This window comes from Micrasema longulum, unplaced genomic scaffold (genome assembly GCF_059751315.1).
Source record: "Micrasema longulum isolate JH-2025_06_02 unplaced genomic scaffold, ASM5975131v1 h1tg000412l, whole genome shotgun sequence".
NCBI lineage: Eukaryota > Metazoa > Arthropoda > Insecta > Trichoptera > Brachycentridae > Micrasema > Micrasema longulum.
In genome coordinates this window covers 35,822-180,000 of record NW_028277612.1, presented here as the reverse complement: position 1 = coordinate 180,000, position 144,179 = coordinate 35,822, and the positions used below count along the sequence as shown (strand labels likewise).

The following is a 144,179-nucleotide window of genomic DNA, read 5'->3' as shown; positions in this document are numbered from 1 at the left end:
TTATTTGTCATACTGTTTTGATTACTTGTACATTGTTTTAATATGTAAATAAATATTTTTGATTTATATTTCGAAGAATATCGACTTAACACGGAATTTTCTAACAAGTCGGGACATAAAAAACATATAATTGTGTCTATGTAAAATTGTGTATTTTCTGCATTAAATAAATAAAAATAAATAAATACATTTATGGAAACCCGTCACAATAGATCTTCACAGGTTGCAGTGACGTTAGGAGCTTGTATAACTCTGACCCCTACCCTTGAGAATGTGAATAAGAATATGCTAAATATAGTGTGGATAATGGTATGATTCAAGTGATGTTTCAGATACGAGTATTCGAATAAAAATTTTGTTAGAAAACAGATAATTAATTATGAAATAAATAAAACGAACGGATGTTCGCGTCTTGCCTCAGTTAAATATTTGAAAATTAGGTACTAGCGTATTTAAAGCAAGACTTTGGTTAATATCTTCCGTACTGTTTCGTTACAACTTTATGCGCAAATAAGTGCCACATAAATATTCTCAAAAACACTTTTATTGGCGATACAAAATCTAACACTCTACCGAGAAAGTACACTTAGTTTTCTTTTCAAAGAAAAAACCCCATTAATGAAATAACCGCGAAGCAATAGAGATGTTCGGGATTTGGCCGGCTAAGGCTGCGGTCATTAAGGGGCATTATCCCTCGCGTTTAATACAACTTTCTTTCCACTTCGGTCCAATTTGCATGATTGCCTCTGCCTTCCTCTGCACTAACTCAGGATGTTCCCCCACCACTAACTCGGAAACTACCCCCACCACTAATATAACAAAGCGGTAGAATTATTTTTATTGCTTCTTTATTTATTAACTGTCGTTATAATATTGTGTACTCCTGATGCAATTTTATACTGATTGAAAAAAATGATAAGCTACTAAAATTAGAGTGACCAACTATTCTGCGATTAATAGGACGGCTCGTTTTTTAGCTATCATTTCAGCTGTATCCTGTAATTAAAGGAGAACAATAGAGGAAAATTAAAAGGACAAGAAACGCATTGTCACATACAGTGGTGCCTCACACAACGAACTTAATTCGTTCCAGGAGCAAGTTCGTTATGCGAAAAGTTCGTTATGTGAAACGCGTTTTCCCATAACAATACATGTTAAAAAAAATAATTCGTTCTGTAGCATAAAATATGGTAAGATGACATAAAAAAAAGATAATTTTTTTGTTTTTATTTTTATTTAGATACATCTAAAAACATAATGAAAAAAACACACATTTTTTAATTTTAAGAAATAATCGAATCTTGCACATCTTCATCCATTTTCCGCTTTTTGGGCGATGGTGCAGTGAAAAACCCGTCCAAAGTCGTTTGTTTCTCTCTTTTCTTCAACATCTGCCGGAAATAACGGACAAGAGTATCGGAGTACAGGTCGTTGATCCTGTTTGCTTCAGCGGAATCCGGATAGTGGGCATTGGTAAACTCCTGAACTGCTTTCCATTTGACCAGGATGTTCTTGATGTCAGCAGTTGGAATTGGTTGATTGTTTGATTGTTGCTCCTCGTTATCAGATGACGCTTCCCTTTGAGCATTGTCCTGTTGTTGGGCCAGAAGTGTTTGGAGCTCTTCAGTTGTCAGCTCTTCTTTGTGTTCCTCAATAAGCTCCTCTACATCCTCTTCAACGATTGCTGCGACACGTGCGTAAGTTAAGCGTACTGCTCAGTGACTAACGACTGCCTGCGCGGAAGGATGCAATAAATCGGCAGTGATCGTGTGAAGTGGGCGACTTCGTTGTGTGAAGCGAAGTTCGTTGTGTGAAGCGAAGTTCGTTGTATGAATCGTGAAATGAACGAAAAGGAAGTTCGTTGTGTGCAGCGTTCGCTGTGCGAGGCGTTCGTTATGCGAGGCACCACTGTATTTTACTCCAATCATCACATTTCAGATCTGAGTAATCACAAAATTGCAAACATTCGATGCAAGTATTTTAATAACAAAATAAAATTCTTTTTAGTATGACGGAAAAACATGATATTATCTAAGCAGCTAATCCCTATAAATTGTTTTGTCTACAAACATTTAGACATAGTCAAATATTGTTGATCAAACCAATTGATATAAGAAGTAATAAAATTATATTACTTCTTATATCAATGATGACTATTGTCCATGCGATGATATTTCTTCACAGAGTATCAAACATCTGTTATTTCAGTGCCCATTTTTCAGTTTACAACGCCATAATCTTGAAGCAGAATGCAGGAAAGATGGAATATCCTTAACAGATATCCAAACTGTAATTACAAGTGGTTATCACGCGTCATTGTTCTTGAACTAGCCACGGGACCACAACCCGATGCTTGGAAATACTCTCGATACTGCAGAAACTTTTCGGTGGGTGGGTATGGGTACCCGTATAAGTAAAAGTGAGACCATGGTGATATTTTCACAATCCAGGCATGAATTTTACTTTTGATGGTGATGAGATGAGATTTCGTTAGGATAATATTTTTGAAAAGTTTATTTTCCGAGTTTTTACGCTGAACTAAACTTGTTACGTCAACAACCTATACATGTCAGTATCTAGGCACATACTTTCAAGTTAGAAAATCATCAAAATCTCTGGAATTACCGTAATCTCTGATCCAAATAATAGTTAAGTTAAATTTACACTGAGATCGAGTAATGAGGATTGCATTACGATCTACGAGCTTAACATAATATCTTCCATTAACCTTTCGTGGAACTATCTTCCGCCCGAATAAACCACAAGTAGTTACTCCACGTGAACCAAACCAACGAACGAGCTATTTACCTTCTCAATTTACCGTGAGATATTTCTGTTACACAATCTTGGGACGGAATGCGGAAGCCGGAAGCTTATTTGCGATTTCTATTAATTAGAACAGGTTCGGTGATTTGAATAGCCCGGGTTCGGTAAATAGAAGATGGAGATACACGGAGCAGTATCAGGAGGTTTAGAGAAATAATCCTCACAGCTCTGTACCTAATTGTTCTATCCGAGGAGACGGTATTACCTACACCTGAATTACTCGCACATTAAAGCTGTTTGTGAAGAACAACGCGGCTGTTTCCGTGGACCAGTTTCTTCTTAAAACTTCTATGTTATTAAATAATTGTTCTTATTGAGGTCAAATAATTGAAAATAGTAATTAGAAAACAAATTTGTAACATAATTTATGTTTTTATATCGACGACGCTGGATAGGAAAAAGTTACCAAGCTACATGTAGCAATTTTGTGGAAGAGCCTATTAATGATTTATTTTTTTTAAATAATAAAAAATCTCGTATTTTAAATGTTTACTTAAGTTATGTAGGTATTACGCCAAAATAGTACCATGCATGATATATTTTTATTCATTAAAAAAAAAAACAAAATACTTCAATTTGCTCTTCTGTAAAGTTGCTAGTCGGCGTCGGCGCGTTTGCCTACCATGCGAGAGGTCTCGGGTTCGATTCGTTGATATGAAATATTTATTTAAAATTGTGTTTTCATTTCAGAATATTTCGAAGTCCCTGGACTGGTACCTGAAGCGTAAGACCGATAATCTTACCTTCGTATTTTAATCATTTTTGTTACAACAAAAATGATTAAAATACGCTGCGATTGGTGTACCAATGCAGTGCCCTATGCACCATTAGGTGCGAAAAGGGAATGATGATGGCGCAAAATTGCTAAATGTTGCTTGGCAACTCTTTTATTTCCAGCATCAATATATAGGCGGCCTCTGTGGTGTAAAGGTTAAGACACTTGACTCACGCACTGAAGGTTCCGGTTTTGATTCCCAGTGAGAACTCATATATTTAATGTGATTTTTCTCAAGTCTTGGTGTTTTGTGCTGTAGTTCATTGCTGTTATTGGGCCTCTTGGCCTGTTGTGGTGCAATAATAAATAATGAAAAAAAAAAAAAAAAGAATAATTTAGTTTACCAGTCTTGATGGTGTCTACATAAGTGAAAGCGCTCGTTTGTTAATAATGTAATTATTAAAGCGGTGCGATCCCTCAGGCGAAAGTGTGCTAAAACAAAGTACGTTAGGTGCATAAATGTCAAGATCCGTGCTCTATGTAAGGCTGAGATAAATGTTTTCGACAAAATCAATAAAAAAGTTTTTCGTAAGTTTGGAATTGTAGACCAGATAACTATAAAAACTTACAATGTGAATGTTGACGGATGGAAAAAACGAGGAAGACTGAAAAATACATAGCACGACCAAATCTAACAAATATTTGAAGATGGACATGTCAAATATCTGCATAATTGCCGCCCGTGCTAAGAATATTTATGAATGTAGAGGAAGCGAGATATGCATGCAAAGAAAGAGTGATATGGCGTTCTATCTTCTCTGCCTTGATCTACGGGGAAACGGCGTGACGGTTTATTTTTTACCAAAAACATAAAATTATTTTGTTAGGTGTTGAAAAACACAAATTACCTAAATAAGTTTTGAAGTGTAAAGTGAAACTGATAAATACTAAAGAGGTAAAATTGAAATAGTAAATAATTTTGAAAAGAATAACGTAAAAATTAAAAAATTAAAATAAATTCTTGTAACTCGATTGTGGTAAGGACGGCAGATTTTTTTATATTAGTTGAAATAAAGGTTTATTAACAGTTTTTTAAATATACTTTAGCATAATAACAATTTTGGATATTATTTTATATTCTAATTTGGAAAATTACAACTGCAATCAATTGTAGTAATAAATTGGGATACCAAATATTTACAAATATTGTAAAACTACAAGAAAACATTTTGCTAATAACTTAAAACTTTTACCTTCGTCGTAAAAAAAGTATGAACTGCTTCTATAATATTATGAATATTTACAGCATTAACTTTGTGGCCAAACATTTTACTAAATGTTATTGAACATTTATACAAAACCACTCACCGACTTTTCTATGTCTACCGGTCTTGAGACGTACCCGTCTCTTCTCCAGGACACCAATTAAACTAACATGCAGAAACCACTATACACCTTCACCATAGTTCTTACACAAAAATATGAAAAAAAAAGTGCACGTTTGTGCATGCTGTCCTTATCAGTACATGTGCTTATCAGTACATGCTAAAATGCATGAAATGTTGGTAAACCCACTATAGTGGGTTTTGCATGTTGCTTCTATAATACTCACAATAAACTAATAGTAAACAATTAATTAATAATTAAGTGTAATTTTTTCGTGGAACTTTATTTCCTTTAAAATTAAATAAGAAAAATTAATTTAGATTTAAACATTGATCCACTTGTTAAAAAAAATCTTAAATCAAAGTCAATGTAATGTTTTTTTTATTTTTAGTAGAAAGTATTACATTTTATTAACTATGTCGTCTATTTTAAAACAATGTTTTTTTTATTATTTATTTCTACCACATTTCCCGAAAGTCGGGAATAAAAATGTGAACGAACACTAGATGTGTTTTTCGTTCATGTTTCATCATAAGTATTTTATTTATTGCCAGTGTTATGAAATACATACAACCAACCAAAACCGAACAACCTTTAATGTAACCTTAATGAGAAACAATAGATACGTACTATAGAACGCTCTCAGCTAACTGGGTAAATCTTTGGGGGAACAGTGGGGACAACGTACATAATTGGAACATAAAATTTATATATTCTTTTAAATTTTATTTTTTACAAATTTACTACAGCAATTTACAAGTAATTATTTAAACAACAAATTAATTAAATAGTCGAGGTAAACATTTTTATTTTTTATTTTTACTGTTGGTTCATCTAAACTGCCTATCTAGGGATAGCTTCCCCGTTCTAAGGCAGTAAATTATGTATTTTATAATAATATTAAAAAGTAATTACAGTTTTATCATTATGTGTGCTTTTTCAGTCCTAAAATTAGACAAGAAATATCCAGAAAATACATAAATAATACCAAAATCTCTACATCTTAAGTCCTAAGTCATTACTAGTAAACAAGAAATCTATAATTGACGATAAGATAAAATGCTGAAAAAACAATAATGCTTAATTTCATTATTACATATCACTCAAATCTGGTATAAAAGGCTTTGAGAAAAATATTATGAAATTTAAACCAAATCTTAACAAATCCATTCAAATAAAATTAATTTTAAACAATATCACGTAATCATTGAGATTTATAATAAAAAATCTTTAAAAATGAATCATGATTAAATGATTCTGTTTCCAAGTGGACAGAGAATACAGTTCAGTTCGCACTAAGAATAATATTTTGTAAATATACAACATCAGTTTTGTACCATCCGTCCATGGAAGGAGTGTTCTCCCGAAACAGTTTTTTTTTCGTTAAAATAAATATTTGCGTTCTTTTAATTTACCCAAATATTTAATTTTGAGGGCCATTTTCAAAGAGTTTTAAATAACTCACTATTAGAAAATGGGTATCAAGTTGGGGTACAGTGGGATTCGAACCAGGGACCTTTGGTCCGTGAGTCCGAGACACTAGCCACAAGACCACAACCTGATCAAGCTATGTTCTTAAGATAAAACGTGTAACACTAATAACTAAGTCTTGTATAATAATTCAACATTCAGTTCCGTTTTTTATTTTCATACAAGTCATTATTTTGAAAGAAATTGTTTCAGAATTTTCTTGTAAAAAAAACGTAAAAAATACACAGGTCCCGATAAATCACTTTTCAAGCAATTTGTCATCGAGCGCTCAACTTCAGTTATTTTCTTTTTTTTTCGTTTTAATTTTAGTACATTTATTATTTAATACTCATATATCACTCAAAGGCTCTAAATCTAGAATATATCGCGAAATCTATTTTGTGAAAGTGAATTAAATACTTTTAATTTATTTAAGAGGAAAATAAGAGAACAAAAAATAAAAAAAGAATAAAAGATGAAAAGACAAAATAATATTAAAATTAAAGACAATCATTTATTTTTAAAAAATACGAATTATAAATAACATTAAATTATGAGTTTAAGATTTTACTTAAAAAAGTATAGTAAACGAAAACAAAAGCGAAAAATGCGAGGTGTTTGATATAATACAAAAGCCACTTAAAATAAAGATACAACCAACAATGGGCATGCCTTTTACAAATACCGTCTAGGTACAAGAAGCAAATTTAATCATATAAGTATATGTAAATGAACAAACAAATAAATAAAATTCAAACAGGAAGTTAAAAAATATGTGTTAAAGAACTTACAAATGAAATATATGCACATTATTATTATTAAAGCACTATAAGAATATGTTTATTCCAAGATTAAAAATAAAAAATAAATAAAAAAATTACAAAAAAATATATTTCTCCCAAACTCCCAACCAATTACACAACTTATACATTTTATTACTATCTCTTCTTCTTTTTCCTCCTGGCTGTATGTCTCATTCACTTGGAGTCAACCTTCCTAGTCCTCAGTCTACACGTCGGACTAGGACATTTGTTGTTTGGTTTCTGTTTTACGGGCGGTTGCCACCTGACGCCAAGACAGTAACCCCTCTTGCTATCTGGAGCTTAGGATGCCAGCGTTGACTGTTTTTCCTCCGCTGCCATCCTCAACACAACGTCCTGCTTTACGCCGCTATCTTCCAATGGCGCATAGCCCGAAGTATGTCCGGGTGGCCTGAGAGAAGATTTGTGCCCCTTCCGCCTGTTCCGCTGTACTGATTCACTTCAATGAAAGTCAATGAAAAACAATGTGGTCTTCACCTGCAGCCCTGAGAAAGGGATTGCATTATATACCGTAATAATGGGTCCTAACCCAAACTGAGTCACTTAAACACTCGTTCTACTTAATGAAAGTGCCCACCCTCGCGATGTGGACGCGTTGAATAATAGTTACTCCAGTGAAAACTGAGAAGGTGAGTCAGTCCTGCAGAGACTAGTTTAATGGTCCCGTTTAGGTATGACAGGTAAATATATGCCCACAAACCATCACCCGAGATCAAGGGCGTTTTACTACTATTTCTACCTTTGTACTTTAAAGATGTTTGACCACTGAACTGGTAATTCGATAAATGTTTGTAGATACTTCAAAGCTACAGGTTTACTGCCAGCTCCGCCAATTAGCGGAGTTGGACTTAGGAAGAATTTTTCAATCTATATGCCTGCTCTGTATTGGCGGAAGAAGTTATCATTATAACATTTTTCCACAAAATATACTCGTTTATGTATTTGATTGCTTGGGTTTCCTTCTATCAAATAAAGCTCAGCCGAAATCAAGTGAGGGTTATCACTAGAGCCATTACAAAACAAACACCTTGCTAGAATGAACCTTTCCGAAACTTCTAGATGTAGGTACTGCAGTGCAGATGAGAAAACACCCATACACATTCTATGTGAATGTGATGCTTTACTTCATAAAAAGAGCCTTATCCTCGGGAAACCACTGGTCAAACCTGAGGATATTAAGAGCTCGTCCCCTACCTAATAGCCCGATACTTTATGGATCTGGGCTTGGAGAGGGAAATTTAGCAAAATGTAAACTCTCGCTTTCTAGACAGTAGCCAGGATCTTTATAGACCGGGGCTTGGAGGGGGAGATTAAGCAAAATGTCAACTCTCGCCTTCCACACAGTAGCCAGGCTCTTTATAGAGCTGGGCTTAGAGGGCGAGAACTATTCACGGGGACCCGTCACAATAAACCTTTACAGATAGCAGTGATGCCAGGAGATTGAATAGCACTGCCCCCACCTCTAAGAATAAGAAATATGATTGCTTTATTCTGATTTTTTTATTATTTGATTTTCAAACCAACTTGTATCAATGTAACCAACAACTGAATTTGTACTTAAAACAAAAGTATTTACAGCAATGAAAGTGTTAAGAACTGTTTAACGTTATCTAATATTTTTTATCCCAAATACAATAATTAGAAGCTGACATGAAAATTATTATGTTTGCCCTGGAGTACTACTCGCCCCTCTTCCCCTCTGTAACTTTCTCTAGCCTGCTCCTTGCGCTGTTCCTTTGCCATTCACATAATTAACTTGCCCCACTCCAACCCCCGGTATTAAAGGCTCTACGTCCCCCCCCTTATACCTCACCTCCCTCCGCCCCTTACACAACTTGAGCGCAATCACTTGCTGAGAAATTATAAGGTCTAAAAGGGTTATTTGTTTGGTGGGTGAAATGTAATAGGACTATTTAGAGAAAGGAGTCACTTTAGTATGGATGAAATAAATCGGAATCCCTTTCTAAAAGGAAACAATTTTTTGGTTATCTGGGTAAAATGTAAGAACCCAAATAAAATACTTACGTTTATTCTAAGTCCTGTTGAATTGCGAGAATGCACTACAGCAGCAGGTTTTTGTTCTAAATTTTCCATTTAATTAAAATTCAACCTAAATTAGTCATTTACAGTAATTACAACCAATTTAAATGTACACAAACAAAGATACATTACGTACGCACACATACAAATATAAATGTATATTGTGTTTATAAATTAATAACCCGCTAAGATTATATTTAATAGGCTTATCAGCAGGTAGGAAAGAGAGAATATTGAAGGAAGTTATGATAAATACACCACAACAGCCAGACGAATAAGGAAACAATATTTATTGGAATTTTTTCTCGCAACTGGCGGGTATTGAACCCGCGACCCCAGTTCCACAATTTGCCGTCTAACCAGCTGCCACGCAGCGCCTGTCTCCGACTGGCAACGATTGTAAACAGCTTATTTATCTCAACAGTATTTTGAGTATGTCCAAATGCTTGCAGACTGGCTGGATTTTCTCCCTAGGGAGTTACTTAGATCTTGATTTGTTGCAACGGGGAGAGAAAACATTTTTGAGAAAGGAATATAACTTATGACCTGTCATTACACACCGTGTAACATTCACGATTCTGCTTATGTTTAAACATCCACATTTTCTCAACTCTTCCATCTGTTGACTTTTGTGAAATAAAAGAGCTGAAACCTTTTTCATGCGGGTGAGATTCATCCGGCTGAATCAATTCACCTATTATGCAAAACGCCTGAAAACAATCCAATTCTGTATTTCTTTTATTACTAGTTAGTTGATTCAACAATGAGTATGTCCAAATGCTTTCAGGCTGACTGGATTTTTTCCCTAAGGAGTTACTTAGGTCTAAATATATTGCAACAGAGAGAGAATACATTTTTGAGAAATGAATCAGGCGTCCGAAAACAGCGGAGAAAACAGGGCGCTATTTCGGTTTTTTGTATGGTCCTAGCTCCGATAAAAAACAATTTTTAAAAAAAAACAAAGCTACAAAAAAATGTTAATAGTCAATATCTATAGTGTGTAAAAAAATCATTGTTCTAATACCATAATCCAGGGTGAAAATATGGGACTACGTACAAACGTATCCATACAAATGACGAAAAGTAAGACCACCGTTCTTTCGCTCAATCAAAAAAATATTTGTAGTTTTTGTGATTTTTTATTTATTTTAAATTTTTAATATGTGCAATTATAGACATATTTGTGCGTCCTCTTTTTGAAGTTATACACTTTTTGTAAATTGGTAGCTATTGACATATTAAAGTATGTATGCGGATCAAATTCTCGGATGTTTTGGCTGTAAACTAGTAATAATACAGATATAATTAGGGTGATTTTAAACGAAAATATAAAACTAACTATTCATACTCGTAGATGGCGCTTTTATGTTATTTTACTGAAGAATACCATTTTTAAGATTATTTTCAATGAAAATTTTTCAAAACGTGGTTTTACGGAAACTTTACACTGTATTAATTGTAATAAATACCGTAACAATAAAATTTACGTTCCTTTCACAAAATGATATACAAAAAAAATAAGATCAAAAATTCTTTTATTGGTTCACCATTTCGTGAAAAGGACTTTTCGTGAAGTTTCCGCAAACCAAGTTTTGTAAAATTTCCATTGAAAATAAACGTAAAAATGTCATTTTCAATAAAAAAAATAAAAAAGCGCCATCTATATATAATTGGTTTCATATTTATCGTAATACAAAAAAAAACACTTACGTTTTTAAAAAAAATAAACAAATTAATAAAATTTATTACGACAGAGAGGAAAAACGTTTTTGAGATTCGCATATGGATGTCTAGGCATTTACAGGGCTTATGAACTATCATTGGCTTGTTTGAGTGTCAGATTCCTAAAAAGATAATCGAATGAAGAAAAATCCACCTTGTAGTTTAGTGGTCGGTGCGTTCACCCACCTTGCTTGAGGTCTTGAGTTTGGTTCCTATGAGGGTCGACGTGAAGTATTTCTTGATATATTTCAACTTTACGTTCCATATAATTAAAATTACCAAGATCCGCTGCCATTGGAGTACCAATGCAGTACCCTACGCACCACTGGGTGTGGATAGGGAAATGATGACTATGATCACTATTTAATTCCCTGTATCAGTAATTAATCTGTGTTACCTGTTTACTGATTATGTAGGTACTACATATTATAAACTTTTTGATAAAGTTTTCGTATGTGTATGCAAATTATCGTACTATATAGTTCTAAACACTTCAGTACCGTTTGTTTATTTCAGGTAGAAAACCCGTTTCAGGATTTCAGATTTGTAACAGATTCAAAGTAGGATTTGAGACAAAAAGCCGCGAAAACAATAGTCAGAGAGCTTTGTATAATGATAGTTACTTTTAAAGTTCTCGGCGTCTATACACGTTTACATAATGTATTATGGCAACATTTTTTTAAACTTGTTTTGACGTAAACATTAAAAAATATTATTAAATAAACTTTGTTTATAGTTGAATGTGATCTTCGATGAGATCACTTATTATGATTATTATGGATAACTTATATAACGCCATTTTCGTAATTTAATACCTTACACAGGCTACTTTACAGGCTACTTTACAAAGTGATTATTTAAAGTAATAAATTCAATTTAAACTTTTTTATTTTAATTTTTCAACTAATAATTTTTCCGAGATTTAAAATTTATTAAATTTGTCATATTTGCAACTATTTTGGAAGATATTTGTAATTTATTATTATCTAATTGAAGAATTCAAAACTGCTACTTCTGACGAATTTCAAATCTTTAAAAAAATCCTTAGAAACCCATAAATACACTTCTTTTTATTTTCTTTTATGGAAACAGTAACGTAAAACAGACTCTACGACAGCCGTTTACTATCTTAACTTTTCAAATCGTAGTGTCTATTTTACCCCCAAGTTATTCCTCTACTTGAGACCATCGGAGTGGGCTTTACAGGCCGCACTGTTCAAAGCTAACGGAACGCAAAGCTTTAAAAAGCTTCGAGTTTTAAAGATTCGCGCTTTCAAATACCAGCTGTCTATTGGCAGTTTCCCGCAGATACTTTTTACCGCTTTTCACCATATAAATCAATATTCAAATCCGAGAAAATGCTAGTTCGGAAAAATCCCTTCGCGTTGACATTATTTGGTGATTTTTATCATGCACTGAACTTCGAGTATTGTATTAATTGTTCGTTATTTTTGTTTACTACAAAAAAGTTGCTCGACATTGTTTCTGATCGATGGCTAAACATTCCAATCCTTTTCTATGATCTCTTCTGGTAGATAAGCTTTTTAAAGTAACAATGAAAAATACATAAATACACATTACGAAATTATTTTTCATTCTTATCCGATGGCGCTATCTTTGCGATTCTTTCCGCACCTACTGATGCATTGGGCACTGCATTGGTACACCAATCACAGCGCATTTTGATTCTATGCAGTAAAAACATATTTTTAAAATAAATATTTTATGTCAACTACATTGGGACTCGAACTCGAGACTAATTGCCTAACCAGCAAACGCGCATGACTATTTGACCGCGAGACAGACAAATAAATATGAACGTTTGAAATCTGTTATTCAAGATTTCTTCAGATCTGGATTTAATTCTCGCTTAGATTAACTTAATTCCCATACTTGGGTGTTAAGTGTAAAAAGATATAAACATATACCATACATTTTAAGCAAAACTTTCCTTAGTCAACGAAAGTTTATTCGTAAAGTTTGTAGAATACTTTGCGCAAGATCTATATTAGAATGTAAAGTCCTGACTGAACCTTTGACTTAATCATTAATTAGTTCAGCGAAAAATAAATTTAGGTGATTTTTATTTGGGCCCCATTAAAAAGATCCGGTGGCGTCTGAAATAATTTGAAATAAATTCGGTATTTAATTAGACGCCATGCTTCGCGCAAGCCCGCTATCCCCATTTCACTTTATTCTTTTTAATGGTATTTTTTAATGTGCGTCAATTAATTTACCCTCGTTGTGGGGCTGTTACTTCTTACCTGCCCCCACCTCCCCCAAGATCTATAGCCCACAAACAAAGCGGTAAGCATTAATTTAACGATACTAGATAACTACTATTTTTGCTGTTTCCTTGGCTTCCCGCAGAGCGCTGTTTACATTTTTTGAACATCTTTGTTTTTCTTCACTGGAACCTTAAAAACTGTAATTAATTTTGCAAACAAAAACAGTATGTTTTATTACTAAAAAGTACCTGCATTACAGTTTTTTGTATTTTTCTTGTAAATTTCACGAAATACTAGTTATCTGAATTAATTAATTGATTTAAAATTTACGTTTACATCGCAGCACACCTGTTATTAACAATGATGTATAGTACATAATATGAGAACTTGAAAAAACTTCGAAAAAAGGTAATAGAAAATAAATAAATGAAACAAGGTACAGACGTACAAACGTGGTCCGTATAAATAATAAAAAACAGAGGCAACTAAATCACCAATACAGATCACGATACATCATTAGAGGGTAAACGTCTAAATCTGGTAACCCTAGCATGGAAAAGATCCACCTCTTCTGCAGTGCTCACGTATTTTGTATGTAAATACGCGAGAAAAAAGGTTTTTCTACGGTCGCAAGAGCATTTAGAATATCACCCCTGGTTGGCTGTTCAACAGACCAATCATCCACCATCAACCATCATCAACGGTAAATTGATCTTGCATTTAGGAAAAACAAAGAGTCTGTATTGCCTAGATTTTAAATAGTTGCTCTGTTCATATAATTTTATGCGCTCTCAAATGTTGGGATTATAAAATTAACCCGTAAACCTTACTTAAAGGCCATCATAAGCAAGGTAATGCTTATTTTGGTACGCAAGTTTGAGGTATTAAGTTCCTAAGAGCCGGCGGCACCACACATTTTATTTGAAAAAAAATATACTATTAAAATAAATGAACCAAAATTAGGTATTCGGTTAATTATAGTTTCCTGCATAATCTTAAATACAATGCCAAAAAAGCATGTATACGTTATGTATTTTTGCTTCTTTTTTTTTTTTTTGTAAATGGGAGTCGCTTATTTTTTGCCTTGCTTATATATGTACAAGGCTTATATTTACTGCAATGTTATTTCTAACTATTGTGTAATGATCTGGTAGGATAGTTGGCGTAACCTTGTTAAGAAATTTCTACGCAATGAAGAGAAAACCACAGAAAACTCATTCAGGAGTACCCGAACTATTGATATACATGGGTTATTCCATATCACAACACTTGTAAAAAAAATCGGGTTTTTCTTAAACTACGGTATTAAAAATAAAATAAAAAATCTGAAAGATTTACACGGAGCAATCCCAGGTAGTGAAAAAAAACACAATAAAATATAATATCAAAGTATGTATTTATGAGTTTTTATACTAAATAGCTAATTGTAAATATATTTGTTTCGTTGTTTTTACAGTGCACAATGGCTGGATGGAAGTTAGTGCTTTAAGCAATTAGTCTGCCAAAGCTCACATATTTTACTCGATTTAAAATAAATACAAAGCTTTTTTTAAATCCTGACTAGCTAGGAATTTTCTGTGTTAAGGCAAGACCTTTTTTGTTACATGTGTTTTTTCATTGGATAAAAAAAAAATACTAAAACAATCCAAAGCAACACCTATTAATAATAATAAAACACTAAACAAAAATATGAATTATAAAATGTACTTACTTAAAATAATTAGGAATTTTATTATAAATGTAGGTACATACTAATAATATTTTAAACAAAAATAATAATAAAAATACCGAAATATATGTAATTAAAATTGAAACACAAAATATTGTGCCAAAGAAACAATTCACCGGATATTAAAAGGCCGACTTTTTATCCACCTGCTCACCATATTATTCTATGCATTTCAACTGACAGACGTTACGTCGGGGTATAATACGTTACAAACAGGAAAGTGATAAAAATAATAAGATTTTTGATAAATAGAAATTAAAACAACAATAAAATGTGTTAAAAATAGCGCAGGTTTATTTCAGTACAGAACACACTACGAAGAAAGAAAAAAAAACTTTAAATATATATTTTAATAGAAGGAATTAATGTTAAATACGTCATAGTTGAAATTTTGGAGTTGGAATACATATTATTTATCAATCGATCAATATTTTTATACTTTGAATTAGAAGATTTGTTTAAGGGAATCCTTAAACACCGTGAAAACGGAAAGTTATTTGTAACAAAAATAAGTGTGCCTCGTTGTATAGTGGTTGACGCATTCATCTACAAATCTTGAGGTCCTAGGTTTGATTCCTGGCAGAGTGGGCAAACTCCAAATATTGATTTTATGGTTTCTTGAACTGCAATACTTCATTATTTCTGAACTGGCACCTCACCTTACTTTTATGTACCATATAATCAAAATATGCGGCATTTGATTTCCCTTTGCACTATTTGGTGTGGAAATGGGAGTGAGTGAAGTTGAGCGAATTGCACCATAAAAAAATATTCAAAGTTATATAATTGTTGCGTTTTTCGTGAAAATTGAAAAAAGTTTTTTCTTAAAAACGTCAAATACAACGCCTTATCTTTACTTTTTGTAAAGCAACACGCCGTTTGACATTTAAAAAAAATGGTAACAAATGTCGTTATTACTAATAAAAATAATAGACAATAACCGTTTTTTTTTAGGAAATGCATCAATTACATCAAATTAGCAAATTCATCTTTGAGCGGGAGGAAAATTACTAATTTTACTTACAAAGAAATCAAACAATAATGTTGGCATGATATAAGTTTGTATGAATCGCCATCTCATCGTTAAATATCTTCCCCTTCGGCGTACCTTGAAAATATTTTGGTGGGTTTAAAGTAGACACAAGTCTAGTACAACATAGGTGTAAGTTAGCCCCCGCCAAGTGCAGGCTACTGCAGGTGTTGCCATGGCAACAGTGCTCATCCCCCGCCCACCCTCAGCGCCATTTTGTCCTGTGAAGGGTAAGACAGTTCGGTGCGTATGGCAAAGATAATCGAGATCAAAATAAAGCATTCTCATCCCAGTTCAAATTTTAATTTAATGTCTTTTTTATAAACTACAATTTAATGTTATTTAGGCATTAAATAAAGTAGAATTTTATTCATAGAATTCCGATTCAGAACAAATATTTTTAATACACTCAATTCTTCATTCGCCTGGACACAGAAGCCCTATTTCATGTCTTGTCAGTGTCAATGTCTTTAAATAGTTACATATACACAAATATTGGATTCAATATTCAATGTTACAAATATTGTTTAAACAGCAAAATATTATGAAAATCATTTGACCCAACCAATGATAGAACATACCTATATAAACTTAAATAAAAATCCCGTACAATAAACTCTCGTGTTATTTTAATTACTTTCTCTAAAAAATATATATTGTTGCGGAGTAATCTTTCTGATTAAAAATATATTTAAAAATTGCGTTCCTAAAGTCCCCTTCTTTAACATTCAAATAAAAATGTTTTACAAGATTTTTTTAATACACGTGAAAATTTAACTACGTTATCCAAAATTTGTTATTGGAAGCATCTAAGAATCAACTTTAACGTATCCATTATTTTCTCTACATCTACTGGTCATAGGACTGATGTCTAAAGCGTAAGAACGATCATCACACCTTCATGTACGTATATTAAAAATGATTACTAATTCGCTGCGATTATGGTTCCAATTCAGGGGATGAAAATGAATTATTATGTTCTAATTATTATTATAATTATTTTGGATAACTTCAATTTGAATCATATTACAGTTTACAAAACAAATTTACGTCCACTTTTGATTTGCCAAAAAACCATCGCTAAAATTGTACTAAAAAACCTGGAACTCTTCAAATTATTTTTTTAAAGAACTAGATATACCCTAAATTGATAACATATTTGAAAAAGCATTCAAGATACAAATTTTCAAAGAAAAAACCCACTAATTCATAAAATTCTCGAAACTCTAGATTCCCAAATAATTTAACTTAACACAGATGCAATACAACCGCAGCTTTAAATCATTATTCATATGTTGGAAAAAAACTTTAATAATCTTCCAGAAATCTTAAAATCATTACCAAATATTAAAACAATTCAAAGGAATCTGTTTTAGATAGTAATAATGAAATGTAAATAAAATATATGCGTATGTCTAAAAATATATAAGTATAAAAATAATTATGCATAATAATAAATGTAAAACGAGCTCCCTCTCTAAACACGAGTTTTCACTCTATTAGAGAAGGAGAAACGTTATTATTATTTTTATATGTACCAACCATTTTGTATTTTTTTACTTATTTTGTCAATAACTTTTTCAATAAACACATTTTTTTAAATTAAAAAATAAAATGTTATATTTTAAAGTTTTGCTTTAGTCCTTAAAGCGAAAGTGAAGTAAATCAAAAGTACTTCATTTTGTGTGAGAAAACGCGAAGGCGGTATCGTCTCTACCTGCGCCAGCGACATGAAGTGGCTTTCCGGCGGCAGGCAATAAAGAAGAGTTATGGTTGGTAAAAGGAAACCCAACGCCTTATCCAAGATCCCAGGAACATGAACATCCTTAGGGCGGGATCAGGAGATCAGCAGAGAGGGGCGTTAATCATCATTCTGGTCTGACCACGCCGTGCCGTACCGTACCGTGAACCACTCACTTCTAAAACTAGGTTATTATAATATGCCCTTCACAACACTAAACGACGCAACGAATTTTCGTATTTTAAAAACAATTGTTGAGAAAAAATTGAGATGTTTATTTATTTATTTATTTACAATGCGTGCGAATGCTTAAGAAACCTATATTGATGTGTTAGTGCCTATCGGTGAACCCAGTAAACATACAAATTTCGTTTGGGTTAGTAAGCACACTAGAATATTTTACTTGAAAATATTTTATCACAAACACATTCACATAGTGTCATCAAACATTCGAACGCACTGAACTGTATGTTTGTAATGTAATTGATCAAAAATTAATTTCGTTTTGTCTCCTTGGGGCGTAACGTGTTTTGCATTTATATTATTTGTCATAAACTGAAACTAGATAGATGACTTTTTGTACCTCCTTATTTATATAATTTAAAATTCTCAACTCCCTCTTTGATGCGCCTGAACTACTGACAAAACTTACAAGAAACCTCAGACAAAACTAACTCTTTCATACCGATAACCATAGAACTTACTATGGTTTTCATTCCCCTATGCCTAGAATTCTTAGATCTGCCAACAAACATACCAGTCTTGAGTTCTTTGATAACAAGTTGTCTTCTTTCAAGCGATCACTGAATCAAATTCAATTATAAACACCTCTCTCCCGCTTCCACTCCCACAAAGTCTACTGTAAGCCATTGAGTCTTTCTACTTTTTTTCTATGCATAAATGTGTCCATAAAAATGCTCATTGGGCGTATATATAAATAAATAAATATAATTTATGTTGTTTTTCCAAATAAAATATTTGAAAATTGGTGTTGAGAACATGTAGAGTGAATATAAAAGTCTAGGCATTAACAGGGCTTATGACCTGGGTTCTGGAATACCCGGAAAAATTATTGATCCTGATTTCGGGAAATTTTAGTCGGGAATTCAAAAAAAAAACATCAACGCATCAAAGAATGTCAATCAGGCAAACAGTCACTATTTCAACAGTTATTTCCGTTACAGATAGAATTCGATTCCGACAGTTCCAAAAACAAGCTTTATTTAGCGGAATTTGCTGAAATATCGAGAAAAAAAACATTTGGAGATGAACTAAAGGAAACTATAAGTAATGCTCATAAGGAAGTTCCAAAACGCGACGACGTTTATGAACATTAAACAAGAATTTTAAATTATTTGAGACCTCCGGAAAATGAACTCCGAATTTGGAGTTGCTTTACAGCGTTTTATTATCTATAAAACCAACTTCCACAGAGCGAGAAAGAATTTTTTAGAGGTAGGCAATATCTCTACTAAAATAATTAGAAGTCGGCTTTCCTATAACGCAAAATTTGCGTTAACTAAAGTCCTATTTTGCTAAATAATTGGCAAATGATTTCATATACATTTATTTGAGATTTTAGATGGTAAAAAAAATGTTTATGAAAACGTTTGTTTTTTCTTTTGGCCAATCGCGGCGCGTGCATTGCTCGTAGATTCCAGATTCCCAGGAATTTTGTTTTTTATTTCCGGTTCCCAGGATTGTAAAAATCCCGGGAATTGAGAAGCCCTAACTATAGCACTATCCCGTAACGGATTTGGATTTTTCATTTTTAACAAACAAATACATAATCATTTAAGGGTACAGGACATAAATAATGAATGTCAATTTTTAAATATTTTACACTAATAATGCCCACTGACGGCAGTTTACATGATCTACATTTATGTTTTATAAAATCTGACATTAAGGCCTTACTTTCCAAAACAATTTAACAAGAAACAAATGCATAGAGGGGATAAAGGGTAGATGTCAGTTAAATACTAGAAATATTATTTTTTTAATTCTCTCAAAATTCGTCTCAAAACTTTCTTTTTTTACATTCATAATTTTTATCGCGTACCCATCAATTATATTATATTTATAAAATAATAAAGTATTTATTTTATTTTCCCAAATAAAAAAAAAGAACCACCAATGCTTAATATAATGTACCCCAATTTTAGAATACGTGTAATCACGGATTTGATTCCTAACAAGATTCACTGTTTACAAGTTTGATTGTTCTTTTACAATTCATGTATTACTTTTTTTACATTAAAGATAATGTTCCCTGACCAGACATTATGTATATAATTTTAAAACATGCCTTATAAACATTATTCAATGAATCGGGTCGTGGTCCTGTAGCTAGAGTCGCAGACTTACGGATCAGAGGTCCGAGGTTCGAACTCCCCTCTACCTTAACTCATGGAAAACAGCTTCCGAAATTGAAATATTTAGGTAAATGATGAGGAAAGATTTTTTGTATTATTTTCAATGTTTAATGTGCGTGTTCTCTGCAATACTAAGCGTACATCTTCAAGTACGCTTAATATTATTGCAGAAAACACGCACATTAATTACTCCTAATTAAAAACAAATTGCAACATATTTATTAATTTAATGGTCCTTATACTGACACGGACTGCAATTGAGAAATCAATGCAATGCCCTATGCACCATTAAGTACGAATTATATGCCATTATTTCCCTAGGAATAAGGAAATAATGGCAATGATGATAGGTTACTAAATTGTTACATACGAGTACACTTCTGTATCGTAGTTTTTTTTTATGTTGCTTTTGTAAATTTAATTTAATTTTTCTTTTGACTTCACATTTAACTTTTTTTTTAAAGTTTAATTGATATAAGATAACGTAATCAAACATTTACTCTAGTAGCAATGATTCTCATTCAGCCCTACGTAAAACTAGATACAAAAAATGTTTATTTTATAAAAATGTTCGAAAAAAATATTTAGATAAAAACGAACTACTTTGAACGATGTCACTAGTTGATGTGATCCAACCAATGCTAGAGAGTTGTGGAAGATTACCGGTTTACTTACCGTCAACGAACCAATCAGCAGAACTGACCGAGAAGAAGCGGTAAATAACTTGAGGCGTCGCACGCGGAGTAATTTCAGAAATACAAAACTTTAAACAATCATAGCGCTGATAATAGGATACATAAAAGCATATTTAAAAAAAAAACTTTGTTTAAAAGTCTATTAAAAAAAAAAAAAACTTAAAAACCACTGAACTTCCTCGTTAATTTATTTGCTAGTTGTTTTATGCCGAAAATAGAAGCTAGTTTGGCCATCTATTTGCCAAACTGAGAAACATTCGTGGCTGTGTTCCCAGATCATCAAAGTGTTTCTCAGAAATCTCACTTACAGAACTTATTTACTTTTTAGACAGATGTCACTAATTATTCATGTATATTTCTTTTTTTAATTTAATTCATTATTGCGTGGTTATTACGTGGGTTTACGTCATGTAATTCTAAATTACTTAGTTTACATGCTAAAAACTAAAAAAAAATATCACAGTACCCTTTTTTTATGTATAAGAATTACATTCAATAATAATTATTGTAAGTCATTACAATTTATATACATATTTTTTTTATTATTGTGCTTCTGCTTAACCTTGCAAATAAAATCAAAAACTAATTCTCTGCGCGAAAAGAACAACGGAATGAGTTGAAAAACTAGTTCTGAATTAAGTACGAAGAGTTGTTTTTCAATCTCACAAGGAAAAATGAAATTATTAAAAAAAACATTGTACTATGAACATATTTTTTTGTTCCGCAACAGTACAAGTCAACTCCATCTCATCAGGAAAGTCGTCAGTGTGAAAAGGAGTTATACAGGGGTGTATTCCATCGCCAAATTTGTTTAACTGTTATGGAGAATATATCATGAGAAAAGCACTTGATAACTTTACTGGAATGGTGGCGAAAAAATTGGTGGAAAACTTTTATATATTCTGAGATATGCCAATGATACAACACTGTTTGCTAAAACAGAAATTGAAATGGCCGAACTGCTATCAAGAGTTGAGGAAGAACGCAAGAAAATGGGTTTGGAGATTAACAAAGCGAAAATTAAATTACTTATTGTAAATTGTAATCACCAAGTCAAAGGACATATACTTTAATTACCCTTGAGGTTGTCTAAAAATTTAATTATCTGGGTTTTTGGATAACAGTTGCAAGCCTGAAATCCAAAGAATTGCTGGGATGGCAAAAAGTGCAATGGCAAGTTTGGAAAAGATATGAAAAAACAGAGGCATATTGAAAGCGTCAAAAATGAGATTGGTCAAAACATTAGTCTTTGAATTTTTTTTAAATGGGGCAAAAACATGGACAATAAGGGCAAAAAAACACGATATAATAGATCCCTTGTGGTGATGTGGTGCTGGAGGTACGCCTCCATACGTGCTAAGAATACCCTGGACAGCCAGACGTACCAATGCCTCCATTTTTCAGGAACTGAAGCTAACTGACAGACTCTCGACCATATGCCTCAGAAGAGTTCTCCGAAATGTTGGTCACCTTGCAAGGAGAGAAGAAGATTGCCAGGAGAAGCTTGCTGTGGTCAGCAGCGTTGAGGGAAAAAGAGGACGAGGGAGGTCCCCCATGCCCTGGTCAGACCAGATGAAAACTGCAGTAGGCTCATCCTTTATGACAGCTCTCAGGAATGCGGGGAACTGCAGTATAGAGAGTTTGACATGGTGGTCACGATCCTGTCATGCGGAACAGACTAGAATGAATATTTGTGTAAAAGATTAAAGATATGATCAATAATTTAAGACTTTTGGCAAGGACAAAAAGTTTCGGTTCTCCTGAAAATCTGCATTTTTACTCATTCCGTTGTTGCTTTCGCCCACAGAATTTTCACTTCACTTATCTTGTGAGCTGCTTCTTTGAGCTTTCCGGTTGCTAGATCCTTACATTACTTGGACTGTCAAGATTACTCCTGGATATAGGCGTGGAATAACTTTCTATGTTTTTTTTCTAATGAAAAAGGCTACATGGCTAATCAAAACATGTATTTGTTACAGTTATTTATGTGAGTCAAAGCTTGAGTAAATAAAAGAGTTTTTTTTTATTTTATTTATTTCATAACAATAATCAATAATGTAACATTTTAAAGGATTAAATAATAAAAACAGCTGAGAATAAAAAGTTTGAGAATTTAAAAGAGGAAGGGATTAGATAGAAAGATTTCTAAAAACATATGTTATTTGATTGGTAGCTAAAACATTATAAGTCAAATTTAACAATACATAAAAATACATATTCTTAAAAACTTCAAACGTTTTATAGAAAAATCAGAAAACTTCTTGTACTAGAAAGTAGTTTCTTTGAATATTATAACTAGAATTAATTATATTATTAAAGATAAGTCTAGTAATCAGATGTATGTACATTATTTGAAGGACATTTTTTAACAGACAAACATTGCAAATATTCATGCATGTAATGCCGAGAGAGACCAAGTGCCGTTACATATTATTTTTTGTATGTTTTGTTTGGATATTTTTATAATTGAGCACCCTTTAAATCAGTTACATTGTGTATGTTAAGATTATGCACTTTGATATCTCATAATACTACTTTATTTACTACATTTTGACATAATAAGTATTTTCTTAACGATGTAAGAAATAGGTAACATATAATAAATATATTTATTTTTCAATTAGTTATCATTTCAATTTTTTCTTTACTCTTTCTTGGAGCATTTGTCATAACTTATAATGTTTTATATTTTATACTATAAAGCACTAACTTGGTGTATATTCTATAATGTGGTTGTATCAGATTATATAAAAATGTACAAACTATAAATAATAAATTCTTGTTATAAAAAAATCAAAATAAATACATGATATTACACATGTAACCAGACTTTTTGACCTCAAATATGATTATGATAATAGCCGATTGATCTATATAGTAAATTTGTCAAAATGAACTTTAATTTTCGGATGTACATAAACGATATTCAGCCAAACTTGGTTATTACAAGGAAGATGGGACCGACTGAATTTACTATTCATAAACATTACTCATTACACCAGAGACAGTTTTTTTTAAATCTAATCACCATTGCGTATTGTCACTTAGTAAACAAATAAATATGTACATATAATTCATACCGATAATCAAAAAAGTAAAACTGTTGTAGAAAGTTAAAATAATTGCCCACAATTACAAACATACCAGTTCCTAAATTTCCACTTGTTAATAGACATGTTTATAATTTAAGATTTAGTTTTAATCACCCACTCTGCATTGCCCATAGAACATTGAAAAAATTGCAAAACATTGTAATAACTCCCGAAACAAGGGTGTCTTTTATAAACTACAAATGAAGTCATAAATTATCGGAATGTGGTGCCGAGCCGGTAATCATTAAGTTCACAAAGCTAGGAATTTTTAACCGCAATTTCAACCATAATGTTTGATACTTTTTTAATGTTGTTGGCGTTAACACCAATTAAGTACTTGGACACTGACATAGTGTCATTAATGTAATCCGATCTGGACACCGACATTTGGATTTTATTACTAAGGTTTTTATTTTGAAAATGATATTTTTAAATGATTGAAGAGTTTTGGCTCAGCTGTTGACAATATTTTTGTTCGGTATGTCCGATAAGTAGCTCAGAAGAAAACCATAAACTAAAACGTCAACTAACGTATCCTCGTTACATTCGAGATTTCGTTATTTCCGTGACAGGCGCCGTGGCGCAGTTGGTAAGACGGCCAACTGTGAAACTGGTGTCCGAGGTTGGATTCCCGCAAGTTGCAAGAAAAATCCAAGAATGATTTTTTCTCAATTAGTCTGGGTGTTATAGTGTAATTTTCATTATCTCCTTCCATATCCACCCCTATCCCACTTGCTGATAATCCTCAAAATAGAGGCTTAGCGGGTTATTCCTTTTTAAAAAATCGTTTTAACGAAGTTCGACCATATTATGTTTTTGTTTGTCACAATATTGAGGTCATGGTCTTTGAATATTAGTGAGTAATATTAAGACATAAAATTCACTTTAGACATGTCATTACATTGTTAGATGACAGTTAATTATTGTAACTTTAATAATTTATCACAGAATAGAAGTTCAGGTAATCAATTAGCTCATTTTTAGAATATTCTCATGCTGTTGGCACAACCGTGATTCATTCTGTATTGAACATACATCATTCCGGAGTTGTGCCAATAGTAGAGGGCAAGAACGACAAACAAGTGCCACCATTGGTGAGAGTGGCCGATGAAATCAAACTTCCCTGCGCACCATCTTTCCGGTATTTTGAATAAATATATTCCAAATGCAATCCCGCTGATGATGTACATTCCAATTACTCGTGGAAACAGCAACTGAAACAATTAGTTTTATGAAATTTTAGTAAAAATTGTCCCAAAAATTTCCTAATTTAAAATATATTATGTATACATATGTATGTTTGGTTACTCAATAAATTATATTAGGTTACATTTCGTCGTTGCGCTGGCAATATAAATTAATATTATGTCAAAATAAAATGACGTATTCTTCCTTTTTGTCACCAATAAAAATATATTTTAAAATAAGATCCATCATTAAAAGATTCATTGTTTAAGTTATCTCCTTAAAAAAAAATTAATGTCACTTATCAGATATTGCCCGTGCAACGACGATTTGTAGTAAATTCTTCAAAACACTGATTTTAAGACATGTCATATCTTATGCCATGAACAATGGATGTCTTCATGTTGTGTGTTTGGCCCTTTAATAAACCCGAATATATATGGAGAAAATCTTGAAGAGGAGTGCTTGGAAATACATGTAGCTATCTACAGGCATGACCCGTGTATTTGGTTAAAATTATCACTTTTCACACCATGTCACACTACTTGTTTTCGATCTTTTTTATATACATAGTATTTATTTATATTACCTTATATTTATCAAATCCAGTGTCCATGAAAATAATAAATTATTGTGAATTTCATTAATAATTTAATTTTCATCCTCCATGGTTGTTTGTTTTTATTATTGTATGGTCATTTCTATTTGTATATCTACTATTTGTGTAAATCATATTGTAAAAGCCCTAAGTGCGTTCATAAATAAATAAACATTTATGACATTTTTGGAGCTGGTTTATTTTTATCAATTTTGAAATTCACTAGTGCCATCTGTTGATTTTATGAAGAAATAACACTAAAATCTTCATAATTAAATTTATAAAAACCATCCCACTCCGTGAATTGTTTTATAATAAAATTGTTTGTATCCCTAAATGCCAATTACATAATTAAAATTATTTTATTTAGTTCCCTACCTGCACCATCGGATTATCAAATCCTCCCATTGCGACAGCCCAGTGTAAGGTTGGGAGTACTCCGTAGGCAGCCCATGCGACAAATATCAGCATTTTGGCATTTGCATTGATCTTGAACTGAGGAAGTTGGACAGCCATTGCCACCAAAAATATTAAGGTTACTGTTATCAAGTAAAACCATTTCAATTCCTGTAAAGAAAATATTTACAGTTTATTACAATGATAAAAACAAAAAACTTTATACATTTTCACAGATCATACAATTGAATTAGTAACTATAATATGTCACACTCTATGTGCTTATGATGCTTTACATCTTTGGGAAACCATTATTAAACCTGAGGATATGAGAGCGCTTACTCTCTAGCTCATAGCCCGATGCTTTATTGACTTGGGTTTGGAGGACGAGATTTAGCCAAAGATATTAATGTACTTGTCTTCCTTTCAGTAGCCTGGCTCTTCAAAGACCTAGACTTGGGGGGAAAAAATATTTACAGGGACCTATCATAATTGATTTACACAGGTCATAGTGATGTCAGGAGCTTATTTTGCACTCCATCTACAAGAATAACTATAATATGTTTGTTTTTATTATCTTGGCACAAATTGGTTGTATTGGAATGTTTATATTCTGAATACAAATACAAGAACACAAGCAAGCTCTTCAAATGTTTTACTACTTTGAATTATATTAATTTAATTCAATGAATTACAAATAATAACATAGGTGATTACTAAATGTTTTATTACATCAAAATAAGGCAGCTTTAACAGATTATAAAATGCAAACAAAACATCTGGACAATGGTACTGCCAGGTCAACTTCAAATTCGTTGACACTGGACTGAATTGTGTTTGTTTTCATTTATATATTTCATTAAGATGGTGCATACCTAAGTATTATGTAATCAATGCAATAACATATTCAATTATTTAAAGTTTACATGTTCATGACAGAACAAACCATGATAAGCAAGAATATTTTTAAGTTTGCCTAGCCTAAGCACAATATTAGATTCTACCAAAAGAGATAGATTTCCAAGATAAATCTTTTTTATTATTTTATTTGTGAAACCAACTGTTGGTTTAAAATTTTAGCAGCATAAATTTTTTCATAGATTCCAAATAGTTAGGCTTTCACAAATTATATTTAGTAAATAAATGTGTGTAAATAATACATGCATAGTGGAATTAAAATTTGAAATGAGAAATACGCTTGCTGAGTAAGGAAAGGACTAGGATGAGGATGCATGAGAAGGGGATAAAGATAAGAAATACTAACCACAGTCATTGATATAAATGTATGCCCTAGATGCGGCACTAAGCATCCATCTTGTGTTCCATTCAATTAAGATTCCGGAACTTATCTTGTATTTGGTGGGAAATAGTGTTTTACGCACAGCGGTCAGTAAATGTGAGGCAACGTAAAAGCGTACAAGGGCGCGACACACAGCTTTGAATTCACAGTAAACTGGCATAGACAGTTAGTCTTTTTTACTCTACGACGCTTTTTGCAATGTTGATGCGGCATGACGTGACAGCGCTCATTTTTAGAACATAATTTAAACCTATAGTTCTATGAAGCATCATCTCTATTTAATTGTACCTCAGTGACCACATCCAAAATTTCAAGAAAAAATACACCATCATAAAAATATATCATGCGGAAACTAGTGGTTTAAACTTACATTATGACACCAGAATGCATAGTATATTCCAGATGTATAGATGGCCAGAAGCGAAAGAGCGATTCCAAAAAGGTCATACATCAAGAAACAATCAAAGGTATCTTCAGATCGGCAAGAAAATGTATGGTAGAGACTTGACAAAATCATGCAGGCCTGAAAATAATGAAACCATGTTGAATGTATATTTACAGAACTTTGTTTCGTAATGATAAGATGATATAATGCACATAATAAGGATTTTAGTAGTGCTCTTACTATGGTCAGTTTTAACAAAACAAACATTATTATCAAATCAAAAAATTGTATGTATAAATACTAGATATGTTACTCCGTTACTCCAATATTTAAAATCTTGGAAATCTTAATTGGAAAGAAAAACACATTATACTTTTAATGTTTGTTAATTGTATTTTCTAGTACAATTGTTATGCTCTGATGTTGTAGCACACATAGAACGATTAATCGACATCCACTAGATCAATTGATAAGACACGAAGATGTTGTATATAATATTATATTAATTTATTATTGAAAAGACATTACAAAACGCCATCATACTATTACACTTGAAAGCTACAGTATTTATTTAAACTAAATATTACAAAACTGTGACGTAGAAACAACGTGAGGTTACATTTCTAATTACCTCCTAAAGGACTGCGTGGGGATTTATATAATGCGAGATTTGGTCCTACGGAGGGGTAGGTTAATACAAAAAATATGTAGTTACTTTTATTCTTCGCACACAACATCCTGAGATTCAAGTATAATTGTATTTGTTACGCACTTGAGCATATGGTTTTCAGATGAATACCATCAGCGACCCTTTTAAACAAAAATACACGATTTTTGTGTTGCGAAAGACATTAAAATTGGTCCATGCGGATTTTACCAGATGGCTTAGTGCCAAATACATCAAAGCTCTGGGTATATTACATCTTTTGGAGTATGTTATTTCTACCACCAGCTAACTAAATACAATATGTACTATGTAAGTAAATGACACAATTCTTTCTTCCATAGTTTACAATTTTTTTTGGAATGGAACTAATTAAACATCCTTGGGGGTTAATTTGATAATATCACAGAACAATAATACACTACCCGCTTATAGAGTCGCCCATATGGACAAAAAACCATTCTATGATTATTTGTCACAAAGTTAGCTACAGTTTACAGCAATACAACGAGCATTGCAAGCGCAAGCCAAAACCGTCTATTATACGCCTGTTGTTAGGTCAGTTTGTTGGTTATCATTGGATTTTTAAGCTGTTTTTTTATTACCTACTTACGTACCTAGTCATTGTTTTAATACTGTAGTATTGTATAGGTAAGTCATTGTACATTTTCAGTCCATTGTTCACAAGTCGCGATTGGCCTGTTCTTGTTTTAGCTCTTCGTATGCGGCAGTGTGATCTTCTCGTGTTGTGATTATGTATGTCAGTTACTATTGTCAGCGAGATATCATCGTCTTTGATGAGTCCTTGTGTTATTTTGTGTTTCTTGTTTTCTCAGGCCGTCTATGTCTATATAGGTGTTTTATGTTTTTGTTGAGTTCTATGATCGGAGTAAGGTAGTCTAGATTATGTGCATTTTTCAGTATTTTGTTTTGTTGCCACTGTAGCCTTTGTATTTTATTTTGTTTTTAGTATAATTTTTAGTTTGTTCATAGACTATCAAACTAAGACAAAAAAATTTTTTATGTAGGTATCAGCAGAGAAAGTATATATTAGAGTTTTGTATTTTTAAATTACTCCACTTATGACATTAAAAGTTCTTTTCGTAGAGTGCTAATTGGTGAGTTGGCTTCCCGGAAATCTATCACAATACTTTATCATAGATTTATTTGGAACCTGTGACGTACCTAGTTCAAAGTAATTTATTTTTTTTCATACTTTTTCGCCGTTCGATTAAATGCTTTAATTTTTACCGCGAGTAGGAAAAAAAATATTTGATATACGTATTGATGTTTGTATTTACATTAATTTAGGGAAACCACCGAAATGGTATAAAACATTGTAAAAATAGTATTATGTACAATCTGCTCACATTATAAATAATTTTTATCCGGTGTTGGTCGTATGTTCGGAAGCTTATAAACGCAAACAAATTGACATTCATTCAATTTACGTCGAAGGGTAGATTCCACAAAATATTTTTGTCAGTTGATTTTAAAAAGGCCACTCAAAACGTTTTGCAAAACTTCAGTTCAATAAATGAGAGAATATTTTCAAACCAGCAGCATTATGCCCGGTGTAAAAATATTACTATCGCGACCTTTCGAATACTTTCTCCGCGTCGCAGTGTTGTGGCCTTGTGGGTTCGAGTATTCTTTCGCGTTTCGTAACAACCCAGTTTAATAAAAAACAGCAGAGCTCTGACCTGGCTAAATCCTTCGTACACATTACATTTGCCTACGTATTTTTTGTTAATCTTCTACGTAAAGTAATATATTTATATCAAATTAGTTTCTTACATCATAACCTATAATCTTGTAAATCTATTTATTTTAGCGGACGAGGTTAACGACACCATTATTTATTTACAAACAATAACTTAACATTGTGTAAACAATTTCCGAGTTTTTTTAAACCGTCGATTTTGTTTTTGAAAATTTCCATTGGATACAGTGCTGATATTGTTAATTTACCCTAATTATTGAGTTATAGAGCAAAAAAAAAATAACTTCCTGCTGCATACTTTTTTAAAATAAGGTGTAATTGGCCACATTTTTCTGACCTCTTGTTTAGATAACCGAACGGAAAATAATAATAAAAATCATCGGTACTATCATTTGCAAACAGTGGTTATTTTTTCCAAACGATTCTTATACAAAAATGAGAAAATCGTAATGTATTTAGTACCTAATCCGAAAAATATCAGTTGGAAATATTTCGAAATTTTATCGACGAAAAAAGAACCAAACAGAAATAAATTACTTTATAAATTACTTAGAAATAAGGATAATTATTAATAAAAATATGGACGTTCATTTTTCAAAACCTCGAACATTTTGAATAAGTTTTCTAAAGCCATAATCTTAGTAAATTTAATGTACATCGAGTGAGTAAGATACGTAGGTACTTTTTAGACCGTAAAAACCTTTCGTTTCGCTGAAGAGAAAGTGCGAGTCTGATGTATTTTATAGTAGCTGTGAATTTGGTTTCATTTTCACAAAACCATCATTAATTTTCTGAGGCAATACGTAAACGGTAAAAGATTTGTCAAGCCACCTTACTAAAATTTTATTTTCTTTGTCAGTGTCATTGATCAAGGAACCATGAAACAGCAATTAAGATGTATTTTATAGTTTAAAAAAACACATTCGAACCTGTCAAATTCTATTTCCGATTTATTCTGAGTGTTTATTTATAAATATGCTACCCCGGACGGATTTTTGAAACCTCAAATTCGTGCAATTTATTATCAAGATAACGTTGTAACTAGTTTTCTATGGAACATCATTTAACAAACTTGATAGCTTATAAGGATGAAAGTTGAGGATAAGTTGTATTACTAGGTAATTTTGAGTCCTTTATAAAAAAAATGTAGGGAGTAAGTAGATAGGTTACTGGAAAATTTTATTGATATTAATAGTTAAGAAAGTGTGGTGGAACAATCGTACTTATTTAATGAATTCAATGTTGCTAGTGATGAGTCAAATACTACAAAATATCAAATGCTTTTAATATGTATAATAAATAAAACAATTTATTCTCTGACTACTTCAGTTTTTTTACAGCACTGCTAGTTTCGGAAAGCAAAGATCTTTCAATCTACAGCTAGGTGTTATAAACTAAACATAACACTTAGAAAATCTAAAAATGAAAAGAAGAATCGGAAAAAAAAAAAAAATATTATATTTAAAAATTCCTCATCATCACTTACAATATTCCCGTTATCTAAACCTCCCCCTCCTTTATTGGCCCCTCCCATCCCTGTAAGTACTCTCAAAGTGGTAAAGTTGTCTTAGAACAATTATGTATGTATTTGATCATGTTATTCCACAAAGTTTATACCTATTCAATCAATAATTGACTTTAACTATAATATCAGTTCTCATGATAAAGGCTTTTTGTTTAATGAATTATCATTTACCTGGAAACAACACAGGAGAATGGCAACCACCAGTTTGTCCGTCAGGGAAGCGTGTATACTGAGGAGCATCAGGTCATTGATGGTGAGACCCAAGAACAGGAACCATCCAAACACGTGGGACCAGATATTTATGGTCTCATTTGTCCACCAAAATACGCTTAAACATAAAAATTATTACAATTAATTAATTGAACCCTTAAATTACCGTTCCAGAAAAACTTAAGAAAGAGCGGATTTCATATGCCTATGTAGGTATGTATAGAAAATTTAATTTAAAAAAAAACATGCAGATAATTTAGTGGTGGAAGTTTATTTCTAAATTATAGTTTTATTCGTAACAACGTGTAGTTGATTTATTAGTTAAATGTAATATTAATTTAATATGGTGAAAGTTCTAATAAGATAATTCAAAACAAGTTTTAAAAGTAGAATTAAAATATTGAATAAAATACCACTGTTTAAATTTATTTCAACAGAGAGGGAAAATTTTTTGAGAAGGGATATGGAAGTCTAGGTATTTACAGGGAAGGTTTCAGCTCTTTTACTTCACAAAAGTCAGCAGATGGAAGAGTTGAGGAAATGTGGATGTTCAAACATGGGCAGAATGGTGAATGTTACACAGTGTGTAAAGTGGCCACTTAAACCAGCCAATGACAGGTAAATGCCTAGACTTCCATATTCCCTTCTCAAAAACATTTTCCCTCTCTGTTGAAATAAATTTAAATATGAACATATGAAGGAAATCCAGCCAGTCTGCAAGCATTTGGACATAATCAAACATTGTTAAAATACCACTGGTTCATGACAGTTTTCTTTATGATTATTTTTTATTTATTAACAAAATAACTTGACTGTGTAAAAAAAATACTGGAAGAATTTTAAAAGTGCATTTCCGTTGCTGCCCGTATTGCAATGGAAAGTTAACAGAATTATCTTCAATTATTCATTAATTTATTTATTAAATTTATATAATATGCAATATTATACAAATAATACAATTTTCTCAAGTGAAAAATTGAACTGGGCACAATTTTTTATAAACGTATTTAATTACAAGTTGCCGACGAAGATATACGAGTATGCACATTTTTGAACTGAAAATTTGACTTTACTTTAGAGACAATCGAAAATAACTCTGTTAACTTCCCATTGTAATTAGGGTCCTGTAGCTCAATAACAAATAACTATCGACGTGATAACAATTTCTCACCGTGGTTGTTTATCGTATTCGCGATCACAATGGAACATCCATGAACACCTGATATTAAATGTCAAAATATTTACGTTTCGCGACGTATAATCACATATTTGAATTTCACCAGTGTACATATGAAAAATATTCCAAAACTGCTATTTTTATTTATTATTTAACATGCTATTTATTGCATTTAGCCGGCGGTTGGCTAGCCAAATGTCAAGAAAACCAGTCGCCATAGTAATTGTGATTTATTTTTCACTTTTTTGTATTACATACATACTTTTTAGCAAATGCAATATATTGTATTATTTTTTATAGTAAACGCTGATAGATAAGCATGTTCATTATTGTTCATTGTGATTGCTTAAATGCTTGGCATGTTTTTCAGCACGTCGATAGTTATTTATGATTGAGCTACTGGCATTATTTTAGACGTTTCCCATATCATGAATCGATTTACACTGTAAATACAAGTAATTTCAATTTTCTTCCACGTTGAAGACGAGATTTGGAATTAGAAACTACGCCTCAAATGTTTTTATGGAAACGACTTTACGAAAACAAAAAACTATAACATGAAATACATATTTTTTTGTTTTAATAAATTACTTGGTACTTAGATATGATAAGTCAAAAAATGATAACCGGTAAAGAACAAAAATATAATATTATCATTCAAAATATGTATACTATTCACAACTAGTTCAAAATCAAAGCAAAATGTATTATTTATTATACTTTAGAATATCCTTGATAAGTCACATACTTATATATGTGTTACAAAGTTATAAATAATAATTGATTGTAAATAATGCTACCTTTCCCAGCAAAGTTTAGTTGGCAGAAATTTTCTGTAGCCCGATCTAATAAAAGGGTTGTGTTGGAGGTACGCTGGAGCCTGCTCAAAGGACAGCAGCTCTCTTAACTTCATGTACTCCAGATCCTTAGCGCTGATTTTGGTAACTGCATCATCAGGTCCAGGAGTGCAGCATCTCTGTACCTTACACAGGCACACCTTGGAACACCTCCTCTCTCTCAAGCTCTTTACAGAGGTTTCCTTCTGCAACAAACAAAAACACAATCAGTGACATATGAATGAAATAAAAATAATACAATGAAAAATGCAATGGTTGTATTTGGTTGTATTTCCCATGTCATCGACCTCTGCGATTTTAAAAGCATTTATCTCAAGCACGTGGTTTTGGATTTGATTCCCAAAATCACAGTAATTAAAATGAATATAATAAGTTACGATATTTTTTCCTTACGCCGTGTTGTGATTTGAACTCTTAGCTTGCTGTGAAGAAAAGTTATTTGTTATTTTTTCTATGTATGTTATATCAACATATTACAACAGAAATGAAGAACATTTTCGAGAAGAGAATATAGAAGTCTAGGCATCTACAGGGCTTATGACCTGTCATTGGCTAGTTTAAGTGACCACTTTACATACTGTGAAACATTCACCATTCCACCCATAGTTGAACATCTATATTCCTTCAATTCCTTCATCTGTTGATGTTTGTAAAGTTGAAGAGCTGAAACCTTTATTTATGCGGGTAAGATTCATCTAATTTAATTATTTCACCTACATACTAGGCAACGCCTGAAAACTGTATTTTTTCAATTCGTTATATTAGCTGATCGTTGACCTTGATCGTCTTCAAACAATTCATTTTATTTTACTAAAGAAAATTCCAGTTGACTAAATACATTAAACGCGACGCGGCAAGGTGGTATCTTAAGGAAAAACCTATTTTTCTTCTTCATCATCTTAGTAGATCCGGGGATCTGTTTATTACGATGAGGTCTCCGGGACACCGAACTCCAACTGTCTCGCCACCTTATTGAAGTTCTTCCAGATTAGTGACTACCCACTGGCATGTTGTTTACTACCACGTGCGGAAGTCTGTTGGTATCCATTCTCTCCACGTGATTGCACCAGAATTTTCCACCAGCCTTTTCCTGCCCATCTCACAATATCTTCTATGTTGCAGGCTTCACGTATGACAGTATTTTGATCATGTCTCTCAGCGTCTTTTTCAGAATAGTGCGCAATGTCTGTATTTCCGCAGTTCTGAGCATTGCTTTTTTTTACATATTTTTTTTTCTTCAGAAAAATAAATATTAGCTTTCTCATATATTTCAATTTTGGTGGTTTCAAAGAGTTGTAAATAACACTCTATTAGAAAATAAAAATCAAGTTGGGGTACAGTGGAGTTCGAACCTCGGACCTCTGATCCGTGAGTCCGCAAAACCAGCCACGGGACAACAACCCGATTCAGTTTCAGATATTAATTGTGTCGGCTCTTGATTCAATTCCGTATGTCATTTTCGGCCGGACACAAGCTTTATAGATTCGTACTTTGCTTTCTACATGCATATATTTATTTTTCCAGACAAAGTCTTTTAAACTTCCGGATATAGCCGCTGCTTTATTCGTCTGTTCGCGGACTTCATCATAGAGATCACCTTGATTTAAGACTTCCAGTCCCAGGTATCTGAATTTTGACATCAGCTCGATAGGTTCACTCTCAATCATCAATCTGATCTCTATTTGTTCTTTTGCAAATGTCAGACACTTTGTTTTGTTGATAGAGATTATCATAGTGCATAATTTTGCATTCTGGTTAAACATGTGCAGATATCGTTGCAGGTCATCCTCAGATTCTGCTACAAGCGTAGCGTCATCTGTATAGCACGTGATGTTTTTTTTTTATTCCCATTTTGTATCCGATATCCATTGACTCCACGTTTTCAATAATGCTGTTCATTACTAGGAAAAAACTTATGTTATTATAAAATTAAAATGTTATACGAGTACATTGCGAACATTCATCGATGTCATGCGAAAATACCTACGCAAGGATTATTCAAATTTATAATCGCTCATAATATCAATTTGGTTATTTTTTTATTTTCAGCTACTCGCGTAACGTTTACAAAACATATCACTGTATAATTACAAAATATACAAACTGTATAATTATATTGACGTAACTTATATATCCATTTGAAGTAACGTAACAGGGAATGACAATTAAAAATAACACGTGTCTCTACTTACTGTTTTTTTAGGTACTAAATTTGATTTAAATTGTGAAAATTATTATTCGGTATTATAGTATCTACGTACACCATATTTTTATAATATTGCTGCAGATGGAGTTTGAGATAAAGATCTTTGTCTCTAAATTATACAAAGGTAGATTGCCTGTAAATTTATAATCTAGTTTGATAAATAATGTCAATGTTCCGTTACCGACATTTATACCGGAAGGCAATAAACATTGTTAGGTTGTTTGGCATCAGCCTACAAGGCTGAATAACCTCTCAGCGGAAGGCAAGCCGAGATATTACAAATGGAAAATATTATATATGTCTAGCGTGTTATGTGCATACATAATATCGTCTTAAGAAAAACTTTCCCCCCACCCTCGGGGACTTTTAATGTGTTTTTTTTTTTTTTGTAATTACAAATTATTTGTACCTTGCTTTTGTTATGTGCAAGGTTTTATCGAATACATTTATCTTTAAATTATATTCCGTTGACTTCAACATTTTTTTTCAACTTTTAGTGTGTTATGCAGTAGATACCAACAAAAATCATGCCAAGATCAAAACTCCGGGCTTTTTTTCACTCGAAAAGTGTAATTTGCTTGGGCTACTGGTTCTATTTCGCAAACAGAAGTGCATTCTTTATCATATTCCGCCTGGACACGGACAAAATACATAAACAAATATAAAAAGTTAGAAATATACCCATATTTAATAACATTAGTTTAAATTTAAATACGTTATTATTTATAAGCCCCCCAAATGTCTAGATTTCCATATTATTCCCTGTTCAAAGAAGTTCTCAATTTCAAATATTCGCCAACCCTTTTCTTGGTAATGTTCGGCGTTCAGTTGAAACTGTTTTACCGTATTTTTCATTCTCATCTGCATTATCACAATTCATAATAAACTTTGATTAAAACTAATATAAAAAAATTGTTGGCGATTCTGAAGCTTTTCAACAAATGAGTAAAAAAATATTTTTTGTTCTACCAAGACAGGGGTTGATTTTAATGATTTCCGTCGAGGGATGAATCCAGTAGGTACACAAGACAGCCGCAAGAATTTGTTCGTACTAAAATATTAATATTTATTTTTTTGCATGACAACAGGCCAAATGGCCCAATCACTAGGAAAATATAACTTTTTTTAACATTTTTAAAGTAATAAAGGTCTATGAAATACTGTCCAGTAAAACATTTTTTTTTGTTACTTATAAGTAGCATAAAAAATATTTTTAAATTTGTAATTTTGAATTCGTGCAAAAACGGTCATTCCATTGGCCACGCCCCTAATACGTCACGATTCTTGTTTATTTGTTCCCGAGCATTCAAATTCGTTTAGAATATTGTCACGAATCTTGACATCACAACTATAAAAGCCAAATATTTTTTGCTACTTTTGTATAAAATGCATTTCTGTCTTCATTTACAAAAATTCTCCTCTGTTCTTTCCACTGCAATATATGTATGTACTATATGTTAAGTATACCCATATATTTTATACTAATATGTAAAGATGATATTTTTAAATACTTTTCTTTTTATCTTTCTCGTTTATATTTTTGCTACTTCTGTGTAAAATACATGTCTGTCTTTTGTATATAAAATTTATGTAAAACATGTAAAAGCCGTTTAAATAAATAAGTAAATAAAATAAATCTCGCGTTTTTCTAGAGACGTATTTAAAGAAAAATATTTTTTAAATTTAAATATGAAAACATTTCTCCGCAATATCCATATTGATTTTGAAAATACAATTAATTATTCTAAATCCATTTCATATATTTAAATCGGTATTCTTAGTTTGTGATATTTCTCAATTACAAAACGGAACACTCAGGTTTAAGTAAAATAACTTTTTTTGCGAGCTCACCAGGAATCGAACCTGGAACCATCCATGCGTGAGACGAGCGTCATAGTCATTACACTACTTTGCATTATATTAGATTGTTGAATCTAATGGCATTTTCGGGACATCTCTCTCATAATTTCCTTTTTCAGGCTTGATGGATTAGTATTGCGTGCGTGCTCCGAATGAGTGGAAAATTTGATGCAACTTCTGCCCTTGGGTGTGTTGGCGTAAGCATGCACGCGGCCTGAAAGCGAATACGGAGAATTTCCTCATTCCGTTTGTTGACATTCTTCTTCCCGACCTTCGCACTAACACACCTCTTAACTTACGCAAGAAAACCCGAAAACGTAATATTCTATTCCAAAACATCTGACATTGGCGAATACGAGGCTATCACCCATCATCGAAAATGACACACTTAAAAAGTTGTTTATAGGAAACGCTCCTCTTCCTCATCTGCCGAACCTTCAGATGGACACTTTCTGTATGCTAAAATCAGCCATTTAAAGAACTTTGACAGTAATTTAGAAACGCCTTGGCAAGAAAAATACCAATTCATAAATCCAAAATGAAGCGTCTGTTTCCAGCTGCTTTTTAATGGAAAATGGCTTTTCATTGAGTAGCACAAATTTAGGTTTTAGTCCCAACACTTGTGAATGTAACTGGCAGAGGAGGGATGAAAGCGAAGTAAATAAATCTAGATTAAAGCCTCGGAAACCGATCTATGACAAGGTTACGAAAAGGATTCATTTAAACGAATATGCGAACTTAGGACAAGTATAATGAATAAAAGTTTTAAATTTATACTGACAGGGTTTTGAATGTACAAGTTAGGGTACTAAAATGTTCAGTACCAAAAACATAAAGAAAGATGCAAACGACAATGATAAAATCTTATTTGATTATGAGAATGTCTTAATTTTTCTGTCCATTATTTTAACGTTTTCTAACCACGAAGAAATGGCAAAAACCAATTGGTAAGGTGAGTGTACTATTGATACATAATTTACTATGTCAAGGTCAGTGAATAAAAATAATGTGCGCTATCAACGAGTACTAAGAAACAAATTTATGCATATCTATCGCGTGCATGCAAATCGATTTGGAAGCCTATTTTCATTCAAGTGAAATGAATATTGAGGAATTTACGGTGGTTCAGAACTTGCCAATTTTAAGGAAAAATGTCAATGAACTCATATAATGTTTTCGCATGGAGGTTTATTTCGATATAAATTAGATTCGATGCAATTAAATTCGATTAATCAATGAGATTTATCTGTCACGTTGAAAATATTGTAAAACGGGCTTCAAATCTATTAGGTATTATGTATAAATATAAGTAGTTTGGAAATTTTCTCTTTTATTTAGCCTCCAAATTATATAATTCATAAGGATTGAATTCAAGCTATCCAAAATAAATTGCATCGAGCTCTTGCATTTCAAAATGGTTCGAGTGACATCTTACACACATACAATAACAATAAAATATTTTCATTTAATTACTTTGTCCAACTGGCGGAAATTAAACATAATGTCCCAACATTTTTTAATTTTTTTTCATTTATTTTTCAAAAATATTTACAAAATAGTCTTAAATTAAAGTCCTGCTGAGTTGCATACATACAACTCGTCAGCAGGTTCTTAAAAATTACATAGATTATTTATACTTAATCTACATTAACAATAATTTTACTTGAAAAACATTACATTTTACATTATGAAAAATTAAAATCTATCACTAATACAAAAAACTTTTTTCTAAAAACCATAATTTGAGCAAACGTCTTACTCCTGTATTTAACTCAGTATTTTTAATATTGTTTGGTAACATGTTAAATATTTTAGGTATACTGTATTGCAGTGTCCTTTTGCCATATTTATTGTAATATCTAGGAACAGCTAGCCCTTCCATACTAGTAAACCTGGTGTTGTAATCATGTACCAACTTGTGTTAATACTCGGAGTGCGACGCATGCTGGCAAATTAATTTACATACTAAAGTTGTAGATTTATCCGTTAACACACCAAACATAACCAGAAAATATATTTTTCAGCAGAGTAGATTAGCGAGTACAGTAGTAGAGTTTTAATATTACCCACGGATCGAAATGCCTTTTTTTACGCACTTGTAATAATAATATAATATTAATAATAATTGTACATCACTAGAAGTGCACATATCCTTTTTACTATTAAAATACCAAATATATGATGAATCTCTATTGTAACAACAATAAAAAACTGACAGATATTTTTCTGATCCCATTTTATGCGACACTGTGTACATTTATTGTAATGCATGCCATACATTATACATTAAATTAGTAAAGTAATAATACCAAACAAAGGATAAACGTGACACAGGAACTATTACGTAAAGTAAATTATCTAAACAGTCGCAAATCGCAAGTACCTACTTCGTATCGGAACGTTTCTCATAAAAAAATGTTGAAATTTTTTTATTGTTGTACCTAATGACTAATAAAACAACTCAAGGATAAGAAGTTTCTTTCTTCTGCAAGAGGAATAATCTCTCCAGGCCTCCTTAATAAATGGGAATAAAAACCTCTCATTTGTTCCTCTCCCAATTTTTTTTCCTTTATTCCAAATATTTTTTTCTCTTCAAATATTTTCAGATGGGTAAAGACAAGTCGTGTGTCTCTTTCCTTCAGACGGAAAATGAGAGGAGTAGTTTTTCCTTTCATTTTATAAAGAAGAAGAGCTTCTTTTCCTCTTCTTTAGAAAGAAAGCGCTCATCGCTGGCGAAGAAAATAGTCTTCTTCTGTCTTTCTCACCTTGATTACTTTTGTTCATACTCCTCGTAAGAGTAAATTAGTTAAGCTAGTTATTGTAAAATAATATTGTTACACCCTTCCTAACAAAAAAATAAAAATGTAATATAGTGATTCCCTTATCAAAAATGAAACTGTAAAACTTTTTTTGTATCTTATTGTTGATTGTAAACAAATAAATCAAATCACAATCAAAGAAAAAACACAGAATGCAAAATACTACCTGATTCTAATTAATCAAAAGAATAATTACCATTATTATTACCCTATCCGCAACTAGTGGTGCACAACATTAGAATACCAATCGCAGCATAACTTGGTGGCTATTTTGCTATTAATTACATTAAGGTAATATTAGTCTTGCGCTTTATATGCCAGTCCAGGTACTATGAAATAATTCAGTCTTAAAACACCTTGCTAAATAAATATTCCGTGTCAACCTTGTCAGGAGGAACCCGAGACACGAGAAACGCGCTAATTACAATAAAAAAGAGCAAATGATAAGTTTTTGTTTGATAAATATGAGAGAAAATACATGTCAAAGAAAATCTATTCTTAGGTCAGCATTAAATTCAGCCAGAGGAAAACTAAATTTCTAGAACTCCGGCGCTGCCCAAACACTATGTTCGGAGATCGTGCTTTTGCTATAGAAAACAGTTCTAATCTCAACTTACTGGAATCCCAATTCCCTCAAATTTAAAAATCATTTTACGTATATAATTTATTGTGAAGCGCCCTGCCTTTGAGATGATTTTTTACATAAAATGGCACCACTTAAATCAACCAAACATTTTTGTTATTATTATATACGAGTACAAAGTTGATATGCTGATAAACGGACGCCAAATATGTTATTCTTTCATATTTTTTTTAGGTACCATACAGTTAATGTTTTTTATACAAAAAGCATAAAACAGCAGTTGCGTGTAAATAAAAAAACGTAAGTTTAAAGATTAGTGGCTTCAAGATAAAAAAAATTATCAGGGTAATAATTTATTAGGGGATGTTTAATCAAAAAGGCTGGCCATAAAAAAATAATAATATGAGAACGAGTTGTTCAAAAAATCTGACATGCACGTTGGTTTGACCTTCTAACCATTAAATTTGTTTTGTGAAATGGAAATCCACTGGTTTCATTTTGTAATTTAAAAAATATTTTTTTATAATATCGAAACGCAACGTTTGAGCCTACTTCTAGTTTACCTACTTACTGAATATTCAGTGATATAAAAACATGTTTGTGTATATTCAAATGATGAGATTAACATCGTGTATTATGAATAACGATATTAATAAATTCTATCTTGGACGAATTGTCTTAACGCGTTTAGCATTTAAAAACATTAAAAATAATCGGATGACGTCATATAAAATTACCGGTTTTAATGTAATTTAATCAGCGAAATAAAATTAAATCTTAATTATCCAGAGAAATATTCATAGTTTACCAAATTAATTGATCAAGATCTCACGCCAATCTACCCGAATAATGAATGCCGCAGTGCTTTTTGAAAATTGTTAAAGTTTTATGTTTCTGTAAATATATGAAAATATTAATAAAGTTTTTTATTTTTACCACAAGTTATTATACAGGGAAGGATTGAATAATAATAATATAGTAACAAGTAATAATATGTACATAAAACTGAAATAAGATAGCAAGCAAATATATAATACAAAGAAATTTAAACAATTCATAATTAAAATGAAATATTTACATATTGTAAGAAATAAATATCCGAGGAAAAAGAAGAACTTAAAACTAAATTTCACCTTCCACGTACCTCCTCATGTAGTAATTTTAAAATGAATACAGTCATTTTTTGGCGTTCTATAGGGCTCCGGTGGCCTGTTGTACTCACTACAAGCAAGGTACAGCAGAGACCTTCGACCATACCTTGTCGTGCGTGATTTTGACATTTAATATTAGGTGTTCAACCACAATGAGAAATTATTATCACGTCGCTTATTAGCACGTCGATAGTTATTTGTGATTCTACAGAACTTTTACTCGTCCGGGGTTCTAGTTTTATTTCACAAACAGAACTGTACTCTTTATCCGCCTGGACACGGATAAGTAATTTGTTTTATTACTCTCCGATAAAATGTTTTAATGCTTGCATAATTTGTATACTTTTGTGTAACTCATACAGTGTATAGCAAATTTACTTTGAATGTTTCTGCAATCAGATGTTAGACAATATTGTTTACGGATATTGATACGAATGTAATGATTGCTTGGATCAGAAAAATCATTAATAATTATTCCAATTGTTAGAAGAGTCAACGTCAATTTTACATATATTTTCCTTCCTTTATTTACTAACGTGCAATCCAACTGCAATTCGTGTAATAAAACGTTATTCGTAAACGTGCGTTTCAAATTGCAATAGCCTGTTTTTTTTATCGTTGCATGCAAGTTGCATATTCTCACGATGCTAATTTGTGATTTGATTTCAGTGGTCATTGAAGGCATCATTGTTAAATCAATAGTACTGTCATAAATCACCTTCTTCATTCTAATTTGCGCATCCAGTAATGCATTGGGTTGCAGTTTAAACAACCGTTCAAATCAATATGTCACGTCCGCCCTGCCAGGAATCGAACCCAGCATCTCAAGAATGGCCGGCGAACGCGCCAACTACTACACAACGAGGCGGATTTATCGCCATTCAATTTCCTTATTCAGGATTTTAACCTGAGAGCAGCCATCGAGTCGAAAATACTCGGCCAGGGTTCATATAGAAAAGATGATGCAATGTGATCCGAAACGTCGCGCGTTTTGGATCGGTATGAAATGCGAAAAAAAAACCGGCACTTTGATGGCACCGTTAAAGTGAAAGGAATAATTTTATCATGATTTTATATGTCTAAAAATGTCTACTTTTACTTAAATACTATTACGTATTTGTTTATTTATCTTTTTTTTTCGTATTTATTCATTCACATATAAAAAAAAACAATTTTTCAAGTCCCACTGAACTGCATAACAGCAATGTGTTTTTTTTGGGTGATACCGTGTGTGTTGGATTTGTTTCGACGTTTCGGCTACCATTGCGGGAGCCATTTTCAGGGTAAACTGAGTGTTTTACCATTTTCATTTTTTTAACTGTTACTAAGCCATTTTTCTTTTTAGATTTTTGAAAGCTTTGACGTTTAAGTTTTCTTCCGCTTCTTCGCGGTCAGTTCTGTTGATTGGTCCGTCGGGTTACCGTAAGCAGGAAATATTTCACAACTCATTTATCATTGTTAGATTCACATGAACTAGTGACATCGTTCAAAGTAGTTCGTTTTTATTATTTTATTTTTTTTTACATAGATTTTCAAGAAACTTGCCTGTAAAATTTATTGCTATAATTTTTACCGCTGTTAGAAATCATTTTTCTGAACTGGGCTGAACTTCATCATTCTATAACATGTCAAAAAAATTATTACTAGGAAAAAAAATAAATGCATCGAAAACATGTAACAGATAAAAAAAATGGAAAAAACGCAATAAACTCAATGTAAAAAATCTCATTCCAAAAGCCACATCTAAAGCATATGTCTCTCTTTTGAACCTTTGATTATTGTTTATGTGTTTTTGTTTTTGATGGGAGTATATTATAAATTTTAGGTACAGTAAACACTAATATTTTTTTTCCGCATTTAAAAAAAAACAAATATTTGCGTTCTTATGATTTACCCATATATGAAATTATTCCAACGAGTTGTAAATAACTCACTATTAGAAAATTGGAATCAAGTTGGGGTAGAGTGGGATTCGAACCACGGACCTTTCAGCCGAAAGTCCGAGAAACTAGCCACGGGACCACAACCCGATTAAATTATTTAAGTAGGTACTCAAGTATTTATTAATTAATTTTGGGAGAACTAGTCCATCTATACTTGATGTAATTTATTTTTATATTCTGATAAAGACGCATGCTGAGAAACCAGCTTAGACCATAATAAAGCCTAAACGGACAAAATATTCAATAAGGATATCGGAACATCGCTGATAGTACTTTTTTTAAAATTAATAATTTGGTCATTTAAATATTTGAATTGTAACACTTATCTCCTTTGAGTAATAACCTAATAGAGTTACCCGTACGGAGAAAAACCATTAGTGAACCAAAAACCTAACTAAAAATTTGGAACGCTTTTTTTCTATGCAAATGAGCTTAAGGGCTTCCTATAGAATTATTACTCTGAGTTTCTCTCTAATTAAGAAAACATCTGAAAAATGTCCAATAAACCCTTATCATATGATTAGCTATTATGATTCAAATGAAATGTGTAAATTTAAAATTTAAAGCAACAGTAGTGTCTTAAAATGAAATAGTTTGAGTTGTAAAACCGATCACCCAAAAAATGAATATATTCATCATATTTTTATTCAATGAGCTGAGCTTCAAAGTTCAAAATACGTTACACGTCTTTATTTATTTCAAGAGTATTATTATAACAACTAAATAATAAATACATACATTTATTGAATAATATTGCTGTGCAAATTCTTTTTTTTTGGCACTCTTTGTTTATGTATAGCCTTATACTTTGTACGCAGTAATTTGAAGTTTGCATCCGTTGTGTTGAGCCCACAATACATAACAAACATAGAAAGGATTGAAAATGTTCAACGAAAATTTTTTAAATACCTAGATTATAAAATCAATAAAACGCTTTGCACTTACAGCCAATCTGCCAAACAAAATTGATTTTTTACCCTTGGAAAAAGACGCACTGTATCTGAATTACGCTATTTACATAAATTATTCAATAATAAAGTAGACTCTTTAACCTATTCTCCAAAATTAATCTTAATGTCCCCTTTCGCGTGACAAGAAATAAGTATTTATTCCATCTGCCAGTCTGTACCACTAACTATGCACAACACTCTTTCCTTTATTGTTATTGCTCTAACTATAATGTTTTTTTCATCTATTGATATATTTTACATGCCCCTTAATTTATTTGAAAATATTTAAAAATAAATTAAGACTCCTTATTTCGGGCTGCGATACGATCCCACTTACTATTTAATGATGCTCACACTTACACACACCTAAACACTTACTCCAACACTAATACACATAAACACACATCTACACTTACTCTCATACAAATACACATAAACACATCCTTTTGTTGTAACACAATTTAATAATATGTATGATTTTTATTGAGAAACTTCGCTGGTATGTCTTTAAACCGTATTTAAAAAAAATGTTATTAAATCATTGTCTACTGTTTGTTTCTTTAAAATAAATAAATAATAATAACTTACATGGAGTACATAATACATAGAAAATATGGTGGAATATAAAATATTTTAACCTTGCGCATCCAACAGCTTTATTATTTCCTCAGAGTAATAATTCGCTAAAGAAGCCACATTTAGCTAGATTGCAAAGAATAAAAGCGTGACATTTTCTTTTATTGGTTTTTAGTTTAACAGCAAACGTGCAACGGGCGATTTCGGTTTGCATTTGTAATTCTTGACCTAAGCACAACGGTCCGTTGTATTGCTGTAAACTGTAGCTTAATTCGTGATCAAAGAATGGTTTTTGTCCGTATGGGCGACGATATTAGCCAGTAGCGTTTTATTACTCCAGGATTATTTAAGTTTGTAAACTGAAATAAATTTTAGCACAATCAAGTTTTGATATACCCAAATTTATTGATTTTTTGAACAATGTAATCAATTACCTACTTCTTTTGATATGTATTAAAATAATCAAAGTATAAATAAGTAATAACGGAAGAATCGCGAACAAAGAAAGCTATAATATTTTTGTAGTGGATCAATTACATGTTTTTCGATACGATCATCTAATATTATCATTTCCGACAAATTATGAATTTATCAGTTGTCTTAATCGGTTATGGTAGTGTATCCTCGTAGTAACTACCAATCACGATTGGACAAGAAAAAGGTAACTAATCATATACTGTTATAGTCAGTGATAATTATTTCTAGTCTACAAAAACGTAGAACTAATATTGACTCTATGTATATTTCGGCATACTAAATGGTATAATCGATGAGCCATCATTACTGGGACAGGTAAAATTATATATTCCAACTCGTAGGTTGAAAAACAATGAAGTACTGTTCATCGATCAGCATAGAACAAACTATGGCCTTAATTCTCTAATGATCCTGCTTTGTCGGATTGTTAACTCAAGAAAAGATCTGGACTTTTTTTATTTAAGTTTACAATGATTTAAACGAGCACTAAATATATGGTCTCGATCTTGTCTTGATGTACCTCATGTTTGTCAATGCTTATTTTCTTTTTTTTATGTTTTTACCTGTTCTTTTATTATAATATTTATCCCTAATGGAATGATGACTATTGTCCATGCGATGATATTTTTTCACAGAGTGCGGAACATCTGTTATTTCAGAGCCCATTTTTCAGTTTACAACGCCATAATCTTGAAGCAGAATGCAGGAAAGATGGAATATCCATAACAGATATCCACACTGTCGTTAAAAGTAGGTATCACGCGCCATTGTTCTTGGACTTTTCAACAATGGCGATTGGACTCATAAAGGTAATAAACTAAAATCAGTGATCGAACATCCCATTTCCAAGACAAACAAAAACATTTTTCCGAGTACCTTAGCCATGTACATGACACGTGAGGCAATACAGGGGTCCAAATATATATTTTTTAAAATAATAATGTTTATCCCTATGAATTGTATAAATGGACCATGTCAATAAATGTTAGTAACATTTCATACATTTTCTTTTTTGACGAAGAACATTCCAGGATAAAATCACAAATAAAATGTGTAACACTTCAGAATTTGTACTTGTAGTAAGTTAAAATTATCTACGCCAAATAGGTCAATACTCAATCAAAGTAGGAAAGCAAATAAAAGTACGCAGTGATTTCTTAATCCAAACGAAATTGAACGCACTAGTAAAGTAAAGCTACTATATTACTCACACTTATACGGTAATAATTCATTATTACACAGTCCCGGAAGAATTTTCTTCTATCTTACTCCAGTAACCACATAATACAATCATACATAATAAGACATACAGATTACTTCACAGAACTAATAAGATCACTTTTAAAACCTACATTTGCATAACTTTATTTTTGCTATCACACTAACAAATCTAGGGAAATTCTCATAAAGAGTTTACAAACCCAGAAATATTTATTTTTTTAAGAAACATTCATTTTATATTATTTTTGTGAGTAATGTCTTAAAAGTATAAATATAAAGAGTTTTTTCATTCAGGGGACAAAGCGATAGCTCATGTTTGGACAGAAAAATAAGGTTTCAGACAGTCGCATACTGAAATTTTATCTTATTTACGCATGTGTTTTTTAATGTTTTTAATAAAATTAATTAAAAATGGAAATGCATAAATGTGCTGAGTCAATTCTTAATCGTAAAAAATATGCGATAGTTAACTTAGTTATTTAGTTAAAAGTATAAGATGTTGTTGGCCTTGTGGTGTAATAGTCTACGCGTTTGCCTACCATGCATGCACGAGGTCTCGGGTTCGATTCCCGACATGATTGACACTAGAATATTTCATAGTCCCTGGACTGAAACCTGAAGCGTAAGACTGACATCTTACCTTCATGTAACAAAAAATATAAAGATACGCCGCAATTGGTTTAATTCAAGCTCCTATTTCCATCTCCTCTCCTTTTTTCAACTATTTTTCAAACAACTTTAAATATTTTCATAATCTAATTTGTGCATGTTTGTCCTACTCAGTGCATGTGCTTTTTAAAATGTCGTGTTGGTTTTATATTTTTCTGCAACAATTATGGTGAAGGTGTATAGTGAGTTTTGCATGTTGGTTTTATTGGTATCCTGACGAAGAGACAGGTTCGTCTCGAAACCGGTAGACATAGAAAAGTCGATAAGTGGTTCTATACAAATATTTCATAACATTTAGTAAAATGTTTGACCACAAACTTAACGCTTTAAATATTAATAATAATTTATTAAAAAATATTACTTAAATATCCATACACTTTAAAAGGAACAATAAATTAGTTCCGAAACTATTTTAATTTCGAATTTACACAATATTCTTCTACAGTAACCCTTTTAAATAATAAATATTCCCTACAGTAGAAACACTGACGGTTATTTCAGTCATTTACTTTTACGAATTCACACGCAGCTCTTCAAATAGAATAAATATAATATATGTTCATTTTGTTCTGTATTACGCTCTATTAAATCTTCTTCATTACTGCAACCTTCAACCGAGTTTGCGTACAGACCAAGTTAGTGCTGAGTATGTAAACCAGTTCCTACTTTTACAATTTTATGGCCGTTGAAGTTCCGAAATGAAATGTGCCATGATGTCATTTCCGTGTTTCGGGGAAATGTGCAAGACAAATTTTCAGCACTATCCAACCCAAAAATAAATAAAATACTTTACACGAAAAGAAATATCGGTGAATACGAATAAGTTTAATGAATAGAAAGGTGTACATTCATGATGACAGTTTACATTCATGATGACAACTTGCCCACCACATACCGCACACCGCAAATCATCACGCCGTTTCCCCGTAGGGGTAGGCAGAGAGAGATAACACTCTATCTTGGCATACAGACCTCGCTTCCTCTACATTCATACATCTTCTCATGCACGCACGTCGATTATTCCTACTTTTGACATGTCCATCTTCAAGTATTTGATAGACTTGATCGTGCCATGTCTTTTTTGGTCTTTCTCGTTTTCTGCATCCATCAACATTTGCATCGTAGATCATTTATTCGTAGATCATTTATCGTTGTATGAGATAATTTATTTATTCATTTAACACTCTTTTTTATATTTTTTCATTTTTTTTCAGGTAAAAAATTAAAATACAATGCTACAACCAAATATAATTTTTACCTTAACGTATCCCATTATGTAAAATAAATAAACAATTCTTGTGTACATAGTGACGTCTTAACAATAGTTTGTTTATTTTATTTTCAATTATTAATATTTTTAGGATAATATATATAATTTACAAAAAATCTTATAAACGGTGTTATTAATCAGTGCTACATAAAAAAGAATTATAAATGTAACTTTTCACTTCTTTATAAAATATATTTTATTCCTAGCTGTACTTTTTACTATCTTTGTTCATTTCATTAAATAAAAATATTCCTCTGTAAGTATAATGATGTGCTATAGTTGTTTTTAATTTAGGAATAAATATATTACCACCTGTTCCACTTTCTATACATATACAATATGTATACATATAGGGGCGGGCATATTGCCTTAAGGCAATTTCTTCCTACCTACCCAAACTGTTCAGTTTGAGAAAATCACAAGTACATGGACATATTCTGAGGAATTATTCTGAATCTTAAAATTTTAGACAAAATTAAAAACGAAAATCAAATAAAAAAATAATTCGCATTAGACTGTGAAGAGAGGAGAGAAGATGGGAAGGAAAGAAGGAGGCGAAAGGAACAACTCAAATATTAAAATAGTGGCATTTAAATCTTGATTTAAATGTAAATAAAGAAGGGGTTTTATTCCACAATTGAGCAGCTACAACTGTAAAAGAGGAGGCAAGAAAGTAAGAGCGGTAAAAGGGTATAAAAGGATTCTTCGTTACGAAGATATAGTCCATGTTGTGATAGAGGTTGGAAGAGCTCTCTCAGATAAACAGGCGAAGTGGGATTATTTAAAATATTGTGAAGAAGTGATAGAATGTCAATGTTTCTTAAAGATATAACGTATACAAACATTTTGCAATCGTTCCAACTTATCAAGCAATAATTTGACAGTTGATAACATTTACATAATATGAAAGCTCGATTACCAAACGTCTTACAGGTGCAAAGCGCATGGACAAGTGGAATTCTACTTGAGAATTATTTCAATAAATTTACAAAAAATATCATTGAGCGGAGTAATAAGTTTGTTAAGTGTTATGAGTAAATAAAAAAAATAAGACAAATAAAGCCAATGAATGAATACCAATAATCGTATTACGAAGGTGGCTTTTACATGGATTATAAAATCCACTGGACCAAAGTTTTTTGTTACTAGGGTAGGTATCACAATACTTGATTTTAATTCATATTCATATAACAACAGAAGCGTTCAATCGACGTTATTCTAGTTAGGTAAAAGTTATGGTGTCTTTCTCCAAAAAGTTAACGATAGTATTATTTATTTACTTTTATTTGGGAAAATAACAACAGTGTTTACATATATTGTATACAGAAAATAAGAATATGTGTAAACGAAAATTATGAAAACAGTCAATATAAATTTTCCACGGTGGTATAAGGTATTGATTAAGCACACTATCGGTATCAAAATAAAAGCAATTTAACAATTAAGAAATGTAAGGCACTTAGAAGTTGCAAATAAAATAAAAATACATATATTTATAAACAGTAATATAAATAAAGTAAATAGAAACAAGATAAATTAAAATTTAAAGAATAAGAAAAGAAAAAAAATATACAAAAATAATGTAAAAGGTACAAAATATAATAATGAACAAACATAATGTTATGCGTATTATAAGCTAAAAATAATACTTAAATTATGATTTACAACTTACTACGCATGGCTCTAAATACCTACCTATTTTAATAGGCATGTCGATTCTAATAGTTTATTTGTAAAATCGTAAAAATAAAGTCGTGGCGTGAAAGGTGTCATAAATCTCTGAATTGGAATAGGGTAGGAAAATAATTTATTAAATAAGATGATTCGGAAATACAATGGTATGCGATGATTCTATTTTAGACAATACACTGGGTCAAAAGGTGGAAAGAGCCCTATTTTAGTCAAGCACGCGACATACGACTGTTTTATTTGAATAATTAACTATTAAATAATATATTACTCTAGATGCTCTACAGTACTGATATTTCACATTATTAAGGTTGTGACGATTCGTAAAACTCAAATCTTCATCGAAATCATCACTAAAATTGAAATACGCCAGTAATAATACGTGAAGAGGTGTGACAAGGAAAAATCTCTCAAATTTATACACATTTTAAAATTCAAGTAATTTAAACATTTATGTTTGCGAATTGGACTCCAAAATACTACTGCTGACAACCAATTGCTTTGAATTTGAAATACATTTTCAACGTTATCATGACACAAATTTCCATTGAAAACATTTTTTGAAATTCTATTTTCATATTATTTAAGATTCATAATGATAAGACAAATTACAAAATATTCAATTAGCTAAATACAATCTAAGCTTAATACAAGTTAAACAGTTCAAACTTTGGCAAGCTGGAAATGATCGGATCATGCTTTACTATTGGAATAGGGGCGGCAAAAAATATTATGTAAGTACATAAATAAAAACTGTAATAAAAATCATCTGGCTGAAATATGTAAGGTTAATAAAAAATTTGGAGTTAAATTTCGCGCCGTTGTCTATCTTGAAAACCGATCCAATCAAAAGATTTCAAGGTCCGTATTACAATGGGAAGTTGACATTTATCTTCAATTTTGTCTATAAAGTAAAATTAAGTTTTCTTTGTGAAAAGTAGAAAAGGTACCTTTACATTTAAAAACAAAAATCAATTGTAGGTCACCGATAAATATACTTTAATTTGTCATACAAATATACACAATTCCGTTCCTAAATATCGATTTTACTTTATACCGTCTTGATATGTACCGATTAAGATAGAATTTGTAATCGCGGCTAAGGTCTCAAAAAATTGACCCCTTTCTAACAATAGGTAGGGTAGGCTAAGATTACCTTGTTTTTATATATGTACATACTTTCATTCTCTCCAAAACGCATGGGACAGGCGCCGTGGCGCAGTTGGTTAGACGGCCAATTGTAAAGCTGACGCCGCGGAATCGATTCCCGCCAGTTGCCAAAAAAAAAAACCAAGATATTTTATTTCTCAACTAGCCTGGGTGTTATGACTGTTGTGGTGGATTTTTCATAACTTCCTTCCATATCCTCCTTTTCCCACTTGCTGACGAGCCTCTAAAACAGAAGCTTGGTGGATTTTTTTTTTTTAACGTAATGATCAAACAAGCAGATACGAGTATACATATGGAGAATCGAAAAATGCCATACGTAAAAATGGGAGTCAACTATGTATAAACTGAATGGGGAATGTTACATAGAGTGTAAATAAATTACTTAACTTTGGCGATGACAGATCGAAGCTCTGTAAATACTTCTATGTTTTTACAGCTTCATCTCGGTTAAAAAAACATCTAATATTTGTGAAGACAAACATACTTATTGGCAATCTTCTAACGACCAATAGAAAAAAATTAATATCTCTAACATACACATGCAAGTAGATATTATTTCAGCATATTTGACCATACAAACGTTACGTGAAGAAATCCCAATTATCGTATGATTGGTTAGTAGAAGGGGGTGATTGGCCAGCATGGAATATTGTTATTATTGTGCATCATTGTAGGTCGGTCTTATTGTACCAGTCTCGAGTATGGCAGTGGGTAATAAACGTTACTTGTGTTAGTAACTGGTATGTAAAGGTAACTCATTTTGATATCATAATGCGTGCAAATGAAAATGCAAACTTGGCGTGCATAAATCGGGGGCATTGAAGTAGATAAGTCGATTTTAGAATGCAAGTTCATTGCTGATTAAATTGTCGAAAAGACCATTCAAATATACATTTTTTGCAAAAAAATGTCTTTTCCAACAAATTCATTGAAAAAGTGCCTTAAAAAATAGTTTATACGCCTGTGTTCATTTTAAAGCTTTAATTTATATTTTCAACGGTAGGTACCTGCACGCTTTCTTAAATTAAAAATAATAATTTTTTAGCATGTTTCGTTTTTTATAAAAAATATTTGCGTTCTTTGAATTTACCAAAAAATATTTTATATTTCAACCGATATTTTTTTATTATAAAATAAATATTTGCGTTCTGATAGTTTACCCAAATATTGAATTTTGAGGGCCATTTTATTTTTTTTAATTAAAAAGAAATATTAGCGTTCTTATGATTTACCCAGATATTACAATTTTGGTGGCCATTCTCAATGAGTTGTAAATAGCTTACTATTATAAAATGGAAATCAAGTGGGGTGCGATCCTCGGATCTTTGATCCATGAGTCCACGACACTAGCCACGAAACCACAACACGATAGCGAGTTGTAAATAACACACTATTAGAAAATGGGAATGAATGTGGGGTGGAGTAGGATTCGAGCCGCGGACCTTTGATCCGTGAGTCTGAGACCCTAGCCACGGAACCACATCCCGATTCATTTAGGCATTTGCGTTAGTTCTAAATTAATAACTCTCTAATTAAAAATCGAAATCATATTGTGGTAGAGCGGGTTCAAACATTGGGCATTAATGAGGCCATGGGATCGATTCGCTCGTTCGTTCGATTTTTGACACGACTTATCTGATTTGACATTTATATTTACTTAAGCTAGGGGAGGAAAACTTAATAAATTATTTGAGTATTGCCAGAGAGCAATTGTAAATAAGTTTGAGGAAAAGCGTGAAACTATACCTTTAATTCCGCAAATGAAGTCATAATCAACTCTTTATGCTGGAGTATTTACAGGGCTCTAATTGGCTGCTTACTCAACGCAATAGAAAAGAAAGAAATTTTAAAGGTTCAGTTGTTTTGTTTAGGGCTTTGTAAAATACACAGTTATAAAAAAACAATGGAAAGTATACCCATATTCCCAAGGGTACTAATTACGCGTGATTTTATTGAATGTTTCTTTGTATCCGATTAACTTTGATGGGCATGGTTATTTGACAAAAAACTACACACAGCTACACTTAATATACTAATATTAATGAATTCTTATAATATGCATCATTCTTGCTTCATTATTTTGGAACCTGCCCGTTTAATGAGTTTGTACTATACTCAAAATTATTTTTCCCGCTGTTTGTTCAAACAGGATTTTGGAAACTCAATAACTCAGGGCAAACGCAATGCATTAAAAATGTGATTTTGAAATTTTATTTTATTTTATTTTATTTATTTCGAATACAAACAGATGTACAGGTTAAATGAATATTTTATTTTTTTTAAATTATATAAAATGTATACATAGTAGGGCCTGCCATCCAATTATATGTATTCACTAAATACTACTGTAATAAAGCGACGACGGCTTGAAGTTTAAACTATATAAATAATAAATATACTATATATTAAAATAAGATAAATATGGACAAAACAAGGAGATAGTGGAAAGGAAAAGAAGGACATTGATAAGGAGTGGTAAAGGATGATTGAAGGAAAGTGAGAGTGGAAAATTGCATTTGATTTAATGATTAAACGAATTATGAATGAAGAGCATGAATCAAGCCTATTAATTATCTTCTGTACATATTGTATGGAGTGTTAAATATATCAAGACTATTAAATTTTTTGTTAAATGTTTCACATATACGAGGGATTGTAGAATGTTTCCGATGATTAGTTTTAAATTTACGAATATAGAAAATATCAGAGAGTCTAGTTGGCCTGGAGGGGACACGGTAAGCAAGTAGATTAATGAGTTCCGGGGAATCGAATTTATTATTGACAATTTTATAAAGCAGGATCTGATCAAACATATCTCTTCTGTGTGCTAATGAAACAAGGTTATAAAATTTTAATGAAGCTAAATAATTTGGAAAATGCAAATGAAATTTGTATTCTAGTTTTTTCAGGAATTTTTTTTGAACATTCTCGATTCTATTAATATTTAATTTATAAACAGGAGACCAGATAGCAGTGCAATATTCAAGATGGGGGCGTACGTATGTTATGTAAAGCAATATAAATGAATCTAAATTTTTAAAAGATTTACACAGCCGCATGATAAATCCAGTCATTTTGTATGCCTTGTTAATTATAGTTTCTATATGACTATTGTAATTTAAGTTTGAGTCCAAAATAATTCCCAAGTCACGTATTTCGTTTACTTCTCTAATTGTATTTTCATTTATCATATAGTCATATTTTATTTTATTTTTATTACGAGTGAAAGATATTTTGTAACATTTAGACACATTGATATAAAGTTTGTTTACAACACAGTAATTCGATAATGCATGTAAATCTTGTTGTAACTTTGCACAATCATCTCTACACTTGACTTTAAGGTAAATTTTTTTATCGTCAGCATAACAAAGGTAATGGGCATTTTTGAAACATAACTGAATATCATAAATATAGGCATTAAATAAAAGTGGCCCAAGATGTGAGCCCTGTGGTACACCAGACGGAATGGAGATGAAATCAGATTGATATCCTTCAATCATAATTGACTGAAGTCTATTATCTAAGTAAGAGATAAACCATCTGTATAAGTCACCGTGAATTCCCAGATATTCTAATTTACGCATAAGAATTCGGTGATCCACCTTATCAAACGCTTTAGAATAATCTGTGTATATGACATCAACTTGCGTTCTGTCATCCATATTGGAAGTGACGTATTCGGTGAAATTTACCATATTGGTTAATACAGAGCGCCTCTTCAGAAAACCATGCTGAAAATTTTGTATATTTTTAAGAATTTTTGGATAATTTTTATCATAAACCATGAGCTCAAATAATTTTGAAAAAACTGAAAGAATTGAAATGGGACGGTAATTTTGAATATTATTTTTAGATCCAGATTTGAAAATAGGGACTAAAAAGTAATAATCAAAAACATATAGTTTATCAAGATGAGACAATTTCAGACTTTTTGAGGTGAGACGTACCACTAACTGAAACACAAACAAAAGTCTTCAATCAGTTACCAGAAAGAATCAGAAAATCTAGAAACGTCTACTCTACATACATAATAAATGCTTTTATTAGATGAAAAATAAATGAGAATACTTGTGAGAAGTTTTGATATGTGTAATACTAGTTTGAAGCATGATAATTATTTTCACAACTGAATAAAGATACAGGACAATTGAATACTTATATTTCGATTGCTATTTATTGTAATTAATTAGTTACTCAATCTCGGTAATCATTATTTACAAACCTACGTGTAGTTCAAATGCGCTCCCATAAAATGTGCTCCGTTGCGTCCACTTGATGCTACGACACCGCAAAATATTTTGAAATAACGTCTTTAAATAAAATATGCTATTTCTTTGACATTATCACTTAGTTAATTTTAAACGGACATTGAACAAGTAGGCCTTAATGTGCATTCACTTTCTAGGCAAGTTTCTAAAAGTAAGCGTTTTGGTTAAAATAATTATTTGTTACCTTATACTTTATACCTACGTCGTGCCATTATAAAATATCTACAATGTACTTCAAAAAAGCAACATGTGAAAAAAAATCACCATTATTTTTCCCTTATCCGCACGAAATGTTGCATAGGGAACTGCATCGGTACCTTAGCTTAGAAAACCCTGACAGAGTTTCATAATTCTGAACTACGTAAATACCCAGTAATTAATTTTTTTCCACAGCATGTTATTTCAATAAACTTTTATAAACACACAATAAATTATTAATGTACCCTTTGATGTGACCTATACAGAATACAGATCATGCATATTGCAGTAGGAATAATATGTCACGATTATAAAATATGAAGTGTCCACTTGCTTTATTTCCCATGCAATAATGATATCAATTATTAAGCGCGTTGAGTATTTATATTTAGCCAATATAACTATATTTTCTCACTTGCTTCTTGATGCAAATATTTTTTTAAGCGTAATGTTATACACTAATTGTTAAAGAAAACGACTACCTGGAAACCGAAAATCTATCACAATACATTACAACGCTGTAATTGATTGCTCAATTCACAAAAACCTGTAAAATAGATCGTATTTATTTAAACTATTTTTGATACATTTTCGAGAAATTTCGCAGTACAATTGAATACTCTTATTTTTACTGCGTGTAATAAAACAATTTCTCGTTGCACTGAACTTTCTCGTTGTTGGCCACGTTTTTCAACAAATCTGGCGTTATTTCCGGAATGGTGCCTGTTAAACTGGCTTCAATGCTTCAAAAGTTGTCGATTTGTTTCCGTTGACTATAGAATTTTACGTAGCCCTATAGTAAATAATTAAATGACGTCAAACTATAGGCTCAGGGGGCGGGGGCGATTAACAGGACCATTTCTGGAAGTAATTTTGCCGCCAAACTTCTCACATGCCAGGCAGGCCGCTGCTAGGGGCGCAACTTGGGGGGCGCAAAACACAAATCTTGCCATGGGCTCTTTTGACTCTAGCTACGACGCTGTAAAGGGGAAGGTAGGACAAGATGGTTACGGTGGGAAAACGGGTGCTTCTCTTTTGTGACTGCTAACGAAAAAGCGAGACAAAACATTTGCATGGATTGTTAGCTTACTCCCCTCGTAGACAAATAAGTCCACCTCAGCGTGCCGGGAGAGTAATACATGCGCAAGAGAGCGTATACTAATTTACCAGCCCGAAAATAAAAACAAAATAAAGATAAATACGCTGTGTTATTACGGCTTGTGTAATACTTACTACGCATCAATAAATATTAAAACGATCCTAGGGTTATGCGTTAACTTTAACGTTTACCATTTACTGAAAAAGTGTTACGATTTGTGAAATTTTTTTCAGTGACTTGAATTCGGGTTTTGGTTTTTGGGTACCCGTTTTACCTTCCTCTAGGAGCAAAACGAGTTTTTTCCAAAGTTCATAAAAAAAAGTTTTTACTTTTTTTTTAGAAAAAAGAAATTTTTGCGTTCTTATGATTTACCCAAATATTTAATTTTCAACGAGTTGTAAATAGCACATTATTAGAAAATGGGAACTAAGTTGGGGTAGAGTGGGATTCGAACCACAGACCTATGGTCTGTGAGTCCGAGACACTAGCCACAGGACCACAACCCGATTTTTAATAATTACAATTTCTAATTTTTGTTAATCATACATATTTTGGTCACTGAAGAAGCATTGTTAATTTGTGTTTATTTTATTTGAAAATTTTTAAAACATTTAATGAGTTTTTTATAAACCAACGTCGAGGACGCCGTCTTGGCCTACCTTTCTCTACACTAAATTCACGATTTCACGAGAGCCCTTAACGTTTGAACACTGATTTTATAAATTAAATTTCAAGCATTGTTCGAGTGTCGGGGCGTCTCATTATTAATTTAAACATTATCACAGAGCGCAAATGTAAAAAAAAACTGTCATCGTTGATTTAATAAGAGACAGTGTTACCAACCAAAAGTTCTATGATGACAAAAAAAACCTATGGTATAAAGGACATATACTTTTTTCTATATTTTTTACATAAGCATAAGAACATTATACATATTTACGAACGTTTCATGAATTTCAAAAAATAGATAAAATAATGTCATTATACATTATAGGAGGGCTGACCCGAGTAAATGGGACATACAGCCAGGAGAACGAGAACGAAGAATTTCTCATTCACGTTGCTTAAAATAAATAAATATACTGTAATAATTTACTGTCTCTGGACTGGCACCTGAAGCATCAGACTTTCATCTTACTTTTTATGTAACAAAAAGTATCTAAATACACTGCAAGTCGAGTACCAATGCTATGCCCCTATGCACCATTGGGTAGGGATAGAGAAATATAATGTTAGTATTAATAGACAGGGTCCAACAAAAAAAAAATTGACAGGTCGACTACCGGTTGAACCGTAACTTCTCTAAATATGCTAAAAGTATGCAGTTCCATGGAAGAAACTCTCTTAAAAATCGAAGAATAATGTTAGACCAGTTATTTTTTTACAAATTAATAAATAATAAAATTGATTCCCCTAATCTATTTGAAAGACTTCTATTCCGTGTGGCATCTAGACCGACAAAACAAAATCTCATGTTTAATAAAGACATCGCGTCAACAAACTATGTAAAACAATCTACAATACCTAGGAATATGCGAGCAATATAACAATAGATTTACCGAAACAGATATTTTTTATGACAACGTATGTAAACTGAAGCAAAAAATCATAGAAATATTGAGAGAAGCTGATATTTAATTAATTTTATTATTATTTAAATAGTTTTCATTTCTTATCTTTTACGTTTGCTATATTTAACTTCATTTAAATTGTTGTCTTAAGTGTAAATATTTTTTTTGGTGTGTGCATGAGTGTCCTACACTAATATGCAAAGAAATTGACATTGTTTGTGTACATACTGTTTGTTTACCTAATAAAATTAATTAATAAAATAATCGAGGTTCTTGTTTTTTTAATATTTATTCAGAAAGCATACAGTCACACACAATCAATATTAAAAACATAATTTTTCAAGATGTTTCTATAAAATTTCATTATCCTTGTGAACACCAAAATTGTATTGAATTATTGGTCAATTTGGGTTAAATTAGGTCAGTATACATACATTATCTTCCATACTATTGCTATTTTATTAATAAGTTTTTATTTATATTATAATAAAGCATTACACTTGTAGGGTCCATAGTCCATAGTCGATGACACACACATGTTAAATTAGTTTACCTAAAAGAGACTAATGACCGACGATGCAATGTCATCATTTTCAATCGAATCCTCTTCATTTGTAAAATGCAACTCTGAGTATTTCACATGAAATCAGAGGGCATTGTTCTACAGTACATTCACACCGTCCCTACCATGAAGAAATGAACTACAAAGGAACATCGTCTATAAAGAGACCACAGGACGCAGCCAACATCAGTCAGTCAGTCAGTCAGTTCAGTTCACGTCATACCAGCTCGACGACATCACACAGTTCCAGCATGTAGTTCAAGTGCAGTTTCTTCAACTCCTTATCGACGTAACACTCGTCCGACATAATTCATTATTTATTCACCATGTAATAAATAACAAACAAAACAGCAGCCTCGTGTCTTCTCTGTCAATCTCTAACTGGGGTCGGAACTCCAACCAAACACCCAACTACTAAATCCTTCACACTTCCTGCAAATATAATTCACATGTTTATTGAAGATAATTTTATTTGCAAGAGGCCCTTAATTATTTATTCCTACCTGTTATCTTTTTCAGAAAAATTAAGCACACCCTCTTAATAAAGTTTGAAAGCTCCAAAAAAAATCGGTAATTCTCTATCACAGAGAAAATTGAATAAAAAATGCCAAAAAAAAAATTAAGAAATATATTTTTACCCTGATTTCAGGACCACCCTGGACAAGTGGATATACTCGTATATATATATATATATATATATAAATATATATATTTATTTTATCTAAAAATAATGATATCACATAGGTAAATTTTTACAAATATAATATCTCTGTCATAATTATCATCCATTTGGAAATTCAGCGACTTTCAAAGTTTTTTTTTATTTGTTAATAGACTATTAAACTAGGCCAAATTCAAAAAATATATATTTTTATAATCGTATTATCAGAACTATGTTTTTTTAACCCTTTGTATTTCTAAAATAACTCCGCGTGTGACGCCAGAGGTTCTTCTCTGTCAGTTCTCCAGATTGGATCGTTTACGGTAAACGAACCGGATATCCTTCATCGCTTTCATATCATTGGCTGGTTCATATGAACCTGTGACGTCGTTTAAAGTAGTGCGTTTTTATCAAAATATATTTTTTTTCTTTTCCGTACATTTTCAAAAAACTTTGCCATACAATTTAATGCTCAAATTTTTACAGCGCACAAGAAAACATTTTTGTATCTAATTTTCCGTAGGGCTGAAGTTCCTCATTTTCGATACCGCCACAGGCAGAATAAAAGTAGGCAGGGTATAAAATTATGGGTAAGTAGAAACATTCGATTTACGTTGGCATGTTTAGTGTTCATACAGAGGCCGAGTTAAAATTACGCATATTTAAATAAATTCACGGAGAGAAAGAGAAAGGAGAGAGTTATAACAAGACGCTTAAAAATCACGTTTGATAAATTTGATATACATATATAATCAAACATCGTTTGTTTAGATTTCTAATATAATATTTTACGTATACCTGCTATTAATTACATTGTACTGTATTAATTACAATTACAAGTACTCAATATCAAGTTCAACGTATATTCTTAATATTTATTGCCAGTTAGTTTGAACACTAAATCAGAGATGGAATACTTCGGGCTTTGCAAAAAAATCTGTTGAGCTTAAATTGAGTTATGTTTTTGTGTATTTGTATCGCAAATAAGTACCAGAAACAATCTTCCTCTGAAAAAAGTCTTGCTTTTGTATTATTTATTTTATTTGTATGCCTATGTATGCGAAGTTATTGATTGCAATTTTTATCACGGAGTACCTAAATAATTAAGGTCTAAGCAGTTTAACAGTTTCGAGGTGACTAACCCATGGCTATTTAAAATAAAAAATACACTTTTTGGTTAGGACACCACTGAACACATTGCTGTTTCCCTTTGGTAAGATTACCGTAAAACTAAACTGTTGTTTATCTTACGTGGGTAATAAAAAAATATATATTGCACAAAAAAAAATCCAGTCGGTAATTTTACTCGTGATGTCACGTAGTTATATGAAAAAAAAAATTTTTTAAGTACTTTTAACATGTGTGGTGATTTTATTAAATTAAAAAAGTACTTTTGAAATGTGTAGTAATGATATTTTAACCGCATAATAATAATTCAAATAAAAAATACAAGACCAACGTGTAAACTATTAATTCCACCGCTATCGTAAAATGGACATTCCTATTGTTTTAACAACAAACATTGAACAAATTTACGTATCCTTAAGTTACATACGTTTTAAAATGCATTAATCGCATACACAAAAAGCTCAACATTAAGATTACCTAATACAACGGTCCCTAAATGGTGTTCCACGGAACCCTGGGGTCCGTGGAAGGGTCACAGGGGTTCTGAGAGTTTGAGTGTATTGTCGTAGAAAACAGGCAGTCGACGCCGACGCCGCGCCAGTGTTTTTATCAAGCAAGTCCAGAACTAGACTGGATTCTGCTCCAGATCTCCGTATCAAATTTTTATAATGGATCATTTATAAAGCACCATTTTCGTAATGTGATACCTCAAAGGCGCTTTACAAAGTGATTCCAAGAATACCAATTCAATTTCAACTTAAAATTTATAATTTTTGTGAAACAATTTATTTTGTCTTCACATGCTACGGATTTCTTCAAATGATTTAGAAAACAGGTGGGTATTAAGTTCCTTTCGAAATATGGCTTCACTCTTACAGTTTCGCATCTCTGCTAGAAGAGCATTCCATGCCATAGGGCCTGCTACCACAAATACACCATCATCGAATTTAGTACGTTCGTTGCATACTTGCATTGTTCTTCAACAGTACATTTTACGTTTTCTCAATTGCACCTAAATATTTAAAAAGAAACTCGTAAACAAAATACCAGGTAGTAAAAAAATTGAGAACCGCTGATCTAATCAATGCAAAAATGAAAATTCTATGGAGAATTTATTTAATGGAAACAACTTTTTTCAATCCCTAAAACTCATTAATTCATCATTTAGTCATTTAGCATTGCATCGTTTTTTAACGCTAAATTTAATGTTTTCTAAATTGCACCTAAATATTTCAAAAGAAAATTAGTAATACAATATTTAAAAAAAAACATAATATGTGCTAAACAAAATACCAGGTGGTAAGAATAATTGATCAGTGAAAGATTTTCAAAGCTTACCTATAACTTACGTAGCCTCTGGCATTAGATTTCACTTTTATACATATACGCACAGCTCAATTAAATTCACAGCAATGAACACGTTATTGTCTAGGTATGTGTTATTATAAACAAAAACTAATATGCATATATAGTATAAATAATAATGTTAATAAATTTACGGGACGATTTTCGTCTTCTCCGAGCAGATATATCTAATATGTCTGAATGGGGAAGGCGAAACAAACTTCGGTTTAATGTTTCAAAGTGTTCGGTAACGTCCTTCACTAGGGCCTAAAAAACTCTGTTTTTTCGCTACAAAATGAATGACCAGAATCTGATACGAACATCGAATGTTAAGGATCTGGGCGTTCGATTCGTGAGCACCCTGACATTTCATGAAAAAATAGAGATAATGAGTGGTAATGCATTGAAGATGTTAGGATTTGTTCTACGTACTGCCAGGGTTTTCGAAAACACCCGCGTACTGAAAACTCTTTACAACTCCTTGGTGCGAAGTATACTCGAGAGTGGATGGATGATTTGGGGGCCACATGAACTGAAATGATAGAGAAAATCCAAAATAAGTTTCTGAGATATCTCTGAAATATATGTACATCTGAGATATTCTGAGATATACACGAGAGAGTGCGGGTATTATCCTTGGCTCCACCCGACCGAGTTTCTCCAGGGCATGCTTGGCTACAACAGTTTAGAGACTAGAAGGAATGTGTATTCCTAGTTTCCCTGGATCTATTGTCGTGTATATGTAATAATTGATCAATGCAAATGCCGACGCTGTTATTTGTGCACTAATGTGGACTAATGAACCTTGAGCATCATATTTTCATTTGGTACGGAGGAATTTCATTGTAATTAGGTAATAACTTATAACCGCCAGTCCGAATATGCCTGTAAGAGAGTGAAAGCGCTAATTGGTCAAGTACATAGATAAGTGGAAGTGTCCCAAGTATTTTAATTTATAACTTATTTTTGCATTTTATTGCACAATTAGCCAGAAGACCCATTACAGTAGTGAATTACATCTCTGAACACTCAGGCTTGAGAAACTTCACTATTATTTTTTGTATTTTCACCGGGAATCGAACCCGGAACTTTCTATGCGCAGGTTAAGTATCTGAGACATTCACAACGGAGGTCGTTATATAAAAATATAAGTTATTACCTAATTTCTATAAAAAAAAAATTTAAGGTCTTCATTTATAAAAAACTTTTTTTTATTTTTTTATTTTTTATTTATTTTATTATTTTTTCACGCCCATAAGGCTTTTACATATATGAAAGTTTTACAAAATATAAGTATATAAACAACATAGATTTAAAAAAAAAAACAATATAAAGAAATAAAATATAGGAACAGTGTTAAGAAGTATTGTTGGTATAAAAATAAAAAGATGAGTGTATTAACAACATAAATTAAAAAAAAATACAATATAAAGTAATAAAATATAGAACTGTGTTTAAAAGTTAAGTTGGTTTTAAAAAAATTAAAGCAATATATATATATATTTCTATTTTTTTAATAAGCTAAAGAAATACAATTAAAGGTTTAAAGCAGACTTATGATTTGTTAAGATGATAATTGTGCTAAGCTTGAACGATAGTATTTGAGAAAGTTGATTATGCCTTTTAAATATCTTTAAATCTAGAGAGAGAGAGAGAGAGTAATTGAATTAAGTTTTTTTTATAAAGAGTCGAATAAATATACGCAATATGCAATGCTAATTATTTATTCAGTGGTCCAATGTTCATTAGGTACTCATTTAATGTTTTTTATTCAGAATATATTTATTACTTATTCGGTGATTTTCATCAGCAAAAAATATTGCATAAGTACGAGTTTTTTGCAAAAAAGTAAGTTGTAATCTCGGCGTCGAAATGTGGACACTCAACCAAGCCACTTCAAAAAATATTGAAGTGTTTGAAATGTGAAGAAACGATGAAGATCTCGGACGGATGAAAAAAAATAAAGAGATACCGAATCTTCTTCCTCCTGCCTATACGTCTCACTTACTTGGGGTCAGCCCTCTTAATCCTTAATAATATGTACGTCAGACTAGGAGAATTGTTGTTTGGTTTGTTTTTACAGCCGGTTGCCAACTGGCAGCTAAACAGTAACCCCTCTTGCTAACTGGGGCTCAGGATGCGACCGTTGACTGTTGTTCCTCCGCTGCCATTCTCAACACAACTCTCAACATAAGTCTCCCAACAGTCCATAGCCCGAAGTACTGAATAACGTTAAGAAAATAAAACTTAAGTTCTTCGGGCATGGGTTGAGAGGGGAAAAATATAGCATATTACAAGTCATTCTACAAGGAACATTGAAGGAAGATGCTGTGCAAGAAAAATGCGCATCTTTTGGCTGAATAATTTGCGAGACTGGTTGTATTACAGCAGTAAGTCCTTGTCCAGGGCAGCTGCAAACAAAGTCAGAATTGCCGTGATGATATCCAACAAAAAGAGAAAGGTCAAGAAGAAGAAGAAATTGGAAAATAACAAAAATGACAAAATATGTAACAATTATTTTATTTCATATTACACATATTTCCGATTGAAAAAAATACTGTGAAATGTAATTTAATAGTCATGTACATAATCCTCAACGGGCAGCCAGCGAGGGATTGATCACTTTATAGGACGGTAAAGGGTGAGTTGTTGTGAGGTCAAATGAGAAAGATAGATTATAATTGGAGTTATTTATTAAGTTGTTACACACGAGTTACATCATATTATCTTGTACAGAAGGAATTACAATAGCGAGCTCTGGTGGAGAGCTATGGGCAGGCAACACGAAATGCCAGGAAGAAATGTAGTGAGTTCTTCTATAATATATCGTACGAGCTGACGTTGCAGTGGACTACGCATTGCGGGCAAAAGCGGATTTCGGACCTGCCAACCTCACGGCTGTTAGTGTTGCTCGAAACAACTTAGTAAAATTTGTGCAATCGATGTGAATATGTTAAATCAGTTAAATCAAAAGTTACCTAACTCCATAAACATTTTTTTTTTAATTTAAAAAAATCTTAAAATAAAGTAATTCTAAAATAAATTGAAAACTGTTATACAGATTTATTATGATTATAATAATATTAATTAAAAATGTCTCAAAACCGATCTGATAAAACTATTGTAAATATAGTGTAGTATGTCGATGTCATTAAAATTGTCATTGTTTGTAGTCTGTATTCTTCGAAGGGTTGTTTTTCATATAATTAGTCTGTGTTCGCGGAATGCCGAAGAGTCCAGAATGACAAGTTCTACGAACAGGAACTGGATATAAAATATTTCCAAAAAATAGTGGGCTCATATCCAGTATGAAACGCTGAGTTGCGAGATTTTGAATTTTATGAAAATTAGCGGACTCAGTCCTACTAAAAAAAGGTAATATTATTTTTGAAATCTGATTGTCTAAGAAAACTGTTTTTAATATTATGTTCAATACGATTTTTATAAATATTTAAAAGAGGATTCCAAATAGGAGAGCAACATTCTAGGACTACGTAGACACAAAAAAAATCCGTTTTGTTAATACGTTAATTTTTGTAATTTTTTTGTTTGATCGTACGATAGTAGTATTATTTAAATTCAAGTATTGTTTTAACGTATATAATACGTTAAATACGTTTTTATAATAAAACGTAACAAAGTTATATATTTTCATCTGTTCTTATTATTAAGACATTATCCTTAAATTCATATTTTGTAAATTATTTCAATGCCAAAATAATTTTAAAAAATCATTATTATCAACCCATGCTTTCACTTTTTTAATGTAACAAAAGAATTCTAACGATGTCGGTCACAACGAAACTCTTTGACTGATGGAAATTATAAATAAAATTGAAAGAAACTTGAAATATTTTTATTATTATAATGAATATGCACATTCGCAGCAGATTTGATTTAAAACCAAAATAAATAAATAAAATCTGTAATTAAAATCAGTTATGCATGTGCTCATCCTAATGAAGGTATTATTGATTTCATGAAAATATAGAAGTAATAGGGAAAGATAATATCTTAGGGTAAATATTAATATACAAATTTCATTATTACCGTTACTTTGTATATTGTTTCGAAAGATTTTTACACCCATCGACGGATGTTACGATTCTTAAAATGAACAGCTTGAACTTATTTATACAGGGTGTTCATTAAACCCTGTCACATCTAAAACCACGATGATCAGTATGAGCAAGAAGACATATTGGAACATTAAATTATTTTTTTAGAACAAGTACAATTTAAAAAACCAAAATATCAAAAAAAAAAACACAGGGGGAGGGGGGAGTCTGATACTGCGCCGCGCTCCCCTCACTTCTCCCCTGCAGAAGTAAGCAACCATTTGTTTTTTTAATTATTGTATTATTAAAAAATCTCTTGGTTCTAAATATTTTTTTTAAATATGCTAATATGTATTCTTGCCCATACTCATCATTGTGGTTTCGGATATGACAGGGTTTAAAGAACACCCTGTATAAACATGTCTTTTTCAGAGCTTTAACACGACCAATGGATGTTTTTTTTAACGCTTTACCGGACAATTCATTCGTCAAATATTGAATTTTTTTTACTCTGTTTAAATTGTATATAATTATACACGGCGGCCTCCGTGGTGTAGTGGTCAAGACGCTTGACTCACGCACGGGAGGTTCCGGGTTCGACTCCCGGTGAGAACACAAAAATTAAAATGTGATTTTTCTCAAGCCTGGGTGCTCTGTGATGTAATTCACCACTGTAATAAGGCCTCCTGGCCTGTTGTGGTGCAAAAAAAATGGAAAAAAAATAAGATGTATCTCCAATCTACACTCCCAAATCATATTATCATGTTTTATAACATTTTCCAATTAGCTTAAGGTTCTGATTGAACAGAGTTAAAAAAAGAGCAAACATTAACATGACCAAAGTCTTAAAAGTAATTTATATAAAATGTAAAAAAACAACTTTGTTTCACTGCTTTAGTTAGTGCTTCAAATATAAATTTGAGTGTAATTAATATTTTTACCAATTATTCGAATAGATATCCACGAAATTCAGTCAGAATGAGGAAGTTCAGTGCCACGGAAAATTGGATATAAAAAACGTTTTCTTATACGCGGTAAAAATTAGAGCAAAAAAATTACTATGTATTTTGAAACGACACGGGTTCTAGTGAACAATAACGAATCAATTCCGGTTCCGAATTTCCGGTTTCTAGGTAGATATTTTTTTTTTAACGTTTACTGTATTCTGACAGTTACAGGGTTCTACTTTTAAATGGCATCACAACTTATCGACGACAACTCGTGACTTCACGGGAGGAGTAATTTCAAGATGATATAATTTTAAAAAATCATTGTGATGGTAACACGATACACAAAAATACTTTTTTTATTTGGCTAGACTATAAAAACCACTGAAGTTCTTTATTACGTCTAGAAAAGACACTAATGCATAATATAATATTAAATATTTCTTATGAGGAAGCGTGTAAAATATTATTGAATCATCTTTATCGATTCAAATTGAGATTTGTTAATATGCAACTTGAGTAATCTTTACGGTGGATTATTTTTGCTCTAACTAAAACAGCTGCTGGCGCTCTAAAGAAGAGAAAGCGGTGCGGTGGTCCAACGGAGATAAATACATAATATATGTGTGAGTTAAATATCTGTAGCTGTATGAAAGAATTTACTATACAAGTGTATGTGTTGGCGGTTTTTTTAGCAGCGGCAAGAGAAAGGTACTTGGGTGTGATGCCCGGCAATGAGCTATGATTTCTAAAATGGACAGAGTCAAATAAAATACCAGTTTTTAAAGATATAATGACGTTGTTTCGCTGCGAATAATTGCTGTCATCTAATAAAAATCGATTAATAAACGTTAAACAAATTAAATAAGTATTCATTTATTTAACACTTTATTTACATATACAATATATATACATATAAGGGCGGGCATATTCCCTGAAGGCAATTTCTACCTACCTACCCAAATCGTTCAGTTTGAGAAAATTAAAAGTACATAGACATATTAAATCTTATTTATTTAATTATGTTATTTTATTTCGGATTTGTACAGCTATACCATAAAAAAATAAGTAGAAATATATTAACAATACTAGAGCCAATTAAAAAAATCCACTGTAAATCTAATAATACATAATAAATAAGAAAAGAGTTAACGTAATTGTATCGTAAAGGGAAGATGATTAGTACTAATATTCTCTGTATGGGTAAATCGTAAGTACAGCAGATAAAAACAATCTTATATATTATTACTCTAAGACTTGAAATGATTAATTGCGTCTGTCCTCTGTATACATATAGGATGTAGGTATATCGATCGAATCCGCACACATAATGTCTCTCATTTTATTTTTTTAACAAAGTTTTTTTTTCACATATCGGCCGTTAGATTGTTTTTGTTTTATTTAAAATATAAAAAAATACACACGTGTATTTTTTTATTTTTCATATGCAGATATTTTTCTTGTTAAATTCTTGTAAAACAATTTTTTCTTTCAATTCATAAAAAAAATAAAATAATAATAACAAAAATCTTAGCGTATATATTTTAACGTTTCCCTGATCGGCTGCTAGATTGCATATATGTATGAAACGCCTAGCGCCACACACGTGTGTTTTTTAAAAATTATGTTTCAAATGGCAGATAAAATATTTTTATAAATTCTGGTAAAACATTTTTTTTTAAATTAATAAAAGTAAAATAATAGTAACAAAAATCTTAACTTATATATTTTAACGTTCCACAGATCAGCAGCTAGATGGCATTATTAAAAGCAGTTATTTAAATATTTTATTTTGCTTTTAAATTATATCTAAATAAGGCATTTGGTTTGTGGTGTAATTAAAAAAAATAAAACAGGCAGAAAAAGTAGAATCACATTTAATTTTTGTGTTCTCACCAAGAATCAAATCCGGAAACTTTCATGCGTGAGTCAAGCGTCTTAACCACTTCACAACGGAGGCTGCCGGGATATTTAATATATTATGACTGTGTCGATTTCGATGCGTTATTTTGAGTTACAGATTATTATTTTTTCATTTATTTTTTTGAATAAATATTTGTGTTTTTATGAAAATGAGTGAGTGAAATGGTAGAGCGCTTTACAATGCTCGGAACTCTGGGTTTGCGACACTAGCCACGGGACCACACCCCCGGTTCATTATTATATTTAGATTGCTTCTAACAGCAAAAAAACAATCGTGAGGCCCAAAAGGGAGAAATTTCACAGTGCCCAAAATTCTCATTATTCAAATATGTCCCGAAGGGCTGATTAACTGTGGCCCCTAGGCCTGATAAAGCGCGGCCGAATTCCCTAGCACATTCTAATATTAACAGGCAAAATTAATAAGTTGGGAATTTTCATACCAATACTACATCAATATTTCTCAAAATAATTAACCTTTTTAAAAAATCACCCGCAAGTTTATGTACATTAAAGTATGTATCCACAAACCAGCATACTCTACTAGATTTATAAGAGGGTTGAAAATATTTAGTTAAAAGCTTCACCCACAATGGCCCATTTCACACTTATTGTTGTACAGGATGGAATGAAATTTATCATGTTATTTTGTATTTTGAAAAACATATTCAGCAGATGCTCTCAGGTGCGAGTAAAAATACTGCAAAAGAAAATCGAGTGGAGATGAGTCAGCTTCATAGTGTATTTGTTATGCGTTTGCTTGCCACTAAATAAATTTTAAAAATATATCTAAAAACATAAAACAGAATAAAAATCAATCCACTATATCGTCACCCTGACCTGTAAACTTCGTTAGTTCACAAATGGTAAAAAATTATACTTTCGCGTTTTCTATTAGGACTTCAAATAATATACATCTGTATAAAACTTGTATTTTCGTAGGTACAGTGTTAAAAAAAGTAAAGAAAACAAACTGAAACAATTCGCTACTAAAATAATAACTGTTTTTACCCTCTCCCAAACAAAAATAAGTTTGGGATTTGCCAATTTCACAAGTTGAGTCGACGATATGTATTTTTCATCGTGCCGTATGGATTTCTACACCCTCCCGCACCCGTCTGAAATGAGCTAATGGATAGACGCAGATTATTAATACAGAGTATCGAATAAGATAATTGCTAAGATAATGCGCATCTTGAACATATACCTTTTAATATTTTACCGTTTTTGCTTGTATATGTAATTTTTAATACTATTTAAATGTTATTTGTGTTTTTTTTTATTTTTATATACTTTTTTTGGCTGGTATACATAATTTCAATACGTTTTTGATAAAAAAAAATTAACCTGTATTGGGTGTGCGCATATTTTGTTAATTAAAAAAAATGATTTTATTTTGTACTAGTTCAGTATGTATATATACATACATGTAATTTTTAAACTTTTTCAATTTTCTTTCCCAGATTGCATAATGTAAACATTATTTTGAATTTATTTCCATGCCTAGTATTCTGTTTATTTTGTTATTTTCAAGTATTTTTCATACCCTTTTTAATTTGTAGTATATCATAATTTTAATTTTTCTGCTTTTGTAAATAATATTATAGTTTAAAATTTAAAAACGTCTTTAAAAAAATTGTTATCTGTATGTCCCTAAATGAGTTTTTTTTAAAAAAAAACTCCTTGGGAATATTGTATATAATTATGTATAATATGTTTTCAATATAATAAAAAAAAATTTTTTTTTTAAAGTATCAGATGAATGTTTTCATGTTGTATGTACCTATGTATGTATGTATGTGTACACGATTTCGTAAGATATAACGGAAATACTAATACAAAAAAGATTTCTACAGGTTTAAAATTACGTGGAAAATCAGCTCGCACGACCCGGTTTTGTTCAGTATTTAAGTATAAGGCCCTTTTCACACATGCCACGCCAATCTGTAATTTTACCGGGTTCGCCCTACAAAAGGTGACACGTTGTGTATGCGTTTGTAGAATAAACGCGGTAAAGTTACCGGGCCAGGTGGATTTGCGTGGCATGTGAGAAAAGGGCCTTAAATTACTTAATGAATAATCGTTTTTACTGTTTAATAAAGTATTTTTATACGAAAAATTCTCCTAATATACATTAGATGATAAATTTAATAATTTATTTATTCATAAACATATACAGGGTGTTCTTTAAACCCTGTCACATCCGAAACCACGATGATCAGTATGAGCAAGAAGACATATTAGAACATTAAAATAAATTTTTAGAACGAATAAAATTTAAAAAAATTAAATATTTAAAAAAACAAATGGTTGCTAACTTCTGCAGGGGAGAAACGAGGAGTGGGGAAAGGGGAGTCTGACACACCGTTACCACGTGGCCGCGCCCCCCTCGCTTCTCCCCTGCAGCAGTAAGCAACCATTTGTTTTTTTTAGTATTTTATTTTTACAAATTTTCTTCGGTCTAAATATTTTTTTTAAATATGACAATATGTCTTCTTGCCCATACTGATGTGACAGGGTTTAAACACCCTGTATATTATTTAAAGACCCTATTGTCTTCATTTAATAAAATGATCACTCATCCGCTAATGTATTGATGGTGAAGTAAAAAAAATGTTTTGTTTTTTTAATTATTATTGATGAAACTGAAAGAAGTTCACCATGTTAATAATAGGCGCGAAATAAAATCTATACCACCGTATAACACTTTAAAAAAATGTATTTGCGTTCTTATTGTTTCCTGAAATATTTCAAATTTCGGCCCATTTTCTATTGGAAGTAAATAACCGTGTCGGAAAATGGGAAACAAGTTGTGGTAGAGTGGTATCTGATCCAAAGCCACTACAATTTTCTCTTCGTCTTTCATTATATCTCTCATGTCTTCGTTTCTCATTATATTATATAACTAACATTTTAATTACGAGTTCAGTTAATTTTACCATAAAATACGTACTTATTGATACAATTCTTAAAAGCTTAAAAAAAACAGTAATTTGTAGTTGTGGACTATGGAAACATTACGTGGTATCAAACAATATGTTTAATTATATTAAATTCACAACATTCGCGTATCTCAAATTGCCAGATAAAAATATGTGATAGAGGATGATTCCATGATATTGCATATTAATAATTATGGTATGCATAATTATTAATCGATTTGAAACGGCAACCTCATTTTTAGTAGCACTCGTTGTGCAAGCAAAATAATAATCACTCTAAAAATCGATCTCAGTAAAAAACTTAGATTTAGAACGTCAAATTTTATTAGTGAAAATTCTTGTTGCAAGGCCTCGTGGTTTAATGGTCAGCGCGTTGGCTTACCATGCAAGAGGTCTCGGGTTTGATTCCCGACATGATTGATTTGAAATATTTATTTAAAAGGGTGTTTTCACACTAGAATATTTCATAGTCACTGGACTGGTACCTAAAGCGTAAGACTGATCATCGTACCTTCATGTAACAAAAATGATCAAGATACGCTACGATTGGTGTACCAATACAGTGGCCTATGCACCATTAGGTGCGAAAAGGGAATGATGATGATGATATTCGAATTCTTGTTGAGGCCCACTTACAGCAGTGAATTACAGCACAGAATACCTAGACTTGAGAAAAATCATATTAATTTATTTTTTGTGTTTTCACCGAAAATCGGATCCGAAACCTTCTGCGCATGAGTCAAACGTCTTACTCACTACACTACGGAGGCCGACATGTTAAAACTGTAACTATAAACCGTAGATAAGAAGGATGACATCAATCCCTGGTTATTTTATCAAATAGTGAACTAAATATGTCTAAATTGAATACTGACATAATAAGAATGTCGAAATATGTTATATTCCATGTCCCAGCGGATAAAGGATACAGTTCTTTGTGTGAAATCGAACCAGAACCCTGAACGAGTGTTTTTGACTAGATGGCTATTTCAATCGAAAATCGTGGAAAAAGAGTGATTGGCGAATTCACCTGCTATGCTTTTAGTCCCGGATTCGATTCTCGGCAGAACCGACGTGAAACATGTACTTTTAAGGTGGTCTACACTGCAATATTTCACTTTCCCAGATCACCCGAACTTCATGTAACGGGTAATCTATTTTTGATGATCCAATACGCTGCATTTGGCATTTTTAAAAAATTTTATTTGTTTATTTTTCCATACATATATTATTTACATAGAAATATAATTACAAAAATACACTTTAGAAAAATACATCTTAAAATTAAGATATAACATAAATTGGATAAAATGCCCACAAAGACTTCAGCGTCTGACCCTGGGCCATTCTTTTTTTAATTCCTAAAAAGTTTATAGCATATAAATATGCTACGACATGAAAAGAACAGAAAAGAAAAATAAAAGAAAAACCAAATTAACATATGCTGATATTACGAAAACATGATGCAGTATGCATTTATTTTTAATTTTGTTTTTTTTTTTTTTAAAGAATGTGTCTATCTGTTCCTTTCATGCTAATCCAAGACCTCAAACCTACTTTAAACTATACTAGTGATTTAATGTTTTGTAGTTCTTTAGTTAGAAGATTGAAGGATCTTGGACCAACGTGTAAGGAGAGCCTCTGTGCGAACTTAGTTCTGCATCATGGAACTGACAGTACACTATCGGATCTATTACTAATACGATTTAAATTATTACTTAACAATACCCCATTCAAGTAAACATATTTCAGGGACTGAAATAAATATATTTTTCTAAAACTAAGAAGTCCACTCTCTGTATAATTTATTACTAAGAAATAGTCTATGTTTTTTGTAAATTATTTTAATGATATTTTTCTGTGCAATTTCTATTAAGCGACTATGCGCGTCCAAGACTCCTCCCCACCATATTATACCATATGGCATACTGCTGCTAGTGCTGCCTATGCACCACTGATGATGAAATATTTGTAGACAAGTATTAGAATTAACTCTCTGGGGTGTTTATCAAGGTTGATGGATATTTTAACAAAGATGGAGATATTTCGATAAAGGAATATGGAAGTCTAGGCATTTACTGCGTAAACTTTGTATAAAGTTTCGTTTATCTCTTAATTTTCACCCTCTTACACACTCTTAATTCCCATACATAATTCTTCCGTATCTAAACCATAACGGACAATCAAAACTCTTTATTACTCAACTGTTCGCCCTCTTCTAGAATATGCCTCCGTGGTCTGGTCTCCATTCTATGTCAATTGCATTAATCACATTGAATCAGTCCAACATCGCTTGCTTCGAAAAGTAGCGTGGATGCTTGGACTAGAGAGAGGTAACTATTCTTATGCTGATTTAGAGTCAACGTTAAATATTTCTAGTCTACAAAAACGTAGAACTAATATTGATTCCATATACATATATGTTCGGCATACTAAATGGTATAATTGATATTCCATCATTACTGAGACTAGTAAAATTCAATACTCTGACTCGTAGGTTGAGAAACAATAAAGTACTGTTCATCGATCAGCATAGAACAAACTATGGCCATAACTCTCCAATGACCCGTCTTTGTCGTATTGTTAACTCAAGACAAGATCTGGACTTTTTTGGTTTAAGTTTACAACGATTTAAACGAGCACTAAATATACAGTCCAGATCTTGTCTTGATGTCCCTTATGTTTGTCAATGCTTCTTTTCCATTTTAAAAAATAATTTTAGCCATTTTTTTATTGTTATATTAAAAACCTATAAATTGTATACATGGACAATGTCCGTTAATAGATAAATATTTTTCTTTTTTACTCTTTAAACCATACCTAAATTATCATTTAAATTATGTTAATGTATTATTTTCTATTTATTTTAATTATGCTTTTATTTTGTATATTTGATTGTGTATGTACCTAAATTTTTAAAATTTATGTTTGGAAATTTATATCGGATTATTTTTTATGTTATCTTCTTTGGAATGTTATAACATTATTTATTATTTTATTTTTAATTATCTAAACTTGATTTTTCTGAATTGGTATTCTTTAGCATAACACGTTGTAATAATATAATTTGTTTTACTCTGTATTTTTATTATTGTTAATTATTATGGCTTAACACGGGCTCAGCTTAAAAAACCTTAATAAGTTTGTGAATAGTAAACGTGTGAAATTTTGGATGAACAAATAAATAAATGAAATGTATTTCATTTTTTTAATACGTTTGAAAATAACTAAGTAAGTATTTCTTGTTTTTTATAATAAATAAAGAAAATAATGATGTTTTAAAATATTTCATTATTTTTGTGTGAAACTCTTCATCATTTGTTGGATTCTAATTTGGGACAGGTGAATAGTTGCAGGTATGTCGACCTCCTTCGAAGTCGTGACCATTGTACGTAAGTAATAAGGTATCATTTATCGTGGGTACAATGAAAAGTAAGTCCCCACATAGGCCTATTTCAGACGATCATGAAAATCCACATGGTGCGATAAAATTAAATCGGTTTAATTGATTTTTATTGCATTCTTTTTTTATATTTAATTCATTTAATGGCAGGCAAACGCAGTAACAGACCGAATAATCTAATATGGTATTCAATAAACTAATATTAAAATCTTGGCATTATTATGGACCAACACTTGACGTGGCAAGAACAGGTTACTGAGGTTGGGAAGAAGTTTTATCGCATCCTCTATTCACTGAAAAGACTTCCGAATTTTCTTCCAACCACAACCAAAAAAAATCTATCCCAACTTATTCAATTGACTCTGTGCTATGCTAATATTTGCTATTTTGACGCCAATACGGAACTCATGAATCGTCTGAAGCGTTTGCAGAATCAAAGCATCCGCTTAATTTTCAATCTCAAAAAGTATGACCATGTATCAACCTTTCGCTCCAAACTTAAGTATAAGCCCATAAACTTTTAATCTCTCTCACTTCTTCATAATATTCTTCACAACCCTTGCGCTCCAAAATATCTTGCTAAGAATTTCATTTACCTTCCTGATCATGGTTTTTCCCTTTTCTCTTCTCAGGAAAGAACACTTTTCATTCCTCGACATAGCCCATCCTTTTTCAGCTATTCCTTTTCCGTTTAAGCTGCTAGACTTTGGAATGAGCTACCTCTTCATATAAAAAATGCACCTTCTCTACCACCTTAAAAAAACGCCTGAAACATTATTATGTATCCCCTTATTTTATTTTATCCCTTTTTCTTTCCTTGGTTTCTCTTTCTCTCTCTTTCAATACTCATGATCTGATTCTACATTCCTTATCCTTTAATATGTATAGTATAATGTACTTTTACTTTACTAAGTATAAATAATATGGAGTTCTACAAAATAAACGCCCAATCAATAAATATATTTTTTAAAGTCAATATGTGCAAGCCTTATATCCCAATTGATAAACAGCCGTTATTTTTAATTAATTAAGATCTTTTATGTATCTCTTTTCGTTTTTTTAAGGGCCAATTACATGAGGCCCGAAGAGCCGAATCGCCTTGCATGGAACGATCGGCGATAGCTGACTGTTGCCTGCTAGTATAATGATGAATGTGGGATCTGATAATGAGTCTGGAAAGAGACATTACTGCTTTATTTATTTTGAAAATACATTGTGTATTTTTTATTCACCTCAATGTTTTTTTAAGCCGTTTTGGCATTGACATTTAAAAATAAAATAAATTATCAAGATGCGCTGCAAGTGGATAACCAATGCAGTATTTAAATGACGATGCTGAATTTAGCTTGTAAGTAGGTAGTGGGTATTTGGTTTAATGTAACATAAAAATGCCTTTATTTAGGAGCATTTTAATACTGGTAATATAGTAGCGCCGCCTTCACTACCACGTAATTCATACATATAACTGTAAACACCCATACCAGCTTACATAATGTATTCCCATTAATTCGGGAACTAAACCACGAACTCCAGTTATTATGACTTATTATTGACCGTACATTGAACCTGACAACGAAAAAAAATTAACATCTGCATAATTTTGTATTCACGTTTTTATGCATACAACAAACATTTTACCATAAGTTGATAGGCTTTGGTACCGATGTACGTAAACCGTATTGTATAATATTCAAACATTTGCTCAAGAAATGATCTATTTTTAAGATTCCAGCTAAGCGCTCTCTAATAAACTTTTTTTATTTCTGCATATATTTTTCCCATATACGCTGTGCACATAAAAACTATAATTATGATTTAGATGAAGGAAAGCTGAGGAATATGTCTCGTATGTCAAAGTATAATTTATGTTTATTGAAAATCTTTTCTCTTTTTTTCACTTTTCATTTCATGTATGTAATTTAAAAAGTAATTTTCTGATCCCATTTTGTATTATTAAACTATAACTATAATTGATGTGAAAGTCTTATGTATAAAATAAATGATGCCCCGACACTTCAGAACGTGCCCACGGGCCAGTGAAGTGGCTACATCAAAAAATAAAAATAATAAATGTGAATGAATTATATTGAATATATTTTTTCGTAAGCCTTGCAAATATTTTTATTTATTTTGTTGGATTATCGAAATAAACAAAAAAAATCTAATGAACAAAACACAAAAAAACTAAACAATTACAAAACTATTTACTGTAGCAACCATTATTAAGATGTAAGTAAATAATTAGGTAAACCTTTATATTCGTTATTGTAACAGATCTACTTATTAGTAATAATAGTTATTTTGTAATTTATCTTTAACCAAAGTTTGATTACAGTTAATAAAAACAATTTCTATTGTAAAAAACCAATCTCTTGTAATATCTATACGCTAAAACTGCATATCAATATTATAGGAAATAAACATAGGTAGATGAAGAAATATATAATACTTGTCTAATTAATATGAAATGTCTAAGTAACAGTTTAAAGTTAATCATTTATAGTCAAATGAGCCTTTTAAGTTGTTGTAACTTTACTTGACGATTGCCTATAGCACATCTTTGCCGCGTAACCAACACAACGCAGCCCGTAGAGTAATAACCTAATAGAGTCGCCATCTTGTGCGCTGACAAAGATATTACACCTGTTGAGAAAAACATTCAATCGGACTTAAACAATATCATGAAATGGGCTCACGATAATGGGATAATACTGAACATAAATAAAATAAAAGTAATGCTTATTCATTCTACACATACAAGTAAACAAAACAAAATACTTAATGTTAAAGGTAACGATTATGAATGTCTCCATTTGAAAAAATCACCTTGTGCCTGTCAAACCATAGAAATGGTCAAACAATATACATATCTAGGCTTAACTATGGAAAATAATTTTAATTTGAAATTACATGTAGAAAGTGTTTGCCAAAAACTAAAAGCGGTACTTATAAAATGTAATCATTTAAAATTCTGTGTTCCGCGGGCCACCCTGTACTGTTTATAACATGCGCTGGTTGAGTCAATCATATCATATGGAGTGAGTTGTTACGGGCTAACATTTACAACGTATGCAAATAGGATAAAAAAAATTACAAATTAGATTCCTTAAAATGTTAGCAAGTAAAACCAACATAATAACTTGTCAAAATGACTACAAAAATCTTTTCCCGATGTGTAAAGTTTTGACGGCACAGAATATGATATACTATCGCCTGGTAACAGAGAACATCATGGATTTCTACAAAACGCCAATATCACATAAGCGTGAAACGCGCCAAAAAGTGAAAGGAAATTTCATAAAAAGAAGAGCTATAAATGCGTATGGAGAGAGGACAAGGGCGTATATACTCCCTCGCATAGTAAGGAGACTCCCGGACGAAATAAAGAATAGTGATATAAATAAAAACAAAGTAAAATTGGTTTTAAAAATCTTTTTCTTAAATTCTAAGTTTAGGTGTAAAAAAAATTCAAAAATGGGGAAACCAAACAATTTAAAACAGTGTCAAAAAAAGTGTTGGTTCATTATTTTTTATATATTTCTATTAAAAAAGAAATTTTTATTCTTAAAAAAGACTTGATTTACTTGAATTAAATTTTTTTAAACTTTTATTTTATTGATATATTTAAGATTTTTTATATTTTTATGTAAACATTATTATATTGTGTTCCCAAAATGTTTAAAGAGAGAAATCCTTACAAAAAAACTTGCAGTTTGGCGGGAATTAAAAAAATTGTTTAGAAGAATGCTTATGTGAAATAAATTTCAAAAAAAAATAAATCACGAGAAAAACCATTCTATGGCCACGAACTTAGCTACAGATAACAGCAATACAACGAGCCGTAGGTACTTGCGTTGAGAATTGCGAGAGCAAACCGAAATTGTCCATTACACGTTTGTTATTAAACTAAAAACCAAACTAAAACCAGACCAAAAATTTGTTACGCTTTTGTTCTCTGCAATAGAGGTTAAGAGCTTCTCTAGAAAACTATTACTCTGAAACGCAGCCAAACCGCAAGAGATTCGACAAGATTTGTCAGTTTATAGTTTAAGAAAATTGGCCATCTGGCCCAGGCTAGAAAAGGGTTGCCCATGCCTGGTTACCTGTTACATGGTTATGTGGGCCCTATTTCAAGATTTAAAATAAATCAATAATAAACAGAAACTAAATTGCCTATTTCAACACAGACTATGCTTTTGCTTCTTGATAGGGCCATCGCATCGCCGCTTTAGCTAGCTTTTTTTAGCTGTTTCGTTATTTTATGAAAATTAAAACGGCATAAATAGGATACAATAAAGAAAAAATAACGAGCAATAAATAATATTACCGCTCTCATTTCAGTAGTGTTTATGTAAGTAGGTACTTATTTCCTAATTGATTATAAAAAATATACACCAAATAAAAAAATATACAGATGGCCGGAGAAGTGACGTCCAAAGGTAAAATGTAGGTGCCTCATATTAAGAGTTATCCGAATCACCCCCATGTTTGTTCCACGATTTTGCATAGTTTTCGAGTTATGATTTTTTAATGAGTTTTTGACCGGATCGGTTTTTAATTTTTTTGAATTTCTGGAGGGTTCTTCAAGATTAATTTTGTAACCCATTTAAAAAAAATTATATTATCACGCATAAAAAAATCAGTTTCGTAACATTAATGGAAGCTACAAAAGTTTAGACTTAAAATGTAGAATTTAAGTTCAAGCGAGTTCAACTTGAAATTATATATTTTTTTTTTTTTTTATTTATTTATTTATTTTCTTTTATTCAGGAAACATACAGTACAGTTACAAAGTTTAATATTTTACACAATTGGACTTAATTCTAATGGACCAGTGAAGTTTCCATATTAAAAAATTATAAATCTAAAAACCAAAAAACTTTAAAAACTGCTGTGGTGGAAAATGACTGTCATTCTCACCTTTTGTTTACTGCTACTCGTGTCGCCATTTTATCTCTAAAAGTTATTTTTTGTTAGTTTACACACTTTCTATCATAATTATCCATAGGGATTTTCCACATCAGAATCTTTAAAGGCTGATTTCAGCAAACAAAGGCTTTTCAAGTATTACTTTTTTGTATTACTTCAAAAGCTTAGAATCTTGCGCAGTTTTAAAAGTTACTCAGAAAATAAGAAATTGCCTTTTTAGGTTTTTAATTTTAATTTCAAGTCTTGAATTTTGCATTTTAGGTCAAAACTTTTGTAACTTTCATTATTGTTACGAGGCTGATTATTTTATATGTGAAAGCACAATTTTTAAAAAAATGAGTTACAAAAAAAGTCCAGAAAAAACCTTCCGGAAATTAAAATAAAAAATATAAAAAAACCAATCAGATCGAAAATTTTCAAGAACCCATTTAAAACAGCATAACTCGAAAACTACGCAAAATTGCGGAACACATATAGGAGTGAATCGGACACCCCTCAATATGAGGCACCTACATTTTACCTTTGGACGTCACTTCTCCGGCCATCCTGTATATGTTTGAAAAAATTAAAACTGTACATTTATAATGTTTTTTATCTTTTTCTTATTTTATTGTTCAAATGATCCCTATATAAGTTACATTTTATTGATATTTGTATTTATCATTTAGTAACATTATATTTTTTTTATGTTATGACTAAAAGTGTCTCTACAAATATATTAAGATACTAGAAATAAATATTAATTATTATTATCATTTCACTTGCACTTATAATAAGACCACTTATATTATTGAATAATTAAACATTATAAAGCAAACGTACTTTTCCTTATGGTAATTGGAAACAATACGTTGAAAATAACCAGTAAAAACCATATCACCAAAAAACATAATAAAGTATTCTTCTCAGATAGCAACGGTTTTCTTTTATATAATATGTTGATATTTGCATTAATCACAATATATTATTACATGACGCCATCTTTTTTTATACATATTTAAATCATTAATTTTTTAATGGAACCAAAAAAACAATGATATCGAATTTTTCATTTAATTTGCGCATATTATTACTATTTAAAATGGTTAAAAAATTGTTAGTATTAAAAAAATTTAAATGATTTATTAAACGTTTGTACATACGATAACTCATGTTTCGCGTCGACTGGCGAGTGGCTGTAACTGTAGATAAACAAGCATTTCACGGTATATACAGTGTGTTCTTTAAAATCTGTCACATCCGAAACCACGCTGATCAGTATGGGCAAGAAGACATATTGGTACATTAAAATAAATTTTTAAAACGATTTGTTTTAAATATAAAAAAAATTAATGGTTGCTCACTTCTGCAAGGGAGAAGCGATGGGGGCGCGGCCGCGTGGTTGGCGGTGTATCAGACTCCCCCTTTCCCCTCTCCGTTTCACCCCTGTAGAAGTAAGCAACCATATTTTTTTAATATGTATATTTTTTTAATTTATTCGTTCTAAAAATGTATTTTGATGTGCCAATAAATCTTCTTGCTCATAATGATCATCGTGGTTTCGGATGGGACAGGGTTTAAAGAACGCCCTGTATAGCGAAATATCACAAAAATGGTTTATTTGAAAGTATTTTAGAACGTATTTTTTTTACAGATAAACCAATCTTGCGGAATTATTTAAATACATACCAGCTTATGGTACGTATTAACAATAAAATAAATAAAACAACTTTGTTATTAACAACTAATTTTTATTTTTCACCGACCGGTTTCAAAGCAAACAAGCTTCTTCGTCAAGGTTTACGTAACTAATGAATTGATTCCTTTTTTATTTTTATCATGTTCACTAAATACTACACGTGGACCCAATAAATCAAGTCGTTTTTTCCTTACACGGGTGGTAATTTGATATCATTATTTTCGAAGTAAGACAAGAGAGGACTAAAAGTACGTATTTACCTCCTGAAATACTATAGAAATTTTGATAACAAACGTTGTTCTTTACTGGAATATTATAAAATATGTTTCTGGTTTCTGGACTGGTGTCCGAAGCGTAAGGCTAATCGTGTCTTTTCATCTAACGGATGATCGCTATACATCGCTATACATTTAGCGTCCCTATGCAGCCCCCTACGCATTAGTATGTGCGGACTGATGATGATAATTTAAGTAGTAGTAGTTTTAGTAGCATTTTTTCTGATTTAAATAAACGTTACTAGACTACACAAATATTTTACAATACCTACTATTTTTCTTGTTTTTTCTAAAATTTCTCCATTTTCTATTGTTTTCTGTTATGGTTATAATTTATTTCAGTCAATATGCAACACCTGCGTTGACGTCAATTTTTCAACAACTGAAAGCATTTGAATATAAATGCATAATTTATTATTATACTATCAAAGTACAGAATCTCGGAGCAATTCAATCGTAATTTGAAAATTATGTCGATATTATATAGACAGTCGATTTATTTTTACGACGCAAAAGTTTCATATGATTTTTTTTTAAATGAATTATATTTAGTAATGCATAATTATTTAAGCAATGGCATTTTAAAGTATGTTAAAAGTTAAAGATTTTTATTTATAAAAAGCACATATCTCTTACAGTAGTATATTTTAAAGCTTCTTCTTATTCTTCGTGACGGGCAACTTCCGCCGCCTCCGAACTGCCCTTTATTAGGTCCATGGAGCAGAATTTTTTTTTTTAAACGTTAAAATAAATTTATATGCAAATACACAGAGTAAAATGAACACTTTAATCAGCCGATGGTCAGGCTATAAACCCTTTCCTTTTTAATATATTTAAATGTTTATTTAACCTGTTTAAATACTGATACCAAAAAAACTTCGCTTATTAATAAACATTATTTATTTGAATTCTAAGCAAATGTTCGTTCGTTCGAGATAAAATTGAAATTCCCGCGGACTTTCAAAGATTCTTTTTGACTTATAATAAGTTCAGATAGACAGCACTCATTTCCGCTTTAACGGCCTTTGAACACTACTGAATAGGTAGTTGTAGTTGATATAATAATTATGAAAACGGCACTAACTTGACGACCATGGAATCTTGGCACAAACACCATAGAGCAACAAAACTTTTCATATTTTCAACCTAAAATACAACTAATCCTTGAAACGTATGAGATAACACGGCCGGTTAGTGGCCGCTTATAAGTAAACTTCCTTATAAAAATACGAACTCAAAATCAACAAAATATTAAATCAAATTACAACAATAAAAAACTTTTAGTTCGATATTCATTTCACCATCACCCTTCTGCACAGTTTTTTGGCTGGTTGTGGTTCTTCACAACGTGTAGATATGGCCGACCTTTCGTATATTATGCAGTAATTAATTAAGAATATAAATTTGGAAAGCTGAATACAGATATAAAATAAGGGCTATTTAGTTTATAAAAACACTTACGTTTAAGAGAAAAGAAAGCCTGATCGTTTTGCTTTCAAGTGAAAAAAGACTATGATTTGATTTAGTTTTATGTAATATTATGTATCCTTATTAACAAGTATGTAATGCCAAGAACATGATGCTTGTTTTTATGAGTTGCATCTATCGAAATTAAGGGTTAATTTGAAAACTCTTTTTGTCTTACTTTGATATGCATTATTTACCATCTTGCGCCAGAGTAATGTAAGTAGTAAATGTACCGTTTAAATTGCAAAATGTGAAATGTAATAAATAATATAATAAACATAAATGATATGTATAAATTGTACTTAATAATTATTAATAAATTACAATATGTATATGTTTGTGCATGAATAATGCATTGTAAGTGTCACGACTCAAGACAGATTTTCTAGCGAGTCGGGGCAAGTTCACGGGCATGGGTCGTTCCTGGTTGTGTCACTATAAACTGTGTCTCTGACCCCAGAAAAAATATTTATTTTATTTTATTATTTACTTAAAAACAGTAAATTACACATTTATGCGGCATAATTCCCAATGTATATACATTGTACAATATTAAAAAAATATCAACTATATTTTTAAACTTTAAATTATATTTTACAATTTATTTATTTTTATTGGCGGATGTATAAAATGAGGTTTATTCTTTCCGCCTACTAAACACAACAATCAACATTATTACATGCTGTAAAGAATCACCCTTCATTAGACATATTTAAAATATGGAAATTAAAAAATCATATTAGAATTTAGGTATCTAATCTTCCCACTAATGGTATCAAATAACATAAATATTATTATAATTAGATTGTATTTATTGTTGAAAATTATTAATCGCAGAAATTTTCCAAAAATATTTTTTGGAAAGCATAATTTAGAAACTTATATTCCTGTAAAGAATACCTTTGTTTATCTGAGACGGTAAATAAATATGTATGTCTACCTTATAAACAAGGTAGGCATATCTTTGACAATTAAGACATTAGGCATATCAAATTTATGACGAGCGCATAACAAAATATTTGTGGACATTTTACAAAATAATATTGTCTTAAATCAAAGACAATGGAAAAAAAACGTTTCAAGTTAGGCACAATAAAAAATAATTCCCGAAATAATTATATTTATTTTGTTGAACTGAGAGTATTTAATATTTTGAAATAATTCGTCTTAAGCTTCCAAGAACAAGATATTATCAAATAATATAACTACGCTTTAAGTTTGTGTAAACATACTCAAATAAATTTTATATACTGAGCGGTTTCAGAACACGACGTTTCCCTTGTCAAACTAATAGTTTAATAAATACATATTTATGTAACATGAAAAATCACAAAGTAAGTGCTTCAAATATTAATTTAAAAGCAATATTATTTTCAGGAGAAAGGGGGGACGAATTCATGTTTAAAACTGTCATTTTTAATTTTCAATGATTTTCATAATAAAATGTATTTTATATACCATATTATGGTATACATCATAGAACTATAATGTACCAGAACGCGCGTAGAACCAAGTTTGTGTACATTGTACTATGTCCAAAAGTCCCCCCTCTACCCGACATCCCGCCTGCGCGCACGCGTGAAGGGGCCGCGTAATATTACCATACCGCGAACAAAATATTCTCATAACAAAAATATGAGATAATTTTGTGTACTGTTTTGTTATGTTTTAATACAAAAAATATTTTACTGACTGGACTATAAAAAACAGGTGAGCACTTTAAATATACAAACGTAAAAAAATAATTGAGTAATTAATTAAATCAATACCGTTTAATATTATACAAAGGTTTATTAATAGAAAGCCGGGTAAAACAATCGACTACCCTGGCAATACTTACAAAATGTCTTCCTTGTTTTATTTAACAATCTGACAGACGGTGAAATAATCGACTTCTTAAGTAATATTATTTGTGAATTCGCCACCACATGGAATGTGATCCCACCGTATTCCTTTTTAAACCCAGCAGTGTTTTGACACTTACAAACGATACAACACGGTATAGTAGAACTTAAATTGGCAGTTGCGTACTAAGCGACGTCTACGGAGTAACTAATGGCCAAAACGTAAAACTACCCATTTATGAGTAGTAAATCTCGGATTTTAAAAATATTTGCGTTCTTACGATTAAGTTGCAAATAACCCAAAAAAAATATTTTCTAAATGGGAATTAATTGGGTTGGGTAGAGCTGGGCTCGAGCCTCGGACCTCTGATCCGTATATCCACAATACTAGCCACGGGACCACAACCTAATTTTTTCGGTACGATTTCCGGCATGGTTGACATGAAATATTTATTTGAGTGGTGTTTTTACACTGCATCATAATTCCAAGACTGATCAGTGATCAGTGGTGGTTTATGCAGCATTTAGTCGGAAATTTCGCTTTAATATTTATTGTGTTATCATGAGCGCAAACCATCTCTCCTTCTAATTATTATGACCGGTGTACCAATGCAGTGTCCTATGCACTGTGTGTGAGGTTGATGTAGGATGAGGTTAAGAAAAAACAACCAATTTTTTATCAAACCTCACAATATTTATTGCTCCCTGGTTAGAAGTCGTTTAGAATATATTTCTCCAATATGGTCGCTCTATTATCGTGTACATTCTGATTCACTCGAGCGCGTCCAGAAGAAATTTCTAAAATATATTAATTTTAAACGTCATATTTCACCTGCTTTATTTAATTATAATCAATTGTTATCTTCAAAAAATCCTAACTGACCTAATATTACTTTATAAAGTGATCAATTCATTAATTGACTGTCCTGATTTGCTGAAGTTGGTGTGTTTCCGTGTACCTGGTCGACATAATCGCCACAGATCTCCTTTTTATTCTGCAAGTTCTAGGACCAACTATCACATGCACTCGCCTATCCCTAGGCTCCATAGATATGGCAATCAGTATTAGGACAAGGCTGATATATTTGGTTCTGGACTTGAAAGTTATAAAACGAGTCTGATTTCTTTTTTTCTATCACAATTTTATTCTTAAACTTTTCTTTATGTTTAAAAATGTTTTTCATTTTTTTGTTTGATCATATTTATGTATTTATTTCGTTAATATTTTTGGTTGCTTATTTATATTTACCTTCTTGTTACTATTGTTATAGTTATGCAATTTTATAACTTTTTGTCTTGTATTTAATTATGTATTTTTTTTTCATATTTTTGTTCAATATATGTATGTTAAAAGCAATTTATGCCGTTTATGTAAAAATATATAGGAACTATTATTAATATTATAATAGACAAGGAATAATATTTTAGAAGAGGGTATGTAAGTCCAGCCATTTACAGGGCTTATGGCCTGTTATAGGAACAGAATCACGCATTACCGACAAATGTTTTTGACATTACCAATCAATTATCTTGGATAAGTAATTACTCGTAAATATTGTAAGCTTGGTAGTAGGTAAGGTATCATTGAAAAATGATAAATAAGTTCGCTAATAATTACTGTAAAACCCGAATTTCATCAAAAGTACAATGTCCAAGAATAAATGGGTACCTGCATTCAATGTACTTATTACATAATATTCGGTATAAAAATGTAATAGATACTTGCCGAACACAAGAGCCTGACTTTTTTGGCAGGTACAAACCGAGCTATTCGTATTCTTGTTTATTTATGTTTTTCTGTTGAACAAAGGTTTTTAAAAAATAAAATTTCAAAACTGTAACGCAATAAACGATTAATCAGAAGTTTTATAATACAAACATTAATTGAGACATTATGTAAAGGAATAAACTGAAACTTTACAGAACAATGATAAGTTATGTACCCTTTAAAAATGTATAAACATAATGTAATATCGTTCCTCGTAAAAGTCTCTTGTAGATTCCATGTAGTACATTTTTAACAAATTACAACAGAGATGGAGAATACCTTAAATAAGGGAATATGGAAGTCTAGGCATTTACAGGGCTTACACAGAGTGTAAAGTGGCCACTTAAACCAGCCAATGACAGGTCATAAGCCCTGTAAATGCCTAGACTTCCATATTCCCTTATTTAAGGTATTCTCCATCTCTGTTGTAATTTGTTAATCTTAATGACTCCCGAGGGGGTGAAATCCAGTCTTTTGTCTACGAACATTTGGACAAACTCAAATATTGTAGTACATTTTTTATTACAAATATTTGAACATGGGTACTAAATATATTATTAACCTCAATTTCCACAAGCAAAAATAATTTTCTGTCGTGAAACGTATGTTCGAATCGTACGTATGTGTAAATCCTTTACTTGGCGCAATAACAGTTCGTCTCTTTTTAATTTATTTATGTATCTTACAACACGATTGCCTTGTGTATTTTTTGGATTCAGTAGATCATTGTATTGTTGCATTAATAAAAAATAAACTCACGTTTTCTCCAAAAAGTCCATCGAATGGTGAAAAGTCGATTTCCTCCGCACATTTCACTTCATTTATGAGTGTTTTAGTAATTGACATTTTATCTGAATCTGAGTTCCGTTAACGATCAGAAAATTACGATTTTCACAAAATAATTCAACTGACGTCTTAAGCTACTAAATTGACATTGTAATAATCAGATGCTTTGTAATAATTATTTCGAACGCTCGGACAAGTTTCTATTCTTTTATGTTATTTTACAAAAGGCAAAAACTGGCACTCGGCTAGAAAGGCATTGATTCGCGTGGAAAACTGAATCAAAAGAAACTGAGTATACAATAAACTCAATATAACTCAAAAACAATATTCAGTTAACCGATTTGCCTTAATGTTTACAAAGTAAATGAAAGTTCGAGGAGTGAACGCCAAACGGAACCGCGCGACGAACGACTCCCGACGAATTCTTGATCAGAACTAAACTTGTTTATCAACTTGTTGAGAAACGAAGCCTTTTGTGCAATGATATGTAGCCACACTGAACAAGTGGCGAGGTTATTGACAATAAAATCAATCCAATACATCAAAAGGTGATTTCTATAGAGAGTCATTCAAAATGAATTACTTAGTTAGAATTCGATATTTTAAAAATATTGTTGACGTGGTTTTATTTTCATTTTTTGAGGTACATTTCCCAAACGTTTTGACGACTTGACGCGTTAAGAGAAATTCGACGCAAAAGCGAAAGGGAAAATTGACTATCCTGCAATAATCTTTGAATCATAAATTATAACAGTTGTTCTCGGTAGGTACTGTACCTATCAAAGTTTGTTTCAAATGCTTTTACAAGCAGAAAGCGATTTTGCAAAAATTTGTTACCACAGAAAGGAAAATGATCGGGAGGGCTTATGATCTATCATTGGCTGGTTAAGGTAACAAATTTACATACTGTGTAACATTCACCATTCTTCCTGTGTTTAAACACTTAACAACAACAAAAAAAACAAAAATGATTTCCCTCTGAGCTGTTGCAAAAAATTTAGATTTAAATTACTCAGGGAGGAAAACAAGCCTGTCTACAAACATTTGGACATACTCAAAACATTTTCGGTTGAACCAACCGATATAAGAAGTATAAAAATTGCTTTTAACCGTTCCTAGTAGGTGTATTAGTTCAGCCGAATAAATCTCACCCACATGTTAAAGGTTTCAGCTTTTTTACTTCACAAAAGTCAACAGATGGAAGAGTTGACGAAATGTGAACGTTAAAACATTGACAGAATGGTGAATGTTACACAGTGTGTAAAGTGGCCTCTTAAACCAGCCAATGACAGGTCATAAGTCCTATAAATGCTTAGACTTCAACAAATTGAAATCTAAATAAATCCCTCGAGAGGAAATTCAGCCTTTCTACAAAAATTTGGACATACTCAGAACATTGTTGAATTTGTATTTACTTAAAAATCTAGTGGCTAGTGTTGCGAACTCACGGATCAGAGGTCCAAGGTCCGAGGTTCGAACCCCACTTTACCCCAAATTCATTTCCATTTTCTTGTAGTGAGTTATTTACAACTCGTTGAAAATGGCCACCAAAATGGAAATATTCGGGTAAATTATAAGAACGCTAATATTTCTGAAACAAACTTATATTAACGATTTTCTTATTTAAGAGAAAAAAATAAAAGAAAAGGAAAAAACAATATGCATACATGATTTTTTTATTCATTTCAAATTACATTTGTATAGATAAACCGACATATTATGGCTTTTTAGGCTGTACCCGTGTTAAGTCATAATAATAATAACAACAAAATATAAAGTAAATTAAAAAAATTACATAAATATATATTTTTAAATCATTCCAAATACAAGAAATTACATTAAATACTTTGACAATAATAATAACATATGATACAATATTAATAACATATAAATTTTAAAAAATAACAATCCAAATAAAAGAAATAACATTAAAAGCAATAATTAATGACGACAAAGATGGTAACGTAAAAAGATCTTTAAAATTAGAATAAAAGTAATTATTGTTTTATCTAGGTTAACTCGGAAGTGTAATCTTTAAACATACTGAATGAAGAACTTCAGCCCTACGGGAAATTGGATTGAATAAATGTTTTTTTGCGCGCTGTGAAAATTGGAGCGTTAAATTGTAAAGCAATTTCTTGAAAATGTACGAAAAATATAATTAAAAATATCTTAATAAAAACGAATTACTTTGAACGTCACTGGTTCTTATGCATCAACCAATGATACGGGAGATATGGAATATTCCCAGTTTGCTTGCCGTCAATGGACCAATGAGCAAAACCGATCGAAAATAGGCGTAAGAGAACCTTTGACGACACACGCGGATTTATTTCAGAAATGCAAAACTGTAAAAAACCATAGCGCTGATAATACGATATATCGAGGCCATCCTGACAATGCATTAAGTCAATAGTCTTTATATATTTCAAATATTATATAAAGATGTTGATTCCAAATTTCATGCTATGCCTAGAATAAAGATTACTCTTTCAAAGTTTTTAAAAAAATTAAAAGAAAAGAAATAATGTGATTATCGCGGATTTTCTTTTAATGACTTAATGCATTCTGTCAGTAAAACCTCGATATAAAAATTGGAAAAAAAAATTGGCTTAGTTTAATAGTATATTAACAAATACATTAAAAAAACACTGAACTTCCTCATTGTAGTACCTATGGATCTCATAATAATCGCGAGTGATTTTTGATGGAATTTTGTGAGTAACACGATAAAAATGTGACTTGTAAAACCCGCGCTCACGCCGCGCCGCTGGCTACCATAAAATAGAAAAATTTAAATGCATTTTTCTAAATTATTTTTTTTGTTTAATTACTGTCACTCTCCACTGAACAGTTGTTGCTGCTGTCATTGCCCACATTAATTATGAGTTTGCTATTTAAAATACCATATATTCTGACATCTCTGGGTAATGCGAAAAAAATAGAGCTATAGTTACTGTTTTGTGAACATACCTCGTTTTAAGCTACCATCACGCTCACGCATACAAGTATTCTTTTTTTTAAGTTTAACTATTTTTAATATAAACTATATGTAATATGTCTTCGTGCTCATACGGATCATCGTAGTAACGGATGTTACAGGGTTTACCAGAGAGGAGAAATTTTTACGCACTCAAAGTAAGTTTTTTCCACTGTATATTATTGTTGGCTCTATATTCTAATTATATTTATGTAGTATCGAGTTGATATTTATGAGAATTCTAGCAATTTAAACAAAATGACAAAGAGAAGACTCATTTAACGTTTTTTTTAATTTTATGATAATTTTCTTAAAGAAGGTCGCTGTGTTTTTATTTTATTCGATTAAAAGCTGCTCTGTTTATATATTATTATTCAAAAAAATACATTTTTTAAACTAAAACATTGTATTTTCATTCATCAAATCTCTGGTACAATTGACCCCGGGTAGGGGACGTTTGTACCAATCGACTTGGTCGGCTTAAAGGTCAAATATCTCTGTTAATATTGATTCAATACATTTAAAAGTGATGCCAACTTTTAGTCTAATAAACCAAATATAAAAAATAATAATAGTTCCACCGCAATAGTATTTACAATTACCTCAGAATACAACGTAAAAGATAAAATGGTACAATTGTCCCTGGTCTACTCTACTACTATATAGTACAACAAGAACAGATTAACTATGTCAATATGTCTTCGTGCTCATACTGATCATCGTGGTTACGGATGAGACAGGGTTTACCATGCACGCTGTAGATACTACTAGGTATATAGTACAACAAGAATAAAATTAAATATATGCCAATTTCTCTTCGTGCTCCAACTGATCATTGTAGTTACGAGTGTGACAGGGCCTACCATGCACAATATATACTTTTTTGCCCTCCAGAGGTTTTCCTGTCATTTTGCTGCCCAACAATTATTACTAGTGAGCTAATGTTTAATCCAAATTTTCTAAATTGGCTAAAGTTAACCAACAGACGGAAGAATTGAAGAAATATGGATGTTCAAACATAGGCAAAATGGTGAATGTTACACAGTGTGTAAAGTGGCCACTTAAACCAGCCAATGACAAGTCATAAGCCCTGTAAATGCCTAGACTTCCATATTTCCTTATTTAAGGTATTCTCTATCACTGTTGTAATTTGTTTATCTTGATGACTCCCGAGGGGGTGAAATCCAGTCTTTTGTCTACGAACATTTGGACAAACTCAAATATTGTCGTGTTATGTTTGTGTTTTAGTCCATCAATTTTAGTATCTGCATAGTTACTCTAAAAATACTATATGAATTAACCAAAATATCAATACATACCTATGTAGTGCCATAGTCAGTACATTTTATTTTAAATAGTGCTTAAATAAACATATTCACCGTTTTAGGTGCGCTGAGGTGAGTTAATAAATAATAATTAAAACCGAACCTATTTAATGTAGTGTACCAACAACTTTTAAAAAATGTAGGTAGGTAGGTAATGTAAAATAATGGTATTCTGTTCCTACTAATTTATATTAAACAAATATTTATGGTAAAAAAAAACAATCAATTATATTTACCTGACATATCTAAAAAACTAAATCTATAAAAACAGTTGTTCATTGCTTACGACTTGTGACGTAAATATTTAATGTGCATATCTATCGGAAATTCAAAAAAAGTAAAGTCTGGTTAGGTATCCAAAATAAAATATTTTTACTGGATTTAATTCTACTTATATTTTTTTAAATATATGTGACGCGTTTTGTCTTGTTAAGACATTATCTAACATTATTAACTTAAATAGCACATGATGACTGAACTAACTAGACTAGACGAGACATAAAATGACTAGACAATATTAAATTTCTAATGTAACCCTAGCGGGTTTGTAAATTGTAAATAAAAAAATATTTACAAAGTTTCCCAAGTCCTAGTTTTCTAGTTTGATAATGCCCTAACAAGACGAAACGCGTCACATGTATTTTGAAAAAAATAAAAGTAGAATCAAATCCGATAAAAGTGTTTTATTTTGGATACTTACCTAATTTTAATATAGAATTCTACCAATTATATGCATACACGTTAAATAGTAAAGTTGTCTGTTTTCTGTTCAAAACAAAAGCGGCGCAGCAGCTGTAATCTATAATAGAAATAGCAAAGGCGCAAACCAATTTAAAATCGCATGACACGACCACGTAAAAAATATATTGTTCAAAATCAACCACGCACTAAATTCTGATGTAGGTTATATTACATTATTATAATAATATTCTAACGGTAAGAATCAACACTTCGCCGACATAACGTTAATTTAGTAATTATTATCCTGTTAAATTCGTTATCTATCTAACTTTCCCAGTACAAAATAAAACGGCAAACATTTTAGGCCAGGAATAATATTTTTAATAATGTACCTTTATTGTTCTCAAGTTTCAGTTAGTAAAAAATATTTCAAAATCGTGATTAATTTATGAAATACTGCGTAATTCTACAATTATTATAAAATGTAATATATACCTTTATATGGGAAATAATCATATCATCGTTTTTGCTATTATTGTATTGTTATTTATTCGTGTTGAATTGTCAAGTAAATAAAATAAACTCAGCATCGTAAACATATAACAGTTATAAAAGTGTTTTGTTCCAAAAACATATTTGGTGTCTTTAAGCTCAAAAATTATTCTTTAAATAAATGCAAATAAGCAATTAAAAATTCGCTACACAAAAATATTATTCACATCTTTAGTAAATTTATAATTTTCTGATAGAACCAAAAGGAGGAACAGTACGAAAAAATATTTTTAAAAACGGTTAGAAAAATATTTTAGACTATGACTATAATAAATAAGAGAATGAATAATAAAATGAAATAGAGAATTTTGGAGAATTTCGAAAAACGCTACACGTGTTTCGTTAAAGTTATGAAAACAATTGTTCAATCATTAATTATTTAAACTGATCTAATAAAGTTTTATTCATATTATGATTTTAATAAATTTAAAAAGTATTGATTGATCGTATTGAAAAGAGGATTGATCTTTTTTATAATAATATTTAAGTACTAAGTATCTTATTTTTTTAAATACTTTTTGGCAACAATGCTTAATTTATATTCGTTAGGTTAGTAACTAAATTTTTTTAATTTCATTTATCAGTCTTATCACATTCATCCATTTATACAGATTTTTTTAAAGATAAATACTTGAGTTCTTATTATTTCTCAAATATTTATTTTTTCAGACCATTTCCTCAAATTCGTAAATAACTTGTGCTTGAAAAATGGAAATCGAGTTGTGGTAGAGTGGGATTTGAACCTGGGACATTTGGTCCATGAGTCCATAGTACTACCACGGGACCACAACCCGGTTCAACGTTATATCTATACTCGTATATACATTTACCGAAAAGTTTTTAGAATTAGTAGGAAACTAATTGTAATATAGTTTTAAAACAACTAAATTAAAACTGTTCTACAGCACTGTAACTGAAAACATATAAATTATTGAGCCTTTATTTATACAACATTTCAAAATTTCGGTACGTTTTCTAATTTACATTCATGTTTAATTTTCTAATTATAAATGGCTTATTTTATAATTTCTATTAATGCTCCAATTTTTATTATTACCGGTATGCTTTATAATTTACATTTATTAAAAAAAATATATTTGAATTTTTAAAGCATAATTTAATTAAAAATCACATATAAAAAAGAAGGTCCTGCCTAAACACAGGAATTTCCTAGCTAGTCGAGATCTGAAATAAAAAACCACCAGTACATTTTTAAACTGTGAAATAAATCAATTGTGTTTTAGTTACTATGCTATCCCACACCAAGCAAAATAAGTTGTTTCTTTTTTTATGTGGTTTTTCTTTTTAATTTATTATTTCATGCTTGCTTTTCGCCTTCTATTTTTTTTTTTTTTAATATTGTACATATATTTATTAGGGACATAGACACAGTTTATAATGACACAATTAAGAATGACTCATGCCTGCGAACAATGATGGATTAATTGTATAAAAAAATTGTATCTGTTTATAAAACATTTTCAATAAATAAAAAAAAATAGGTACCAACTTCTCATAAGTTTTTGGGTAGTATTAATTTTTAAAAGCAGCTATATTATATACTTAAATAACGAATAAATGTTATGTCTGTACCAATGAAAATAATACTATGCATGTTTTAAAATGTAAGAAAAAACAATATGAAATGCTTTTGTAGCGAATTGATTACATTTTTGTTTGAAGAGCACTGTTTTCTTAAATTAAAAAGTATTATGACATATTGTTAAAATTCAAATGGGTTTTCAATGATTATATTTTTTTTAATGATTGAGCACATACACAATATTATATTCAAGAAAATGTGTTTGTTATTGTTAAATAATGTGTAGTTTTCAAAGAGTAACGTTTCAATGAAGACAATAAAATAATATGGATTTCGGCGTTCAATTAACAATTTTTTCGTTGTCAAAACCTCGTGTTTCTAAAAGTGACCGAGGAATACAGTTTCAAGAGCGAACCAAAAATAGCGCTGTTACGCGATTGACGTCATTTCCGCATGATATTGCATATCGTCTTTCAACTGGCAATAATTAAAATGAATTTCAAGTAGTACCTAAACATGAATACACGCTAGTGTATTTAGATTCTACAAGTAATTAAATTTTATGGAAAAGGATTAAATACTAAATAAATAATTTAGCATCAATAAGCCGGTAATCATCCAGAAAAAGCGCATGATTTTGTTATTTGTGCAATTTACGAACAAAATTTGTGATTATGTGTAGCATTTATGAACAATTTTTACGGCCAGTCGATTTCCCTGTTTGAGCTACGCAGTGGTTGCAGGAAATACGTTTCTTATAAAACGCGATAAAGTTCGAGTGCTCGCGAGACCTGTGCATGTTTTCGTAAATAATATAATTATTTTATATTTTTGGGTGAGATGCAATTTCCACAATAGCTTTGATTCACCCGTCAAGAAAATACATTCGACTTGAGTAGTAGCTCTGCGTTTAGAAGGGAGCCATCTTGCAATCTAATCAAAGGTCTTCGGCTCGCGGTCTTATTGTCTGGTGGAAAGCCAGTTTATTACAGTATAATATAATAAAATGGCGTTAAAACGAATTAATAAGGTACAGTAAAATTTGACAAATTATATTAAACTCTCATAATCCTCTTTCAGTTTCCGAGCGCCGTAGATTACATCTATTTTACGCCCTGGCGAATGTTTTACCTATGTGAATAACATTGAAATTCCTTCTCGATAATTCCGAACATTCAGATGGATCTTAATGTCGTGGCTTGACAACTTGTCATTTTGTATTTTTATGTTTTATTCGCACTTTAACGTCAATGCAAAGAATGCATAATTATTCACATCGGATTAACTGTCGCGAGGGTCTCGCCGTATTCTAAAATGTCGGAATTGAAGTATAACGACAATTATTAATTCACTGCCCATTTGATTTCAGTATGGTTTTCGTAATTGGTTTATCCAATACAAATATATCGCAACGGCGGATCAATAAGCGTGTTGCATATTGTGAATTTACTGTGAAATGTGGCAAAATATTTTGTTTCGGTTTCCTCTGATGTAATTGGTAATTTTTTGAAGTACTTGTGAAAGCTCCAGTGACGTTCTTAAAATGGAACCATTCTTAGTGCTAGTAAAGGGGACTAGTATTTGTTGTGAACGTGAACCCGAAATGTAGCGATTATAGAAGCTGACCAAATTGTTATATGTTGTAGGAACTACAAGACCTTGGCAGGGATCCACCTGCGCAATGTTCAGCAGGTCCACATGGAGAAGACTGTAAGTTCCCCTTAATACATTATACATCCACCCTTATCTCTGTATGTTGGTTAGTGTTTGTTGTTCACAGCTCTCTGTGATGATGATTCATTCTTCTTCATTCTGAGTACCTAAGATTGCACATAAATACATCGTTTGTATTATGTACTTATTTATTTCATAGTTATGACCAACTAATAAACAAATTTGTTTCGATCATCCTTTGTCATTGTGACTATCGCTAACTAAATTATACGGATCAGTGACGAATAAAATTGTATATTACTTATCTTAATTAAACATTCACAGTGAAATTGTTAATACTCATTTTGGAATGTCTCTGATTTCTTAGAATCTGAATAACCACTGGAAGAAAGAGATTGAAATAATAAATTATTTTTGTTCTGTTAATAAATAGTCATATGGTTTAAGGTAATAGTTTGTTGAATTTTCTTTTGAGTATTAGACTAAAGGAACAGTTTTGTTTTGTATTTCCCATTTTACATGTGTTGAGTTCAGTGACCTTGATTTTTTGAGTCATTTAATTTTTTTAAGTTTTACCACACCCTGATTTTGCTTTTAATTTTGAAAAATCTAAAGTGATTAATATTTTTTATTCAAATGCTTACTTTTTATGATGGTATTTTATTCTATAATAATTAATGTTTTTTGCAAAGTATCTTATCATTAATATTAATAATATTTGGCTGATTTATATAGCGCCATTTTTGTAAAAAATCACCTCAAGGGCGCTTTACAATTGTATATCTAAACTTACATTCTAACTAAACTTAAAGTGATACATTATACATTAATGTATGGATATTAAAATACAAAAAGTGTAGGTACTATACATATTTTCTGTTCCAAAATCTTTAATATTGAATAGATTTTGGTTCGTGTACTTAAGCAAAATAATATTTCCATAAATAATCAATAATTCTGAAGCCTGACATATTTTTACAATAGTCGTGTTAAACAATTTAGACATTTAAGTTTGTAAGTGAAAACTCTTGATGGAAGTTCATTGTAATTTATTATATAAATAAAAGACGAGTGATACTTTAATCCACAAATTTTGAATATCCAGTGACTGGTCTCGAAGATGTCGCGAAAGAAATGAAACCGATCACTGGACATTCCAAATTTGTGGATTAAAGTATCACTCGTCTTATTTCTATAATAAATTTAGAGACAATTTTGCTGTAGAGTTCCATAGTAGTTTTGCTTTTTTTCTGACGTAGTTATTTACAACTAACTGAAAATAGCCCTAAAAGTTTAATAATTACATACTTAAACTGTAAACACTCGTTCAGTTCTTCTTCTTCTTTCTTCTTCTTCAGCCTTATTTTCTCCACTGCTGGATAAAGGCCTCTTCCAAACGTCTCCATTCCTTCCTATCACCCGCTTTCATCATCCACGTTTTATCGGCAATAGAGGCAATGTCGTCGACCCATCTTTTCTGTGGCTTTCCAACACTTCTTTTGTTTGCCCATGGTCTCCACTTTATTATCCCGGGTGTCCACCTGCTATCATTTTGCCTCGCCAAGCGTCCTGCCTACTGCCATTTCAATTTCACTGCACGATTCATGATATCCACGACTCCGGTTCGGCGCCTTATTTCTTCATTTCTTACTGTCTCTTAGACATACACCGAGCATCTGACTCCGGTTCGGCGCCTTATTTCTTCATTTCTTACTGTCTCTTATACATACACCGAGCATCTGTCTTTCCATGGATCGTTGCGCGCATTTTAATTTCTGCCTACTTGTTTGTGTTACAGATATGGTTTCTAGTCCGTATGTTGTCACCGGCAATATGCACGATTCATATACTTGTCTTTTTAAGCATATAGGGACTTATTTATTTAAAAATATATATTTTAGTTTGCTGAAAGCAGCCCAACTTAGCCCTATTCTTCTTGGTAACTCCGCTGTCTGGTTATCTTTACCAAGTTTGACATTGTGTCCTAGATATATGTATTCATCAACCACTTCGATTTTATTATTTTTAATGAAAATGTCTCTCCCTGTTGGACTTATAATCTTTGTTTTATGAATATTCATTTCCAAACCAATCCTTTTTGAAGCCTCATGTAGTTCCATAATAATTTCGCCTAGTTCATCCATGTCTTTACTTATGACCACTGTGTCATCTGCGAATCTGAGGTGACTCAAGTACATGGTATCGATCTTTACACCCTTATTTTCCCAATTCAGGATTTTAAATACATCCTCTAAGGCTAGCGTAAAGAGCTTTGGCGATATTGTGTCCACTTGTCTGACACATTTCTCTATTTTGATTTTATCAGTTTTTGTGTCCTCATCAATCTTCACATCCATAGTAGTGTTGTCATAAATTAATTTTAATAATCTAATGTATCTAGAATCAACTCTGGCATTTTGGAGTGCTTCAATAACAGCCCATTTTTTAACTGAGTCAAACGCTTTTCGATAGTCGATAAAAGCATAATGTAGTGTTATGTTGTATTCAGTTAACTTTTCTATTAGTCTAATTGATTTGATGTCATCTCTAGTTCCAAAGCCTTTGCGAAAGCCTGCTTTTGCGTCCTGTATTATGTTTTAAATATTGACCTGTCCTGTAAACAGTTAACGGGTTTTGATATAATTATCGATCAAGTCAGTTTAAATTCTTCATTAAGTAAATTTTGGTTTTAAACATTTAAGTTAAGTTTTTAGTATTATATTTGAAACGTGTTTCTGGTTATCCCATTATTATGTGCATTAACTTAAAACCCACTTGTTCTCAATCATTTGAATAAATCCGTAGCATGTGACAACAAAGTATGTAAATTGTTTTAAAATAACAAATTTTAAAAGTTAAAATTAAATTAATTTATGTATATAATCACTTTGTAAAGCGCCCTTCAAGTATTTTATTACAAAAATGGCACTATTTGAGTTATCCATAGTAATAATTCATTTGCTCTATGCTCTTCTTGGAACAAATAAGATAGATGAACAATATTTTATTACCATAATAACGCGCTTTTATAATGAGAAAGTTTAGTGGTTTTTTTAATTTGTTAATATATCATTTCTTTAAAAATATTTTTATGTATCGTATTATCAGCGCTCTGATTTTTAAAGTTATGTGTTTTTGAAATTCCTTTGCATGTGACTTCTTAAGCTCTCCCCCCCTTCTTCTTGATGAATTCTGCTGATTTGTCAGTTGACTTAACCGGAAACCTATCACAACTCTCTTATCATTGGTTGACTTGGAAGAACTAGTGACGTCATGCAAAGTAGTTCGTTTTTATTAAAGTCGTTTTTTATAAATTTTTTCATACATTTTCAAAAAACTGCAGTATGTAAGAATACATTTTTTATATCCAATGTCCCCTTGGGCTAAACTTCCTCATTGTATGTAAATTTTTCGCTGACATTCTTTTATTTTTAGGTACGTAAATTATTTTAAGTTTTATAGAATTATGTAGTTGGTATTTTCCTTTTATTTATATACCTATTTTGGAATTCATAAATGTAAAATGAAAAACTTCCATATTAGGACCTTTCCTATTCCTCGTCTATATTAATGACTTACCTCATCTTGTAAATAAAAATCAGGAGATTGTATTATTTGCCGATGATACATCGATTATATTCAAAGTAAAACGACACCAATTGGCTATTGATGACATAAACAATGCTTCTCTCCATTTTGTTGAATTGATTTAACTCCAACAATTTATTATTAAACAAAAAAATACTAAATGTATAAGATTTGTGACACGTAATATCAAACAAACTATGTTTAATGCAAAACTTAAAGATAAAGAACTGAATCTTGTGGATACCACTGTATTTTTGGGCTTAAAATTAGATTTTAAGATTTAATGGGTCCACATATAGCTGATTTATCAAACAGACTTAGTTCTGCGGCCTATTAAATTTATTCGTTTGTTAAGTTTAATTTAGTAATTGTTGAATTGTATCGTATACTTATCATTTTATTGATGTTTATAAGAGATTCAATGAATCATATGTAAAAAAAACAAACAAGCTTTCAATGGCTCGTGTTAACAATAAGATCGTAATAGATTTATCAATGTTATAAAGACACTTATAATTTTTATCTAAATGTTTTAGAATATAAAATTCCAGTACAATATACTACAAAGATCTGTAAATTTGACATAATTCCTTTGTAATCCAAAACCCTTAGTCGGATATTACTAGATATTTTCTTAGAACATTTTCAGAGTGATATTTTTATTTTATTGTGTGTTTTTTAAAATTCTTTTTTCTTTTGGTTTACAGTATTCCACTGGCAAGCCACAATAATGGGACCGGTAAGTTTAAACAATATTTATTTATGATGTAATGGCCACGATTTTTGGCCTCACACGCTGGGGTTGCGAAGTGGTGGTTCCCTGGTGAGATCGCAATAATTCAATGGAATTTTTATCAAGCCTGGGTGCACTGTGATTCACTTATTATAAAAAAATGTACAGTACATTCAAACCTAGCTTATATCCTATTGTATCGTGGTGTATTTTTTTTATTCAAATAATTTATATAATTACAAATATGGTACAGTGGCATATAAAAAATTCAGAAACAACACAGAAAATCCGCGCTGAGTTCTTTAATAATTGACTTTGTTGATTATATTATGCTATTCAGCACTTTGAATTTCAGTCAGTATTTTCTAACCAAGAATCGACCTAAAAAATTTGAAACATTGAAACATTTTGATGATCGCAAATAACACTTGGTTTTGGTTAAAGCTCTAAATCAAGCCACTCAATGATTTTTTCAGGTTGTGTCACAAATGACTTGCTGAAAGAATGGTAAACAATAATGTTTCCCTAATGTGGTGTTGTGGTTAGTGAGGTCCCGGTTTCGATTCCTGTTATATATATATTTTTCAATGTTTTTTCGTTGCAATGAACTTAAATTGGACTGGTATCTGAAGCAATGGTTATTGAGATATGCTGCTTTTTGGTATATCTATGCAGTAGGTGCGGCTAAGGAAATTATGATGATGACTAGATGATATATTCCTTTATAAATTACTGTACTGTGATGTTTTATCATTTAGGTCACTGAGTATCATTTGCTCCGAAAACATATGTTCAAACATTTTTTCTGCACTATTATTTACCTAATTATAATAAATTTTATTTCCTGGATATAATTTTGTCAGGATAAGATCCGTTGGAAGATTATTCTGATTTTAGATACATTAATTAGTCATTTAGAATTATTTAGGTGGTCCTGTGGTAATATCACACTACCACCACTATGTTCCTATTTTCTGAGCACATTTATTTACGACTAGCTGAAAATATTCTTAGTATTCTTTTTTGTATTGAGAGTACAAATTAGTTCGGTCCGTTTTTAAAAAATGGCTCTGGCTGTTATGGATGTTTCATAGTGACAGCTGATTTCGGTAGTTTCAGAGAGGTTAGACATCTGTCAATAATATTCAGTTTATATCACTTTGAGTTTCTTACGAAAACCCTGGTTTTTTGCTGTGTTGAATATGTCAAATTTTGTGTGAACTAAGCGGCATTTGCGGGAGGTTTTAGTTTTTTTTTTGCTTTATTTGGAAAAAAAGTGCAGCTGAAGTGCATCAAATGCTTGTAGAAGTTTATGATGACAATGTCCCAACTGATAAATCATGTAAGGAATGGTGATTTCAGCGTTGGAAGGCAAGCTTCGCTCTGGACAGCCAAAAAAATTCAAAGACAAAGAATTGGAGGCATTACTCGACAAAGATCTGAGTCAAACGGAAGAGGAGCTTGCGTAATCATCGGGAGTTGCGCAACAAGCAGTTTCCGTACAATTTAAATCCGTGGGAATGATTCACAAGCAAGACAACTGGGTTCCTTATGAACTGAAACCGAGGGACGTTGAAAGGCAATATTTCACTTGCGAGCAGCTGATTCAAAGGCAACAAAGAAAGGGGTTTTTACATCGAATTGTTACTGGAGATGAGAAATTAATATTCTACAAAAACTATGAAGAAAAAATACTACGCTATGCCCGGTCAATCGTTGCCATCGACCTGAACATCAACACCAAAGCTGAATATTCATGGTTCGAAGGTCATGTCATGAATATTCATGCTGTGTATCTGGTGGGACCAAAAGGGTGTTGCGTACTATGAGCTGCTACAACCTGGCGATCAGTATAGGCTACGATTGAGCCGTGCATTACAAGATGAGCAAAAACATGACAAAGTTATTTGTCGTAAAAAAATATTTGGCAGGTCATCAATTCGCTTCTTTTGCAGAAATCGAAAATTGGCTCCTACCTTGGATCGCCTCAACAGACGAGACATTTTTACAAGATAAAATTCAACAATTGCCTGAGATGTGGGAAAAAGTAGTTGCCAGCGATGGACAATACTTCGATCAATCTATTGATTAATTTTGTTTTGAAACAAATGCATTTTTGACCACAAAAAAAATGGACTGAACTAATTTGTACTCCCAATATAAAAAATATTATTTATAGTAATTATAAATCAATAAAATATTATTTATTTTTTTTGCACCATAACAGCGGTGAATTACATCACAGAACACCCAGGCTTGAGAAAAATCACATTTAATTTTTATGTTCTCACCGGGAATCGAACCTGGAACCTTCCGTCTGTGAGTCAAGCGTCTTGACCACTACACCACGGAGGCCGCCGAATAATAATAATAATGAGATATTAAAATGTCTATTTTATTTGCAGGTTGACAGCCCTTACCAAGGAGGTGTATTCTTCCTCACCATACACTTCCCAACAGACTATCCATTTAAGCCACCTAAAGTAGCTTTCACAACACGGATCTACCATCCCAATATTAACAGCAATGGTTCCATCTGTTTGGATATATTACGTTCCCAGTGGTCACCGGCACTCACAATTTCAAAAGGTAATAATCACCTATCATTTAATTACATTTTCCTCAGTAATTTATTAAGTTCAAAGCAGTTTATAAAGTACATAACTCAAAAACAGATATTTCAGTAAAACCATAATTATTTATTGACCAATTCTCATATATTATTAATGCATACAACAGTCATATTGAATAACCCACCGTAATTAATAACCAGTTCTAACCGTCATATTAATATTTGACAAAGTCCATACAAAACTGTTCTTTCTATTAAATCTCAATGTCACTTCTGTCTCTAATTGTGATTTAAATTAACTTTCTTTACTGTTTATTATTTTATATATTACCGACCAAAATTTTAACATTTTCCTTCCATATTTTCTACATGCTTACAAAGACTATGATAAGACGACTAAGAAGCAATTGCAATATTTTATTCCATTGATACATCATCTATTCAGTGTTTAAAAGAGCTACTGTCTAAATAATAATAAATAACTAGATATGGTTTTCTTGATTTCCCCTGAGGCATTATTTTGTTTCAGTCCTTCACCGGATCCTATCATGTGTTTTGGGGCTTGTATTGTTATAAATGTTTGAAGATTTTTAAAATTGAAGACGTTACTTGAATGTAATTGCTTAAATTTTAGTATAAAACTTTCATTTCAAAAGATGCAACGATTTGTATTCTTGTTTTTTTTTGTTGTTTATTTTTGTATCCCGGTGTTAAATTTTCTCTAAAAACTGTTTTTTTAGTTTTATGTCATTTTTGTATCTGTACCTACTGATAAATTGATGTGTTTTCTCAATACATAAACAATAGAATATTCTCTGCAGATAAACATAAAAATAGAAACTTTAATATTTTACTAACTATCCTTGTAAAAATTAAAAATTTCATGACTTTGAAGCATACAGTATTTATGAATTTTTAAACAATAATTCTGTTTAAAGTGAATTTAGATAAATGTTGAAAATGAACATTGCCACTGTTTATGAATTTTCTCCATTCAATAGTATTTTATCACTAATTAATCTCATTATTGCGATTAGATTAGTAAGGCGTTTTGATTGTGTTTCAGTACTGTTGTCCATCTGCTCACTGCTCTGCGACCCCAACCCAGACGACCCGTTGGTGCCGGAAATCGCTAGGATATACAAAACGGATCGCGAGAAATATAACGAATTAGCTCGGGAGTGGACTAGGAAGTACGCCATGTGATGAGTCGGTCGGTTCCACTTCACTCCTCCCCCCTCCCCAGCCAGCCCCAGCCCCCCCCCACAACTCTCCTGTACTCCACACACTAAGGTAACAGCTCGAGCGAGTAACGCAGTAAGCCGGGTGCCAGTGTAGTGACGTGGACACGGAACGAGCACCCGTGCGACTAAAGAATACATTTCGTTCTATTTCGGAAGCATTTCCGCTGCGGCTCTCGATCTCCCGAAACTAAATTACTACTTGTTTACCAGTTAGCTCTATTTTATGTATTAAGTATCAAATAGCTTTTTTCATTATGGCATTCTTATAATATAATTGAATATATTGCGGTTGTAAGGAGACTGGAGTATTGATTTCCCTCACTGGGAGCCCTCGGCTCCCGTTTTATGCCCAGTATGGTCCGACCAGCATATATACGTAATGTACCTCTGTGTGAGAGTGATCCACTTGGGGCTAGCTGTTTGGAATGGTCAAGTGTTGAACTATTCCCGACTACTACTCACCTGTCTCGATGTAGCGTATAAGATTTTTTCTAATTGTAAACGAGTAATGAATATTTGAATTGAGACGTGTTGGATCTTCAGCGTAGAGTTTGCCGTGTAAAACCTTCACCTCTCTGATGATTCGTTTTGGGATTTATGTGAAATTATTTATTTTTCTGCTCAAATAGAGAATTCACTTGTGATACTACTATATATTATGTTCGCTAAACAGAATATTACACGAGAGTTTTAAATCTTATGTACTTGAATAAAACAGTTTTAACAATATTAGTTTGATTTTTTGTAATATATATTTAAACAGATGTATGTTGTCTTTGCTGATCAATGGGCATAAAATATTTATGTAAGGATAATTAACAATAATAAAATGCAAAAATAATTTTGCTTGAATTTTTATGATTTGTTATTGGATTATAATTTTATTTTTACCTTAAGTCTTCTCTTATTCAACATCTTTAGATCGCATTTCGTCCTCCAATTTTGTCTTCATTATTATAAATTAGCTACATTTTAATTTTGTAAACGTGACATCAATCTCTCCATATCATTAGTTATAATTGTATCTGTGATAAATCACTTAATAAATCATTGTTATTAACAGATATTGAATGTCAATCTGTTGTTATTTTGAAAATTGTATTAAGTGGAGTTTGCGGAAATGTCAAGAATTGGCACGGCAAATCATTTTCATCAGTACATTTCTTCAATACCCTATAATGCTAATGATGGGACAAGAAAACTCGCGTCTTTATTTAATGGTTGTATATTCTTCAAAACAATATTCAGTATGCGTAGAACACACTAACATACATACATGAAAACCTTATTTGTTATGATACAACCATTTAAAAGTTTGATATAACGTAACTTTTAATTTACAGTATTACTTTTATGATTCATTTACTGTGCTATGTAAAAGTACAGAAATTTTCATTAATGTTAAATCACTTAAACCATATTGCAAATAAATCTATTATTTGGTACCAGAGAAAATGTTCAAATTTTTTAGAAAAAAAGAAAAGAATTTATTAAAATTTAAATGAAATTAAAAAGAATATGTTCCCTGGAGATTCATGTTTTAAGTTGACGAGACTTGAACAAATGTTTTTTTTTTTTTTAAACAATAATATGTGTATCGCTAGCCCAAAGCAACAGTGAGATAAACCTGAGATTTCCAATTTTGAGATACACATGCAGATATGTTCATAAATAAAATAAATGAATGTTTTCAAATAATTAAATATTGAAGTTCGATAGTTTACCTATGTGAAAATATAGAATTCATAATCTAATTAAAATAATTTAATTTAGTCCAGACCTTTGCATACCTCAAAGTCTGATTATCTCAGAATATGTTCTTCAGAGATATCTCACTGTTGCTTTGGGTTAGCGATATATAAATGTTCAAAAACATTTGCCTGAATTTTTTTTTTGTAAAAATGGTTAAAAAATACTATTGAAATGTTTCACAAATTACTGTAGTAAAAATCGACAGATCTCTTAGGACACAGAGGGAAACATTATACAGCACAAGTAAAAAATAAAACTGGGATTAAACAAAACTTAACCTCAGTGGCTTTAAAATAAAGTGAAATAAAAATGTTTAGTTAGGATAATAATAAAAAAAAATTAAAAAGATTTAATTTCTTCATTAAAAAATGAATTAATGATAATAATAATTCACATTTAATTACAGTAAAACCCCTGTTTTACATTTTTCAAGGGAGCAGCAAAAAAAGTGTTAAACTGAGGAAAACGCTAAAGTGAGAAAATGAAAAACTGCAGAAAAATTGTAAAAACAGTCATAACCGGGGATTATGATATGATGATGATTTGATGATTTCATTTCCAAAAAAGGCATTTTTTCAGTCAATACCACAATATGTTTTTTATTGAATAAAAAAAACGCGTTTTAATAATTTTATGTAACATGAAAATAAAAATTTGAATTTGCGTAAAATGCATACAATGATTTTTCCCTAAATATTGGGGAATTTTACTTTTTTAGTTATGGCACCACATAATTTCAACTGTCATTTACATCGCGACAAAATTGTTTCACACTTTTATGATAACTGTTTAAAACAATCTTCTTTCCGAAATATGATTATAACTTCAAACAATAATTCGAATACCAAATTTTTAAACTTTCCGCATCGTAATTTATTGATGTAAAGACTAATTCTTCGTGCGTCAACTGCATGTCACAATTTAGTCAAATGTCAAAATTAGACACTTAAAACAAAATGGTCAATTACTTTGAATTTAGTTCGAGACAACAATTTACACATTATTTACCTCGATTTTATTCACCGTTTTGGACAAACACGGTGGCGCGCGGCTTGGCGTCTGACAGATTGAGTGAGTTTTGAAAAATTTCAATGTAAAACCGTGGTAAAACGTCAATTGGGGGGATATTTAAATGAGAATGTGTGTAAAAAATGGGAAAATTTAAAAACGAGGTTTTACTGCATGTATTTTCTAACTGCTATTACCAAACTTGAAACCCTGGAGAGTCTGAAATATGTGGATAGTAACATACTTGGAATTGCTTGTCCACCCTTCACTATAATATGAGTCTTTGAATCCATATTTTATAAGAAAACATACAATCATTTATAAAAATATAACAGATATTTAAAACAAATAGTTTACTGAAATTTTTCAAAAAATGTTAATATCAAAAAGATTATTGTAGTTTTGGTATACAATTTGGAATGAATATTGTGGTACCCGCAATATGTTATTTACACACCGAATGCAGCTGTTCAAGTAATCGACTAATGTAGGTATTGGTATTTTTAAAAGTTGAATGCTTCCTGTATTTTTTCAATAAAAATAATTATTTGGTTTCTTTGTTCGTAGAACTCCAAATTCTATTAAAACAGATGAATCATTGCACAAAATGGTGGGAAATATATTGTGTGAAATCAAGAATACAAATATTGGTAAATTCTTTATTTGTAAAAATTACAATTCTGTTGTTTCAAGATTTTTGGCATTATTTATTTGTTCAATTTGTTGGTAAACATTATATTTGGAATGATTTCTTTGGGGATCACTGCACAATGAATTGTTGGGCGATGGAAAATGTTCTGTATTGATGAAATAAGGTTTCTCATTAGCCAAGCGGTCCCCAACAACATTCTCATCGAGAGAATCTCTCTCAGACTGGCTGACTTGATCTTCATCATTCTTGTACCAATCGTTCTCATATGCCCGTAGCCATATGGGGTTACTTCCTTGTGTACTATGCTTGTTGGTGTTGGGAACTCTCCCGCCTGCGCTGCGAATCGTCATATCTGATTCCCCAGGAACAGTGGATTCTGAAATGTGTTTTTATTTTCATTTGGAAAATCAACAGATTTATAAATTTATTAAACGCCTGGGGAGCTCTTACAATAAACTGCAAATGTACATAAATTATAATATAGAATAGTAACTGTACACAAAAGAAAGTAAAAACAATCCTTATTACTCCTTAGGAATAATTAAGGTTCTATAATAGCCATTCAGCTGATTTAGCCACATATATAGTATAAATTCTCAATATGAAATCAAGAGAAGGTGAGTTTTTTCTGATTATTTTCCAGTCCGCCGCAATAAAATAAGGAAACAGCACAAATCCAGATAAAAATATAGAATGTTCATTAACCTTTTTGTTTGCACCACAGTGCAGCAGTATAAGTCGGTAAAGGGTAAACATAACAGGACCCCGGTTACAATGGGAAGTTAACAGAGTTATAAAGAAAAAATCAATATTTGTGTACAAAAATGAGTATATTTGCATGAACATTTCAAGTATCTTCATCGGTAACCTGTAATAAAACTGAACATGTTCAAAAGAAAAAAAGCATGAATATTCTGCTTTTCATACAGAAAACCTGATTTTTGTAGGTAAAATTGAAGATAAATGTTAACTTCCCTTTGTAATCAAGGCCCCGAGGCCACAATGTCATACATACATCAAATGATTATAACCACAACAGAATACAAAATTTATAATGGTAATTTTCAACCTTTTTTGAATAAGAAAAATATTGTAAAATATCTAAAAGAAAAATATGGTTTTATCAAAATTCCTGTGTAATTTGAATAAATAAAGCTCAATGTCGGACCCTACCATATGCTGTAGCTGTTGCCGCTTTTAACCTCCGTATATAGCTGGCTCGCTGTGTGAGGCACAGCATGAGACAAAGTACTAGGAGAACTCCCAGAAACAGACTAACAGACACGAGCCAGAACACCGTCTGGTTGGCGGTCACCATGTCCACTGACAGGGGTTGGTACTCTGCAGGTTGGGTATCTAACACATTGAATTCCTGAAATATCCAAATACATTCAACATTAAATAGACATTCATGCCATCAGTATTTGAGCATGGTAATAATTGTGTTTTAATTTATTTATTCACTCAAAATTACACTCCTTTACATATTCATGAATTTATTAAGGCTTTTTAGTCTGTGCCCATGTTAAGCCATAATAATTAACAATAAAAAAATACATAGTAAATTAAATTATAATAACATGTGAATGCAATAGAATAACAATCCAGAGAAATCAAGTGTAGATAATAAATAATAAAACAATCAATAATAACATTCCAAAGATAACTTAAAAAATTATCTGATACAAATATCCAAATATAAATTATACAGATTTAGGTACATACATAATCAAATATACAAAATTATAGAATAATTGAAATCAATACAAAAACATAATTGAGATATGGTTCTATACTATATAGTATGAAATAAGAGTACTAAATTAAATAATGAAAGAATGACAAGATAATAAGCAAATAAAAGTATGGAAAGAAAGCAGATTGGTCAAGTCATGTAACTGTTGTTCGGGGTATATCCAGAAAGTAAGTTCTGTTTGTATCTCTTGCAATTTCAGCACTGCGATGGCAGTTTCAAGCATGTGTGGTACCTTACTCGGGCTTTTTGGGGAAGCCATTATGAGTTAGCTGACTTTAGGTATGCTTCGTGGGGTTTTGAAATGCTGAATACAATTGAAAATCCCGCCACTTGTGAGACAAGGTCTGTAATTAGTTTCCTTAATGTGAAGAATCTTAACCTAGTCCACTATCATTAACAGATCTGTGAGGTGTATGCAAAACATGTGGTCCAATTGGTAAGGAGATAAATGTGAGAGTTAAATGAATGAAATTATGCAGAAAGCTGCCAGCCATAGAAAAGCCAAAATGAGATAAAAGCACTTTAGTGGAAAGAGAGAATTATTAAATCTACGCAATGGTTGAATGTTTTTTACTTTGACAAACGATAAATAATGCTTGCATTCGTTTTTTTTTTAGTACAAAAAAATATTGAATTATGTATTCGACCAGTTAAAATGATTTTTAAAGTCTGTCTTATCACACAACCTAAGATATTTTGCTGAAAACAGCCAGCCATATTAGAACCCTAATGTATGTTGTGTCATTATTATGTATCGAATGAGTTATTTTATATTAGGTGACTTGATTGTAAAGAATCATTTAATTAATTTGTTATAACTTTTTTTTTTAAATGTGTTAAATAAATTTTTGAAAGTCTGGCGGTCGCCCACACAACCTAAAATATGCGTTTTGCAGAAAACAGCTACATCTAATATTGAATGATACCTCATTCAAACTTTGAATGTAAGAGTTGTCATTCTGTATTAAAACATATTTATTGCAGGTATTTTTGAATTAATGAATTTATAAAATGAAAATACTTGTGTATTTATCCGCTTAAATTTATTTAAGAGAACTAGATTTCTGGATGCATTATTCTTCCCATAAGCATCTTACCATAAAAAATTCTAGCACTGTGGGTGTTTTCTGCAAATTGAGAAATGTCGTTTTGTAATCAATATTGTTTTAAGAAGCTGATCATTACAGTTTTTTTTTGTTGTATGAAAGCGGCTTGGCTGTTTATAGCGGAACATAGAATTAACCTTACTGCACCCGATAACATAAATATAATTTTTCAAAAATTGTGGACTGGCTATTTTCTGCATAACTACGTTCAAATTAAGGTGATAATGTGCACAATGACCAACAAATAACTGATTTTTTAAAAACATTGTTTTAATAAAAAAATAAAAAGTTGTGGGTTACCACTTCCATATAACTTCATATTTGGCACATTTCATAATGCAGACAGATCATAAAAGGATAAAGAGCTCTATTCATAACAGAAATTGAAATGTGCTTTATTAGAAATAATAATAAGTACTTAACCTTAAATAAGGAATCCAACTGCTCAATGTTTTTATCAACAAGAGTTAGAACTTCGTCCACCTCCATCACAGAATGATCTTTGCCGTTCACAAGATGCATATAAAGATCCGTCTTAGTACCGTCGACAGATCCATCTTTGTTCTCGTGCACCTTGAACTCGTCAACATTGACTATGGCTCCAGTTACATTGGCTAAACTCTCCCGGAAAGGACGAACTCTGTCACGAACTTCGAAGGGATGCTGACGCAGCACAAATCTAACTCTCTGATCTTCTCGCAGCAAATAGATGAATACCCGAGCAACATCTTGTAAACCTCCTGTATCATTAGCAAGAACCTGAAAATGTATTTAAAGGGTATGTTAGAGATTATATCATAAAGATACTGGATTTAAGATTATAATGAAAAAGTATAGTTACTTCATCAAATACTGAGGATTATTGGAAACTATATTTCAATTTTATCTTTAAAGAAAAAGAAGAATGATTATTGTATTTTAAGTCATAAAAAAAAATCACAATGAAGAATAGTAACTAAAAGTTGGATTTTTTAAAGTTACATTTAATCAATAAACTGCGCATGTTTACCAATTCTAATAATGAACTTTATTAACTCTAGAATAATAAAAACTTCTGCAGATTAATACAAATATCTGAGAATAAATTAAATTTTAAAAAATAAGTAAATTTTGGATCATAGCTAGCGCCAGATCTACCGCCATGTCACTAAAAAGGGACGGGAATATACACATTTGTAAATTAATACGAGGATATTATTCTCCCCTCTCTTATAAGCAAGTTTCTGGTTCTTTGTGCCAAATGAACCTATGGTAGGTCCCGGCTCTGACTATAGTCAGTTCTTAGACTACAACAAAAAAAAACATCAACCACATTGAATTTCTCTAATACTGGTTCTACTACTCACCATAAAATCAAAATAGCCTTTCATACCCTTCTGTGGGTCAAAATTTAATTGAACGGCACCTGTACTCTTGTTGACTAGAAACGGGGGACCCTGTAAACTATCTAAACCTTCTGATAAAGTGCGTTGGATTTCTCCAATTTGAAAATATGTCACTTGAGCATTTTCACCGTCGTCTGGATCTAAGGCCTAAAAAGAATAAAAAAATTAAACATTACGAACTTATCCATATTTATTCAGATTATTTCACAATTTCTAAACATATTTTTTTTGTTGTATTCCAATTATTTAGCAACTTATTCCTTTTACATACAGAATATTTTATTTTGAAAAATTTTATACAAAATTCTTACTTTGACATGCATAAAATGTGTTCCAAAATCAGCTGCAGTTGTAACACCCCCAGTGAAAACTTCGTTTACAAATTTTGGGGGATTATCATTTATGTCAGTTACATTTACGTATACTGTAATGATTGTATCCTCGAGGACTTCCAAGTCATCAGATTCTAAAACCTTCGGTGCAATGATACAGTCTTCAGTTGCATGCACAATTAAAGAGTGACCAGATTCGATTTCCCTGTCAATTTCTTTGGCCAACGACAGTCTAAAACAAAAAACATTACTGTATTGATATTTGTTTCAAGGAGTTTAGAAATAATCAGATTTGTAATGTCTTACTTATGCGAATTCTGGTCCAAATCAAACAGTTCCATGTGATTTCCTCCAATGAGAAAATAGCAAACGGGTACAGTGGGGTCATCCAGAATGTCTACTTCATCCCTTTCAATAACGGGAGGTAACACAACCCATTCATCTCCCGGAGTAGAATGTTCTGTGAAGTTTACTATTACTGAATTTTTGACAAATCTTGGTTTGTAGTGGTTAACATTTTGTACATAAATTGTCAGATCCAGATCAGAACTTAGCGGCGTTGGAACTCCCAAATCATATGCTTCAACTCTTATCTAAGAAAGAAAAAGATGCTAATTACATTAATTTTAAAGCTCAATAGTGGTTTTGGGGTAACTTAAATGAAAATAATCTACAAGTATTATTATAGTTTAGTTGGATAATTTATATAGCGCCATGTTTGTGAAAATCACCTCAAGGGTAAAACTAGCAGGTTAAAGTCGGCTATCACTAAGTGTTATATGCTAGAAAATTTGGGCCTCATTTAATCTGTCCTATGAACCTCAATTGGTTGGCTTTTCAGGCCTCAGTTAATTAGGATCTCGTATGATAAGTTATCCGAAATACAGATCTTATAGAGATAAGTTATCCGAAATACAGATTAAAATCAATATTTATGTATTTGTTAAGCACCTTAAAGGGTTATATTATAAAAATGGCGCTGTATAAGTTATCCATAATAATAATGAAAGAAATGTTTTATTTAGGATGCGACTTCATTATTTACTTAATAATTTTGTTACTTAATAATTATCTTGATAGTATTTATTATTTGCATGCTTATATTACAAAAACAATAGTACATTCAAATGACTCATTGTTTTGCATTAGGCATCGTTATCCTAAGACAAAGAAGTTAAATTATGAAAATAGCAATAGGCCACGAATAAGCAGTTAAAAGCTCATACTGGGAGATTCTGAAAGAAATCATAGAAAACATTGACCTTTTGCATTATTTTCATAAAGTGATAAAACCAGATGGGCCCTCTGATTAAGAAGAATAATTTTATTGATATTAGAGAGATTTTGTTCCACTTACCATTTTAAAAAAATATATATATATTTCTGATTATTAAAATGAATGTTTACAAAGTTGAGTGAATTAACATAGTACATAAAATTTTATTACAAGCTACCTTGCACGGCTTCTCTTTGCAAAATAAAATAAGCTACACTTACATCATAGATCTTTTGCTTTTCTCTATCCAGTGGTTGCTTGAGTTGTACAATACCCGTTATGGAGTCAATGGAGAATACTCTCCAGTTCCCCATGACATCCTGCCGCATACGATATCGCACGGCACCATTAGGTCCTATGTCTCCGTCTATGGCGTGGACTTCCACAACATTACTGCCGATAGTTGCATTCTAAAAACCAATTAATATTTTTGAAACCAATATAGGTCACATTAATTCATAACCATAACTTCAGATTTTCATTCAGTTCCGGGTTCAATTAAACGTGATTTTTCTCAAGTCTGGGTTTTCTGTGTTGTAATTCACCGCTGTAATTGGGCCTCTTTATAAATATTGCTTTAAATGTCTTTCTAAAAGTGGGCAATAACGCCCCCTTGTGAGCGCTGAAGGCCTTCAGGGGAGCGGTAGAAGGCCTAGAGAGAATTAGAGGGTGTTGAAGCTGTCTAAGGGTTGATGGCTGATTTCTCATGTATTGACTTCCCAATGCGACAACAACAAAGCATTGCATTAAGCTTTTTAGGAGGCTCTAGAAAATTTTTCATTCTCAAAGTGGGCAGTGGGCGAAATAAGTTTGAGAACCTATGCTTAAAATAAACTGTTTTAGGAAACATTTAATAGATCATACGTGCTGATATTGTGTTAGGTTAAAGGGTCTAAATTTTATATTAATTTGTAAAAAATTTCTTCGACAAAATATTTTTATTTTACCTCGGGAATTCTTATGGTAACATTTTGCGGTGGACTGACAAATAATGGAGCGTGATCATTATAATCTGTCACACAAATGGACATCTCTCCTGTAACTTTGTTCTGTGGCTCCCCAAGATCCCTTGCTTCGATAATTAGGGAGTAGTTTCCGTACCGATCCTTTAATATTCTGCCAGCTGTTATTTGTGCACTCGAATAGTCATTTGGTAACTGGTTCACTCGGAATAATTCTAAAAAAGTTGTATCTTTAGTTGATGATTTCTAAAGCAAGAAGATATTGAAAATATTTAATGTGATTTAAATTTATTTGGCCACCATACTATTTCTACAAAGAAAATACAAAAAATATTTGATATAGTATATGTACAGATTCACTGTATTATGTATATATTCGGAGAATATTGATTTAACCCGCCGCCCTGGAAGACTGTCGATGACGATCTTCCAGCTTTTTTCAGCAGAACTAAAGGATGCAGGATTGACATGGGAGGAGGCGAGAATGATGGCTAGCGATAGGATCTTCTGGAGGCGTTTGGTGATATCCACATGGTCCACTTAGGAGCGAAAAAAGAAAGATTTAAAACTGAGCTTGCCATTAATCTAAAAACTTAATCTCAGAAAAATTCCCAACATTTAACATTCAGTTATATAAAGAGAAACATTTAGTAAAATAAATCAACTAAGATAACTGAGAGCATAAATTATATTATTTTGCATGAGCATAAAATATCGTGATTTATCGAATTTTGTAATTCATTCGTATCATACGAGGGAACGAAAGCAAACTATGGTTTTGATTGCGTCAGAGTGAAATGGATATATGACGAACAAACGAACTTACGAAACGAAATTGTGATAGAATAAGCCTGTTGACATAAACCTTGTTCTTTAGATAACCAAACAAAAAGAAGTCCGGGGCTGTTAAATCCGGCGACGGTGGAGGCCAATCGACATCACCATTCCTTGAGATAATTTATTGTGGAAACAAATCTCTCAGTAATTCCATTGTAATATTGGCTGTATGTAAAGTTGCACCGTCAAAGCATCCAATTCTGGTGTCAAAAAGTTACAAAAAAATTGAGGATTTTCTGTTGACCGTAACTGACTATTTTATTTATTGACGTATCCATTTAAATTACGCACTATCCTAGATTGAACTAAAGATATCAACTCTTTTTTTCTATGATATATTTTGTTGTCCTTTAATAATAAATAATAAGGAATATTTTTGTGTTTTTTTTTATTTTTATATTTTGTATTTCCTTTTTTCATTTTCATTTTTTTTTGCACCACAACAGGCTACAAGGCCCAATTACAGTGGTGATTTACATCGTGGAACCGAGAACCGAGAACCCAGGCTTGAGAAAAATCACATTTTATTTTTTGTGTTCTCACCGGGAATCGAACCTGGAACCTTCCGTGTGTGAGCCAAGTGTCTTGACCACTACACTACGGAAGCCGCCCTTTTTAATTATTATGAAATAAAAAAGTACCTTATAGTCTTTTACAGAATATTTCTTTTCTCTTTCTTATATTACACAAAAATATTATACCTGTCTATTTATTATAGGAGCAAAAATTCATAAACATTTCTTGTATACCCACGAACAGGCCATGCCTTTGTAGAATTTTTTTGTTTACTATTCTTACTGTTAATATATATTTCATTGCTAAGTAATAATCCCTTTATTTTTTGTATACTCTGTTTTACCTCTTATATATATTGTAAAAAAAAAAAAAAATTAATAAAAATTAAATGCGCCTCATCACTCGATTTTTTCATGAAAATTATGGTTACCACGTAACATCATATTGGCATATGTATGGGGTTGCAAATGGTCTTGTGAAAGAAGCTCTTACAAATGCAAAATCCCTATGCGTAATTTCCCACAAAGTTGTCGTTGTTCTTGAGCACTGTGTTGAACTGAGGTTGATGGTTGATGAAGCTGATCGTCTCGTACGTTCTGCCCCAGGCTTGTGCTAATCTGCTACAGAGCCTCATTCTTCCCCACTAAACAACAAATAGTGAGTTTTGAATGGCACATTATTTCTACCCAAAATTTTAAGTAATTTTCTAGTCGTCACAATAACTTATGATTGATTTTGATAAAATTTTAAGTACCTTACTTTCATGGAACAGAAAAAATCAAAATACGCCACGATTAGTGTACCAATGCAGCGCCCTATACACCATTAAGTGCGGAAAGGGGAATATGAAAAGCATATAATAAAATATTTTTTAATTATATTAACTTACCAAATCCTGTCCCTCCGACAATAGTGAATTTAACTTGGCCATTTCCAATTTCAGGGTCATCGGCATCAGAAGCATGGATAGTTGTGATGGGGTCCCGAGTAGAATGGAATTCAGTCACAGTAGAACACTCCCTCGGTAATGTTAATACTGGAGCATTGTCATTCACATCCTCAATATTTATTCTTCAAAAAATAATGAAAGCACCTATGTTATGTATTGAATAAAATAAAAATTATACTAAATCTCCCCGCGTCTATCTCTTATCTACTAACGACATCTTGATTGAGAAATTAGTATTCAGAAGTTTTTATGGATATTTATTTTAGTGGGTAGTTTCTTTTTCCTCTTCAATATACTAATATACGTCAACGCCAATCCATCACGATCGCTTAAGTCATCCAGATATGTCAATTGAATATAAATATATTCAAACATTGCTAATAATAATAAGTTATTAATTATTAGTAATAACAAAAAAACATAATTTTGCTAAACACATTAAAAAAAGTTTTAATCTGTCTTCTTTGTGATGGTGATGGATTTCCGTCAATGATATGTATGTAGAGTACTCCAATTAAATGTATAATATAATATACAATAAAAATATTTAAAAAAAACTATGCATACATAGAAAATATTGATGTTTTTTGAAGATATTTATTGGCTGGTAAATCGTTCACAGCTCTTTTAACTTAAATACTATTATTTTAACAAGTTTTAGGAGATAAGAACATCAGGCGAATATTTTAATTTAGGAATAGAGAACATATTTTTTTAAATACCATTCAGTTTGCAAAAAATGTATTTAAGTTCAAAATGTTGTAAGAAATTTACCAGTCTTAGAAATGTTGAACTAATAAAACTTAACTCATACATAATACACACTTCTTAACTTACACAATTTGTTTAAAAGCATTTCTACTTTCTCCACTAAGGTATCCAAATTGATAATTATCCCAGGCTTCAATAACCAAAGTGTAAAATGGTTGTGTTTCTCTATCCAACCAATCGGAGACGCTTAATGTGCCATTATCAGGATTTATTAAGAATTTTCCCTACAAAATAAAGAATACAAAATAAGAAGATAAAGTGAATATTTTATTTTAAATATGTGAACTTTATTTTCATCACATTGTATACCTGAGTAGTGGTTCTATCCATTAAATAGGTCATTTTCCCGAATTCTCCCGAATCTGAATCACGAGCGGTAACAACGGCTAATGGCGTTCCGGGGGGAGTATTTTCCAAAACATTGATGTCTCCAGACTCAAAGATAAAGAATGGATTGTTGTCATTTTCGTCCAGAACCTTCAAATAGCAATTATAGTTTTATTACAGTTTTCCCATTTAAAAAAAAAAACATTTGTCATGTAAAAACACATTTTGATGGTCAAAATATGTTTTTGAGATTCACATATTTAGCAGATAAGGTGTAAAGGTTGATCTAGCATTAATTATACACATTTTTACTATTTCACTGATAAATTTCCTTTGACTTAATATATTTATCAATGGATATATTTGGAAACAATAGAACATATTTAAAAAAAATTAGTCACTCGAAATATCTTATAGAAATCAAGCATTTCTAGCATTATACACATTACAAATTAGATTGAAATAAAACATGGTTCGTTGTATTTCAAACGCTGTTGTATGCAATCTCAGAGTAATAAGGCGCTAAAGCTATAGAGTTGCCCATACAGACAAAAATAATTCTAGGATGATTAATCATGAAGTTTTTCTTCTTCTTCTTTTCCACATTAGCTCCTAAGTGAAGCATCTGGACATCAACAGTTGCCTCCGAGAGACCCTATCAGTCAGCACTCTCGTTTCCTCGCTTAGGCGTTGCCTAGTACGTGAAATGATTCAATCAGATGAATCTCTTCGCAACAATAATGATTTCAGCTCTTTAACTCCACTAAAATCAACAGATGGAAGAATTGAAGAAATATGGATGTTCAAACATAGGCTAAATGGTGAATGTTATGCAGTATGTAAAGTGGCCACTTAAACCAGCTAATGACAAGACATAAGCCCTGTGAATGCCTAGACTTCCATATTCCCTTCTCTAAAATGTTTTCCATCCCTTGTTGTAATTTATTAATCTTAATGACTCCCTAGGGGATAAAATCCAGTATTTTAGTTTTTAAATGCTAATGTATTTTAGTTTTCAATAACCTGAATGTACAAGTCGATTAGAGAAGACCTTGCTGGGACCCCAGAATCTGTGCTCGTACGGTAAGATTGATCCAGGATACGTTTCATGGTCTATTTTGTTTGCTACCAAAACCTCTCCACTATCTGTTTCCAGATATACTAACTTCATCATTTCCGCTGGTCCTGAAATGAAAAACTAACTAACTAACAAAATACAGATGAGCATTTTGGATACATGTTTGGAAGCACCTGTGGCTTATTAAATAGTGATTTAAATATTCTTAAAACATACCTTCTAATGAATATGTGATTGATCTATTTTTTATCAATATCATCAGCCAAAACATTCGCAATTGTAGCTCCATTTTTCGTATTTTCTGTGATAGACCTTTTATAGAAGGGCCTTCGAAATTTCGGGTTAATTGTCATTTTCATCTTCAATTATTATTGTCAAAGAAGCTGTCGATAAAACAGAAAGAAAGCACACTAAGAAATTTCACAGAAAGAAACTTACAATATTATGGGAAAAATATTTTTCACTATATTACCCGAAGCAGTTTGTTTCGGTCCACCGCCATTTATAGCAGCGATGTCTTCAACGATGATTCCCAATCTAATATATTCTACTTTTTCCCGATCCAAAATTCGTATGACTCTGAGCATGCCATCCAAAGGATTTAAGTCCCACGGAGCCATGTAGTCGTATTCCGATATCTTAACATTAGTACCTTCTTCATTCTTAGCTACGCTGTTCTCGGGTCTAAATGATATCGGAGTACGGGCATATCGTCGGGGTCATTGGCAACAGCGCGAAATACAAAAGTTCCGACCTAAAATAAATGAGAAATATTTACTTTCAGAAAAGAGAAAAAAGAGTAGGAAAAATATGATAAAAAGATAATAAGTCATTACTTTAGAACACTTTCTAAATCTTATTATTTACAAATTACAAAATATATTTTTAAAAATTTTGAAACAGGTAGTGAATATTTGTTTCAATTATCCAACAAAAATGAATGTAAAAAGTTCAAAATAAAAATTTAAAAAAATTAAAAATATATTTAAATACAATAAGTTCTTTTGTGGATGTACATAGCTACTTCACTGGACAATTTAAAAATATTTCATGGATTTTTTTATGCACCTGGTGGGAATCAAGCCCGCGGTGTTAGTTTCTCAGTTGGCAGTCTACCCAACTGCGCCACGGCGCCTATGTCTGGTGCTTAGTGTTTCGATCTAATAGGTACTCGATATCCTTTTGCATAATCAGGTAAAGATAAATGTAAAAAACAAACCTGTGTATTTTCCCGTACATGAATAGTTCCGGGTTCAACAAATATAGGAGGTTTGTTATTGACATCAACTATTGAAATATTGACAAGAACGGCTGCATTCAAACTGCTGGTCCCCAATGCCTCCATCAAAAGCTATCTAGAATTAAATATTTATCAAATGAAATATAAGTGGTGATCTGGCAATATGTACCATCTAAAAAAAATATTTCACTTAAGTTAAAGTTAATTTAACATTGTTATTCTAATAATTGTTACTTTCCAATATTGTTAAGTATTTAAAAATAACTTTATTGTGAAAACGCACAAGAGGTACAAGGGGTCAGTGTATATGGTTTTATAATAAATTTATTGCAGTAAAGAAAAACAAGATAGGATATTATCGCCAGGTCACTAACAATATAGCATTGCTTATTGTTTTTACAAAGCATTTTTTAATATTGGAAAATACGCATGCACAAATAATTATAACTCACAACAGTCAATCCATATTTATTGCTTTTGGGATCTGTTCTATCTGGATCCAATGTCGAGCCAGGAGCAACTGATATTATCCCACTTTCTGGACCAATAACAAATTTATCGCCTGCTCCCCTCTGTATTCTATACACCACTTGATTGTTAGGAGCTGATCCGTCACTGTCAAATGCTTTCACCTGAAATCAATGTAATCTGAAATATTAAAAAAATAAAATGCCCTTTTGTGACAATAGTCTAACAGTCGAGTACATTGAAAGCCCTACCCTCTTACCCGGATCCTTTTTAAAGGTCATGTGGCCACTTTTCAGATCCGCACATTGCAAAAACATTTTTTTAGCTTAATTATTATAACGCTTATTTATTTTTTCCAAAAATACTTTGTTTACAAAAGATTTGCAATTTTTAAGAATTTACATTTACTGCTTTCAATGCCCCTATCGCCATTGGAGCAACCTCAGTATATAAGTCAATTTGTCAGTCACCCTCAATCTAATTTTTCAAATTCTGACGGCGATAGGATATGTTAGTATATTAGCTTGTTAGTAACCAGAAGAAACAACAAGTTTTGGTTGGCTGAAAGATATTGCTTTAAGCAATAAATCTTCCAAAGTACTAATTCTTTGTAATTGAAGTTATAAATAAATAAATAATCAAGTCGAATCGGGAGAACCAGAAATGTCACCACTCACTGCCGGCCAAATAATTCAAACCTATTTTAAGCCCAAAAGAAAATTATTGTTCATAAATTTTCTCTATTTTTATTTATTTTATTTTATTTTATTTATTTGGATAACCAACAGCTATAATTATATCATATTTATATAACAAAACAAATAACAAAATAAGCCAATTACAGGTTTTCACAAGTAGCATCACAGTAAGTTAAAAAAGATTCTCGAACATAAAATGAATAGTAATTAAATGTAAATTTAAAAGAAAAGAAAAAAAATACTACGAGTTATTTTGAAAGCAAACGCCGCACGTTATTAAGATTATTTTCAAATAAATCTATGTTAAATGATTTATTTAGTACATTAAAATTATTAAAAGTTCGCCATAAATATGAATTTTGCCTATAATTAGATGAAACAAGAGGTATGTGAAGAAGAGGGTTATTTCTTAAAACTTTGGAAGGAACATAGATAGAAAGTTTGCAAAGTAGTTCAGGACAGTCAATTGAACCAGAGGCAATTTTAAGTAAATAAATTATATCCGCTATTTCACGACGTTTTTGCAGAGGCAGTAGGTGATGTTTTTTACATATATGAATATACTGGTCAGATTTAAACTCAAGTTTCAACCGGAAACACATGAACTTTACGAATTTTTTTTGAATATTTTAAATGCGTGATATCTGCACATTGTACATAGGATTCCATATTTGTGATGCATATTCTAAGTTGCTATTCTTAGCCTCACCCTATTCAAGAGCCAAGCATAAACCTATTAAAACCTGGCATCATCCAAGTCAAGACTTATCAACCAATCTATCAACCAGCCTATCAACCAACCTTATTAGCCCCACGGAATATGAAAACCCAATCCTACATACTAGGACAGTGTCCCCGATAACACACCACGGCAGTGAAGGAGCAGCCCAGCCCGAACCCCGGTGGATACACACCTCCCAGCCCTACTCGTTAATGTATTAGTAGATAAACCTCCTTTCCTTTTACGGAAATAGATACATGACTTGAGTTCGGTTCTGCATTGCCGTCATGAAGATCATCTAATTAAAATCCCATTAGAGCCAAAAACAGTAAAGTACAAAATTCAAAATCAAAGCATGAAAACTGATGAGCAGGTATTGTAGAAAATAAAGTTGTTTTATTAGACCTCTAGAATTGGAGTTCCACCAGGCATATCCTCAGGAATCGATCTTTTATAGATCATTTGTTGGAACAGTGGAGCATGATCATTTACATCTTGTACAAATATTGTAACTGGAACTTCCGCTGATAGTGGTGGCACTCCAAAATCTCGGGCACGAACCTTTAAATTTGATAACATAGTAAAATTAATTTATTTTATAACTAAATTTTTTAATGCAGACTATGAAACAATCTTTCCAATAACATATTGTACAGTAAAAAAGAGGTTATACCGTAAGATGGATGGGTCGGACGTTGCTATTATCACCAGGAAGCTGTTCGAAATCCATCGGTGCAATTGGTTTTAAAATTCCCGTATGGACATCTATAGTGAAATTCTCCTTATATTCACCATTCACTATGTAGTAATCCACGCGGCTATTTCTGGTCCCTGTTAATGACCAGGCAAACAATATAGGAAAGTCAAACACAAGTCACAGAACAAAATCTGGACCTATATAAGTTTACAGGGTAAGTATGGTATATAGTATAGTATCTGCACTTCAAATATTTTTTTTTAGGAAAAGAAATACAAGGTGGCGCAAAAGTTGTCACCCGGTGTTCTTTGGCTGTAATTTTTTTTACAAATGAAAAAATTTGGTCCTGCTTTTGAATTGTGTTTATTTGATGTCTTAATTTTTTTTCCATCAAGTCGAGAAAATTATATAGGCCAAGTGAGAGATTAGGCTACCCGGAAAAGCAGCCCTCAGAATATTGGTTGTGGCTCGTGTAGTATGCGCCATTGCTCCACCCTGTTGGAACCACATGTTCTCCGATCCCAATTCATCCAATTGAAGAAGGAAAAAGTCGTCGAGCATAGCTCTGTAGCGCTTACCGTCCACAGTAGTAGTTTGGCCCGCTGCGTTTTCGAAAAAATTAGGCCCAATGACGCTCCCAGCGTAAACATCACATCATGCAGTAACTTTGAGCGGGTGTAATGGCTCTTCGTGTGTTATACGCGGATTTTTGGTGCCCCAGAAGCGATTATTCTGCTTATTCATAGAGATGGAAATGGGCCTCGTTGCTCATGATGAAGATAATTTTCGATAAAAAGTTGTCTTTCTCGTGGTCGAGATTTAGGATGACTTGAACGTAGGTTACATGCGCTTGGCGGTCAAAGGCTAACAGCTGATGCACTGTTTGCACTTTGTAAGGGAACATCTTCAAGTCTTTTACCAAAATTCTCTGTAAAGACCTCCAATTGATGCCCAATTGCGTAGCACGTCGTCTAGTCAATACTCCGAGGTTCTCTGCGACATCTTCAGCCACAGCCATGATATTCTCAGCAGAATGGCTGCTCCGGGGTCGGCCAGACCTGGCAACATCCCATACTCTTTACGTACGTGTTGTCCCATACTCTTTTAGGCTAGTGGCTAAACACCATAATGTTTGCCCAGTTGGTGTTAGACGACCGGGAAATCTATGCCTTGATTCTCGCTGCGCCAACACCACTGACAAATTATTCCGCAAAAAATCGAAACAATTTTTCCACATTCCTGAGGAGTATAGCGCTTCATGTCTTGTTGATGTATATTTTGTATCTGTTTACTTCACAAATGTCAAAGCAGAACTGACGTTTGCCGCCATTTGCAAAAATTATGGCATCTTCCGATAGAGTGATGACTTTTGGCCCATCTTGTATTTGCGTTTTAACGATTTCCATAAACATTTCTATTTTAAGTCCATTTTCAAAGAGTTGTAAATAACTCACCATTAGAAAATGGGAATTAAGTCGTGGTAGTGCGGGGTTCAAACCTTGCATCATCTATCGGTTTTAATAATACGTAACATTATTAAAATCCAAAATAAATAGGTGAAATAAAGAAATAACTAAAATAATAATTTTAAATAAAAATAAGACAGATATATTATTGTCATTGTTCAACTTATTGAGAGGAAACAATCTATTTTAGCTACGACAATACAAATATTTTACCATTTAAATCAGCATCTCGCGCTTCCAAGACAAGTGGAATTTCAAAATCTTTTTCTCCCTCTAATAACCTGGCTTCGTATTTGTTAAGTAGAAATACGGGAGAGTTATCGTTGACATCCTCTATGTTAACAACCAGCTGGACGGTATTCCTGTTGCCCTGTCCGAGGTCATCCCGAGCCTCTACAGTCAAGAAGTGTCGGGACACTAGTTCCCGATCAAAACTATTTCCTCCTGGAAGTTTGACCGTTATGATTCCAGAGACAGAGTTCAGGTTCAACCTTTCAAATTTACAATTTTTAAAAATTAGTTTTTTCTTAAACCATTAAAAATATTATACAATTTAATTTTTTACACTCGTTTTAGCATAAATTTATTATAACTAAATATTTTGGCACGGGTAGTAAAAATTTACTCTAAAATCTTTGTTTTGCCAGGCAAAATGCGTCTTGGCTCGGATATTATTGTATTATCAAAATATAAAAATAAGAGCATAAAATAATTCCAAGGCGTGTTATCTTTTTTATAACAATATCTAGTAAATATCAAACACTTTTGGAAAAAAAATATTCCCACTGAATAACGGACAATGGAAAGCATATTTTAATTAAATAGTGAGCTGTGTAAATATTATCAAAAATCTTACAGATGTGCGATGCCTCCACCAAGATTAGTGTATCTGATTCCTCGAGTACCAAAGTTTCCAGAATCTTCATCCATCGCCTGAACCCAGGCCACAGTAGCTCCAACTCCACAATTTTCCGGAACAGAAACATCATACATGAGCTCAGTGAATTCGGGAAAGTTGTCATTGCCGTCTCTTATATGCACTGTGATTGGGACAACACTGAAAAATATTATTAACAATAAACAATAGAGTATGATCAATAAAAGGAAACATTGGTAGAACATAATCTGATCTGAATCCACAGTATCACGATGAGTTTTTACAATGTGCGCTTAGTTATAAGAGTTTAAGGACTACAGTAATATGATGTTACTTGTTCTGAAATTACAAGGTGCATTAGTTTTATTTTCTTAATATTCAGTCATGACAATGTCAGAATATCTATTACACTCTTTGATGCCTATTGGAATGACACCCTTCATTTTAAACCTTATCACTTTGAACATTAATCGTTTTCCATTTTAAATGAAATATTATTAAAATATATTGCATGTATGTATCATATCAAATGAAATGTTTTTATTATAATCTACATATTTTAATAAAATCCATTTCGATTGAGGATCAATTCTAAACAAGCATTAATATTAATGCAAACTGTGCTGGTCTTTTAAAAAAAACATCATCCTATTAGGTATTTAATACTTCTACTTCTTTCAATTGTGTACGTATTATGTTTCAAAGAAAAATTGGAAAGATCTTGCAAAAACATTATTTTAAATAAGTGTTACCTCCTCTTCGGATGGGTTGCAACAGTCTCTTTCGCCACAAGTGAGAAATTCATAACAGTAACTTGTTCATAGTCCAAGTATGATGAAGCGGCAACTCTGATGAGGAAGGAGGCTTCATTTACGCCACGAGATGGTGTGACCTCAAACACACCATTGTCGCCTTCCAAATACAGTTCAAAGGTGCCATTTTTACCCTGGAAATGTAGGAAATTACGTTATTATCATTGAAAGAATATCATTTCAGAAAGGTGAACATTCATCTGGCTGGGGTAAATATTCATTTAGATAAAAAAAAAACTTAGATTTTCACAGTAACTGTTAATTATATATATTGTCTTTTTAGGTGATTCCGCGGAGGTTGGATTCGTTCCGACGTTTCCGTTACTATTTCAGGGATCATCATCCTTAGGATAAACTATGTGCTGTGTAGAAAAAAGTATGTGTTTATGAACTAGTAGTTTGTACCGTGTTGCAATCGGAAGTACATTAAGTGTCATTTTTATTGTGTGTAGTGCTGGGAACTACGTCGAGTTTAATTTGTCTACTAAACATTAAAAAAATAACAGTGAATGTATCTATTGCTGACTGCGACACAGTACAAAATACTAGCATATTTATAAACATATATTTCTTCTATACAATACATGGTTTACCTTGAAGATGCTTCCTACAACAGTATCCAAAACGTCGGAATGTATCGCCTAAAAAAGATTATACACAATATGTTCTAATGATACACACAATATTCCAGCAAAGTGAACATGAAAAATTGATTTAAAGGGTGGTTTTCCACTGAAATATTCAAAAGATTTAATTAATTCTGAACTGGGACCAAAACTGAAGAGTGAAACCGATTATATTGTAAATGATCGAAATACGTAGCATTTGGTGTACAAAAGCAGTGACCTATGCACCATTGGATGTGGAGAAGAGGAATGATGATAAGTTTTAATGTATGTTAAATATCAAGGCGTGCATAGGCATCTTACCTGATCATAATCAAATACTTCCGGAACAGCGTCCTGTAGAAATGTGAGCGGGGTATTTTGCTGAGCATTTTCCACAACTTCGCAGATATATCTCTTACTACGGAACTGTGGTGTCTCATCGTTAACATCCGTCAGTATTATCGTAACTTCTGTAGATGCAGTTGGAAGCGGATCAATCTCTTGAGATTCCTCAGTTGCCTTGAAAGTAAAAAGTAAAATAAATTATTTTTTAAATTTCAAAAAGTGCCAAAAACATTGGCATCTACTATGAATAAAATTTACATAGGTAGTTGTAATGCATCAATACACAACGTAAGGTATTGCATGATTTTTTTAGCAATTTTTTTTTTTTTTTTGGCAACTCATCATGGCAAGCCATCATTGATCTAATGAAATGAAGATGCAGACAAAAACAAACGACTTTACAAGCTAATAAATGAGAGGAAAAATGTATAAAGTAAATTAATAATAATGCGAGAGAACGTTCTGCATCCAAAGCGTAAAAATGGATATTGCCGCTGGAGTACAATATACATATCTAATTTTTATTTATAAAATTTCTTGCTAAAATTGACTGATTTCACAAACCACCAAAAATGCAATTAGAATCTCAAAAGAACATGGTATAATTGAATGTTATGTTGCGCTGATTTAGCAAGAGATACTCATAAAATTGCTAATCAAAATCACATTATTAAAAATATATTTACTTACAAGTATTTCCAAAATGTAGGCTCCATTATTATTATCTGGGTCTTCTCGGTCTAGCGAACCAAGAGTGTAAATTATTCCAGAAGTTCCATCGATATCGAATTGATCTTCGCCGCCAGAAATAATGCTGTAGGATATTTTATTGTTGACGCCGCGGTCGCCATCGATCGCATGAACTGAAATTAAATTTGACAGTGATAATTACAAAAGTATAAACAATAAAACAAAACACAACGAGCCACAAACATAATGTCAATTCATCAAATTAATAACATGAAAACCGAAGAAATGTCAGATTCAATTGGCCCATGCAAATTTACCTCTACTACAAAATACGAAAAAAATTGCGATAAGTCAAAACTGACGGCGTTTGGCTTTGGCGCCATTATTTTTTTAGGTTGGTTGTTGTTGGATCTTGTACCTATTTTTCTTGTTAGAAATTTGGTAAGAATGTCCAAAATTTCGTGGGTTGCATAGACGGAAGTCAAATTAATAAAAACTCAAAACATAGGTCAAAACCTCTTTGGAGTACGAATTGAAAGAAAACTTCAATATTTCTCCTTAGGCCATTGTATTTTTCGCATTCATTGTATTTCTTTAAGCATTTAAAACCGAAAATTGTCGGATTAAAATAGTTTATTTGACTTGATTGGTAGAACAAAACTATGAACGTACCAGTTTTAAAAATATTAACAGGGCTGGTATTCTAAACGAAATTATAGCGCGGTATAGCGCGTTTTTACGTAATAAATACGCATTATAGCGCGCTGTAAACGCGTTCGGAATACCAGCCCAGGCATCGGATAGATATAAAAAATAATTTTTTTAATATTGTAATATCAACCTTGTAGAACGGACGTCCCGACTGGCGAATCTTCGCTTATTCTCGTGACAGGAGTGACTCCAACGAACTCTGGAGGCTGATCTTCCACATCTTGAACTTTTATTAAAATTGCTGCTGTTCCCGTATTTACGCGGCCTTGGTTAGCTCTGTCAGTTGCTAATATTCTCAACTGGTATAAAGATTTTTTCTCATAATCCAAGCTTCCAACAAGACGAATGATTCCCTTTCCATTTTGAGTTTGAATGGAAAACAAATCGGATTCTCCGTCAAGCTCTTGAAGATTGTATACAACCTAAAAACATATTTTTTTCACAAACATTATACAAATACAAAACGATTTAGATATGTTTAGCCTTTTTTTACTTCTGTACAACTTCCAAAAATTAGGTACCGCGAAACCGTCCAATTTTGCCCCGGATGGATATTTTGGTACCAAATTTACCAAAATCAAATGGAAATATGTTTTTTTAAAGGTTGATCATAGATTAGACTGTTTGGGCAAAATATCCATCCAGGGCAAAATTGGACGGTTTGGCGGTACGTAATATAGAATTAAGAATGGTCTCCTAATTATATAGTACGTAAAATCAATGACGTACAATGCAAAATAGTGGAATAAAAAAGTATAATCAATTTGAAATTCGAATATTTCAGGAAAAATTTATTTGATTTTGTTAGTACCTACTTTTGTAATTGAGTGTTCATAGTGATTATGAATTTTAAAACATAAGTAACTTGAGTAGACGTTTTTATACATTTTTATTTGATTTTTTAAAACTTCACAACAGGCTATGAGGCTCAATTACAGCGGTGAATTATATTATACAAACGCATTTAAAATAGTCACATCATACAAATTATTGTGATATTGTGAAAAATTCCACAAACTGAAATATTATTGGCAAGCGTTAAGAGTCATTGCAGTCAATTTCTAAAAATTATGCGGATATTTGTAAATTTACACCCACCTGACCGTACGCCCCTTCATCCAAATCCGTTGCTTCAACAGAAGTCAATATACTCGGAGACGCATCTTCTTTGATTATGATGGCAGTAGGATATGGCTTGAATACGGGTTCGTTGTCATTCACATCTTCCACAAGAAGTAGAAAACTCTGTGTTATAAAATTTCCCTCACCAAGATGGCCATCTGTTAAAGTAAGTACTAAAGCGTACTCGTCCTTCGTCTAGAGAAATAAATATAAATGTTAGTAAAATTACAAATTCATTTCTGTAGTCCGAAAATTCTGGCAATCACGAATTAATGTAATTTGTAGGCACCTTCCTTATTTTTCAGCATCGGAAAAAACAGTTAATAAGCTAAATATGCTTAGCTTTAGTCTTAATGAAGAAGTTCAGTTCTACGGGAAATTGGATTTAAAAAATGATTTCTAACGCGCGGTAAAAATTAGAGCATTTGATTGTACGGTGAAGTTTCTCGAAAATGTATGAAAAAATTCATAAAAGTAAATTACTTTGAACGACTCAAAAATCATCCAAAGATAGAGTGTTGTGATAGATTTTCGGTTACCGGGAAGCCATCTAACCACTCAGGGCAACTCACTGAAGATATCTTGTGACGTCACATGCGTAGTAATTTCAAAACCACTAAATATTTTTTTTAAAAACACAATGTTTTTTAGGTTTACTTAGATGTATAAGTTTATTTAAAACAAAAAACCTAACGTCCTCATTGCTTGGTTGGTTTAATTCTAGACCATTTTATTCTCGTCAACAAACTTGGCTTTTACTTTTTGGATAGTTAAAAGTTAAGATATTAGTAAGTACTAATTACTAAGTATAACTAAGTAAGTACTAATGAGCAAGTAGAAAGAAAAAAAAAACTAAAGTATTGGAACTTAAACGCATTGAAATCTCTTTCGTATTATTTATATCAAATTATGGTTTAAAAATATATCATTTAAAGACGGCGCGGCAGACGCAATAAAGTTGATATATATTATGAAACTTTAAATGGATAACGGAAAAAAGTTACAATTTATTGACCCGTAAATAAAGTCATTTTCATGCGGAGAAAATCGATGAAGCGCCAACTTTAGAACCGTTTCTTTTTACGTGCAAATACGATTTTTCTTTTCCGGTTGTCGTTATTTTTAAGACAACAATTTTATTCGTAGCACGGCTTAAACTTACAAATGAAGTTTTTATTAAAAAATTTAAACGGTTTTTCAGTTTCCCATTTCGTACCTATTTATTATCTATTGTTACTAATATCCATTATATTATTATAACTTAGTTCATTCTTGTAAATGCGTTTTTACAACCAAATTCCAAATGTTTATACCCATAGTTTAATTAATTCTAGTGAATAAGTACGCAAGGAATCTTCAGACATTAAAAATGATTTAACTTCCGGAATATTTCTTGTATGTTTGTAGTTATAAAAACATTACCAGTAGGAATGCTAAAATAAAAAGTAGATTAAAAATCACGTAAACTGCAAAATAATAAAAAATATAAATATATCATTCAAAAAGCTTACGATCTAAAGAGCAAAAAAGTTTTTTTCTATATTTTTTTTTGCCATTATTGCTTATTGAATTAATATTAAGTTCACGTGTTTTTCTATTTATATATGTACATTATTATAGAATTCATTCGAGAACTGAACTCAAATGTGACAAGATACTCATAAGTACGGTACTTTCGAATGTTTAATAAGCATTTGTCAATGTGTTAGTACCTGTCGATGAACCAAGTAAACATACACATTTCGTTTGTGTTAGTAGGCACACTGCACACTAGAATATTATATTTGTAAACGTCCCGATACGCACACATGAGCAAAGGTTTATTAATGATTTGAATGGGCTGTACGTCTCGCTTTAGCTCCATAAATAATATCATCATCATCATTCCCTTTCCGAACCTTGTGGCGCATAGAGCACTGCATTTGTAGACTAATCGCAGCGTATCTTGATCTTTTTGTTACACGAAGGTAAGATTATCAGTCTTACGCTTCAGGTGCCAGTCCCGAGACTATGAAATATTATTAATAATGTATTTAATATAAATAATATAGTATACAAACACATGTTTTTTATTTAGTACTCTTTCGTACCTATGTGTGCTTTTAATATTCGCATTTGTGCATAAATACTAAGAAAATTATAATAAAAATTAAACTGGGGTAGAAAAAAAATACCTCTCTATCCAGCTCCCTGGCGAGAAAAACATTCGCTTCGTTGGACGATATGGACTCTATTCTCAATATATCACTTCTGTGGGGGTCTCGGATACCAAAATGGAGATCGTCTCCATCAGGATCCACTCCTCGCAGGCGGTATATCAAACTACCTGTTGAAATATCAATAAAAACATTAAGAATGAGAAAAGGCAGGATGCACAGGAGCTGGCAGCCGACAGAGATGCCTGGAGGATCTTCGTGGACACCATATGATCCAACTAGGGAGCGGACATGGAATAATGATGGATACCTATTACCTATGTTCTATATAGAACATAGGTAATGTATATATAGGTTTTTCTTTAAACCCTGTCATATAGGAAACCACTATGATCAGTATGGGCAAGAAGACATATGAAAAAAAAAATTTAAAACGAACAAATGTTTTTAAAAGAAAATGTTTTAAAAAATTGGTTGCGTACTTCTGCAGGGGAGAAGCGAGGGGGGCGCCGCCGCGTAGTTGGCGGTATATCAGACTCCCCCCTCCCTTCTCATCGTTCCTCCCTTGCAGAAGTAGGCAACCATTTATTTTTTTTATATTTTATTTTTGTAAAATTTATTCGTTCTAAAAATTTATTTTTATGTGCCAATATGTCTTCTTGCTCATACTGATCATCGTGGTTTCGGATGTGATAGGGTTTAAAAAACACCCTGTATATCTTTTGCCAGCTTCCCTAATCAAAAACCTCACCGCACGTCCCCGGTATGTAGGTACCCATCGTCGGGTTCTGGAACAAGTTGGTTACTACCATTTTATTAGTTGTGAGATATTGCACTTTTGACGTTAAAAGCTCATCACAAATCAACAATCAAAATAAAACAGCAACAAGTTGAATATTACAAAATAGTATTTATTGTATTTACAAAATAAGAAATATTTTTATTTATTCTGCTTTTTAAACAAAGGTTATTCGTTGCCAGAGTATGAAGACATATCATTTTTCAAAAAAAAAAAACAATTAATAAAAATTAAAATGTTATCAACTTGTTCTAGAAACCCGACATATGGGTACATTGAAGTAAGAAAGTTTTTCTGTCGTATAAAAGTGATGTAAACGCATTGTAGATACCTATTACAGAACACAATAATTCATTATACAGGAAATATCTCTTCTAATAATAATGTATCGAGTTATAAATCGGAAATGATGATCTGAATCCAAACTGGTTTCGAAAGACTTACTCTACCAAGCAAGAATAAAAAACATATATTCTTGCTATTCTTCAACTACATAAATTATTGGCTCATTTAAAAGGCACAGGTCTAGTGACTTTTTTCATTTTTTTCATTCTTTAAAAAAAAATAGTTGAAAGAAAGATACAACATCGGTACTAATACACCTTGATTGAAGACCTCAACAGCTTTTGAGGTTTTCAACTTCGTAGTTTATATTAATATCCATCATATTATTATCGTCAAATCTCGGAGCAGTAAGTAATCCGCAGTGTAAGCAAATGAAATAAAGAACTGGAAGAAAACACACAAAAAATGGAGCTTTTGAATGCATGTCACCATTGTGTACATCGGGGTCTCTGTTGAGATAATTATAATATTGTCGGGAACGTAGAACAAAGATGCATGTGATTTTCTTCAGCTTTACCTGGGAGCGGGTTAATTTTTTTTGACACTTTTTGCCACAACTGGATAAGTACAAAAGTATACCATTTGATACTTGGGTTAGTTATGTATATATTTTTTTCAAACCTGGAAATAAAAACCTTTATATGTCTATCTTAATATCAAATATAAAAGAAAGTAAAAGTCGCATTTTTCGCACATTCGTCGTTGTTCTACGATCCTGAAGATATAGATTCTTGAAATAATTGTCATTAATTTTGTTTATCACCGCAAAATTTAAAATATGCATAGAATTTATTAAAGTATTTGTTTTGTTAATCATTATGGAAAATTACTGCTCTAATAATAATTGTAATTGTAAGGTTATATTTTATAAAGTTTTATATATGAAAGTAGGTTGAATGCTATCGAAATGCGATCCCTCAGGCGAATGTGTGGTAAAACGATGTATGATAGGTGCACAAATGTCGAGATCCGTGAAGTGTGTAAGGCTGAGACATGCATTAACGACAGAATCAAGAAAGGGGTGCTGCGTTGGTTTGGACATGTAGAGCGAATGGACAGCGAAAGAACGACTAAAAGGATCTACGATGCAAATGTTGATGGATGCAGAAAACGAGGAAGACCGAGAAAGACATGGCACGATCAAGTCCATCAAATACTTGAAGATGGACATGTCAAAAGTAGGAATAATCGGCGTGCGTGCATAAGAAGATGTATGAATGTAGAGGAAGCGAGTTCTGTATGCCAAGATAGAGTGTTATGGCGTTATATCCTCTCTGCCTACCCCTACGGGGAAACGGCGTGATGGTTTGTTGTTGTTGTTGTATATTTTATAAAAATCTACCGATTTCCACATAATATTATACCTACCGTAGAACGTATATAATGCAACCGTAAATATGATGAATTCTCCTAAAAATTGAAAACCCAATTAATTTAACTGGACATATTTGTGTTAATTGGGATTATTAATGTTTTCTAAAAACTTGCAGACCGCCCATACGGCCCCGCCCATACACAAAATTTCATTGAAACTAATCAAAATGTTATGAAAAATATCAGTACCTGCCCATGTAGTATTCTAATTCCAATAGGCAGGAACTAAAACATTAAAATTCATCGTAAAAAAGATGTTATATTTGAACATTTTATTTTCTGTTGTCATGGTATTGTGCAAACCGCACATATATTATTTAAATTATAAGAAAGTTTAGATATCAATATTGAAGTTTTGGATCTATAATTTAATTTGAATTTTGAGTACTATAATAAATTCACTTTCGATGGCTTATTGCTAAAGGCAATGTCTTCCAGCCAACCAAAAACAGATTGGTAAAAAATTGATAATACTTATTTTTTCCAAGCAAAAATGTTTTCGAATAACAGCTATTAGATATTTCAAACAACTGTGGATGGCTTTAGCCAGATGACGGAATTTGATTCAGGATACGGCACTGCCCGATGTAAGAAGTACCGCTTTACCCACCGTTAAACTACTGGGAGACTTCCTTAATTCTGACCTTTCTCTTGACGCTCAAATTAGTAGAACGATAAGTTCATGCTTTTACTAGTTGAGACGGATTAAATGCATACGCAAAAAATTGCCAGTTGATGCCGCCCGTATTAATAAATGCGTTTGTAGTGTCTAGAGTCGATTATTGTAATGGTATCTACGCAGGTCTACCAATGAATAAAATGACTCGCCTACAGTCTGTATTGAATGCCGTAGCGAGACTTATTTTTGTAATCTCTAATTTCAGTCATATCACTCCACTACTTCGGGAATTACACTGGCTACGTTTTCCACAGAGGGTGGAATACAAACCCTGTTGGCTTATGTATAAGTCACTGCACAACTCTGCTCCAGAATATCTAAGGGAACTCTGCATTCCAGATGAACTAGCTGACAGACGTCTTACGCTTAGGTCAGCTACATCTACGTCGAAAGGAAATGTTTTTATACCTCTACGGAAACAGCGCACTAAATTCTGGGAACGCGCATTTGCGGTCGCAGGCCCTACGACATGGAATGCTCTCCCAGCAGAGGTCCGAAACTGTGAGAGTGAAGTGATGTTTTGGAAGAAACTTAAAACCCAATTGTTCTTTAAAATATTCGAATAAATCCTTAGCTACAAAATACATTGTTTTTCTTAAATGAAAAAAAACATAATTAAATTGATATCTTTATATAATCATTTTGTAAAGCGCCCTTGAGGTATACGATATTACGAACATGGCGCTATATAAGTTATCCATAATAATAAAAAAAGCTCGCACAAAATTTTTATAATAAAAATACTTTTGTTATACACATTATGTGATGAGGAAAGTAATGCATTGAATATAGGATCGGGAAACAGGAAGAGTTTCCAGGAAAGAAAAATAATAAAAAAGTGGAAATAGTGAAAAAGTGGAAAAAGTGGAAAATGAAGTTGGGATAAGAAGAATATAACAGTGTTTCCGGCGTTTCTTAAAGGTGGCCAAAAAAGGCCAACATTATTAATTCGATCGGTCACTAATTTAATTATCTGAATAAAATAATGTATAATTGTATTCTCTTAAAATATTGAACTAATCCACTGTCTTTTTTAATAATTGTTTTGAAGTCCGTTATATTACCGAAGTAGGTAATTACTCGCAATTATTGTATTTTACAATGTCGGCAGTTGTTGTCTCTCTGTAAGTGCCTAGATAAATTATATTCACGTCAAACAGTAATGTTACTTGACTTTTTAATCGCTTTCAAGAAGTAATCTTTGTAGTTTCTATTTATATTTGTACAACGCTGTGTATTACCTATAGGCCCATTTCACATGTAACATGCCAATCCACCTAGCCCGGTAAAAACAGGGTGGATGGATTAATTATTTTCTTTTTATTTTTTATGTTTCAACTCGTAGGTGAAAATTTTGCTAAAGGAAATCAAGTGAAGATTAGTCGGTCTCATGGTGTACTGATTCGTGCAAGTAATAATTGTGCCCGTCAATTAATAGATTAATAGATAATAATTTAAATTATCATTTATCGTACGATAAAAGTCAATTCGGTCTATGTTTAATACTTAAAAAAAAGTTAATTAAATACATTTGTCGAAACCTTTTTTTATAGAATTGTAAACGATTAAGGCAGGTCTGAAAGTCATAAAAAAGTCAATAATATATTGTTTTAAATTAAATATTACAACCAGAATTATCATATTTTTTTTAAAAAGAGAATAAAATAAAAAAAATATCGTATGATTTCCTAATTTTGCGTTCGTTTTACCAGACTACAGCCTTAAAACCTCAGAGTAATAATTCGCTACCAGCTTAAAAAGACCCTCTTTAACACTTTTGCATAGAACAAAAGCGTTTCAAATTTTTGGTTTGGTTTTTGGTTTAACAATAAACGCGTAACTGACGGTTTCGGTTTCCGCTTGCAATTCTCGACCTGAGTACCTATGGCTCGTTGTTGGAAACTGTAGCTAACTTCGTGATTGATAATCATTTGATGGTTCTCAACCATATGGGTGACTGTAAGCTGGTGGCGTATTATTACTCTTAGTTAAAAACTATAGAATAAGTTACCCGAGAAAATGAAAAACATTGATAGCCTTTAAATATTTTAAATCAATTTGAAATAATACGTTCTTGATACATTTTTACATAAATGTTTATGTTATTATTATTATTATTAAGATGTTATGAACCAACTTAATAAAACATAAATATTTTTTTTTCAATAATTAGTACAATTTATTTTTTAATTAAAACAATTACTAAACCTTACAGATATTCATAACCATGTAACCGTTGTACCTTTTAGTGTTATTTAAAAATTTATTGATTTTAAAAAACTACCGTCTTATAGTACCTACTTAGATAAACTCATATTTCGAAAATACATAGTACAAGGCATTGTAGGAAATCTCAATTATGTCATTAAAAAGACGTAAATATATGTGATATTCCAATAACTGTGTTTTAAAGACAAATTACATACCGCATACCAAGATTTCTGTCTATCTAGTCTGTCGTCTAAGTTAAAGGATGAACAATTTCAAGAGCAGACCACAGCACAGGTGCAACGACAGTTGCAATTATAAATAAATCAGAGAATCAAAAGTAAATCAGTGGATGCACAACACAACACAACACAATGTTCCTAATTACCATCACCCGCCGCCATTAGCCAATGCCATGACCTAAAAGTCTGTTGAATTAAATCGATCAAGACTTTTAACAATTTTCGAACTGTACCGCAGATCCATTTTTTATCAAAATGAAATTACTTTTTTTTTCGAGAAGGTTTTAAATTGATTTCAGAGTGTGGCGTTGATGCATTGTGGTTTCAATATAGTTTACTTATATTCTTACATTTGAACCAATTTTAGTAGTAAATTTGGTGATCTAAATTCACGATCTTTGATCGGGTTTTTTCTATTTTTGAAACAAATTGCTTGGCTAATTGAATTTTGTTTTTCTGGGTTACTTTTTTCCCCCAATACTCTTTATTCTTGTTTGCTGAAACGTTATGACAATTTTTGAAATTTATTAGTCTTACGTCTTAGGGTTTAGGTAATAGATAAAAATTAAAAAATATTGTTTTAATAAGTAATGCAATAAAAATCCGTCATAAATGTTCTGAACGATTTTTGTTTCAAAATAAATCCTCAAAATTTAAAGTAACAAAATAACACGAATTTCCAACGTATGTTTTACACAATTTCGTGAATTACTTTTCTTGTAATGAAAATTGTTTATAAAAAAGATTTTATTCTTCATTAATTGCAACTTAATTTTGTTTGAAATGATTATTAATGTTTTAAAATGTTTATACTAATTTTAAATGACTGAATGACCTCTTGTTTGTTTATGAATTATTAAATATTAAATTAGATTGCCCGGAACGGTTAATTTTGATAAAATTTCGTATTCCACATAGACCATCATCATGGTACTAATTATTCATTGAATCCACCAATTATTCGCATGCAGCGACTTGCAAATCAATACAGTGATGATTTACATTTATTTTTTACCACGCCACTGAAGATCAAGTCCTGTGTTTTGAAAAAGAATTAATAATCTAAAATTCATAGAATGATTTTTTCTTTACGGGTTTCAACATCGTCAGACCAGTCTGACGATTTCGGTCACGACGAAACCCGGTCAAATTTAAAAAAAAATAAAAAATATATAAATAAAAGTGGATTCAAACTTTATACGTATTTTTATCATTATAATTAAAATACAGTTCCACCAAGAAATGTCAGAAGAAAAACTCAATATATTGAAATTACAATTGTTGTGAACAAACGTTTTCATTTATTATGATATAATTCGCAGTTAAGCTTTAAACTATTATTGATCCCAAAAACGTATTTATTAATTTTCGTTTTATTTACAGTATTGTTTTTATTCTTTTTAGGTTTATACTAACAAGCATAAATCAATAAATATTTGTAATTCACTTAAACCCTTTTTTCATATTTAATATTAATAATTTAAAATATAAAATATGTGCTTAGACTTTTATTATTTCGATGTGGTAATTTTAACTATGTTATAAAAAATAAATATGATATTTAATTATTATTTCTTATGTAATACATTTCAGCTCAACATGGGTTTTTTATCTTAAGGTCTAAAATACACACAACTAGTTTTAAAGATTTTTGTATTTTGTTTATTTGTGACATTTTATTAACACTCAAGAATGGAATTATGATAATTTTATAAGTGTTTAACACCAGAGAATTATTCACGTACAGTAAACCTATTTGATTTTTTCCTTAACATTTATATTAGTTCATTTTAATTTGTCGATTTCTAATGTGTTAGATTTAAAAGTTGCGGTTGGATACTGTCGATTTAATTGCGGTTTCTTTCCACAAATTACTATAGTTAACTTGAGGTAGGGACACTAATAATCCAATATACTGTCGGTATTCAATTGAAACAAAACATTACTTTTTATATTATCATGGCTTTCAATATTAACCGTAATATTATAAATTGAGTTTATATCTTTGAGAGATGGGTTGTGTTCTCTTGGGTAGTGTCGTGGTCTCCAGATCAGGAGTTCCAAAGTTCGAACCCCGCACTACCGCAACCTGTTTCCCATCTTCTAACGCGGTTATTTTCTACTTTAAAAAATGGTCCCTACAATTTAAATATAAAAAAAAAAAATACACCGCTCACCCTACTGGAAATCACCCTCAATAAAAATACAAATCTTTAAAAAATCACTGTCGTGTCGAAATATATTTCTTTTCAAAGGCTTAAAGAAGGCACTAAACAGTGCGTTATAAAAACATTCAACTTCTTAGAAAATGCCTTTTGTTTATAATCTAACATATTATAAATGTTGGCTACATCGCTAGTTATGTAATAAAATAACAAACCTCGACTCAATGCTTTTTCTTTTAGTACGCATTTTATGATATTGTATATTGTTTAATGATTTATAAAAATGAAACGAGGAAACTCGAGTTTTTAAAATGAAGTAGAAAAAAAACATTGTCCGCGTTTTTCAACGAAACAATAGAAAATTGTCTTTTTGTATTTGACGCCGTGTGCGTACGTAAAATATAAAGCAGGTACATTTTTAAGTGCCATTTGTAAGTGGTTATTATTGTTACACGTATTGTTATGTCACAATAGGATAGAAAAAAGGATTTAATTAATGAATAGAAAATTTCACGCAACAGCTCGAGACGGTAATGCAGTATTGACGATTATCAATTAGCAAGCGTAAAATTATGACAATAATAAACATTTTAATCCTGATGGCAAAAAGGGAGTGCCTTATTATGTATTTCATAAAACATTTTTAAAAAGCTGAGTTGTGCAATAGAAATCCATCAGGGAAGACAGAGTAAGTCCAACTAGTTCAGTTTTACTGGCGAATTCAGCCATGGTTGAACTGCAAGAATCAGGAGGTTCCCTGCTCTTGACTCTCGCCTGAGACCTACGGATCCTATATTTTAGGAGAGGATCAAAAGAGAGTACCCTTTCTATTCCAAAACATTTCGCGTACAAAATAAAACTACATGAATTGACCCTTTCTACGCAAATGATCGTAAGTCACAGAACAACTACGTTACCTCCTTACGGTTTTCTTGAGTTTTTACTACCAAGGACGTTTTAATAAGTAAACAAATAAAAACATATTACTGATATCAAATCAGTCAAAAATCTATATCGTTTTCGTAATAGAGGTCCAAATAGAGTAATACAAAAAAATAATACCTAAGGCTGACGTTAATTTATCATCAAACATATAAATTTTAATTGGGTCATGTGTCATTTTTAAATATGTATACATAGAAATATCGAAAATATTTGTAATAAAAAAATACCGATTTTTTTGTGCAAACAAAAAACTTACCTGGCATGGCTAATAATTACACAAGATACCCTAAACAACAGTAGATGTTTTTTGCTGTTGAACAATGTATTTCATTTAACAGATAATTAAAATATAATTTGTAGGTACGAAGTTATTAGAATTTTGAATACAGTTCTTACCGACAGGTGTTTCGGGTCCTTCCTTCAGTCTTATCACAATCTCCGTCTGTCCATCGATGAGGAATCTGGGCGGCTTGTTGGCTGCAGCGCCGCCTACCATAGCCGCCATGACACTTAGTACCGCGCACGCCATCAGCACCTTGCCGCCCACTGTTGCCCTCCTTCGCCCCGCTGGCCACCCATTATAAAGCACTAAATTACACTTATGACTATGTTCCATTTGATTGAGCATTATATCGCGTTGCTCGTGTTCACCGAACTCGACATTTTGAGATTTTTCTGTCCCCTTTAATCTGACTTTGGCGACAGCGCCGTCGATCGTAAAAACCGTCTTATTTTCTCGCGAGTTCATCGCTACACACGTCGCTTATCGCGTCAGATCGTGGCAATATCTTTCATTGTCTCTATGCCGCCCTTGCTCGATGTCGTTTCCCATTTTTATAATGGCCGGTGCAGACAATGAGGAAAGTCACGTACAAGTCATTCGGTAATTGGCGCTCTCGTATGTCATGGCTGCGAAGACAATTGAGATGAAAGTTTTGTGGGTGCTGAAGATGCTCGCCTTGAATGATGTGTGCGGAGGAGATACCTGAAACAATAGGATGCAACTAGATTAGCCTGATTTGTACAATTTAGAAGAAGAGCATTCTCACGTGTCTCGTGATGCACATGTGCGATCTAAATTCCTTTACATCGCTATCGCATCGCAAGAGTAGATTGAACTATTTACACAACAACGCATCGGAAATGAAATAATCACACGTATTTTATAAGGTTCTAGGTTCTACATGAGGGTACATAATTTATTATTTTTTTTACAGAAAAAGGAATATTTGCGTTTTTATGATTTACCCAAATATTTAATTATGAGGGCCATTTTCAACGAGTTGTAAATAACTCACTATTAGAAAATGGGAATCGAGTTGGGGTAGAGTGGGATTCGAACCACAGACCTTTGGTCCGTGAGTCCGAGACACTAGCCACAGGACCACAACCCGATCTATTTAACTATAATTATTGAAATATTTTAACAATAATAATATTCATATTCATTTATTTACCTATAAACAGTTTCTTACACATTTTTGAGATATAAGTCTCAACTCCATAAAACTTAAAATCCCGTGTTGAGTTGGGACGACATAAGTTGTATTGTAAGGATTTTTCAATATTTTTTTTATTTTTTAATAGGCTATAAAAATGAGACAATTAAAAAAAAATATGTATCGTTTTATCTGCGCTATAATTTTTAAGTTTTATAATTACTCCGCCAGTGACGTCACAACTTCTAGTCGGTGAGTTCTGCTGATTGGTGAGTGTCTCCCCGAAAACCGGAGCACAACACTATCATATTCATTAGTTGATTTTTACAAACTTGTGACTCGATTGAAAGTTCATTTTTATAATTTTTTCATGCGTTTTCGAATACTTCACCGTTCAATTAAATGCTTTATTTTTTACCGCGTGAAACAAAACGTTTTTGTATCTAAT

At 31.7% G+C, this 144,179-nt stretch overlaps 3 protein-coding genes and 1 long non-coding RNA gene across 4 annotated transcripts; 2 read left to right on the top strand and 2 right to left on the bottom strand.

Moving 5' to 3' along the window:
• Positions 1-24,276: 24,276 nt before the first annotated feature.
• Positions 24,277-89,762, bottom strand: LOC148281763 (progestin and adipoQ receptor family member 3). Its single transcript, XM_088226160.1, has 6 exons — positions 89,299-89,762; positions 33,834-34,075; positions 31,818-31,974; positions 27,720-27,872; positions 26,032-26,220; positions 24,277-25,084 (listed from the first exon to the last, which is right to left on the bottom strand). The coding sequence occupies exons 1-6, from the start codon at positions 89,383-89,385 to the stop codon at positions 24,851-24,853; spliced, it is 1,062 nt and encodes a 353-aa protein (XP_088082286.1). The 5' UTR covers positions 89,386-89,762; the 3' UTR covers positions 24,277-24,850.
• LOC148281764 (uncharacterized) lies at positions 35,165-37,132 on the top strand. Its single transcript, XR_015822283.1, has 2 exons — positions 35,165-36,467; positions 36,594-37,132. It is a non-coding gene; the product is annotated as an uncharacterized LOC148281764 (long non-coding RNA).
• A 7,354-nt stretch (positions 89,763-97,116) lies between the features above and the next one.
• eff (ubiquitin-conjugating enzyme E2 eff) lies at positions 97,117-106,944 on the top strand. The gene is made up of 5 exons (XM_088226159.1): positions 97,117-97,436; positions 98,053-98,116; positions 102,376-102,407; positions 104,807-104,990; positions 106,040-106,944. The coding sequence occupies exons 1-5, from the start codon at positions 97,413-97,415 to the stop codon at positions 106,177-106,179; spliced, it is 444 nt and encodes a 147-aa protein (XP_088082285.1). The 5' UTR covers positions 97,117-97,412; the 3' UTR covers positions 106,180-106,944.
• Positions 106,945-109,622: 2,678 nt separating this feature from the next.
• Positions 109,623-143,277, bottom strand: Cad88C (cadherin 88C). The gene is given in 33 exon segments (XM_088226158.1): positions 109,623-110,005; positions 110,803-111,001; positions 112,915-113,250; positions 113,838-114,023; positions 114,188-114,440; positions 114,515-114,801; positions 115,706-115,894; positions 116,432-116,661; positions 118,689-118,870; positions 119,586-119,743; positions 119,829-119,996; positions 120,870-120,919; positions 120,922-120,945; positions 120,948-121,031; positions 121,141-121,171; positions 121,173-121,268; positions 121,270-121,307; positions 121,397-121,606; positions 121,609-121,678; positions 122,144-122,245; positions 122,247-122,279; positions 122,617-122,796; positions 124,457-124,612; positions 124,725-124,882; positions 126,428-126,705; positions 127,071-127,271; positions 127,844-128,037; positions 128,833-129,030; positions 129,547-129,719; positions 130,388-130,679; positions 131,356-131,574; positions 133,554-133,705; positions 142,689-143,277. Coding segments are annotated over 33 exon segments (5,835 nt in total). The 5' UTR covers positions 143,041-143,277; the 3' UTR covers positions 109,623-109,649.
• Between the last annotated feature and the right edge of the window lie 902 nt (positions 143,278-144,179).

Coding starts and splice junctions, on each gene's coding strand:
- LOC148281763 (XM_088226160.1), bottom strand. CDS start 89,385: ATGTCAATTACTAAAACACTCATAAATGAAGTGAAATGTGCGGAGGAA. Junction 34,076..89,298: donor ATGGACTTTTTGGAGAAAAC/GTGAGTTTATTT, acceptor TGTTTGTTGCAG/AAGGAAACCTCTGTAAAGAG. Junction 31,975..33,833: donor ACTAAACTTTGCTGGGAAAG/GTAGCATTATTT, acceptor TTTATGTTTAAG/CGTATTTTGGTGGACAAATG.
- eff (XM_088226159.1), top strand. CDS start 97,413: ATGGCGTTAAAACGAATTAATAAG. Junction 97,437..98,052: donor CGTTAAAACGAATTAATAAG/GTACAGTAAAAT, acceptor TATATGTTGTAG/GAACTACAAGACCTTGGCAG. Junction 102,408..104,806: donor AAGCCACAATAATGGGACCG/GTAAGTTTAAAC, acceptor TTTTATTTGCAG/GTTGACAGCCCTTACCAAGG.